Consider the following 131022-nt stretch of genomic DNA (forward strand, 5'->3'; position numbering starts at 1 on the left):
GCTGCATAGATTGGGTCCAGTTTGGACTAGTCGAACATCCTCTACTGACAGTTTCCTACACTCCACAAGAATGCTTATTTTGATAGGCCAAAACAGGGCCAATGCCTCCTTCTCAGTAGTGGAATGTCTACATTCAGCCTCCGGCAAAGCCCTAGATACAAAGGCAATAATGACTTTCTTTCAGATCATGCCACTGTTTCAGTTCCACTCCTAGGCCCTTGTCTCTGGCGCCGTAACAACACAATGGATAATACGAAGAGAGAAATGCGTACTCCTTACATCTGTGTCCTTAATAGGATAGAAACCTTTCTGCACAATAGCTAAGAAATCTCAGCTCTTTCTATTAGGGTTCTGTTAAAAGGTCCTTTCCCCATGATGATGCAGACTCTGAGCATTCACAAGACTCTCCTTAACCTCTGCAAATTCTTCTCGCATTCCCTACTCCACATATAGTCTGCACCCTTCCTTAGCACGGCTCACATGGCACAAGTAAATTAGGTACAAACTGAGAATAGAATGTTTCTCACCAAAAACTAGAGTGCCTCTTCTTTCTTTATGGGTCTAGGTATTTCCTGTGTGGCTTTAATTGATTCATCTTTGGGGCAGACCCCATCGGCAGAGGTTACATGACCTAGGTAGCTCAATTCCTGACAAGCAAATTTGTATTTTTATCTGGAAATTTAAATCTATTATTCCTCAAGGCTCAATTTCATAGGGAATATCTATTATGGTAATGCTTACCAAATTTCGGTAACAAAAAAAAAAGAATTACAAAAACGTAATAAGTCCATTAAATTATAGGGTTAGGTTTGATGAGGTCATACTGATACATTTTGAAGCTTAACAGATCAGCTCTGGATAGGGAGTCCTCTCTACCAGGGCAGAGCGGACCTACACCATATCGGACCATATCACGTAAGGGCAGCACTGAGCGGGGTTTAGATGTGTATCAGGGTAACTCCTGATGTCCTCGGATACAGCCTGACCTTGAGCAGGGTAGATCCTCTCCAGCTCTTGAGACAATTCAGTTCTTTCAAGCCATTAGCTGGACTGAATAATTTTTATTTAAAGCTTAAACAACGTTTGGTGAGACAGGAAGGAGTATTTTGACCTAATTATCCTGTGATAATGTGTTGTCTTTTCTGTTTTCTTCCCCTTCACAGACACTTGAGGACTTGAACATCAGCATTTCAGAATGGAGAAAAGGCAGGTTCCAAGACAAAAAGGAGCAGTGCAGTGTTCACCTGAACCCGTAAGAGTTACACTCCCTTCTTCTTGTATCCATAATGTGTCCTCTTCAAGAAACCAAACTGATGCTCAGAGGGACTGTGAGATGGAACCTCTATCAGGGAATCTGCCTAACATGATCCTTTTATCTGTGTTGGAACAGTTGGAAGCCAAACTGGATAACTTGCAGAATACCTTGGAGGGAGTGCCGTCAAGAGTCGCTGGGCTTATGGTGCAAATCTGGATAGCAAAGGGTCTGGATTACCTTGAAAATGGGGGTCTGTCTTTGGAGATGGCCAGTCCGGTGGTGGTTAGAGATTATCCTCTCAGCAGGTCCCCTCCGATCAATCTTTCAGTCCGGGCAAAGGAGGAGAACCAATGCCTTCAATCTACATCTCCATCTGGTCGTGATCCACAGCGGGATCAGTGTCTCCAACCTACGTCTCCTCATGGGCATGAACCAAAGCAGAACCAGTGCCTCCAACCTCTGTCTCCGGCTGGACCACACCAGGACGGTACTGGCTCCAGGTGCCCTCCTCCGGATGTTCAAGTCATCCCAGGTGAGCAAAACCTTCGTCTTCCACCAAGGTTTGATGATGGGCAGGAACCACAGCACGACCAGTGCATACAACTAGTTTTCCCAGTTGAACAGGAACAAGAGGAGTACTTGAAGAAAGAACCATTGAATGCGGATAGTTGGGGCGCACAACAGAACGTCTGCGTGCAGCCACTGTTTCACGAGGGACATGAGCCACAGCGAAACCACTGCACACAACCAATGCTCCCAGATGGGGAGGGACCAAGTGAACACCTACAGCAAGAGTTGTTGTGGTTTGATGGTGACGGTCAACGGCAAAACCTCTGTAGACGACCAGCATTTCAAGAAGACCAGAGTCTGCAGCTCAACACATGCCTGCAGGTTCTTTCTGATACACATGAACCACATCAGAACTGCAAGACCGAACCAATGCACCTTGAGGCACTCAGTCCAGATCGCGGCTTTAAGCTAGAACCACCGAGTCCTGAGGACTACGATCAGAACTACAAGCAAGAACCACTGGGCCCTGAGGACTACGATCAGAACTACAAGCAAGAACCACTGCATCCTGAGGACAGAGATGAGAACTCTGACCTACAACCAACATGTGCTGATGCGCAGGGCCCATCTGGATCCTCATCCTTCCTGACACAGAATGCTGCTGATACTGATGGAGCTATCACTACAGACCCACTGGAGAGAGGAAATACAGACGCAGATGGATTGCTGCTCAAAGCCATCCCAGGTATTTGTTTCATACTGAATGACCATGCAGAATGTCGAGTAATTTGTACTGTTCTGAGGGAATGTAGCATAACATATCTCCAAAGTGGATCTTTCCAGATTTTTAGTAAGACCTGCAGGGGGCCAAATCTGAGTTGTGTGGACTGGTATCTTTGGGGGCGGGGCTTTGAGTACACCAGAAGCGGTTATGTACCTAGTATCTCCTTTATTTTCGCAAAGGAGTTTCTCCTTCTCGTTCAGTGATAGGCTAAGAATTGGGACTCTGCACATGAAAATGACCTGAATTCTGGTCTGTGCATGAGCGCCCCCATCCGGGCACAGGACCTCTGAGGAATTAGTGGCAGAATCAGTGATTTCAATCCAAGCACCGCGATACTCACCATCCCCTAAGTGCGAGATGAAAGTGAGGTGTTATTCACCAAGAGTAACATTGCCCTTTTTTGTTGCTAGTGCACACTAAAGCACTTTAGAGATGGGGCTGGGTCTATGTGATGTGTGAGTGCACAGAATATAAGAGGATTTCTGGGTCAGTCAGGGTCTGCTTCCTAGGAGGAGAGGAAGGCAGTGTGAAGAAGACAAGTGATCTGTAAGTCAGGTCTGTAGTGGTGGAATGCGTAGGGTAAGGTCCGTGGCACCCAGAGCCTTCGATATGAAGTGGTCTAGATCTGTAGTGTGTAGGTACATGTACATAGAACTGGGGGCCTGCAGGTCAGAGAGGGTCAGTTGTAGTATAACATACTACATCATGTAGAACAATGTACAAGTTCAGAGAGGTTTCAAGATTAAGTGTGGTCTGTAGGGTTATGTGCACAGTACAAGGTGGTCTGAATATCAAGCTGGGTTGGTTGTATTACAGTATACAGGATAGGGTGATATATTTTATTATGTTTATTTCATCTAATATGAGCCCCATTATAAGGCCTTAGCTATGTCTGTCATTATGTCTCCTATTACATTTCCCTCACTTTTTCCTCCGTCCAAGTCAGAAATATCAGCGATTAAAGAAACTCTGCTGGAGGGTGAGTGAAGTAAATGGTGATTGCTCTGAGATATATGGAATTACTGTGGAAATTTGGCTCTGAAATATGTGGAATTACTGTGGAAATTAGGCATCTGATTCCCCCAGTCATTCCAGAGTACTATGATTGCATAAGATTATTGGCTCTGTGATCATATTTATGCGAACAATAGCTTTATGATATCAAATGTATCTTTTTTTTTAAGGCCAATTCTTATTTCTTCCTTCTTTAGATAGCTATTGTGTCTTAGCTCCTCTTTAGACAATTCAGTGCACATTACGAGGACCAAATCATGCAAGTTTCTGCCTCTCGGCACAAAATGGTGCAGTACAGTGTGTTGCGATAAGCTGTAAGCATATCCCTTGCAGCATCGTCCACTTTGATACCCGCCCTGAAAAAAAACCCTGATTAGCCAATCTGTTCATCCTCTCTGCTTGGCCATTACTCTGTGGGTGATGAAGACTAGCAGATTTATTCTTGATACCAGTTCCATCCAAATACTACTTCATCTCCTTCAAGACAATTTGTACACCATTATCCAATACCAATTCACCCCGAAAACCCTCTCTGCCATGTACAAACCGTACTTGCAACCAATTTGACATGTAGTCCACAAGCACAATGGCAAATTTCTGATGCACAGGAAGCATCTGAAACTGACCTAAAAAAACATTACATTCATTGTCCCGTACTGTCAGAAAAACCCACTTCTGTCATAAGCAGAACTGTGTACATCAGTCTTTTATCATTTTGCAAACAACTGGTAACTCTCTCTAATTTTTCCACATCCCTGTCCATGGCAGGCTACCAGTATTGCATTGTCAGTTGTTTGTTGTTGGATATCACACCTAAATGTCCTTCATGGCTCAGCTCTGACAGTATGAACTTGGCTATCGGTCTGCCGCCCACGTGCAGTCCTGCATCCCACGCTCAATGGTCGAGTGTTTACATTCATGTGGTCACAGTGTGTGTGATGCCCTTGCACATTCATCATTTCCTTTACCTTGAGTCACTACAGCCCAATTGCCAAAGCTACCAGTATCATCAGTGATAGAGCACTCATTGCCTGGTAGATATGGACTCAGAAGTGCTACATTGAGCAGTTTTCCCCTAATCTCTGCAAATGCACCTTCCTGTCTCCAACCCCAGACAAATCAAACATTCTTATTGAAAAGGTTGTGAAGTGGTTCAGCAATCACAGCAACATTTTCAGTACATTTTGAATAAAATTCATACATTCCTGGGAGGAGGACCCCAAGCGTAGGGCCCTGAACCCCCGTTACCTGTCCTGGAAACTGGAGATACCATGGAAAACCAGGGGGCGGCAAGGGTTAACCCGTTGCTCCCGACCTCCTCCTTGCAAGAAGTAGGAGGTGGCTTTACGGAGAAGGACCAATCAGGAAGGCCGACAAGTAAAGAAAAGGCAGAGACGGAAGACGCGGAGAGACCCGATGAGGAGGAGGCCGGAGTGTACATCGAGGTGAAGCAGCAGGACACCGGAGGAGAGAAGAGGGAAGAGACGTTGAGAAAACGGGACGACGACGGCAATGATACCCCGGACGAAGGAGAGGAGTGGAGCGAGGATTGGTGGATCTCCACCTCGCCCAGGAAGTGCGAAAACGCTTCCCCAGCTCAGGAGAGCTGCAGCTAGGATGGTGAGTGAACCGGGTGAATTGAGGGCACCAAGCTAGAAGGGGAGAGCATATTGAGGTACAGGGAGGAAGTCAAGGGGTGTTTGTACTGCACCAAAGTAAGCCACATATTGTCTTTTCTTTTATGAGGATATTTCCTTAGTGTCTGCCTTTGTTTTTCTTTCACCGTTTACCGATGGCTTGGGCTAATACTCGTCTCTGGTGATTCTCTTCCTATAAGTCCTGAGTGACTTGGCTTGAATTACCTACACTGAAAGGGGGGTAAAGGGACCGTTAAGCCCTGGGCCACAATAAATAGGCTTTAATCGCCTCTTCATGCACAACGTGTTGTGGTGACGGACACAATCCCATCTCCTGACCAAGGACTGTTCCAAGAACCCGAGTCTCACCATCCTGTTTTGTTCTTTTCCTTTCGAGCCATCTGGGGGACGGACAGTCGAAGGAGATATCAGGAATCACCAGGAAACAGAAGCACACCAGAAGAGACCCTCTGACCACCCACCAGGACAGCAGCTCAAGAAGAACTCTTGATTTCCTCTACAAACTACAAATAAACCGGAACAATTGATAAACACCTAAAGCCTCCTAGCTTCTATTTCTACCCATCCCTCTCACAATTCCCTTAAACTCAAGTTGTTGGTCACAGTGTTTTGGAGCAGGTATTTCAGTGACTGTCGACAGGCCTGGCCATAGTCCAATCCCTTTAGTTGAAACCACACGCCCAAAATTTCCAACCAACCATACATTTAACACTTTTTTTAAATTTCAATCCTCCTTTCAGGAAGGCTCTCAAGATATTCTAACTGTACGCATATGCTTCTCTAAATCTTTGTCGAAAATCAAAGCATTGTTTTGGAAAACCAAAACTTCAGAGAGACCATTCACCTCCTCTGCCATCCTCCTTTGGAATATGGCTGCTGCAGGGGCGAGACCAAATGGCATCGTGTAAAACTGATCTACTACATCAGGAGCCACAAATGTCCTCATATGTCTTGACTCCTTGCTCAATAGAACTTGATGATACCCTGAGGCCATATCCAATTTTGAGAAGATTTTTGCTCCAGCAAATGTTACCATTTCATCTATTATGGGTAAAGGATGATGTGGGAAAGCTCTCTTTCTGTATGGTCACCCCCACACTTGTTTCCCAGTGCTGATGGTTTTGACTCTGAAAGTGCACTGAGACCTGCTAACCAGACCCCAGTGCCAGTGCTCACACCCAAAAACTCTTACCTGTGAATTGGTAACCCCAGTTGGCAAAGACTTTAACCCGCTTATAAGTCACTGGTATGTGGTACCTGTGAAACCCAGGGGAGTTAAAGGGATCATTAGGGCCTGAAGCTCTGTTTGTGCCACCCTGAGTAACCAAACTAATCAGATGTTAGCAGGTCTGCCATCTTTCTTTCTCTGTCTCTGTTGGTCTTTTCTGCTGTCTGCCTCTATCTTTTCCACTCATTTTGCATCTCTATCTTTCCATAACTTGCCTCTGCCTCTCTCTGTGCCCCAGAATCTCTGTCTTTTTCACTGCGCCTGTGTCTGCCTCTTTTCTGCTTTTCCACTCTGCCTCTCTCTTTAGCTTTCATTTATGGCCGTGGCGTAGCCTGCCAGAACCAAAAATAAACTATAGAGATATTTCCTTGAAGTTAAACAGCACTCCCATGCAACAACTTCATGTCGCACAAACGAAAACATGCTGGGTTTAGTTCCACTGTTGGACTTTTCGCTTTTTAAGGTGACTTGGTGTTAGTTGTTTTTGGCTTCTGCGCACTTTAACCCTGTGTCCCAGTGTGAAGTGCATGTGCAGTCTGAGTGCGTGTGGTGAGATTGGCCTGCCCTCCCATTGGAATGCATGGGGAATGTGTGTGTCCATGGTAGTTCCTGATGTGTGGGGAGTGCAGGGGCGAGTTTGGTATGTGCGAACTCGTGAGATTAAATGCTGCACAATGGTGTGCGCAGATTTAATGTGTCTAGTGTAGAAGTGCCACTTCTAGAAGTTGGCATGTCTGTGTAGTAAATGTGAATTGACTGCCTGGCTTGTGATTGGCTGGAGATGGCTGGTGTTCCTGGCTCCAGGAGTCAGGATGGTCTGCCCTGCTGGTGAATGGAGAGATCTGCATGTTGATGGGAGGGAGGAGTGCACCTGAACCACTCACTCCTGAGGCGGAAGCCGGGAGCTGGACCTGCACTCTATTTTACATTTTGAGAGTCACTATATTTACTGTGCTTTTTAAAAACTCACCTTACTTATTTCCTGACATCCTCAGGACAGAGGCTAGTTCATAAGAAGCTCGCGCAGTGGAGTTCAACGCTGCCGCGGACTCGAGAAACTGACACACCCTCGCCGCCATTACCGGCACTACCTGAGGCCACGCCCCTTTTGAGGCCACGCCCCCCCCTAAGACCTTAAAAGGACGCTGAATAGGAGCGCCTTGCTAGAACCACTCACTCCTGAGGTGGAAGCCGGGAGCAGGACCCGCATTCTATTATAGATTTTGAGAGTCACTATATTTACTGTGCTTTTTAAAAACTCACCTTACTTATTTCCTGACATCCTCAGGACAAAAGCTAGTTCATAAGAAGCTCGCGCAGTGGAGTTCAACGGTGCCGCGGACTCGAGAAACTGACACACCCTCGCCGCCATTACCGGCGTTACCCGAGGCCACGCCCCCCCCTCAGACCTTAAAAGGACGCTGAATACGAGCGCCTTGCTAGAACCACTCACTCCTGAGGCGAAAGCCGGGAGCAGGACCTGCACTCTATTTTAAATTTTGAGAGTCACTATATTTACTGCGCATTTTAAAAACTCACCTTACTTATTTCCTGACATCCTCAGGACAAAAGCTAGTTCATAAGAAGCTCGCGCAGTGGAGTTCAACGCTGCTGCGGACTCGAGAAACTGACACACCCTCGCCGCCATTACCGGCGTTACCCGAGGCCACGCCCCTCCCCCTATCTTCATCTCACCCTCCCCATTTAAACATGTGTATTTTCCGGACGCGCAGCAGGCGCGCCGTCAGCGCACCGAAGGCGCGCCTAAGGCAAGCCCGTCTACGCCCGTCATCGCCAAGTCATCGCCTCTCGCCTGTCCCCCTGGCCAAGCTCCACGGGAACTTCGCTACTATGATAGGGAACTTCTTGTCGTCCTGAACCCTGGACAGAGCTGTGAGGAAATCTCAGGCCATCTCGGACAGACATGCCTACAATGTAAGTCTTGTCATTTCGCTACCCCCAGCCCTTGCTTATCTGGGCTTACATTAGGCTCGCCTAAGTATACCCCTCTCACCGTTTTCCAACTGAATGTTAGATCCCTCGTTAAACACCACTTAGAGGTAAACACTCTCCTACTGGATGAAACCCCTGACATTCTCTTTCTATGTGAAAACTGGATTCGTGATGACATGACTTGTATAACTAACCTCACGCTGCCAGAGGGCTATTTACTGAAGACTTTAAATAGACGCTAGAGGCGGCGGCATAGCAGTCATCTACAAAAAACAATATAGCTGCTCTTTCACTAAGGAAGAAGATATCTGGGGCTGTGAAAGCGCTCAATTCAGAATCACGACGGGCCCACATTTTGCCTTGTCTGGGCTCTACATCTATCGACCCCCTGGACCTGCCTCAAAGTTTATCGAAGCCCTCCTTGAGGTGGCTAACTCCTTGGTGGTGGGCCTGGCCAATTTTACCATGCTAGGAGATCTCAACCTCCACTTTGACTCGTCCAAGACCCTACCATCAAAAACCTCCTGGCTGATTTTGCAGCCTTGCAATTAAAATCCAGGCTGCCACACACTCGGCTGGGCATATACTAGACCCTGTCTTCACTAATATCCCGGAGGTTATAACAGAAGCGCCCAAACCTATGGGATGGACAGACCACTACCTAATCAAAATCACTATGATGGTTAGGAAAAGGTTTAACAAAGACAAGCCAACTCGACGCCTAAAGAGGCCGTGGCATAAACTTTTAACCAGCGACCTCCACACCACTCTAGGAGAATTCCAACATGAGGCAAATATGGATATCGATATGATATACGCTGCCTATCATGATTGGATCACTAAAGGACTAGATACCCTCATCCCAGCCAAATGGACTAAGGGGCGCAGCTCCCCCTCCAACCCATGGTACAATGATACATTGAAATCCATGCGAAAAGAGTGCAAAAAAGCAGAGCGAATCTGGAGAAGGGAATACAATGACAGGGATAAAGCATCTTATTTAGCCAAACAAAAACTTTATCACAAAGCTATTTGCTCCGCACGCGCTTCTTTTTATGCAGAAGAAATCAACTCTAGCCCAAACCCCACCAAAGTGATTTTTAAACTGGTACAAGAACTGCAGAGTAGCAAAACCCCAGCCTCCAGCATTACCTCCGCGCAGCAATGTGAGGACCTTGCCACTTTCTTCGTAGAAAAAGTGCAAAAAATCTACAGATCTTTTCCACAGCACTCTTCTGACCCGCCTAACTCCACTAACCTCACTAATGATGGCACCACATTGAGGCTTATACCAGAAATTTCTCACGAGGACCTAACTAAACTCTGCAGGAAGGTTAAGTCTGGCTCCCCAGCAGACCCTATGAGGCCGGCTCATTTTACTGAATCCTTAGAATTTTTTCTATCTTCCCTGGCCTCTATACTAAACCTCTCCTTTTCCTCGGCTACGGTCCCGACGGTTTGGAAACAAGCCTGGGTCTCCCCCATTATTAAGAAACCCACCTTAGACCCTTCCAAACTGGAAAATTTCAGACCCATCTCGCTGCTCCCATGGCTATCTAAACTTGCGGAGGCTCATGTAAACAACGTTCTGCCCAACATATGGACCATAATAACACCTTGGACCCATCTCAAAAAGGGTTCAGGCCGGGCCACAGCACTGAGTCTGCCCTCCTATCCTCGACTAAACATCTCCGGACAATCCTCGATGCCGGTCAGAGTTCTGCGCTGATTCTATTAGACCTCAGCGCAGCCTTTGATACGGTCTCCCATAACATACTGTTAAACCACCTGGGGTCAGTAGGGATCACCGGCCCTGCCCTGGAATGGTTCCGCTCATTCCTGAAAGATAGATCCTTTCGGGTGTCAGCTCCCCCATTTCTCTCCCAGTCCCACTCCATCGGCCAAGGCGTCCCTCAGGGCTCTGCACTTAGCCCATCCCTCTTTAACCTATATGTGCAGCCACTTGCGGCAGTGGCTAAAGAGTGGGGCCTAACGCTGGTGTCATATGCAGATGACACACAGCTGGTCATCACTCTCTCTGATGGCCCGTCCCCCTCGGCCTCGAGATTTAGTGATGGCCTGGCGGCAATAGCCCAGTGGATGACAGACAACTGCCTGCAGCTTAATGCAGGCAAGACAGAGGTGTTGCTCCTCGGGAAGAACTCCAGCTATTGGAATGAACACTGGTGGCCCTCGTCGTTGGGCACCATCCCACAACCTAAAACCTAGGTCAAAAATCTGGGTGTCTGGATGGACTCCTCGCTTAGTTTTCAGACCCACACAAAAAAAGTGGCAGCTACGTGTGTGGGCCTGCTGAGGAGCCTCAACCCGATACTCGGATTCTTTGACTCTAAAGTCCGCCAACTCATTTTTCAATCCGCAATCCTCTCCCGCTTAGATTATGCCAATGTCTTGCTTTTGGGCGCCAACAAAGTGGAGATAGCGCGATTACAGCGTGTACAGAACTCTGCGGCAAGAGCCTTGGTTGGTCTCCCCCGCAGATGTTCGGTCCGAGCCACCATCCGAAATCTGCATTGGCTGCCCATTGAAGCTTGTATCCAGTTTAAAACCCTCATCATGGCATTTAAAATCCTCAAATTCGGTTGTCCAGAACTCTTGTGCCCACTCTTAACATCTTACGTGCCACAAAGCAATTTGCGCTCATCAGGCCAGCACCTTCTGACTGTACCCCGTACAAAACTCTGCAGAATCGGCGGCCGCTCCTTTAGGGTGCTGGGAGCCAAGCTCCTTGCCTCTGAACATTCGCTTTCTGGAAAACCTGTCTGCTTTCCGGAAAGCTATTAAGACCCATCTGTTCCCCTCGCCTTAGGACTCCCCGCCTGTTTTCTTCCTCTTTCTTTTCAGCTCTGATTGGTTCCTTAGTGCCGGGACGCCTCTTTGCTGGGGCAGCTGTTGCGCTTTACCAAAATGTTAACATAACATAACATAACCTGGGACCTGAATAGGGCTGGACCTTCCCTCCACAATGCTGGCTCCGCCCGCTGTGGTGCGACTGATGTCCCTAGCCTGTCCTGTGAATGGGGAGAGGGGCTGAGCACAACAAAGTGATCCAGAACCAGCTGCGTCTGGTTTTACCCTACCTTGCACCCTCCAGACAAAGGAAATATGTGTATAAAAAAGGGGCTGTGACTCCATGCAAGCTGTTCTCTGTGACCTAACTTGAGGGGGGGGGCCTGCTGCTGCTGCTGGGTACCAGGAGGGCCGCCACTGGGGACTGCCTCCCTGCTGGAGAGCCCTGTGAGCTGGCCCCTGGGCCAGCCTTTGCCCCCCTGCTTTCCTAAAAAGACTTTACTGGACTTTGCCTGGAGCGCCTGATGTCTCCTCTTTAAAAGCGTGTTTTGTGGTATTTGCCCTGAGGAGCGCTGGGCTTCCCATTGCTGGAGAGGCGTTTTGGTGGTGTTCCCAGAGGAGCAGCAAGTCTGATTTGCGCAGCATTACGAGGCTGCGATCCTTTTTGGTGGGGAGACCCCCGGCGTGGAGTTTCCCCCGCGATTGTGCTTGTTTGCGGCGCGGGTGCCCACCCCGCATTGCCAGCCGCCTGTGGTAGGGACACGGGAGTCCCCCGCATATCGGCTGATTTTTATCCCTAGCGGGTGCCCACCCGACCAGGGACCTTGCCGCACTCATTATTTATTACACGGGTGCCTACCCCGCGTGTATGCTGTTCTTAATCCCTAGCGGGTGCCCACCCCGCCAGGGACCAGGTCCTTAAACGGGAGCCTGCCCTGTATCACAGCCAGAAGGTGCCGGGAACAGTGAGGGCTGCCGCGCTGCCTGCAGTGACCCGGAAGTTCTTGGGAGCAACAGGAAGCAGACGGGAGCCCACCCCGTGCTCCTGTGCTCTGAGGAAGATCGTGGCGTCATCCCCCGGGGCTCCCCAAGCGAGGGGAGAGCCCCGCAGCTGCGGATGAGTGAAAGCGGAGGGGGCTCGAGGCACATTGTCGGTGCCTGCCCCCGCCGCACTGGAGTGAAAAGAACCCCGCATTGCCACACAGAGAAGAAAGAGACTAGAGGAGCCGGGCCCAGTGAACCTACGGAGCTCATCTGCAGGAGGGGGAGCACCACGATTGTCCGGCAGCCCTGCAGGAGGGAGTGACCTGCGACTGTCCGGCCGTGTGGAGGCTCCCAGGGAGAAACAGCAGACAAGTGACCAGACCGGAGCTTCGAGGGAAGGATTCTCACCGCGCCGGAGACCAAGGAGCTGCCAGAGGAGTCCCGCGAAATCCCAGTGAGTGAGGGCTGGGAAGGGACCACGGCTGCACTTTACAACCGCCCCCACGAGGGGGAGCATCTCCCAATTGCAGAGCCAGGACGCTCCAACGTTGGGGGTGATTTTGTTCTGAGGGCCCCAGAGCGGGGCCCCCTGATGCCTGCACTCATTTGCTTGGGGGCATTTCTTTTAGAGGGCAGTTAGCCCAGGGTGCCCGCGCTGATCTTCCCGGCTGCCCCACATGACCGGGGGCAGCTGCCATATTTTCTTTGGGGGCCATTTGTTTTGAAATCCCAAGGTGGACTTGGGGGCATATTTCCTTTTAATGCGCCCGTGGCTCCAACATTTGGGGGCACAGTTAATTTGGTAGGAGCCCCAGAGGAGAGCCAGGAGGTACGCTGGTGCCAGGCTCAGTTTCCCCAGCTGCCCAGACTTAGTGGGCAGCTGCAACGTTTAGGTGGTGCACCCTGCGCATTGCTGCATTTGCAGCTTGTAGCCCTGACTCTGCTGGACATAGGGCGTTGGTGCCCTTTGAGAGGCCCGTTGGCCTGGGGACAATTTGCCTGTGTTGTGCCCCACGTGGGGCGCACTGTGTCTATGCCTAATGTGATTTGTGCGCAAGGATTGGTGATTTGTGTTGATAATTGCCTAATGTGATTTATGCATAATGTGCAATGCCTTGATGCCTGTGATACCTCTAACCGTTTTCATGCTTAGGAGGTTGTTTTGCCTAGTATAGTTTATACTAGTGAGTTTATTTGTCCCTGCGTGATCTATGCCTATGGTGATTAGTATTGCGTAGTGTGTAACTACCTTTTACCAGGGGTTACTGGTTGTGTTCTACAATTGTTATTTTGTGATACAATTATTCTAGGTTCTAGAAGTGCTATTTCTACTAAGTTCTGATTCTGACAGTGGCCTATGTGGCCCTGTCCTGTGTATATAATCCCCTGTAAATACTTCCGAGTGCCAGTTGGCACAGTGTAATTGTGTGATTATGATCTAATGTGTTTTTGGTAATACAAAGGATATTTTTACATATAACCTTGTGTGGAGTTCCTTTTTGTGGTGTGCTTAGTGTGTTGCTGCTGTGTGTGTGTGTTGCGCAAACGCTTTACACATTGCCTCCGGGATAAGCCTGATTGCTCGCGCCAAGCTACCAAGGGGGTGAGCAGGGGTTATCTTTGGCGTGTAACTCCCTTGCCCTGACTAGATTCTTGGTTTCTGCCTGGATTTGGCGCAAGCCTTAGCCAACCAGAAATCCCATTTCTAACATCCACCAAACGAGAAGAATATCCTCTTGTCAAAATCCAGGCCTATTTATAAAAAATTAGGAAAGTAGCAATTTAGTGCAAATGCAATAAAAGCAGAGGGTGCAAAGTCAGATTTGCTTGCCTGAAAAATAATTATTTTTAATACCCCAAACAGCTGTGTGAAAACGTTTCCTGTTGAGCGAGGAGAAAATAAAATGTGAAGATCAATTTTTTTTAAGTAGCTTTTTTAGTCTATGCTGACCAGCATTAGTAAAGCCTATTGGTCCAAACAGCAAGGCTTATTGTCTGTGCCAACGCTGGTTTTAATTGGGCTCTGGACCTGCGTATCTCCACTGATTCAGGCGGGGAGTGCGTGCTAAGCGACGTTGGGGATCCTCCTGCGGCAAAAATACTATATTATTGGACACTTTCTTTCCAAAGAGGGGTCCCCACAGACCCCTACATCAGTCCCATGGGGTCAGGATACCACTATCCTTACCCCTCATATCCTATTTACACTTTATTGCCCCACCCCGAAATCCATGTCCCAATTCACAAAATGGCAGCTGCAACATTTCTCTCAGGGTCCAGCCAGACAATCACAGCATTGCTGTTAGCGCAAGGATCCGCTCCGAAGATATACATAAATCTTTTTTCTTAAAGAACTCCAAAACTACTGAACAGATTTTCACCAAATTACAAAGAGCTCTTTCTGGGCCAAGATCTAGATATTTGCCAAATGTGGTGTAATTCCATTCAGCGGTTTGGGCTGTAGTCCTGTCAAAAATCCTACGGGAATTTGCATGAAGAAAATGTGTTTTGGGACCCCCCCCCACTAACCTTTTTCTTGGTCCCTGCTTGACGAATCACCCCGAACCAATCTCTCTCTTTCTCTCTGTCTTAGGTAGTTGTTGAAATAAGGTAAAAAGGAACGAAAAACAAACCTGAAGCTCACCAGGTATAATTTACTGATTTAACCATTACATGTGCCCCCACCATGCACTGCTTATACCGTCACATATTACATCAATCATGATATGTTAAATTACATCATTGATGAGATCACTTTGAACCTCTCAAACAGCATTACTGATGACATCACTGATGACATCATAGTCATATGCAGCATAAAGTTACTGAATGTACATGTGGAAGTCAATAGCATAAAAATAGTGTAAGCCCAAGAGACAAGTGTAAATGTGCATTTTAAAAACGATATTGTGCATGCTTTTCAAAGCACTAAAAATCAGAGGGAAGAATTAATCCATGTTGAAAATGGTAATAGCTGAGTGCACCTGAAGTTGGTTACAGAGGTGTAGTTGAAAGTAGGTTGTGGCTTTAAGCCCATTCAAAAGAAAATCTTTGAAAAAGGAAAAAGTAGCAATGTGGATTTCTTGCCCAAATTAAGTAGTTGTGATACAGTGTTCTAGAGACATTTTGTAAGATGTGCATATTTATTTGTAGAACTTAACTAAAGATTTTCAGGCATTACAGATTATTGAATAATATAAAATGTAGGGTGGTTTATCTCATTCTAGTGCTGTAGGCATGACTCTAAGGTTGCAGCTGTGATGCCCATCTCCAGGATGTGTACAGTGTATTTGACTAATCTTCTTAGCGTTGAGCCCATGGAGCCTACAGAAGCAAACGTATACTTGTCAACCTCTGGACTTAAAATTTGGATCAATCCGAAGTCTTTAAGATGATAACAGAAAATTGTCAAGCATGTTGAATTACTTAAAGTCTGAGGTTCCGTGATTCTGAACCCGTTTCATAAAAGTCGTCGTATCTAGACGATTTTGGTATCAGCAGACCGCAAATGACGAGTGCAGCATGTACGAGTGTTTTCGTTATAAACAATCGAGCGAAACACTATCTATTTGGGGACTTCGTTTGGACCTTCGGGTTCCATTTTGTGTACGGCAGCCATTTTGTGGTTGCCCTCACATAGGCTGATGACTTTGGCCGAACGAGTCCTTGGGACACATACACTGTTAGCTGACTTCTGTGTGACCTGAGCAAGTCGACTCCCTTGCCCGATTCTGACCTTGTTGAGCCAGTTCCTTGTTAGGCAGCTGGTCAGATAGAGATCAAAGAGCAGGACATTGCTGAGTTTATGGTACACGCACACACCCTTCTATCTTGTTTCTCATCTGTTTCTGTTCCTTCCTTTATGGCTTAATCATTGATGTGGGTTGAGGTCTTTATGATGGGTTTTCCCGACCTGTCCGAACAGGAATGTTGGTTTTTGTTTGTCATGTCTGGTGGGCTGGACAACGGAAAGTGGGATTGTCATCATGCGATATGTTTGAAATGTCACTATTTCATTGGTCAGTTTGTACGTAACTGATGCTAGCCAGGAATGTTGCCTGAAGCATGATTTTTGGCATAAAAGACGATGTCTCGCTCTATGAATTTGTGAAGTCTCTGGCGAACCACCTGTGTTGTGCTTCGTAGATCTCTGTTCCTGGTTGCAGCCAATAAACTTGGTCTTTGACGTCATCTAGAAGTGTCCTGTGTCTCTGTTTGCCAAGACAGGTGAATCCGAAGACATCGGGCGTTTCCCCTGGCGCCGCTGGGTTCTAAAAACCCGGTTCTTCAGTTGGTGCCCAACGTCGGGCGACTTCAGCGGTACCGGTCCAAGCCTGAAGATCGTGAGGAGCTTCATGTGAAAATTCTGGAGGAAGGCCTGCCACTTTATCGACCCCTGTATGTCGTCGTGGTCCGAAAGTCTTTGCTGCGAGGTTCCCCGCTTTCCGACGTCTACAAAGGACTGCTGCCCTGACTGTCGCCCTGTCTTGGAAGCCGTTTGATGATTTGTAGAGCGAGACAATAGACGGGTCTTCTGGTGACGCCATCGACATTTCAGTTAAGTATGAGTGGAGCTTCTCCCAGTCCTTAGTTTTGTTTGGTATCCCTTCGGGATCGCTTTGATTTGGGTCTTGCAAGTTCCAAAGCCGAGGGACTTGTGTATTCACGAGGCTATCGCGTTCGATTTTCCCTTGAAGTTTGAAGCTAAACTAGTGAGCGAAGATGCCTGGTCTTAGCAGACTTGGAAAAATATTTAGTTGTGGTTATACTAGGGATTCCCGATTGGAGGACTCGTGTCCGGTTCCTCCGATTGGAACTCCGACCTATGAGCTTTACGTAAAACATGGAGTGGGCCCCATCACGTATAATGAGGTATGGATTAGATATACCAGGAAAGACGGTGTCCTACAATGGATATGGTAGCTTTGAAACGGAGATTTTAGACAATCTCGACGTTAAATTGTTCAAGAAGAAAGCCCGGCCGGCGATGTTTGACTCTTTCCGCCTATGGCGAAAGGAAGCCAAACATAAAGAAATTAAGTTAGCGAAGAAAAATAAAAGAGTGAAGGGTATTTCGATAATGCAAGCTGCTGTACAGTTTAAACATAACGAAGAAGAGCAAGAGAGTGAACAGTTGCACAGGCAACGTAAAATGGCGATTGATAAGTGCTATCCAGCTTTACCTAAACTGCAAGATGTGAAGCAGGACATTTAGAAAGATCCTTTGATGTCCCATCTGTTAAGTTCACCGCAACCCTATGCGCAAAGTGCTACAGCACCTCCGCAACCTTTAGTTGCGCAACCTGCGCAACCTCCAGTTGTTTTACCTCCTGTTATCGTGCCACGCCAGCTCCTCTTCAGTTGGCTCCTATTCCTTTGGCGCAGCCTTCTCAAGGGTTGCCGACTTTTCTACCCCTTCACCTGCGATTCCTACTTCTGTGTTGTCTACTTCTTCTGCTATTGCTCGTACATTGGTTTCCTCTCAATCTGCTTTGTCTCCTGTCCTTTTATCAACTTCTCCTTCTGTTCGACAGGGGATGACAGATACTGTTACTAGTTTTCTGTCTCCTCTTTTTGGGTCACTAGGTATGACCCCTGTTTTAGAGCGTAAACAATTACGTAGCCATTTGCCTGGTTCCGAAGAGCGAACAGTGTTGGATGATTTAGCACGTAAATGGGTTACTAATACTTCGAGGTATGATCTAGAGTCTGTTATGGATCTTTTGCGGCAATGGGAAGAACCAAAGCAGAGATATGTCTTTGGGATAATGTGTACTTTCCTTCGTGAAGAATGGGAAGATGGTGAGTTGGGACAGACTCCGCCAGAATTGTTCCGTGTACAATCCGAGTTTGCGAAAGGTACGATTGTAGGTCCTAATGTTGAAAGAGCAGTAGCGACACTGCTTTCGTTTAGGAGTGAGTCTCCTTCACAGCCGTTGTTTGAGCCTGATCCTTTTGTTGGGAGGGAAGTGCGACAGTACCCAATGAGGGAAGTTCCGCCAGTTTGGAGAGATGGAAACCCAAATGCTGCTCCGCCTATTTTACCTCATTTTCAGCGTGTTTGGGTACATGTTCCGTGGAAGCGAGCCGAAGTTTTGGCCCTTAAACAGACTTTACCTGATCCTCGTAAAAATCCTGCAGGGTACTACAAGGAGTTATCCCAGACCGCAGGTTCATGTATCATGAATCTAGCCGATACAGATATGTTGTTTGGGAATGTAGTTCCACAACCATTATGGATAAAGATTCGTCATGAGAACCATGCACATGAGTTAGGTGATACATGGGTTAATCTTGTTGCTGCAGATGGTCGACAAACTGGTGGTGCTAAACCTGAGCCCATAATTACAGAACTCCCTGGTAGAATTATTGATTATATGAAGACTTTAATGCCGGCTATGCGTGTTAATTGGGACAAATTGTCTGCATGCAAGCAGAAGAAAGACGAAACTGTGTCCGACTTTTTCACAAGGTTCGAAGAGACATTTGTAGACCATAGTGGTCAAGACATGAGTACTGAAGGTGGTCAACGGTTGTTCGTCGATAAGTTTGTACATAATTTGCTTCCCGAGTTATGTACTAAGTTGAAGGATTCAGAGAGTTCTTGGTCAGTTTCGTCGTCGGCGCAGATATTGGCTACTGCGCAATACTATGAAAATAGGGACAAGGATGAAAGAGATAGAGCCGACAAGAAGACTAAAGATCTGAAAACGAAGGTTCTTCTGCAGCAAGCGTATCCGCCTCGTAGTAATCAGCGTGATTCTCAGCCGCCTCAGCAATATCAGAGAAACTCGCAAAGGTTCGAGTCTTCTCAACAGCGTTTTTCTGTAGGCCCTAATCAGTGTGCGTATTGTAAAGAAGAGGGTAATTTCAAGAGTAGTTGCCCGGTTTTGCTGCAGCGTACGAATGGTGTTTCTGGTATGAGAGGTCGAGGTTTTCAACAAACTTCTAGAGGTAGGGGATGTGGTGCGTACCCCCAGAATGCGCGTTCTTTTCCTTCGTAGAATTCTATGAATTGTTTTGATCAGCAGAATGGTGCATCTGGTAGGACGACTCAGTATTATGCTGACGACTACTGCGTCGAAGATGAGCATATGGACGGTAATGATTGCTAGGACAGCCATAGACAAAGAGAGGGAGTTATTTCAGTTCCAGTAGATCAGAGTGGACCTTATGTTGAAGTGATTGCATCAGGTGTGTCAGAGCCTTTTCTGTTGGATACTGGTGCTGCGAAGAGTTCTATCATGCACTCTAAACTTCCTGGCGCACCTTTGTCTGGCTTAACGAATATTTCAGTAGGTTTTTCTGGTGCCCCGGTTAGAAATCCGATTTCTAGTCCATTGTCTATTTCTGTTGGACCTTGTGAATTTGAATCACCCATCATTCTGACGACAGGTTGTGGTGAAAACTTGTTGGGATTGGACTTATTAAAGAGATTGTATGCAACACTATATTGTTCTCCTTCAGGAGTACAGCTTACATTGGGTAAAAGAGTGATCTCTCCGATGTATTTGCCTAAAGATCGACTTCCATCTGAATTGTCTTCTCTCCCTGATTCTCTTTGGGCTACTGGTCCTAATGACGTGGGTCTCTTAGAGATTCCGCCATATGTTGTGACGTTGAAAGCGAATGCTAGATTGCTACGTATTCCGCAATACATGATCTCCAGTGATGGTGAAAGAGCACTTTTGGCGATCATCTACGATTTAATTGAGAAAGGTGTGATTGAGGAAACAAGAGGTAATGTGTGCAATTGTCTGGTTTTGCCTGTTCCGAAAAGAACTGATTCTTCACAACCTCCTGTATATAGGTTTGTGATCGATCTTCGCGAGGTGAACAAGATTGTAGTTCCGCAATTTCCTGTAGTGCCAGATATTACTGCTTTACTGACTCTGATTACAGCTTCCGCTACCTGGTTTTCGGTGATTGATTTGAAGAATGCTTTCTTCGGATTCCCGATTGCCGAGGAGAGTAGGGATATCTTTGGCTTCTCTTTAGGAGGCCGAAGTTTCCGGTTCAAACGCGCTCCCCAAGGTTATTGTGAGAGTCCGTCAATCTATAGTCAAGCCTTGAAGACACAACTTGACTTGCTTGTTTTTCCTGATGGTGCTGCCCTTATTCAGTATGTTGCTGCTGACAGTGAAGGCATTTGTAAAGAAGCTACTTTGTCATTGTTACGTCATCTATCTGATTTCCATCATAAGGTGTCTCTTTTGAAGTTGCAATATTGTTGACAAGAGGTAACCTACTTAGGTTGCCTCTTATCGAAGGAGGGAAAAAGGTTGACTCCGGAACGAATTCAAGCTATTGTGAAAATGAGTGTTCCTACGACACAGAGAGAAGTACGTGCTTTACTAGGTATTACGTCTTATTGTAGACAGTGGATTCCGAATTTTTCGCTCCTTGCGAAACCTTTGATAGCTCTTACTGTTAAGGATACTCCAAATCCTATTCCTTGGACTGACGAATGTCAGAAGAGCTTTTCAGAATTGCGCAACGAGTTGTGTTCGGCTCCTGTGTTGGGTACTCTCGACTACAGCAAGCCTTTTACATTATATGTCCACGAGAGAGAGGGATGTGCATTGTCAGTCCTGACTCAACAGTTTGGCGATAAGCAGCGTCCATGTGCATATTTTTCGTCGACGTTGGATCCGGTAGCTAGAGCGTTGCCGAGTTGTTTGAGAGCCACAGCGGCAGCGGCTGTTTCTATTCGACAGTCCGCTGGCTTGGTGATGGACAATACATTGATTGTGATGGTTCCACATGCAGTGGATACCTTGTTGAATCGTACCAAGACACAGCACTTAACTAGTGCTCGGTTGTCGGATTACGAATTGACCTTGTTAGCAAGCCACATACATATAAAGAGATGCAACACGTTGAATCTAGCTACGTTGTTGCCGATTGTAGTTGAAACAGATGCTTGTGAACAGCACGATTGCTTCCTTAGGACAGAGGAAGAAACGAAAGGGAGGATAGACCTTAGGGATACTCCTCTTACAGAATGTGATGGTACTTTATGGGTTGATAGTTCATGTTTCAAGCTTCCGAATGGTGATACGACTGCGGCATATGCTGTTACGACTTTGCATACGATTGTTGAAGCTGCACGTATCCCGCACAATTCAGCGCAAGCAGCAGAGTTGATTGCATTGACAAGAGCGTGTGTGTTGTCGAAAGGGAAGCGAGTGACTGTGTATACCGATAGTCAGTATGCATTTGGTGTGGCTCATAGTTTTGGACGACTGTGGAAAGAGCGTGGGTTTCTGACTTCACATGGGACTAAGATTCAGCATGGTCAGTTGGTGAACGAACTCCTCAAGTCACTTACTTTGCCGTTGTAAGTTGCGATCGTGAAATGCAGTGCGCATAAGAATGTTACTGATGATGTTGGTCGTGGTAATGCGTTTGCAGATGAAGTTGCGAAAGAAACTGCAAGAAATGTGATGAGTCGAATGTATGTTGCGGGTCCAGAAAGATGGGTTCCGGATATAGGTATGTGTGAAGATACGATTGAGAGCGTGAAGTCCATTCAAGCTGAAGCTACGGAGAAAGAGTTGAATGAATGGAGAGAGAGCAAGGGTAAATTGGATTCGAATGGTTGTTGGATTGATTTGTCAGAGCATCAGAGATGGTTGTTACCCGATGCGTATGTGCTTCCAGTGGTTACAATGGCGCATGGAATGGCTCATATCAGTACAAAAGGGATTTGTAAGTTGTTGGCTCCAGTATGGCAAAATGCTGGAATTCCCAAGTGTGCAGAGAATTTGGTCAAAAATTGTATGATGTGTCTGATGTACAACCCTGGTAAGGGAACTCCAACTCCAGCTGGTCATTTTGCGCCTCCAACGTATCCGATCGAGGCTTTGCAGCTAGACTTCATACACATGGAGAGGTGCAACAACCTGAAGTATGTGTTAGTGGTTGTTTGCTCTTTTTCTAGATGGGTAGAAGCTTACCCCTTGAAAGATAACACTGCCTTGTCCACAGCTAAAGCCCTTGTTAAGGAATTTTTCCCCAGGTACGGTTTGCCGAGAATGATCTGGAGTGATAATGGGAGTGAATTTGTGGGTCAAGTGACGAAGAAAGTATGTGATGGATTAGGAATTAGGCAGAAGTTCCACGCTGCAAATCATCCCCAATCAGCTGGTCTAGTTGAGTGCTACAATGGCACTCTTAAATTGAAACTGGTCAAGATACAGGCGAGCTCTGGTCTGCAATGGCCCGATGCTTTGCCATTGGCACTTCTGTCCACTAGAATGACTGTGCATTCACGAATGGGTTTGAGTCCGTATGAGGTCGTGTTTGGTCGCCCGGCAAATATTTGGGGAGTGCCGCGGCCGACAAAATTTAGCGAGATTGAACATCCTGTACTACTTGACTATTTGTACGATTTGACGGCTAAATTCCGTGTTTTGCACCAACAGGTTCATGATTCACTGCCACAAGCGTCTGAAGATCCAGGACATGCTATCGAACCTGGCACCTGGGTGCTAATAAAGAACTTTCAGAGAACTAAGAACGAGCAGCCCAGGTGGAACTGACAGTATCAAGTGCTTTTGGCCACCCGTTCAGCAGTACGAGTGCACGGTAAAAAGAACTGGATCCACAGTGTACACTGTAAGAGGGCCCCTTTGCCTCTGCCGTACGACCAGTGGGTCCATAAAGGACTTCCTGACTCTGAGACTGAGACCGTGCCCCGTTTTATGCCCTTTAGCGATGCACGTTTGATTGAAACGAACTCTGAACGAGAAAGCGACAATCTTCTGCAAGAAGCTGTGCCTCCGTCGAATCGTTTGGATACTTCTGAACCTGAACTGTTATTCAGAGAACAGACATTGCCTGGCAAAGAGCGTTATAACTTGCGACCAAGAGTCGTGGGACAAATAAAAATGTAAAGTCTTTCTTTGCTATTTTTAAGGTTTAACTCTCCTCCGAGGAACTATTTTGATTTTTGTTTTTTCGAACCACCGTCCGGTTTCAGCTGTAGGGTCGCGGTTGCCGAAGTCTTTGGAGTGCAGCCGAAGACGTTAGGTCGACGGTTCTGGTTGGTCTAAGGGAGTTGCCCTGGACTGACAGAAGCATTCCTTAGCATAGAACACCCTACCACCGCGAGCAGCACATGAGAGAGGATGGAGTTTTTCGAGATGGAGAGACCTGTTGGAAGAATAAGCTTCAAGACCAAAATTTGTACAGTTATGAGTAGAAAACGCTTTGTAATATTGTGTTTATTTATGCTGTTTAGTGTAATGACGTTTCTCGTTGGATATGTGACATTCTCTTTCCAAGTGACGTTTGCACCCACTGTACAACCTATGCCTGCTTTTACTGTTTCTTCACATTCCTTTCACCCTCTGCCCGAACATGAAACTGTTCGGAGAATGGAATTTGCTAATAATTCTTCTGCACCAACACCAGCTAGTAGTGAACACAACTAATTGTTGGGTGTGTGGTCTTATGCCCCATACGATAGATAAGGGTATTCCATACTTGGTCTTACCATTTAGCTACAATGGTTCTTTGTGGGCATTTCAGACCATGTTCATATATGCCATCGAACCCTATCCCCCACGTTCCAAGAGAGGTAACTCGAGCAACAAAGCATTGGTAGTGGGAATCACAAATATGAGCAGAGACATTGACTTGTATAAAACTATTCCCAGGGATGAGTTACAAGCATATGCCAGATGGAACTCGACTGGATTTGGAGTTAGTTTGAGCATTAGTCAGCGAGCAAAGAGATCCCCTCCGATTTGGATAGTGCCCCAGGAGGGTTATTATTGTCTGCAAGGTAATGGCAGGAATCCGAGAGCTCAGTTGGGGAAGAGCATCTGTACTGAGACGTATGTCTACACGTCCCAGAATTCTCCATTGTTTCTGGCAGCTAATGGTACCTATTTTGTCTGTTACGATAAAGCATACACATGGTTGCCCCCTGACTTCTTGGGCACGTGTTTCGTTTCGTTCCTGTTGCCTCCCACGTATAAAGCTGCGGCAGATTCCCACAAGACGAGAGTTGTTAGAGGTGTCGTCAGTAAGGATGACACCACTGGACAAGAATTGGGAGATTTCTTGAAGGGTTTTCTGACGTTTTGCGGACCCATGGTTAACAGCAGGAACATACGGCAATTGACGAGAGTGGTTGAGTCCACCATAGTTGAAACTGCCGGTGCCCTTAGTAACTTGACTGCTGAGCTCGAGTCGGATCGCCTTATGACTCTTCAGAACAGAGTTGCGGTAGATGTCATACTTGCAGATAGAGGAGGGGTTTGTAAACTGATCCAATCAAGCTGTTGTGTTTTCATTCCAGACAACGCTCCGACAGTCTTCCAAGCCATTTCCAAGCTACATAAGATCTCCGAGTCTATACATACGGACGAAGGAGATTGGTCATTGATGGGATGGTTATGGGGATTGTTATCCACGTGGGGATGGAAGATTCTGATGATCATTGGGATGGTTTTAGCAATCCTTTTCCTGTTCTGTCTTTGTGTACAGTGTGCTCCTGCTATATGTGGCCTTTGTGCTACTTCGTGTGCGAGGAGACCTGTCCAGAGAGAGTTACTAAGTACTAGGATGATGTTACAGCAACATCTCGATGATCTGATGAATATAGACCTGGATTCAGACTGACGTGAGTTTAGGTTATTGCCTATGTAAGGGCAAAAGGAGGGTCTGAGGTTCTGTGATTCTGAACCCGTTTCATAAAAGTCGTCGTATCTAGACGATTTTGGTATCAGCAGACCGCAAATGACGAGTGCGGCATGTACGAGTGTTTTTGTCATAAACAATCGAGCGAAACACTATGTATTTAGGGACTTCGTTTGGACCTTCGGGTTCCATTTTGTTTACGGCAGCTATTTTGTGGTTGCCCTCACATAGGCTGATGACTTCGGCCGAACGAGTCTTTGGGACACGTACACTTTTAGCTGACTTCTGTGTGACCTGAGCAAGTCGACTCCCTTGCCCGAAGCTGACCTTGTTGAGCCAGTTCCTTGTTAGACAGCTGGTCAGATAGAGATCAAAGAGCAGGACATTGCTGAGTTTATGGTACACGCACACACCCTTCTATCTTGTTTCTCATCTGTTTCTGTTCCTTCCTTTATGGCTTAATCATTGATGTGGGTTGAGGTCTTTATGATGGGTTTGCCCGACCTGTCCGAACAGGAATGTTGGTTTTTACTTGGTCATGTCTGGTGGGCTGGACAACGGAAAGTGGGATTGTCATCATGCGATATGTTTGAAATGTCACTATTTCATTGGTCAGTTTGTACGTAACTGATGCTAGCCAGGAATGTTGCCTGAAGCATGATTTTTGGCATAAAAGACAATGTCTCGCTCTATGAATTTGTGCAGTATCTGGCGAACCACCCGTGTTGTGCTTCGTAGATCTCTGTTCCTGGTTGCATCCAATAAACTTGGTCTTTGACGTCATCTAGAAGTGTCCTGTGTCTCGGTTTGCCAAGACAGGTGAATCCGAAGACATCCGGCATTTCCCCTGGCGTGGCAGGGTTCTAAAAAACCCGGTTCTTCAAGTCAACACACTCAATAGGACGGTGTCACGATGTCTGTATGGTGTCATCAGTGAGGTCATCAATATTGTCAGTTGTGATATAATATATGAGGTCATAAGCAGTGCATGTCGGGGGCTCAAGTTCTAGTTTGGGTTATAGTTGTTAAATATTAGTGTTTGTTTTGGTTATTTAACATTGGTTTTTGTAGTATTTCAACACCTAACTATAATGTTACTTTTAACCTTAAGTCAAACGGGACTCAAGTTATTATTGATGCGAAAACACTCTTCCTATGGAAACTCTGACCTAACTATAACAACTGGTAACTGCGCTGTGTGTGTGTGTAGACTTGTAATTCGTATTTCCTCAACTCACCACAAAAGAGGTCCAAGCCAGTACACCTGGGTGCCTAATTTTTGTTCCGCAAGTGTCGTAGTGATGCATTGTGGCTTAACAACAAGCCTTTCTCTACCTCAAGTGAACTGCCCTAATCTCCATAGATCTGCATCTATTGGTCCGCAATAGACAATCAATACTCATTGCCTACTCCTAAATGGAAATGGGACTTAAACTCGACCTGTCACAGATGTATAATTAAATTGTTTCTGTAGCATCCAGCTATTTCTTTCTACTATGTAAATGCATGTGGGTTTATCAAATGATGTCATTCTTTTTTGGTGTATCATAATGAGTGCAAGAAATAGAGCCTGGCCCTTAGCAGCTTAGCAAACTAGAAGGGAGGGGGTGAAATGAGAACTGTGGCAGTCAAGTATCACAATGTATTATTCGATGCTCTGTTCCATTGCAGAAGAGCCACAGCTGCGTTCACTTCACCTACAACAAACCAAAACCCAGCATCCACCTCCAACCTACCCTACAAAGGAACTGGAACAAAATCACCACGGACCAAATCTCCGCATCGCTCCTTCAAAACACCCCAGCCCTCTCTTCTAACGCTAACGAAGCCGCCGCCAACCTCACCCTATGGTTATCCAACACCGCTGACACCTTAGCACCACTGAAAAAACGTCAAAACAAACCTGGCAGCAAGAAGGCCTCATGGTTCAACGATGATCTCAAGAAGTCCAAGAAACTCTGCCGCTCCCTTGAAAAGGCCTGGAAAAAAGACCCAACCACCAGCACCAAGGACGCCTTCAAAAACGCCACCCGCACTCACCACCAACTGATCCGAAAAGCCAAGAAAACAGCATTCAAGGATCGACTTGACAACAACGCCCACAACAGCAAGGAACTTTTCAACATCGTCAAGGAATTTTCCAATCCCTCGGCCAACTCCAACGACATCACCCCCTCTCAAACCCTCTGCGACTCCCTAGCCACATTTTTCCACAACAAGATTGCAGACATCCACAACAGCTTTGACAACCAACCCGGAAACCAACCCACCCTACCATTTGCTGATCATCTTCCCCCCGTGAACACCCTTAACGACTGGAACCCAATCTCCACTGAGGACACCATCCGCCTGATGAATTCCATCCACTCAGGATCCCCCACAGACCCATGTCCTCACCACATCTTCAACAAAGCAGACTCCGCCATAGCACCGCACCTCCGAGACGTCATCAACTGTTCCTTCAACTCCGCCACCTTCCCGGAAGACTGGAAACACGCTGAACTCACCGCCCTTCTGAAAAAACCCACAGCGGACCCCACCGAACTCAAAAATTACCGCCCCATCTCGCTTCTTCCATTCCCGGCCAAAGTCATCGAGAAAGCTGTCAATAACCAGATCGCCGCCTTCCTCGAAGCCAACAAATCCCTCGACCCCTCACAATCTGGCTTCCGAGCAAAACACAGCACTGAGACCGCCCTCATCGCAGCAACAGACGACATTCGAACTCTTCTGGACAATGGAGACACAGTCGCCCTCATCCTCCTCGACCTCTCTGCAGCATTCGACACAGTCTGCCACAGCACCCTTTTACAACGCCTCAATAACATCGGAATACAAGGAAAAGCACTTGAATGGATCACCTCGTTCCTCACCGGAAGAACCCAGAGAGTCCGCCTTCCACTATTCAAGTCCGAGGCCTCTGAAGTCATCTGCGGCGTACCACAAGGATCCTCACTCAGTCCCACCCTCTTCAACGTATACATGAGCCCCCTCGCAGCCATCGCACGCCAACACAACCTCAACATCATCTCGTACGCGGATGACACTCAACTGATCCTTTCCCTCACCAATGACCCCAGCACCGCCAAAACCAACCTACACGAAGGAATGAAAGAAGTGGCCGAATGGATGAAACAAAGCCGTCTGAAACTGAACTCAGACAAAACAGAAGTCCTCATCTTAGGTACATCCCCCTCTGCATGGGACGACTCCTGGTGGCCGGAAGCCCTCGGAAAAGCACCCATCCCCACAGACCACGCACGGAACCTAGGCGTCATCCTGGATTCTTCACTCTCTATGAACAGACAAGTCAGCGCCGTATCCTCTTCCTGCTTCAACATTCTTCGCATGCTCAGAAAAACATTTCGCTGGATCCCCTCCGAAACAAGGAAAACAGTCACCCACGCTCTGGTCACGAGCCGACTGGACTACGGAAACACCCTCTACGCAGGTACTACCGCAAAACTCCAGAAGAAACTCCAACGAATCCAAAACGCCTCAGCCAGACTCATATTAGACATCCCACGCAACGAACACATCTCTGGTCACCTTAAAGACCTCCACTGGCTACCCGTCAATAAGAGGATCACTTTCCGACTGCTTACCCACGCACACAAATCACTCTACGACATCGGTCCAGAATGCCTCAACTCTCGATTGTCCTTCTACACCCCCTCCCGCCAACTACGTTCTTCCAGCCAAGCCCTCGCCTCTGTACCCCGCATCAACAAGACCACCATGGGAGGCAGATCCTTTTCATACCTGGCCGCTAAAACATGGAACTCACTCCCCGCTTACCTTCGCCTTACCCAGAACCACCTAGCATTCAGAAAGCAACTTAAAACGTGGATATTTGACAAGTAATCCTCCTCCCCTTCCCGAGCGCCTTGAAACCCTCCGGGTATGTAGTGCGCTATATAAATTCTATGACTTGACTTGACTTGACATAATTATACAATGCAAGTCATTGCGGTAATACCAGAGCGAGAACCTCAGTGCGCATATGATTTCCTACAATCACATATTGGCCCACGTGTACACAGTATTCATGCTGGATCAGATCCTCTGATATATTCAGTTTCACAGACCCAGTGAGCTCTATTCTGAAAAGCAGGCATTTCTCCATTAATCAGGAGTTTGTATAGTGCAGCTACTCACCCTTGAGGGTCTTAAGGCGCTGAGTGGAGGGTGGGGGGCTACTGATCCCTCTGGGCGTGGAGGTTCAGTCAAAGACCCAGGTCCTGAAGTCCTTCCTGAATTGGATCAGCGGCTGGGATTGCCTGAGGTGGAAGGGCAGGGTGTTCCAGCTCTGGGCGGTGAGTTAGGAGAAGGCTCTTCCTCTGGCTTTGGTCTTGTGGATCTGTGGGATGGTGCCAGGGCAGGTTGGGTGGAGTGAAGTCGTCTGGCGGGTATGTGTAATGTTTTACGGTGGGTAAGGTGTGCTGGTCCTATGTCGTGGAGAGCTTTGTAGGCATGTGTGAGGAGCTTGAAGGTGATTCTCTTGATGATTGGGAGCCAGTGGAGTTGTCTGAGGTGCTGTGTTATGTGGCTGCAGCAGGGTATGTCAAGGGCCAGTCTGGTTGTGGCGTTTTGGACGTTCTGTAGTTTCCTGAGCTGTTTCTTAGTGACGTCGACGTTGTGTGTGTTGCCATAGTTAAGTCTGCAGTTGATGACTGCATGTGTGACCGTCTTTCTAAGTTCTGTGGGGATCCATCTAAACGTCGTTCAAAGCAGGATGAGGCTACAGCGTTGATTTGGCGGTTCATTTTGAGTGAGGAATAGAGTATGATGCCGAGGTTGTGTGCGTGGTCCATAGGGGTAGGAGGGGTTCCTAGTGTGGCGGACCACCAGGAGTTATCCCAGGCTGAGGGGCTGGTCACATGATAAGTACTTCGGTCTTGTCTGAGTTGAGCTTAAAGGAGCTGTCTTTCTTCCAGGTGGCAACGGCCTTCATTCTGCTGTGAAAGTTGAATCAGGTGGCTGTGGGTTCGTTGGTGAGGAAGAGGATCAGCTGGGTGTTAGGCGTAGAACTCGATGTTGAGTTCGTGGTTTCTAACAATGGCCGTGAGTAGGGCCATATAGACGTTAAAGAAGGTGGGGTAGAGGGAGGAGCCCTGGGGCACTCCACAGCTGATTTCTGTAAGTTCTGAAAGGAACGGGTTAGTCTGAGACACTGTGTTCGGCCTGTCAGGAAGGAGTGGATCCAGTCCAATGCCTTGTCGGGGATACCGGCGTCCTGGAGTCATGTGATTAGGGTTCCGGTGGGAGATGTTGCCGAAGGCGGCCGAGAGGTCCAGTAGGATGAGGGCGGCGGTTTAGCTGCCCTCATCAGGGAGAGGATGTCGTCGATGACGGCGAGGAGTCCAGTCTCATGCTGTGATTGCTTCGGAAGCCGAATTGGGAGGTGTTTTGGATGTGGTTCTCTTCGATGAACTCGGAGAGTTTGGCGTTGATGGCCTTTTCGATGACCTTGGCAAGACAGGGGCAGAGGGAGATAGGTCTGAAGTACTAGAGGTCTGTCGGGTCGTCAGACTGCTTCTGTAGCAGGGGGTTGATCTCTGCATGTTTCCAGTCGCCGGGGAAGGTGGCAGCTTTGATGGAGCAGTTGATGGTGCTGCAGCTGCTAAATGGAAGATGTGATATGGGCAAAGATCTAGAGGGACCCTGGAGTGGAAGCTCTGCATTGTCTTGAGTGTATAATCTGTGGTGAGTGGATTCTAGTTGAGCACTTTCTGTTTGGGTGAGGCCTCGTTGTGTGCGGTGGTGGCAGGTTGTAGAAGGGTCTTGGGTGTCAAAGCTGTCGTAGATCTGCCTGATCTTGTGGTGGAAGAATGTGCTGAGTTTGTTGCAGAGGTCTTAGGGAGGGTGAATCGTATGTGGGCTCGCTTTTGGGCCTGGCCAACTCATTGACGATGGCGAAGACGTCTGTGCTGTTGTGTGCATAGGCATTGATTCTGTCGTTGAGGGGCCTTTTTCTTTGTGGTTTTGAGAAGAAGGTGTGTGCATTGATAGCGATTTTGAAGGTTGCGTGAGTTTCTGGGATTTTGTTGTTCCTCTATCTCTACTCGAGTTGTGTGCTGGTATGTATGGACTTGTGGAGGGCGGGAGTGAACCAGCTGGTTTCTTGAAGTTTTGCTTGTTTGGGGTCTTTTTGAGGGGTGCCGGTGCAGAGAGAGTTGGAGATCCATTGGTGAAGGTTGTGTGCTGCGGTGTTGGCGTCTGTTGGTGGTGTGTGTAGGAGAGTAGGGTCTGCTTCCTATGGTCACCCCCACTTTTTGCTGTGTTTCACTGTTTTTTTACTCTAAACTGGCTGTGGCCCTGCTAATCAGGACCACAGCCTAGCTGTACTCTTTCTAAATTGTTACCATGTACTTTAGGTATATACCAGATTGGGTATTGGGTCATCTTTGTAAGCCCCTGTATAGTGTACCATAGGTACCCAGGGTATAGGTGCATCCAAGGCCTACCAGGGGCTGCAGCATGTATTATGCCACCCCTGGCTGGCCCTCCAAACGGACACCACAGGTCTGTTCCCACAGCCCGGGTAAGGTGGTGTAATCACCCCTTACTGAGATATAGTATACCTATACCCACCTTTACATATAGACACATATGCACCTATAATTCACTCCTATGGCAGGCCTCGACAATCCTGGAGGCAGAAAGCTTGGTTTTATGTGAGAGGGTGCCCTAGCATGAGTTGAGTCCCTCTACAGCTTTCCGAACCATCTCCTTATAGCTATTCTTTGATATAGCCATACCATATACTCTTAAGTGCATTATAATCCTCGCGGTTAATGCTAACTTTGGTTTGGCTTTATCAAAACATGTTGTGTAAGGTGTCAAACACTTTGGAATAGTACCACCCTGCCAGTCCTGGCGGCAGGGGTAGCATTCCACCCTTCTAGAGGGAGAAGACATGTAGTTACTGGTACACCCGGTAAAATTAAACAGAGCCCTGGCATCACAAAATGGATGCTGCTGCCACAGACACGAGTCGGGCCTCCTGCTGCTGGACAAAACTCCGGCAGGGGAGGACTGGGCAATAGGTTTCCTGTTCGGGGAGTTGCCAGCACCTCTCCAGACAGGATTTAGTGTATTGGGGCAGGGAGGGTTGCATTCAGGGAATGCTTTTCCAGACACTGCCTGGGGCACACAAGGTGCTCCATGCATAGCCCAGTTCAAACCGGTTGCAGTTCAAACCGGGGCGCAAGCCACAGCTCTGGCGTGAAACTGGACAAAGGGAAGGGGGTGTAACCACCCCCCCCCCGATCCACCCATAGGAGGGACCTAGCAGGTAGTCCAGCCCCCTAACTAAGTGTAAGTATAGGAGCTGTGTTCCTAGGACTTTAGATTCACCTGAATGACATCTTGATGCTTAAATCCCGAAACTTCAACATTCCATTCTGACTGGAAGACTGAGGACATCTCCCTTGCGGTCAAGGAGTGACCATCCTGTTCAAACAGGCACCAACAGCAACTTGCTGGTCTGCAACCTTGAGGCTCCTGCCGGATCTTGAAGACGCTGCGACACAGGACATGGACTTCCAGACTTCTCTGACCCCGACCTTCGATCACAGCAAAGCTGAGACATGTGGCGGACACGAGAGACGTGGTACCGGAACTCCTGGACATCCTGCATTTCGCTTACTGCATCGACTCCTGAGGTAACTCGCAGTTGTGCATTGGGGTACTTGAAGCCCCAGCCCCGAGCGCCATTTGCACCAAAGCTACAGCCCGCAACCTCCACGAGTGTCCCGTGGGCCCCACCTTTGCATTTCCGCTTGACGCGTCTTCCCTGTTCCTAGTCTGTTGGCTAGTGAGCCCCTGGAAGACTTCCTTTACAACTTAACTTGCTTTCCTGGTTGCCCGAGGCTTGCTCCAGCTTCCCTACAAAGGAGAAGCGCCCCAGACCGTGTTGGTCTGTAACAGATCTCATCTTGACTTCCTACGTGGGTTGCGGTTACCAAGGCTTGTTGGGTCCAATCCGCATACCGACACCAGAGTCAACTAGATCCTTCGTGGTGCAGCTCGAATCCAGCACCTGGTCATTGTCGATGCCTCCTGGACCACGTGGCTGAAGAGAAAGCTCGCCTTCTTCACTTCGAAAGCACCTGACATCGCCTGGTTCCTTCCTGGTGCCTTCCTGGTCACTGGCTAGTGAATTAGACTCTGTCCCCTCTGCTTTCAGGTTCTAAAGATCTTTGATTCACCCTTGGATCCACCCGGACCCTTTTCCTCTGGTCGCCTGCAGCATTTCTTTACAGGTCTCCATAGAAAACGAGGACGAAACTTGACACCTATGCACCCGGCTTCCCTCGGTGAGGTAAGACAAGTACTTCGGTGCTCCCGTGGGTCTTGACTCTCGAAGTGCCCTAGTTTAAAAGGGTTCCATCCAAGTCCATCCGGAAGTCTCCTTAAATTGTATATTTGTAACTTCTTTGTTTCCCATAAAAAGTCAATGGTAACCAGCGGCTGTGTTTAGACACTGCACGCGTCTCCCGTGGGCCTCCTACTTCCTATCCTTTGGTTGTTCAGAGTAGCCCCACTGAATCCACAGGCCCAGGCCTGCTTTCTAATCCTCCTGTGGTTCTCATACCACTATTTTAGTATATGGTTAGTGAGGCCCCTAGGGCATAACTGTATTTGTGCAACTTATCGTATGCTGATTGAGAATCTTGTAATGTACTTTGACCTCTGACCTCATAAAGAGTGCAGGGGGTTTGTGTTTAGAATAAATACATATATATTTGATATATACCTTGTGTGGTGTACTTTCATTTGGTACTCAAGAGATTATAAATGGTAAAACAACTCGCTTAACTCGCCTACAGAAGTCTTAGCCTGATGACTGCTGGCCCATGCTACCACTAGGATAGCTTTCTATAAGGTTGACTTATAATAACAAAATTTATGCCTCTCACCCCCCCTGTCCTTCCTCAGTTTTCCACTGCACCTTCAGCGCTGGGACGTTCCCGGGCAGCCATGCGCTTTATAAATCCTTTTTCATTTCATTCATTTCACTTTACAACCAACATCAATAAGGGTCGATTAGACTGGTGCAAGGTGCCCACTAGAACTAGTGGACATCATATGCCAGGTTAACTTCTCACAGTGTGGGCATGCCGAGAAAGTTGACGAGAAGTTCTGCGGTGGCCTTGTTCCCGCTACAACAGATGGGGCGGTGAGGGTGGTGGTGAACGGTGGGAATGGCGAAGGCGAAGTACACACAGTGCTGGTCGGTCCAGAGGAGTTCGGTGGTGTGGCTCTAGATGATGTTCCTTTTTTTTGTCTTTTTTTTTTTGTCCTCATATTGCCAAAAAAGAAGAACTCATAATAGAATACCTCCATCTCCTCCTTGCCTTTTGCCAACCCTCCGGATAGGCCTCAGAGAAAGATAGGGCGTTCTTTTCTGAGTTCCACAGAGACCTTCTCCAATCCTGTTCACTGTATCCGGTTCCAGTCCTCTTAGTTACTAGGGAAAATAGGATCCACGGTGTTCTCTTTTTTGCTTAATCATTGGACCCATTGTCACTTTCTCTCCAACATAACAAGTTTGCCCATATCTTCACCTTACTTTTTATATCACATGCCATGTCACTCTCACTTATGCATATTACATTTCTTGTAGGAGAGTAGGGTCTGCTATCCTATGGTCACCCCAAATTTTTGCTTTTTGCTTCACTGGTTTATGACTTAATGTGGCTGTGGGCCTGCTAATCAGACCCACAGCCTGCTGTTCTCTCTCTAAATTACTGCCAATGCACTCTAGGTGCATTACGAATTGGAACTGGTTCACCTTATTGGCACCTGTAACAGTGTACCCTAGGTACCCAGGGCATAGGTGCTTCCAAGGCCTACCAGGGGCTGCAGCATGTATTGTGCCACCCCTGGCCTAGCCTCCATATTTTGACACAACTGGCTGATCACTCAGCTGGGGTAAGTTGGTGTAATCACCTCTTGCTTAGGTGTAGTATGCCTATACCTAACCCAAAATGGACACATATGTTCCTATCAGCCACTCCTATGGAAGGCCTCATCAATCCTGGAGGCAGAGCGCTTGGAAATATGTGAAATGGTGCTCTAGCATGAGCTGAGCCTGTCTGCAGCTTTCGGAACCATGTCCTTTAGCTGTTCCATGATACTGCCATACCATATACTCTTAAGTGCATTATAATCCTCGCGGTTACTTGCTAACTTTGGTTTGGCTTTATCAAAACATGTCGAGTAAGGTGTCATACGAATTGGAATACTACCCCCTCGCCAGTTCTGGCAACGGGGGTAGCATTCCACCCTTCTAGAGGGACACAACATGTACATAACCTGAACCCCGGTTAAAGTTAAACTCGAGCCTCAGCATCACAAAATGGATGCTGCCACCACAGGCACAAGTCTGACCTCCTGCTGCTGGGAGTCCTTCCAGCGAGGGAGGCTTGGACAAAGGGTTTCCTGCCTTGGGAGGTGCTAGCACCACCCCAGACAGGATTTTGTGTATTGGGTAGGACAGGGCTGAATAGAATGAGACATGCCTGGGGCACACAAGATGTCCCTATGCATAGACCAGTTCAAACCGGTGCTGGGGCTCTCCGGTCTTGGCGCGAAGGAAAGGGGGTGTAACCACCCCCCTTCCTGGTCCCACCCAGAGGAGGGACCTAGCAGGTAATCCGGCCTACAATTGGAATAAGAGTAGGAGCTGTGCCCCAAGACTTCAGATCATCCTGAACTCGACTTGAAACTAAGAAGAAAACTGGACTTCGACATTCTGCTGCACAGAAGACTGAAGAGAATCTCCCTTGTGGCCAAGGAGTGACCACCCTGTGAATACAGGCACCAACCAGCAACTCGACGTCTGCTTTGCAGTCGCCTCCCGCCGGAGCCCGAGCCCAGAGCCCGACAAGACCTGGATTTCCAGACATCTCACAGCCCGATTCACAGTCCCTGAAAAGAAGAGACCCGTGGAGGCACCAAGAGACGTGGGACTGGACCCCTTGAAAGACCCCTGAGAAGCTGACTGCGCAACTCCCGAGGCACCCTCGATGCTGTGCTTTAAGGTTTGAGAAGCCCCACTAACGAGCAGTATTTGCACCGAAGATCAGCCCCCCAGCATCTCCACGATCTGCGTTGGGCCCTTTTGCACTTTGCCACTCGACGCGCCATCCCGGCCACTTGCCACGTGGCTAGCGGCCATCTTGGCGACGAAATCTACAAACTACACCGCTGGTCTGGTTGCTCGTGACTGGCCCTCACTCCCCTGAAAAGGAGCACCCGCTCTGACCTTGCTAGTCCGAGTGAGAAGCTTGCATCGATTCCTGCATGGCTTGCATTAGCCAAGGCCTGTTTGCTCCGATCAAGAAGCCAACACTGCCATCAGCAAGAACCTTCGTGGGACAGCTTGTGACCAACGCCTGGACGTCCTTGACCTCTTCGTGTCCACGTGGCTGCAGAGACAATCTTCACCTCTTCACCTGTTTGCGCCCGACATCGCCTGGTTCCATCCTGGTTCCACGGTAGTCACTGGCTAGTGACTTTGAACATTGTCCCCTCTGCTTTCAGGTCTTCACCTCTTCAGATCCACTCTTGGATCCACCGGAACTCTCCTCGACAACCCGCCTGCAGCATCTTCATCTCCGAGCACCATCGACCTGCGTGACGAAACCCGACACTACTTCGCACCTGTGCACCCGCTTCCTGTGGGTGAGGTAACTCAGCAATGCTGGTGTTCCTACACTGGTACACACCTCTGGTGCCTAGGTCTAAAGTTTTGTCCTTCTAGGTCCATCGGAAGGTTCCTTAAACACTAACTTTGTAACTTTTACGCACCATTGACTTAACATTGGTGCATGCGTGTGCTCTAAGCGCTGCACCCGAGTCCCGCGGGCCTTTCCCGACTTCTTCACTGTTAGTCCCGAACAGCTCCAGCGATTCTCCAGGCCCCAGGCCTATTTCCTTTCCCATTAGTGATGCTTATACCACTTTTTTAGTATATGGTTTAGGTGGCCCCTAGGGCTCATCCATATTGTGCAACTTTTGTATATTTAAACTGTGTTTTGTTTTAACGCATTTGCTTCTGTGCTCATAAAGAGTATAGGGAATACTTGTAGTAAATAAATATATATTTTTTTAATATATATCTGTGTGGTGTCCTTTCATTTGGTATTCAAGGGGATTGTGTATGGTAAAACAGCTTGCTTTACATGCCTTACAGAGTTTAGTCTAAGACTGCTTTGTCCATGCTACCACTAGGATAGCTGGTCTATAAGGTTGACTTACAACCAATCATCATAAGGGTTGCTTGGCATGGTACAAGGTGATCACTAGAACTAGTGAGCATCATATACCAGGCCAACTTCTCACATTTCTTAAAATTTCTGAAAGTACCGGGGGATATTCTGACTTCCAGAGCCGGCAAATCTCTCTCCTAGCTAAAATGGTCACAAAAAATAGATAGTTATACATAGGTGAATTCATTTGATAATCATTTGGTAGACCGAAGAAAACCATACCAATGCTTAAATCTATTGGTCTCTTCAGAACAGCTTTCAAAAAAGAACATATTTCTTTCCAGTAAGGTTTGATCTCTACACACTCCATAAATACGTGGATATCATCCACCTTTGGAAATTTACATCTTGGACAGCAATATACTGTCCCTATTACGTTAGTCAACTTTTCTGGAGACCAATATACTCTATAAGCCGTAAAGAGGTGATTTCTCTTCAGAGCAGCCGGTTTCACTAATTCCTGTAGCATTAAGAAAGAGTCAGACCAAACCTTGTATATGTCTCTTGTGTTCCCCGCATTCTCTCTATAGTCCTCCCCCCATAATCTAATTACATCAGTTTTTGCCTGGTCTTTCTGATTAAGTAATGCACCATACCAGTATGCCACTTCTTTTTTACGGATTCCTCCTTTCACTATTTGGTCTAAAACTTCAGAATAAGTTTCTTCCTCTTGCCAAAGTTGGGTTGATCACCATGAAGCTATTTGATAATATTTAAATCTTGTCAATAATCCATGAGTGAGCTTACACAATGCTTCCCAACTCATCAGGTTACAACCTACTTGTAAATCCCCCCAACACTTTATTCCCCCTCTTTTAAGTGATTCACTCAATTGGTCCTTTAAACATTCAGGAGTCCCAGGTGAGTCCCACACTTGTGCTTGCGTCGCATAATATGGTATGTTAATTGTTTTCCTTATAAACATCCATGTTTCTAAGGCCGCCCTTAATATCTTTAATCTTACTTTTTTGTAGAATTTGGGATTGCCATACTTATATAAGAAGGAGACCTGACCTTGAGGCATGTTTCGTAACATGGCCTTATATAAAAGACCTAATGGTGAAGTATCTGGGTTATTCAACAGAATTCTAAAGTTTTTAAAATGAAAAGCATAACAATAAAATAATAAATCTGGTAGGGCTAGCCCGCCTACTCTTAGGCCTCTTCTCAACTTTTTCCAGGCTATCCTAGAACCCCTTGTTGCCCATATAAATGTACCGATTCTACCTTGCAGTTTAGCGATATCTTTTTTGTTAAAGGTTAAAGGAATAGTATTAAATAAAAACGTTATCTTAGGCAAAATAAGCATTTTAACTAAGTTCAGTCTTCCATATATATTTAGAGGGAGATTCGCCCATCTAGTTAAAAGATTTACCACTTCCTTCGAAATCCTCTTCAAATCTTTTTTTGGGATATCTTCTAGGTTCTGCTCTAAATGGACCCCTAAATATCTCATCTCAGTTTTTACCCCAGGATAATTATTAACTTGATTCCATTCCATTATTTCTGTCTTATCTTTATTGATTGAGTATCCCGAAATATGCCCAAATTCTTCTGCCAACTCGAATAACCGTGGTATAGAATGTACAGGATTTGTTGTATATAAAAGCAAATCATCTAAAAAAAAAAGAGCAGTTTTAAGTTCTATCTCTCCCATCCAATAGGGATGTATATCCGAATCTTGCCTCAACTTATTAACAAAAGGTTCAATGTAAAGATTAAACAATAATGGTGAAAGAGGGCACCCCTGTCTTGTTCCTCTCTCGACCCTAAACCAATTTGTCAATACACCATTCACTAAAACCCTCGCCCTGGGGCTCAAATAAACATTCTTAAGAGTTTTGACAAAGTTATCTGGGAATACAAATTTTTTAATGACTTGCCAGAGATAAGGCCACCTAACCTGATCAAACGCTTTGGCAGCATCTATAGTTACTATTGAAAGTGGGTTTTCATTTTCTACAGTCATGTCAATGGCTCCCATTACCTGGAATGTCAGTTCATTTAATTGTCTCCCTGGTATAAAGTCTCGTTGATCAGAATGCACTATCGTTTTAAAACCTTTTGCCACTCTTCCCGCCAAAATTCCAGTAAACAACTTATAATCTGAATTAAGTAAAGATATAGGTCTATATGATTCTATTAGTTTTGGGTCTCTGTTAGGCTTTAAAATTAATATAACTGTAGCTTCTCCCCAGGAGCCAGGGGTACTTTTGCCTTCCACATATATTTAATTAAACATAGTTTTCAGTATCGGGACTTAACCTTCTAGGGCGAATAAATAGAACTCATTAGGAAGACCATCCGGTCCTGCAGCTTTCCCCCTGGCCGCCTTTCTACACTGTATCCGAATTTCCTCTTCTGTGATTTCAGATTGTAAAAATACCTTAGATTCATCTGGTAAGCTAGGAAGCGTTACTGTATCTAGCCAATTCTCAACATCTAGTTCTGCATTTGTTACTTCTGTATACAAGTCACTCATAAAACATCTTGCTTCTTCTAATATCTCTCCCTCACTACTTATTTGTCTGCCGGTGCCTCTCAGGGTTAAGTTCTTTATCCCATTCCTAGCCTTGTCTGATCTGGCCTTCCAAGCTAGCAATGAACCACACCTTTCTCCATATGAAAAAGGCTGTAGCTTACTAACTCTCCACTTATCTGCTAACTTCTTGTCTATCATAGCTTGATATTCTTCTCGTAGTATATCTAAGTCTTTTTCTAAAGTAGCAACCAGTGCTCGAATCCCCGTTTCTTCCCGTGAAGCTTTCTGTAATTCTGTCTCTTTGTTTTTGATCTTAATTATCTTAGACTCTTCTTTTCTCATCGCCCTTATTCTACCAACTGATATTGAACTGAGAACCCCTATTATAAATGCTTTGTACGCCTCCCATACTATCTGTCTTTCTATTGTACCCATATTAAATTTAAAATATTCTTCAGTTTTATTTATCACCTCTATCTTTACTTCTTCCTCCAATAAGATGACTCTATCTAAGGTCCATCTCTTTTGTGCTTCAATGAGCTTAATTCCAAGAGTCATTTCGACTGCAGAGTGATCTGATAATATTGCTGGTACATGTTTTATATCCACAACTTCGGGTCCCAGTGACTGATCTATCAAAAAAAAAAATCAATTCTCGAATGATGTTTATACTTTTAAGTGTAAAAAGTATAATCATATAATGCGACATTCCGTCTTCTCCATATATCCATTAAATTGAATTCTTTAATTAGATTATTTAATAATGAAAAAGTTTTTAGTGGGTAATTATATTTTACTCTGGAGGTACGATCTTTATCTTTGTTCAACATCAGATTAAAATCTCCCCCATTATTATTGGCCCGGTCGAATTCATCTGACAGTCCTCCATTCTAGCTAGGGCACCTGGATTATCATCATTTGGGCCATAATAGACTGCACATACTAAGGGTAGGTCATTAACTGTTAACGTGGCTACCAACCACCTTCCTGAATAATCAGTCTCCTTTTTCACTATCCTAATGCTGGCGTTATTTTTAATAATCAGGGCGACTCCTCTAGTACTCCCTTGTTGTTCTGAGCAAAGAACCTCCTGTACCCACCTCTCCTTTTCAAACCCCAATCTACACTCTTGAGACTCTAAATGAGTTTCTTCTAAAAGAAAAAGATCAGCCATCTTATTTTTTAAGAATTCCCTGACTCTAAATAATTTCTTTTTATTCCGTAAACCATTAACATTCCAAGTTATTACCTTAATGCTACGTGGCCTATCCATATACCTTACTTTCCCTTCTATTCCCCCCCCCCTACTTTCCCCCTCCTCCCCACCTTCCCATTTCCCACCCTCCCCTCCCATAAGGACCCCCTTCTTATCCCTTTTGCGGTCTACCAACCGCCTTCGGAATCTAAGATGATGTTCCTGCTGATGGAGAAGATGAGGTCGAGCGTGTGTCTGGCTATGTGGCTCAGTGCGGTGACTAGCTGCTTGAGTCCGATGTTGGCGAGGTTTTCCAGTTGGGACGATGTGTTCTGGTCACTGGGGTTGTCCAATTGGAATTTGAGGTCTCCGAGTAGTATCTAATCTGTGGATGCGAGAGCCTAGGGTGCAATGAGGTCTACATTGGCGTCGTTGAAGGCCACGCTGGGGACTGAGCCTTGGAGGGTCTTGTTGGGTTGCTCTGGATCTGGAAGGGGAGGTGTTTCATGGTAGCCGTTGGGTCATTTGAGTAAGTGGTTAGTTGGAGGCTGTTCTTGTGGACGATGGCTATGCCTCCTCCTGGTCAGTCGACGTGGTACTTGGGGTGATTTTGTAGCCTTCGGGGATGGCGGTGGCATCACTGATTTTAAGGCAAACTTCTTGTGCCTTCGTGGTGAGCATTATCAATCTGGTATGATCGTATGAGGTATACCTCCCTTACCCTAAGTAGTGCACTGAGAAATGTAAAGAAATTATTTATTTTTAATCTTGCAAGGCAATGCTTGCTATTTTTAACATGTGTTCTAGAGTGTGTCAGTAGTGGGTAAGTGTGCAGATTACCTAGCATGTGTACATATATGTACTTTCGACATCAGTAAGCATCCTATGTGCACGTGTAATTCCTCACAGCGGCGTTACTAGGGTTGTTGTCACCCAGTTCGATAACTCATGGTATCACCCCCCGGTGCGGTCCACAACCCCCCACCCCCTTGTGATGAAACTGGTTGCTTGTACAAGATGCCGTGTCTAGCAAGCATAGCTCCCACCGCAGAGTTTAACAACAACATTTTGAATACAGAAGAATGCGATGCTGCAGTGTACATGTTGGGCAGGGCTTATATAGCTCCAGCTGACATGATTTTTATTTTTATTTGTTTATTATTTTCCACAACAACCCTTCCAAACCCTTCATCAGCAAGTATCGATAGTATACTGTGTACAAGGTCATATCCAGCAGACTAATTTAGAACAAACAACTGTTGAGTAGCAACTGTGTAGTCGCAATAGTCCCGTATCGCAACAGTAATGTCCAAGTGCAACGTAAATATTTACACTTTGCAGAGCCATGCAGTAATAATCCAAAAACTATCCCACCCTCACTAATCCTGACCCCAATCCCACCCGCTCCCAACGGCGCGTCATACTTTACAGCCCATCATAACACAACAGTATACCTCAGCAGCACTAAATAGACTGGGAGGACCCGTGCTGATGCTGTAATCCAAGAACACAGCTATCTCAGGGGGTGCTACACTCATGCACTCCTACACCTTTCAATAAGTGTACTCACTCAATCGATTCCAGCCTCTGCAAGCACACTGGAATCCGTGCCTGAATACAAATCTTGTGCCTTTAAATCTATGACTAGCCCTCCCATGCAGGTGCAGCCTCTAGCGCCTTGTCGTTGTGAGATGTTTGGGCCTGTTGTAAGCGAACTATACTCTCGCTCCCTGCCCATGTAATTAATGCTGCCTTCCATCTGATGAAGCTGTACCCTCCTCTAGCCTTCCAGTGTGTTGTTATTTCCCTTTTGGCGAGCAGTAACCCCAAATCGAGGAATTTACCAGTTACCTTTGTTTTACTAGTGTGATGGTACCAATGCAGTAGACAGGTATCCCTGTCTGGCTCAAGCCGCCGCTTCGTAATATCACAAAGTAGTACCACTACGTATTCCCAGTATGTACCTAGTTGGGGACAATCCCACAGCATATGCAGTAGATCTGTTCCCACAAGTCTATAGCGGGGACATCGGGCTGTATCTACGTGGAAATATTGATTTATCTTCACTGGGGTTAGATATGCCCTATATAGTATGGAAAAATGAACTAGCTGGAATCTGGCATTTCTAGTGCCCTTTCATGCCCTCCTGACTATGTGTGACCAGGCCGTGTCTGGGATTTCTTTATTGATGTCTGTCTCCCATTGGTCGCGTATCTCCTGTAAAAGTGGTAAGTCCTCTCCGAGCATGCGTCGATATAAGCAGGTGACGGCCTTATAAGTGCCCGCTGCCATTACCACGTTTTGGCAGGCTAAGCTCACCGGTGGTTCCGACAGGCCCCTCCCCCAATATTTTTGGATGGCAGCCACCAGGGATGAGTGAATTAAATAGTGCCCCCGTGGGAGTCCAAACCACTCCTGCAGTACGCAATAGGGCAGTAAAGTGCCATCTTCGTAAAGGTCTCCTAATACATGTACTCCAAGCAATTCTCAATCCTCAAGTGCTGACGAGTCCCCACCATGTGGGTGTTAGGGGTGTTACCGGTCGTCTTCATTAGATTCTGATTCAGAACTGGTTCAGTTAACATCTTGTGAATTAGTAAGGTTATTTTGATAATTGCCTTTGGCAATGCTTGTTTATTTACCTACTGAAACATGAACTAATTCCTAGAATGTGCGCTCTGTTGAGACAGGCTCGCGCCAGCCCTCGTGCTTGGTGTTACGTTGTAAGAGGCTCGCGCTGAGTCTCGTGGTGGAAGCTATAAATATGAGCTTCTACCAACTGTCAAATGCTTCGTCTCTCGTTGTTCTTGACGAGAGCTTCTGCTCCCACGTTGGATCCTTCAGTCCCTGTCATCTCTTGTTTCCGTTCGTGAAAGAAAACTCAAGCCCCATTTATTCCGTTCCTTTAAACCCCGTGTTGACAAGTTTCCCAAGCTCCTGGCTGTCAGCGTCGTTGATTCATGACAGTGAAAGAAGACGACGCGGGCGGACTCCGGAGCTTCTCTGAGCAGCCAGCCGGGAGGTTTGTTTACTCGCTCCCTCTCTGCCGGCAGTTCGAGTCTCTTGGCAGCGCTGCTCTGCCTAAATGAAAAGAAGACAGTAAGAGATCGCTTTTGTTTTTAAAAAGGCCACGGACTTTGTCTAAATGCAATGTGGCTAGGTTAATTTAGTGTAAGTTCTTAGAAACGCTAAAAAAGGAAATTACTCGTCGTTTAGTGTTAACCAAGGAACAAGCCTTGGTAAAGGCAAGTGACTTATGAGGTGGAGTTGGAACATTTAAACCAATGGACAAGCGCTTGCAAAACTTGGAGATACCTAAACGAGTTGTGGAGGAGATTAATGGCAGTAGCTACATAGAGCCAAGTATTGTATTGTTGTAAGCGCTCTGTAGCAGATAAGAGACAAACTAGCCTAGATAAAGGCAAAGGTGTAAAATAGGCAAACCAAATGTGTATGAGTAATTCTGTGATATGTTGGTTTAATTGCAGAGTTATATGAGAAAGGTTAGCTTATTTACAAGGTCAGTCCGGATAATTAACCTTAGATAGAAGAGTGAATTTAGATAGGTTGTGTCTACCTGTCTTCCTACTGCAGAACTTCCTAACAGAAGAAGTAACCAAAGATTCAGGTATGATCCTGCATGAAGTTACAAGTTCAGTTTAAACTAACCCTATTAATCTAATTTGCCTGGCTTTTCAGTAGTAGTCTTAAGATATTCTGACATGTAATGTTTATTTGAAGGTGACAAGATACAGAGTCAGAGTTAAAAACCTTCGTAAAAGTGCAAACAAGGGCCAGACGGATTAATGGTCAGTAAGCATGATGACTAATTAATTATCTAAGCCAGTTAAGAAAGCTACAGATGAGTAAATGTTGTTTATATTGCATCACAGTGTAGCGTGAAGACAGCGCAGAACATTTCTTAAGAAAAGGTCCTCGGCCTGGAGCACTTCCTAGAGAGAGAGACAACAGAAGATTTAATCTTGTATAATTTGTTGTGAGTCTCTCTGTCCACTTCCCCTTTCCCTGGGGGAGAAGTCAATCCAGTCAGTGTCAACGTCCTGATTGGGTTGGTTGATCCTTGAGGGAGTTGGGAGTTTGCAGCTCGAGAGGAAAACGTCAGAAGAGTCTCGCAAGACTCCTCAACAGTAGACGAAGCCTATCTTCCCAAATTTCTAAATCGTTTCCTCTTGAGTCTGCAAACTCACCCTCATGGATGCTTCACAGTTGTCACAATTAGTCCAGAAATTGACAGTGGAAATGGAAAATTTACGTTTGGAGAATCAATCACTCCGTCAGGAATTAAATGAGACTAGGGTAGGATTCTCAACTTGGAGGGATTCCTCTAAAGAGAGGAAACCAGTTGTGGCGCCAGCTAGATTAGGAGCTGAAGTTGTTCAGCCACATACCTCAGAAGATCGGTCAGAAAAGCAGCCAGTTCAAGTTACTGTGGTTACTCCTACACCTGTCCCCTTGGCTAACCCAGAAAGGTTTTCTGGAGATAATAGTAGATTTGCAACGTTTTTTAGTCAGTGTCAATTGCATTTCATGTGTAAGCCTCAAATTTTATCTTCTGATTCTGCTAAGGTAGCATTTATAATTTCGTATCTGGGGGGGGTGGCTGCGAACTGGGCCATGCCCTTAGTAGATAATAATGATCCTTTGCTTCATAATTTGCAGAATTTCAAATTGGCCATGTCCAATTTATTCGCTAAACACACCTTAATTCTGTCTTCTGATAATGAGTTGTTGAGTCTTCGTCAAGGGACCAAGGATCTTGTCTCTTATATTACTACCTTTAATAGACTTCTGTCTGAAACTCATTGGCCAGAGGAGAAGAGAATCTCTTTATTGTATAGAGGTCTAAAAGATGATTTAAAAGATTCTCTTGCTCACATAGTGAATTTGCCTGATGGGTTTAAGGAATTTCAGGATCTGGTGGTTAGGCTTGATCACAGATTAGGTGAACGTAGAAATGAAAAAACTAGGAGTGATTTTAGAAGTCCACTAGTTAAAGTTGAGAAAAAGGAATCAGAAGTTAAGAATGTTTTTGTTGAACCTGTTTTACCGAGTGGGTTTAAAGGGCCTTTATCCCCAGAAGAAAAAGAACGGAGACGTAAGGGCAATTTATGTTTATACTGTGGCAAACCTGGGCACTTTGCCAAGGATTGTTCTGTAAAACCCACAAAAAAGAAAGTTCTTGCTATTGAAACTCTTCCCATTAAGCCGTCGGAAAACTGAAATTCTCGAGGGAAGAAGAGATCGTTTCCTCGAGTAGAATTTCTTCTAAGGTCTCTAAATTTGTCACCAATGTAACGACACTTCTTCCCAAACATTTTACTATCCGGATGGTCTTTATTTTAACCACTCTTCAAAGACATAGTATTCCTGTACTTTTGGACTCTGGGGCTACTGGGAATTTTTTCGATATTGGGTTTGCTCATAAACTGAATCTGAAATTTGTTACTAAAGAGGAACCTGAGTCTGTGAGAGCTGTTGATGGTTCAGTTTTATCTTCTGGTATGATTCAATTTTGTACTGAACCATTGACTTTAGTTGCAGATAATGTTCATACTGAGAAAGTGGTTTTTGACCTTATTGATGCACCAAATTTTGGTGTCATTTTAGGCATTCCTTGGTTGGAATTACATAATCCCAAAATTGACTGGATTAAAAGGACCGTTACCTTAGAGTCTTCCTTTTGTAAATTACATTGTTATCAAGAGACCAAAGATCCAGTGATGCCCCTTTTTTGTGCTGCTTTAACTGCTGAAGATAATAAACTTCCAGTTGAGTATAAAAACTTTTCTAAGGTTTTTGATCCTGTTGAAGCAACCAAATTACCACCGCATAGAATTTTTGATTGCAGAATTGATTTAGTTCCTGGTGCTATTCTACCCTGTAGTAGAATTTACGCTTTAACTGAGCCTGAAAATGTTTATTTAAGGAACTATTTGGATGAGCTTTTGGAATTAGGTTTCATTCGACATTCCACTTCTCCTGTTTCGTCTCCTCTTTTCTTCGTTGCGAAGAAATCTGGGGATTTGAGGGCTTGTATTGATTACAGAGCGGTAAATAAAGCAACCATTAAGAATAGGTACCCATTGCCTTTGATTCCAGTGCTTCTTAATCAAATTAGAGGTTCTAGTGTTTACACCAAACTGGATCTTAGAGGAGCATATCATTTGATTAGAGTTAAAGAAGGCGATGAATGGAAGACCGCTTTTCGTACGAAATTTGGTCTTTTTGAGTATACGGTTATGCCATTTGGTCTTTGCAATGCTCCAGCAGCTTTTCAATACTTTATTAATGAGGTCTTGCATGATCTATTGGATGTCTGTTGTATCGTTTATATTGACGACATATTAATTTATTCTAAAAATATGGAAGAGCATGTACAACATGTCCAGTTAGTATTACAGAAATTAAGAGATCATTCTCTGTATGCTAAATTGGAAAAATGAGTTTTTAATGCTTCTCAAGTGGAATTTCTTGGTTATTGTTTATCACCTGAGGGAATTCTTATGGATCCAAAGAAAGTTGAGGCAATTCTTACCTGGCCAATCCCTGCTTCAATCAAAGACACGCAGAGAATTTTAGGATTTGCTAACTTTTATAGGCGATTCATTTCTAAGTTTTCAGAAATTGTTACTCCCATTACTCAGTTATTGAAAAAGGGGAAAGTCTTTTCTTGGACTGAAGAAGCCGACCAAGCATTTTCATTGTTGAAGAAAGCTTTTACCTCTGCTCCTATTTTGGTTCATCCTGATCCTGATAGGCCTTTCTTTGTGGAAGCAGATGCTTCACAGACTGCTATTGGTGGTGTGTTGCTTCAAAAGGATGCAAATACTGGTCACCTTCATCCTATAGCTTTTTTCTCCAGGAAATTACTTTTGGCTGAGCAAAATTATACAATTGCAGAACGAGAATTGTTAGCCATTAAAGATGTGTTTCAAGAATGGAGACATCACCTTTTGGGAGCTAAACACACTATTACTGTTTATTCTGACCATAAAAATGTACAATTTTATTCCACTGTTAAGGCTTTTACTCCTAGACAAATGAGGTGGTTACAATTTTTTAGTGAATTTGACTTTTTAATTATGTATCGACCTGGAAAGAAGCAGCTGTTGTCTGACACACTTTCACGATTAGTTTGTGAAAAAGACTTAAATTCTGTTAAGGACCCTCCCAGTATTTTTTCACTTTAGAAAAAATTGTTGCGGAAACGCATTCAGAAAGTTTCTTAGATTCGGTAAAGAAGGAATTAAAGAATTTTGATGTTCATGAATGGTTATTTAAAAAAGGGAATTCCATTAGAGATGGGTTTTTCTATCACAATGATAAATTGTTTATTCCTACTAGAGTTTTACAGGATAAGGTCTTGCAGTGGAATCATGATTTGGCAATTGCTGCGCATCCGGGTATTAACAAAACCTTGGATTTATGTCAACGTCATTTTTGGTGGGAAAAAATGATTCCTATAATCCAACAATTCGTGAAAGCTTGTCCAGTTTGTTCACGTCAAAAAGCTTTACATGAAGTTCCAATGGGTTTACTTCGTCCTATGACTATTCCCCCTCACCCTTGGCACACAATCAGTTTAGATTTTATTACTGATCTTCCTAAGTCTAATGGTTTTACTACAGTTCTGGTGGTGGTGGATTTGTTATCTAAAATGGGACATTTTATTCCATTACACAAGATTCCTTCTGCAGCTGAATTCAGTACTGTATTTTTATCCAATATCGTGAAACTTCATGGTCTTCTCTCAAAGATTATTTCAGATAGGGGTCCTCAGTTCATTTCAAAATTCTGGTCACAACTCAGTAAACATTTAGGAATCGAGTTAGCTCTGTCCTCTTCTTTTCATCCACAGACTGATGGACAGACTGAGAGATTGAACCAGCATGTTGAACAAGGTTTAAGATGTTTGTTAACAACTTCCTCTTGTCCCTGGGATGAAGTTTTACCTTGGGCAGAATTTTCCTATAATAACACCACTCATTCAGCTCTGGGTTGCTCTCCTTTTTATTTTATCACTGGTCAACATCCAAGATCTATTCCTATACTCTTACCTGATGAACAATTGTCTATGCCAGCAGTTACTGATAGGTTAACACATCTGTTTGATATCCAAGATAAGGCTAGGAAGCAATGGGTCAAGAGTAAAATTACCATGAAAAAGACTGCTGATTCTCCTCGTAAACCTGCTCCTTTGTATAAGGAAGGTCAGTTGGTATGGTTATCTACTAGAAACATTCAGTTGGAAGGTCCCAGTAAGTTGAAACCCAGATATATTGGGCCGTTTGAAATTAAGAAAGTTTTGAATCCTGTGTCTGTGAAACTAGTTTTGCCTGAGGAATATGCTATTCACCCTGTTTTTCATGTTTCTTTGTTGAAACCTTTTGAACCTTCTACTCGAGCTGACAATCCACCTCCACCTGTAATTGTCGGTGATCATGTTGAGTACGAAGTTAAAACTATTCTGGATTCTAAAAGGATACGGGGTACCTTGTTTTATTTGGTTGATTGGAAGGGTTATGATCCTTCTGAGCGATCTTGGGAACCTGAGAGAAATGTTCAGGCTCCTAGACTTATTAGGTCTTTTCATGCATTGCATCCTGATAAACCTAGACCTGTAAGACGACCTTTGGGGGGGAGGAACTGTTAGGGGTGTTACCGGTCGTCTTCATTAGATTCTGATTCAGAACTGGTTCAGTTAACATCTTGTGAATTAGTAAGGTTATTTTGATAATTGCCTTTGGCAATGCTTGTTTATTTACCTACTGAAACATGAACTAATTCCTAGAATGTGCGCTCTGTTGAGACAGGCTCGCGCCAGCCCTCGTGCTTGGTGTTACGTTGTAAGAGGCTCGCGCTGAGTCTCGTGGTGGAAGCTATAAATATGAGCTTCTACCAACTGTCAAATGCTTTGTCTCTCGTTGTTCTTGACGAGAGCTTCTGCTCCCACGTTGGATCCTTCAGTCCCTGTCATCTCTTGTTTCCGTTCGTGAAAGAAAACTCAAGCCCCATTTATTCCGTTCCTTTAAACCCCGTGTTGACAAGTTTCCCAAGCTCCTGGCTGTCAGCGTCGTTGATTCATGACAGTGAAAGAAGACGACGCGGGCGGACTCCGGAGCTTCTCTGAGGCAGCCAGCCGGGAGGTTTGTTTACTCGCTCCCTCTCTGCCGGCAGTTCGAGTCTCTTGGCAGCGCTGCTCTGCCTAAATGAAAAGAAGACAGTAAGAGATCGCTTTTGTTTTTAAAAAGGCCACGGACTTTGTATAAATGCAATGTGGCTAGGTTAATTTAGTGTAAGTTCTTAGAAACGCTAAAAAAGGAAATTACTCGTCGTTTAGTGTTAACCAAGGAACAAGCCTTGGTAAAGGCAAGTGACTTATGAGGTGGAGTTGGAACATTTAAACCAATGGACAAGCGCTTGCAAAACTTGGAGATACCTAAACGAGTTGTGGAGGAGATTAATGGCAGTAGCTACATAGAGCCAAGTATTGTATTGTTGTAAGCGCTCTGTAGCAGATAAGAGACAAACTAGCCTAGATAAAGGCAAAGGTGTAAAATAGGCAAACCAAATGTGTATGAGTAATTCTGTGATATGTTGGTTTAATTGCAGAGTTATATGAGAAAGGTTAGCTTATTTACAAGGTCAGTCAGGATAATTAACCTTAGATAGAAGAGTGAATTTAGATAGGTTGTGTCTACCTGTCTTCCTACTGCAGAACTTCCTAACAGAAGAAGTAACCAAAGATTCAGGTATGATCCTGCATGAAGTTACAAGTTCAGTTTAAACTAACCCTATTAATCTAATTTGCCTGGCTTTTCAGTAGTAGTCTTAAGATATTCTGACTTGTAATGTTTATTTGAAGGTGACAAGATACAGAGTCAGAGTTAAAAACCTTCGTAAAAGTGCAAACAAGGGCCAGACGGATTAATGGTCAGTAAGCATGATGACTAATTAATTATGTAAGCCAGTTAAGAAAGCTACAGATGAGTAAATGTTGTTTATATTGCATCACAGTGTAGCGTGAAGACAGCGCAGAACATTTCTTAAGAAAAGGTCCTCGGCCTGGAGCACTTCCTAGAGAGAGAGACAACAGAAGATTTAATCTTGTATAATTTGTTGTGAGTCTCTCTGTCCACTTCCCCTTTCCCTGGGGGAGAAGTCAATCCAGTCAGTGTCAACGTCCTGATTGGGTTGGTTGATCCTTGAGGGAGTTGGGAGTTTGCAGCTCGAGAGGAAAACGTCAGAAGAGTCTCGCAAGACTCCTCAACAGTAGACGAAGCCTATCTTCCCAAATTTCTAAATCGTTTCCTCTTGAGTCTGCAAACTCACCCTCATGGATGCTTCACAGTTGTCACAATTAGTCCAGAAATTGACAGTGGAAATGGAAAATTTACGTTTGGAGAATCAATCACTCCGTCAGGAATTAAATGAGACTAGGGTAGGATTCTCAACTTGGAGGGATTCCTCTAAAGAGAGGAAACCAGTTGTGGCGCCAGCTAGATTAGGAGCTGAAGTTGTTCAGCCACATACCTCAGAAGATCGGTCAGAAAAGCAGCCAGTTCAAGTTACTGTGGTTACTCCTACACCTGTCCCCTTGGCTAACCCAGAAAGGTTTTCTGGAGATAATAGCAGATTTGCAACGTTTTTTAGTCAGTGTCAATTGCATTTCATGTGTAAGCCTCAAATTTTTTCTTCTGATTCTGCTAAGGTAGCATTTATAATTTCGTATCTGGGGGGGGTGGCTGCGAACTGGGCCATGCCCTTAGTAGATAATAATGATCCTTTGCTTCATAATTTGCAGAATTTCAAATTGGCCATGTCCAATTTATTCGCTAAACACACCTTAATTCTGTCTTCTGATAATGAGTTGTTGAGTCTTCGTCAAGGGACCAAGGATCTTGTCTCTTATATTACTACCTTTAATAGACTTCTGTCTGAAACTCATTGGCCAGAGGAGAAGAGAATCTCTTTATTGTATAGAGGTCTAAAAGATGATTTAAAAGATTCTCTTGCTCACATAGTGAATTTGCCTGATGGGTTTAAGGAATTTCAGGATCTGGTGGTTAGGCTTGATCACAGATTAGGTGAACGTAGAAATGAAAAAACTAGGAGTGATTTTAGAAGTCCACTAGTTAAAGTTGAGAAAAAGGAATCAGAAGTTAAGAATGTTTTTGTTGAACCTGTTTTACCGAGTGGGTTTAAAGGGCCTTTATCCCCAGAAGAAAAAGAACGGAGACGTAAGGGCAATTTATGTTTATACTGTGGCAAACCTGGGCACTTTGCCAAGGATTGTTCTGTAAAACCCACAAAAAAGAAAGTTCTTGCTATTGAAACTCTTCCCATTAAGCCGTCGGAAAACTGAAATTCTCGAGGGAAGAAGAGATCGTTTCCTCGAGTAGAATTTCTTCTAAGGTCTCTAAATTTGTCACCAATGTAACGACACTTCTTCCCAAACATTTTACTATCCGGATGGTCTTTATTTTAACCACTCTTCAAAGACATAGTATTCCTGTACTTTTGGACTCTGGGGCTACTGGGAATTTTTTCGATATTGGGTTTGCTCATAAACTGAATCTGAAATTTGTTACTAAAGAGGAACCTGAGTCTGTGAGAGCTGTTGATGGTTCAGTTTTATCTTCTGGTATGATTCAATTTTGTACTGAACCATTGACTTTAGTTGCAGATAATGTTCATACTGAGAAAGTGGTTTTTGACCTTATTGATGCACCAAATTTTGGTGTCATTTTAGGCATTCCTTGGTTGGAATTACATAATCCCAAAATTGACTGGATTAAAAGGACCGTTACCTTAGAGTCTTCCTTTTGTAAATTACATTGTTATCAAGAGACCAAAGATCCAGTGATGCCCCTTTTTTGTGCTGCTTTAACTGCTGAAGATAATAAACTTCCAGTTGAGTATAAAAACTTTTCTAAGGTTTTTGATCCTGTTGAAGCAACCAAATTACCACCGCATAGAATTTTTGATTGCAGAATTGATTTAGTTCCTGGTGCTATTCTACCCTGTAGTAGAATTTACGCTTTAACTGAGCCTGAAAATGTTTATTTAAGGAACTATTTGGATGAGCTTTTGGAATTAGGTTTCATTCGACATTCCACTTCTCCTGTTTCGTCTCCTCTTTTCTTCGTTGCGAAGAAATCTGGGGATTTGAGGGCTTGTATTGATTACAGAGCGGTAAATAAAGCAACCATTAAGAATAGGTACCCATTGCCTTTGATTCCAGTGCTTCTTAATCAAATTAGAGGTTCTAGTGTTTACACCAAACTGGATCTTAGAGGAGCATATCATTTGATTAGAGTTAAAGAAGGCGATGAATGGAAGACCGCTTTTCGTACGAAATTTGGTCTTTTTGAGTATACGGTTATGCCATTTGGTCTTTGCAATGCTCCAGCAGCTTTTCAATACTTTATTAATGAGGTCTTGCATGATCTATTGGATGTCTGTTGTATCGTTTATATTGACGACATATTAATTTATTCTAAAAATATGGAAGAGCATGTACAACATGTCCAGTTAGTATTACAGAAATTAAGAGATCATTCTCTGTATGCTAAATTGGAAAAATGAGTTTTTAATGCTTCTCAAGTGGAATTTCTTGGTTATTGTTTATCACCTGAGGGAATTCTTATGGATCCAAAGAAAGTTGAGGCAATTCTTACCTGGCCAATCCCTGCTTCAATCAAAGACACGCAGAGAATTTTAGGATTTGCTAACTTTTATAGGCGATTCATTTCTAAGTTTTCAGAAATTGTTACTCCCATTACTCAGTTATTGAAAAAGGGGAAAGTCTTTTCTTGGACTGAAGAAGCCGACCAAGCATTTTCATTGTTGAAGAAAGCTTTTACCTCTGCTCCTATTTTGGTTCATCCTGATCCTGATAGGCCTTTCTTTGTGGAAGCAGATGCTTCACAGACTGCTATTGGTGGTGTGTTGCTTCAAAAGGATGCAAATACTGGTCACCTTCATCCTATAGCTTTTTTCTCCAGGAAATTACTTTTGGCTGAGCAAAATTATACAATTGCAGAACGAGAATTGTTAGCCATTAAAGATGTGTTTCAAGAATGGAGACATCACCTTTTGGGAGCTAAACACACTATTACTGTTTATTCTGACCATAAAAATGTACAATTTTATTCCACTGTTAAGGCTTTTACTCCTAGACAAATGAGGTGGTTACAATTTTTTAGTGAATTTGACTTTTTAATTATGTATCGACCTGGAAAGAAGCAGCTGTTGTCTGACACACTTTCACGATTAGTTTGTGAAAAAGACTTAAATTCTGTTAAGGACCCTCCCAGTATTTTTTCACTTTAGAAAAAATTGTTGCGGAAACGCATTCAGAAAGTTTCTTAGATTCGGTAAAGAAGGAATTAAAGAATTTTGATGTTCATGAATGGTTATTTAAAAAAGGGAATTCCATTAGAGATGGGTTTTTCTATCACAATGATAAATTGTTTATTCCTACTAGAGTTTTACAGGATAAGGTCTTGCAGTGGAATCATGATTTGGCAATTGCTGCGCATCCGGGTATTAACAAAACCTTGGATTTATGTCAACGTCATTTTTGGTGGGAAAAAATGATTCCTATAATCCAACAATTCGTGAAAGCTTGTCCAGTTTGTTCACGTCAAAAAGCTTTACATGAAGTTCCAATGGGTTTACTTCGTCCTATGACTATTCCCCCTCACCCTTGGCACACAATCAGTTTAGATTTTATTACTGATCTTCCTAAGTCTAATGGTTTTACTACAGTTCTGGTGGTGGTGGATTTGTTATCTAAAATGGGACATTTTATTCCATTACACAAGATTCCTTCTGCAGCTGAATTCAGTACTGTATTTTTATCCAATATCGTGAAACTTCATGGTCTTCCCTCAAAGATTATTTCAGATAGGGGTCCTCAGTTCATTTCAAAATTCTGGTCACAACTCAGTAAACATTTAGGAATCGAGTTAGCTCTGTCCTCTTCTTTTCATCCACAGACTGATGGACAGACTGAGAGATTGAACCAGCATGTTGAACAAGGTTTAAGATGTTTGTTAACAACTTCCTCTTGTCCCTGGGATGAAGTTTTACCTTGGGCAGAATTTTCCTATAATAACACCACTCATTCAGCTCTGGGTTGCTCTCCTTTTTATTTTATCACTGGTCAACATCCAAGATCTATTCCTATACTCTTACCTGATGAACAATTGTCTATGCCAGCAGTTACTGATAGGTTAACACATCTGTTTGATATCCAAGATAAGGCTAGGAAGCAATGGGTCAAGAGTAAAATTACCATGAAAAAGACTGCTGATTCTCCTCGTAAACCTGCTCCTTTGTATAAGGAAGGTCAGTTGGTATGGTTATCTACTAGAAACATTCAGTTGGAAGGTCCCAGTAAGTTGAAACCCAGATATATTGGGCCGTTTGAAATTAAGAAAGTTTTGAATCCTGTGTCTGTGAAACTAGTTTTGCCTGAGGAATATGCTATTCACCCTGTTTTTCATGTTTCTTTGTTGAAACCTTTTGAACCTTCTACTCGAGCTGACAATCCACCTCCACCTGTAATTGTCGGTGATCATGTTGAGTACGAAGTTAAAACTATTCTGGATTCTAAAAGGATACGGGGTACCTTGTTTTATTTGGTTGATTGGAAGGGTTATGATCCTTCTGAGCGATCTTGGGAACCTGAGAGAAATGTTCAGGCTCCTAGACTTATTAGGTCTTTTCATGCATTGCATCCTGATAAACCTAGACCTGTAAGACGACCTTTGGGGGGGAGGAACTGTTAGGGGTGTTACCGGTCGTCTTCATTAGATTCTGATTCAGAACTGGTTCAGTTAACATCTTGTGAATTAGTAAGGTTATTTTGATAATTGCCTTTGGCAATGCTTGTTTATTTACCTACTGAAACATGAACTAATTCCTAGAATGTGCGCTCTGTTGAGACAGGCTCGCGCCAGCCCTCGTGCTTGGTGTTACGTTGTAAGAGGCTCGCGCTGAGTCTCGTGGTGGAAGCTATAAATATGAGCTTCTACCAACTGTCAAATGCTTCGTCTCTCGTTGTTCTTGACGAGAGCTTCTGCTCCCACGTTGGATCCTTCAGTCCCTGTCATCTCTTGTTTCCGTTCGTGAAAGAAAACTCAAGCCCCATTTATTCCGTTCCTTTAAACCCCGTGTTGACAAGTTTCCCAAGCTCCTGGCTGTCAGCGTCGTTGATTCATGACAGTGAAAGAAGACGACGCGGGCGGACTCCGGAGCTTCTCTGAGGCAGCCAGCCGGGAGGTTTGTTTACTCGCTCCCTCTCTGCCGGCAGTTCGAGTCTCTTGGCAGCGCTGCTCTGCCTAAATGAAAAGAAGACAGTAAGAGATCGCTTTTGTTTTTAAAAAGGCCACGGACTTTGTATAAATGCAATGTGGCTAGGTTAATTTAGTGTAAGTTCTTAGAAACGCTAAAAAAGGAAATTACTCGTCGTTTAGTGTTAACCAAGGAACAAGCCTTGGTAAAGGCAAGTGACTTATGAGGTGGAGTTGGAACATTTAAACCAATGGACAAGCGCTTGCAAAACTTGGAGATACCTAAACGAGTTGTGGAGGAGATTAATGGCAGTAGCTACATAGAGCCAAGTATTGTATTGTTGTAAGCGCTCTGTAGCAGATAAGAGACAAACTAGCCTAGATAAAGGCAAAGGTGTAAAATAGGCAAACCAAATGTGTATGAGTAATTCTGTGATATGTTGGTTTAATTGCAGAGTTATATGAGAAAGGTTAGCTTATTTACAAGGTCAGTCAGGATAATTAACCTTAGATAGAAGAGTGAATTTAGATAGGTTGTGTCTACCTGTCTTCCTACTGCAGAACTTCCTAACAGAAGAAGTAACCAAAGATTCAGGTATGATCCTGCATGAAGTTACAAGTTCAGTTTAAACTAACCCTATTAATCTAATTTGCCTGGCTTTTCAGTAGTAGTCTTAAGATATTCTGACTTGTAATGTTTATTTGAAGGTGACAAGATACAGAGTCAGAGTTAAAAACCTTCGTAAAAGTGCAAACAAGGGCCAGACGGATTAATGGTCAGTAAGCATGATGACTAATTAATTATGTAAGCCAGTTAAGAAAGCTACAGATGAGTAAATGTTGTTTATATTGCATCACAGTGTAGCGTGAAGACAGCGCAGAACATTTCTTAAGAAAAGGTCCTCGGCCTGGAGCACTTCCTAGAGAGAGAGACAACAGAAGATTTAATCTTGTATAATTTGTTGTGAGTCTCTCTGTCCACTTCCCCTTTCCCTGGGGGAGAAGTCAATCCAGTCAGTGTCAACGTCCTGATTGGGTTGGTTGATCCTTGAGGGAGTTGGGAGTTTGCAGCTCGAGAGGAAAACGTCAGAAGAGTCTCGCAAGACTCCTCAACAGTAGACGAAGCCTATCTTCCCAAATTTCTAAATCGTTTCCTCTTGAGTCTGCAAACTCACCCTCATGGATGCTTCACAGTTGTCACAATTAGTCCAGAAATTGACAGTGGAAATGGAAAATTTACGTTTGGAGAATCAATCACTCCGTCAGGAATTAAATGAGACTAGGGTAGGATTCTCAACTTGGAGGGATTCCTCTAAAGAGAGGAAACCAGTTGTGGCGCCAGCTAGATTAGGAGCTGAAGTTGTTCAGCCACATACCTCAGAAGATCGGTCAGAAAAGCAGCCAGTTCAAGTTACTGTGGTTACTCCTACACCTGTCCCCTTGGCTAACCCAGAAAGGTTTTCTGGAGATAATAGCAGATTTGCAACGTTTTTTAGTCAGTGTCAATTGCATTTCATGTGTAAGCCTCAAATTTTTTCTTCTGATTCTGCTAAGGTAGCATTTATAATTTCGTATCTGGGGGGGGTGGCTGCGAACTGGGCCATGCCCTTAGTAGATAATAATGATCCTTTGCTTCATAATTTGCAGAATTTCAAATTGGCCATGTCCAATTTATTCGCTAAACACACCTTAATTCTGTCTTCTGATAATGAGTTGTTGAGTCTTCGTCAAGGGACCAAGGATCTTGTCTCTTATATTACTACCTTTAATAGACTTCTGTCTGAAACTCATTGGCCAGAGGAGAAGAGAATCTCTTTATTGTATAGAGGTCTAAAAGATGATTTAAAAGATTCTCTTGCTCACATAGTGAATTTGCCTGATGGGTTTAAGGAATTTCAGGATCTGGTGGTTAGGCTTGATCACAGATTAGGTGAACGTAGAAATGAAAAAACTAGGAGTGATTTTAGAAGTCCACTAGTTAAAGTTGAGAAAAAGGAATCAGAAGTTAAGAATGTTTTTGTTGAACCTGTTTTACCGAGTGGGTTTAAAGGGCCTTTATCCCCAGAAGAAAAAGAACGGAGACGTAAGGGCAATTTATGTTTATACTGTGGCAAACCTGGGCACTTTGCCAAGGATTGTTCTGTAAAACCCACAAAAAAGAAAGTTCTTGCTATTGAAACTCTTCCCATTAAGCCGTCGGAAAACTGAAATTCTCGAGGGAAGAAGAGATCGTTTCCTCGAGTAGAATTTCTTCTAAGGTCTCTAAATTTGTCACCAATGTAACGACACTTCTTCCCAAACATTTTACTATCCGGATGGTCTTTATTTTAACCACTCTTCAAAGACATAGTATTCCTGTACTTTTGGACTCTGGGGCTACTGGGAATTTTTTCGATATTGGGTTTGCTCATAAACTGAATCTGAAATTTGTTACTAAAGAGGAACCTGAGTCTGTGAGAGCTGTTGATGGTTCAGTTTTATCTTCTGGTATGATTCAATTTTGTACTGAACCATTGACTTTAGTTGCAGATAATGTTCATACTGAGAAAGTGGTTTTTGACCTTATTGATGCACCAAATTTTGGTGTAATTTTAGGCATTCCTTGGTTGGAATTACATAATCCCAAAATTGACTGGATTAAAAGGACCGTTACCTTAGAGTCTTCCTTTTGTAAATTACATTGTTATCAAGAGACCAAAGATCCAGTGATGCCCCTTTTTTGTGCTGCTTTAACTGCTGAAGATAATAAACTTCCAGTTGAGTATAAAAACTTTTCTAAGGTTTTTGATCCTGTTGAAGCAACCAAATTACCACCGCATAGAATTTTTGATTGCAGAATTGATTTAGTTCCTGGTGCTATTCTACCCTGTAGTAGAATTTACGCTTTAACTGAGCCTGAAAATGTTTATTTAAGGAACTATTTGGATGAGCTTTTGGAATTAGGTTTCATTCGACATTCCACTTCTCCTGTTTCGTCTCCTCTTTTCTTCGTTGCGAAGAAATCTGGGGATTTGAGGGCTTGTATTGATTACAGAGCGGTAAATAAAGCAACCATTAAGAATAGGTACCCATTGCCTTTGATTCCAGTGCTTCTTAATCAAATTAGAGGTTCTAGTGTTTACACCAAACTGGATCTTAGAGGAGCATATCATTTGATTAGAGTTAAAGAAGGCGATGAATGGAAGACCGCTTTTCGTACGAAATTTGGTCTTTTTGAGTATACGGTTATGCCATTTGGTCTTTGCAATGCTCCAGCAGCTTTTCAATACTTTATTAATGAGGTCTTGCATGATCTATTGGATGTCTGTTGTATCGTTTATATTGACGACATATTAATTTATTCTAAAAATATGGAAGAGCATGTACAACATGTCCAGTTAGTATTACAGAAATTAAGAGATCATTCTCTGTATGCTAAATTGGAAAAATGAGTTTTTAATGCTTCTCAAGTGGAATTTCTTGGTTATTGTTTATCACCTGAGGGAATTCTTATGGATCCAAAGAAAGTTGAGGCAATTCTTACCTGGCCAATCCCTGCTTCAATCAAAGACACGCAGAGAATTTTAGGATTTGCTAACTTTTATAGGCGATTCATTTCTAAGTTTTCAGAAATTGTTACTCCCATTACTCAGTTATTGAAAAAGGGGAAAGTCTTTTCTTGGACTGAAGAAGCCGACCAAGCATTTTCATTGTTGAAGAAAGCTTTTACCTCTGCTCCTATTTTGGTTCATCCTGATCCTGATAGGCCTTTCTTTGTGGAAGCAGATGCTTCACAGACTGCTATTGGTGGTGTGTTGCTTCAAAAGGATGCAAATACTGGTCACCTTCATCCTATAGCTTTTTTCTCCAGGAAATTACTTTTGGCTGAGCAAAATTATACAATTGCAGAACGAGAATTGTTAGCCATTAAAGATGTGTTTCAAGAATGGAGACATCACCTTTTGGGAGCTAAACACACTATTACTGTTTATTCTGACCATAAAAATGTACAATTTTATTCCACTGTTAAGGCTTTTACTCCTAGACAAATGAGGTGGTTACAATTTTTTAGTGAATTTGACTTTTTAATTATGTATCGACCTGGAAAGAAGCAGCTGTTGTCTGACACACTTTCACGATTAGTTTGTGAAAAAGACTTAAATTCTGTTAAGGACCCTCCCAGTATTTTTTCACTTTAGAAAAAATTGTTGCGGAAACGCATTCAGAAAGTTTCTTAGATTCGGTAAAGAAGGAATTAAAGAATTTTGATGTTCATGAATGGTTATTTAAAAAAGGGAATTCCATTAGAGATGGGTTTTTCTATCACAATGATAAATTGTTTATTCCTACTAGAGTTTTACAGGATAAGGTCTTGCAGTGGAATCATGATTTGGCAATTGCTGCGCATCCGGGTATTAACAAAACCTTGGATTTATGTCAACGTCATTTTTGGTGGGAAAAAATGATTCCTATAATCCAACAATTCGTGAAAGCTTGTCCAGTTTGTTCACGTCAAAAAGCTTTACATGAAGTTCCAATGGGTTTACTTCGTCCTATGACTATTCCCCCTCACCCTTGGCACACAATCAGTTTAGATTTTATTACTGATCTTCCTAAGTCTAATGGTTTTACTACAGTTCTGGTGGTGGTGGATTTGTTATCTAAAATGGGACATTTTATTCCATTACACAAGATTCCTTCTGCAGCTGAATTCAGTACTGTATTTTTATCCAATATCGTGAAACTTCATGGTCTTCCCTCAAAGATTATTTCAGATAGGGGTCCTCAGTTCATTTCAAAATTCTGGTCACAACTCAGTAAACATTTAGGAATCGAGTTAGCTCTGTCCTCTTCTTTTCATCCACAGACTGATGGACAGACTGAGAGATTGAACCAGCATGTTGAACAAGGTTTAAGATGTTTGTTAACAACTTCCTCTTGTCCCTGGGATGAAGTTTTACCTTGGGCAGAATTTTCCTATAATAACACCACTCATTCAGCTCTGGGTTGCTCTCCTTTTTATTTTATCACTGGTCAACATCCAAGATCTATTCCTATACTCTTACCTGATGAACAATTGTCTATGCCAGCAGTTACTGATAGGTTAACACATCTGTTTGATATCCAAGATAAGGCTAGGAAGCAATGGGTCAAGAGTAAAATTACCATGAAAAAGACTGCTGATTCTCCTCGTAAACCTGCTCCTTTGTATAAGGAAGGTCAGTTGGTATGGTTATCTACTAGAAACATTCAGTTGGAAGGTCCCAGTAAGTTGAAACCCAGATATATTGGGCCGTTTGAAATTAAGAAAGTTTTGAATCCTGTGTCTGTGAAACTAGTTTTGCCTGAGGAATATGCTATTCACCCTGTTTTTCATGTTTCTTTGTTGAAACCTTTTGAACCTTCTACTCGAGCTGACAATCCACCTCCACCTGTAATTGTCGGTGATCATGTTGAGTACGAAGTTAAAACTATTCTGGATTCTAAAAGGATACGGGGTACCTTGTTTTATTTGGTTGATTGGAAGGGTTATGATCCTTCTGAGCGATCTTGGGAACCTGAGAGAAATGTTCAGGCTCCTAGACTTATTAGGTCTTTTCATGCATTGCATCCTGATAAACCTAGACCTGTAAGACGACCTTTGGGGGGGAGGAACTGTTAGGGGTGTTACCGGTCGTCTTCATTAGATTCTGATTCAGAACTGGTTCAGTTAACATCTTGTGAATTAGTAAGGTTATTTTGATAATTGCCTTTGGCAATGCTTGTTTATTTACCTACTGAAACATGAACTAATTCCTAGAATGTGCGCTCTGTTGAGACAGGCTCGCGCCAGCCCTCGTGCTTGGTGTTACGTTGTAAGAGGCTCGCGCTGAGTCTCGTGGTGGAAGCTATAAATATGAGCTTCTACCAACTGTCAAATGCTTCGTCTCTCGTTGTTCTTGACGAGAGCTTCTGCTCCCACGTTGGATCCTTCAGTCCCTGTCATCTCTTGTTTCCGTTCGTGAAAGAAAACTCAAGCCCCATTTATTCCGTTCCTTTAAACCCCGTGTTGACAAGTTTCCCAAGCTCCTGGCTGTCAGCGTCGTTGATTCATGACAGTGAAAGAAGACGACGCGGGCGGACTCCGGAGCTTCTCTGAGGCAGCCAGCCGGGAGGTTTGTTTACTCGCTCCCTCTCTGCCGGCAGTTCGAGTCTCTTGGCAGCGCTGCTCTGCCTAAATGAAAAGAAGACAGTAAGAGATCGCTTTTGTTTTTAAAAAGGCCACGGACTTTGTATAAATGCAATGTGGCTAGGTTAATTTAGTGTAAGTTCTTAGAAACGCTAAAAAAGGAAATTACTCGTCGTTTAGTGTTAACCAAGGAACAAGCCTTGGTAAAGGCAAGTGACTTATGAGGTGGAGTTGGAACATTTAAACCAATGGACAAGCGCTTGCAAAACTTGGAGATACCTAAACGAGTTGTGGAGGAGATTAATGGCAGTAGCTACATAGAGCCAAGTATTGTATTGTTGTAAGCGCTCTGTAGCAGATAAGAGACAAACTAGCCTAGATAAAGGCAAAGGTGTAAAATAGGCAAACCAAATGTGTATGAGTAATTCTGTGATATGTTGGTTTAATTGCAGAGTTATATGAGAAAGGTTAGCTTATTTACAAGGTCAGTCAGGATAATTAACCTTAGATAGAAGAGTGAATTTAGATAGGTTGTGTCTACCTGTCTTCCTACTGCAGAACTTCCTAACAGAAGAAGTAACCAAAGATTCAGGTATGATCCTGCATGAAGTTACAAGTTCAGTTTAAACTAACCCTATTAATCTAATTTGCCTGGCTTTTCAGTAGTAGTCTTAAGATATTCTGACTTGTAATGTTTATTTGAAGGTGACAAGATACAGAGTCAGAGTTAAAAACCTTCGTAAAAGTGCAAACAAGGGCCAGACGGATTAATGGTCAGTAAGCATGATGACTAATTAATTATGTAAGCCAGTTAAGAAAGCTACAGATGAGTAAATGTTGTTTATATTGCATCACAGTGTAGCGTGAAGACAGCGCAGAACATTTCTTAAGAAAAGGTCCTCGGCCTGGAGCACTTCCTAGAGAGAGAGACAACAGAAGATTTAATCTTGTATAATTTGTTGTGAGTCTCTCTGTCCACTTCCCCTTTCCCTGGGGGAGAAGTCAATCCAGTCAGTGTCAACGTCCTGATTGGGTTGGTTGATCCTTGAGGGAGTTGGGAGTTTGCAGCTCGAGAGGAAAACGTCAGAAGAGTCTCGCAAGACTCCTCAACAGTAGACGAAGCCTATCTTCCCAAATTTCTAAATCGTTTCCTCTTGAGTCTGCAAACTCACCCTCATGGATGCTTCACAGTTGTCACAATTAGTCCAGAAATTGACAGTGGAAATGGAAAATTTACGTTTGGAGAATCAATCACTCCGTCAGGAATTAAATGAGACTAGGGTAGGATTCTCAACTTGGAGGGATTCCTCTAAAGAGAGGAAACCAGTTGTGGCGCCAGCTAGATTAGGAGCTGAAGTTGTTCAGCCACATACCTCAGAAGATCGGTCAGAAAAGCAGCCAGTTCAAGTTACTGTGGTTACTCCTACACCTGTCCCCTTGGCTAACCCAGAAAGGTTTTCTGGAGATAATAGCAGATTTGCAACGTTTTTTAGTCAGTGTCAATTGCATTTCATGTGTAAGCCTCAAATTTTTTCTTCTGATTCTGCTAAGGTAGCATTTATAATTTCGTATCTGGGGGGGGTGGCTGCGAACTGGGCCATGCCCTTAGTAGATAATAATGATCCTTTGCTTCATAATTTGCAGAATTTCAAATTGGCCATGTCCAATTTATTCGCTAAACACACCTTAATTCTGTCTTCTGATAATGAGTTGTTGAGTCTTCGTCAAGGGACCAAGGATCTTGTCTCTTATATTACTACCTTTAATAGACTTCTGTCTGAAACTCATTGGCCAGAGGAGAAGAGAATCTCTTTATTGTATAGAGGTCTAAAAGATGATTTAAAAGATTCTCTTGCTCACATAGTGAATTTGCCTGATGGGTTTAAGGAATTTCAGGATCTGGTGGTTAGGCTTGATCACAGATTAGGTGAACGTAGAAATGAAAAAACTAGGAGTGATTTTAGAAGTCCACTAGTTAAAGTTGAGAAAAAGGAATCAGAAGTTAAGAATGTTTTTGTTGAACCTGTTTTACCGAGTGGGTTTAAAGGGCCTTTATCCCCAGAAGAAAAAGAACGGAGACGTAAGGGCAATTTATGTTTATACTGTGGCAAACCTGGGCACTTTGCCAAGGATTGTTCTGTAAAACCCACAAAAAAGAAAGTTCTTGCTATTGAAACTCTTCCCATTAAGCCGTCGGAAAACTGAAATTCTCGAGGGAAGAAGAGATCGTTTCCTCGAGTAGAATTTCTTCTAAGGTCTCTAAATTTGTCACCAATGTAACGACACTTATTCCCAAACATTTTACTATCCGGATGGTCTTTATTTTAACCACTCTTCAAAGACATAGTATTCCTGTACTTTTGGACTCTGGGGCTACTGGGAATTTTTTCGATATTGGGTTTGCTCATAAACAGAATCTGAAATTTGTTACTAAAGAGGAACCTGAGTCTGTGAGAGCTGTTGATGGTTCAGTTTTATCTTCCGGTATGATTCAATTTTGTACTGAACCATTGACTTTAGTAGCAGATAATGGTCATACTGAGAAAGTGGTTTTTGACCTTATTGATGCACCAAATTTTGGTGTCATCTTAGGCATTCCTTGGTTGGAATTACATAATCCCAAAATTGACTGGATTAAAAGGACCGTTACCTTAGAGTCTTCCTTTTGTAAATTACATTGTTATCAAGAGACCAAAGATCCAGTGATGCCCCTTTTTTGTGCTGCTTTAACTGCTGAAGATAATAAACTTCCAGTTGAGTATAAAAACTTTTCTAAGGTTTTTGATCCTGTTGAAGCAACCAAATTACCACCGCATAGAATTTTTGATTGCAGAATTGATTTAGTTCCTGGTGCTATTCTACCCTGTAGTAGAATTTACGCTTTAACTGAGCCTGAAAATGTTTATTTAAGGAACTATTTGGATGAGCTTTTGGAATTAGGTTTCATTCGACATTCCACTTCTCCTGTTTCGTCTCCTCTTTTCTTCGTTGCGAAGAAATCTGGGGATTTGAGGGCTTGTATTGATTACAGAGCGGTAAATAAAGCAACCATTAAGAATAGGTACCCATTGCCTTTGATTCCAGTGCTTCTTAATCAAATTAGAGGTTCTAGTGTTTACACCAAACTGGATCTTAGAGGAGCATATCATTTGATTAGAGTTAAAGAAGGCGATGAATGGAAGACCGCTTTTCGTACGAAATTTGGTCTTTTTGAGTATACGGTTATGCCATTTGGTCTTTGCAATGCTCCAGCAGCTTTTCAATACTTTATTAATGAGGTCTTGCATGATCTATTGGATGTCTGTTGTATCGTTTATATTGACGACATATTAATTTATTCTAAAAATATGGAAGAGCATGTACAACATGTCCAGTTAGTATTACAGAAATTAAGAGAACATTCTCTGTATGCTAAATTGGAAAAATGTGTTTTCAATGCTTCTCAAGTGGAATTTCTTGGTTATTGTTTATCACCTGAGGGAATTCTTATGGATCCAAAGAAAGTTGAGGCAATTCTTACCTGGCCAATCCCTGCTTCAATCAAAGACACGCAGAGAATTTTAGGATTTGCTAACTTTTATAGGCGATTCATTTCTAAGTTTTCAGAAATTGTTACTCCCATTACTCAGTTATTGAAAAAGGGGAAAGTCTTTTCTTGGACTGAAGAAGCCGACCAAGCATTTTCATTGTTGAAGAAGGCTTTTACCTCTGCTCCTATTTTGGTTCATCCTGATCCTGATAGGCCTTTCTTTGTGGAAGCAGATGCTTCACAGACTGCTATTGGTGGTGTGTTGCTTCAAAAGGATGCAAATACTGGTCACCTTCATCCTATAGCTTTTATCTCCAGGAAATGACTTTTGGCTGAGCAAAATTATACAATTGCAGAACGAGAATTGTTAGCCATTAAAGATGTGTTTCAAGAATGGAGACATCACCTTTTGGGAGCTAAACACACTATTACTGTTTATTCTGACCATAAAAATTTACAATTTTATTCCACTGTTAAGGCTTTTACTCCTAGACAAATGAGGTGGTTACAATTTTTTAGTGAATTTGACTTTTTAATTATGTATCGACCTGGAAAGAAGCAGCTGTTGTCTGACACTTTCACGATTAGTTTGTGAAAAAGACTTAAATTCTGTTAAGGACCCTCCCAGTATTTTGCCTTTAGAAAAAATTGTTGCGGAAAGAGCATTCAGAAAGTTTCTTAGATTCGGTAAAGAAGGAATTAAAGAATTTTGATGTTCATGAATGGTTATTTAAAAAAGGGAATTCCATTAGAGATGGGTTTTTCTATCACAATGATAAATTGTTTATTCCTACTAGAGTTTTACAGGATAAGGTCATGCAGTGGAATCATGATTTGGCAATTGCTGCGCATCCGGGTATTAACAAAACCTTGGATTTATGTCAACGTCATTTTTGGTGGGAAAAAATGATTCCTATAATCCAACAATTCGTGAAAGCTTGTCCAGTTTGTTCACGTCAAAAAGCTTTACATGAAGTTCCAATGGGTTTACTTCGTCCTATGACTATTCCCCCTCACCCTTGGCATACAATCAGTTTAGATTTTATTACTGATCTTCCTAAGTCTAATGGTTTTACTACAGTTCTGGTGGTGGTGGATTTGTTATCTAAAATGGGACATTTTATTCCATTACACAAGATTCCTTCTGCAGCTGAATTCAGTACTGTATTTTTATCCAATATCGTGAAACTTCATGGTCTTCCCTCAAAGATTATTTCAGATAGGGGTCCTCAGTTCATTTCAAAATTCTGGTCACAACTCAGTAAACATTTAGGAATCGAGTTAGCTCTGTCCTCTTCTTTTCATCCACAGACTGATGGACAGACTGAGAGATTGAACCAGCATGTTGAACAAGGTTTAAGATGTGTGTTAACAACTTCCTCTTGTCCCTGGGATGAAGTTTTACCTTGGGCAGAATTTTCCTATAATAACACCACTCATTCAGCTCTGGGTTGCTCTCCTTTTTATTTTATCACTGGTCAACATCCAAGATCTATTCCTATACTCTTACCTGATGAACAATTGTCTATGCCAGCAGTTACTGATAGGTTAACACATCTGTTTGATATCCAAGATAAGGCTAGGAAGCAATGGGTCAAGAGTAAAATTACCATGAAAAAGACTGCTGATTCTCATCGTAAACCTGCTCCTTTGTATAAGGAAGGTCAGTTGGTATGGTTATCTACTAGAAACATGCAGTTGGAAGGTCCCAGGAAGTTGAAACCCAGATATATTGGGCCGTTTGAAATTAAGAAAGTTTTGAATCCTGTGTCTGTGAAACTAGTTTTGCCTGAGGAATATGCTATTCACCCTGTTTTTCATGTTTCTTTGTTGAAACCTTTTGAACCTTCTACTCGAGCTGACAATCCACCTCCACCTGTAATTGTCGGTGATCATGTTGAGTACGAAGTTAAAACTATTCTGGATTCTAAAAGGATACGGGGTACCTTGTTTTATTTGGTTGATTGGAAGGGTTATGATCCTTCTGAGCGATCTTGGGAACCTGAGAGAAATGTTCATGCTCCTAGACTTATTAGGTCTTTTCATGCATTGCATCCTGATAAACCTAGACCTGTAAGACGACCTTTGGGGGGAGGAACTGTTAGGGGTGTTACCGGTCGTCTTCATTAGATTCTGATTCAGAACTGGTTCAGTTAACATCTTGTGAATTAGTAAGGTTATTTTGATAATTGCCTTTGGCAATGCTTGTTTATTTACCTACTGAAACATGAACTAATTCCTAGAATGTGTGCTCTGTTGAGACAGGCTCGCGCCAGCCCTCGTGCTTGGTGTTACGTTGTAAGAGGCTCGCGCTGAGTCTCGTGGTGGAAGCTATAAATATGAGCTTCTACCAACTGTCAAATGCTTCGTCTCTCGTTGTTCTTGACGAGAGCTTCTGCTCCCACGTTGGATCCTTCAGTCCCTGTCATCTCTTGTTTCCGTTCGTGAAAGAAAACTCAAGCCCCATTTATTCCGTTCCTTTAAACCCCGTGTTGACAAGTTTCCCAAGCTCCTGGCTGTCAGCGTCGTTGATTCATGACAGTGAAAGAAGGCGACGCGGGCGGACTCCGGAGCTTCTCTGAGGCAGCCAGCCGGGAGGTTTGTTTACTCGCTCCCTCTCTGCCGGCAGTTCGAGTCTCTTGGCAGCGCTGCTCTGCCTAAATGAAAAGAAGACAGTAAGAGATCGCTTTTGTTTTTAAAAAGGCCACGGACTTTGTCTAAATGCAATGTGGCTAGGTTAATTTAGTGTAAGTTCTTAGAAACGCTAAAAAAGGAAATTACTCGTCGTTTAGTGTTAACCAAGGAACAAGCCTTGGTAAAGGCAAGTGACTTATGAGGTGGAGTTGGAACATTTAAACCAATGGACAAGCGCTTGCAAAACTTGGAGATACCTAAACGAGTTGTGGAGGAGATTAATGGCAGTAGCTACATAGAGCCAAGTATTGTATTGTTGTAAGCGCTCTGTAGCAGATAAGAGACAAACTAGCCTAGATAAAGGCAAAGGTGTAAAATAGGCAAACCAAATGTGTATGAGTAATTCTGTGATATGTTGGTTTAATTGCAGAGTTATATGAGAAAGGTTAGCTTATTTACAAGGTCAGTCAGGATAATTAACCTTAGATAGAAGAGTGAATTTAGATAGGTTGTGTCTACCTGTCTTCCTACTGCAGAACTTCCTAACAGAAGAAGTAACCAAAGATTCAGGTATGATCCTGCATGAAGTTACAAGTTCAGTTTAAACTAACCCTATTAATCTAATTTGCCTGGCTTTTCAGTAGTAGTCTTAAGATATTCTGACATGTAATGTTTATTTGAAGGTGACAAGATACAGAGTCAGAGTTAAAAACCTTCGTAAAAGTGCAAACAAGGGCCAGACGGATTAATGGTCAGTAAGCATGATGACTAATTAATTATCTAAGCCAGTTAAGAAAGCTACAGATGAGTAAATGTTGTTTATATTGCATCACAGTGTAGCGTGAAGACAGCGCAGAACATTTCTTAAGAAAAGGTCCTCGGCCTGGAGCACTTCCTAGAGAGAGAGACAACAGAAGATTTAATCTTGTATAATTTGTTGTGAGTCTTTCTGTCCACTTCCCCTTTCCCTGGGGGAGAAGTCAATCCAGTCAGTGTCAACGTCCTGATTGGGTTGGTTGATCCTTGAGGGAGTTGGGAGTTTGCAGCTCGAGAGGAAAACGTCAGAAGAGTCTCGCAAGACTCCTCAACAGTGGGAGGGCGGTGCACATACCCAAGAGTATCTCCGTGGCATATGGGCGATGCACCCTGGCTCTGCAATGGTACCGTCTCCAGCAAAGCTTCAGAATGCGTTCCTCATGAGATAATGAGTCCATATACAATTTTTGCTGGAGCACAATAAACAACAGCAGGTGCCAAGGTATTCCGGGCTCACCCTCACGCTCTGGGCCCCTGAATTCCAGAGCTATAGCTTTGGTGAACCCCTGGAACTGTGCAGTTAGGTAATACAACTCAAAATCTGGCACCGCAAGCCCCTCATCTGCTGTCGGGTGCATCAATGTGTCCAGTGCCACCCTCCGTCTCCCGTTTCCTCAGATGAAGCCACCAAGCAAGGATCGGAGCTGCCGAAAAGTGTCAGCAGGTATCCACACCGGCAGTGTCCGAAAATAATATAGCAAGCGGAGAAGGGCCACCATCTTCAAGAGGGCCACTCGGCCGGCCACAGATAAAGGCAAGGTCCCACAAAATTGCATGCTGCTCTTAAGCCCCACGTATCGGTCTGCCGATATTTCCGTCCAGTAGGTCCCCTTGAGTGTGATAAATATTCGTTCAAAGGTAAGGAAGGCAGCGGGGTTCCCACTTAATGTCTTGCACATGCGTGGGCGTGTCACCCAACAGATCTATTGGAAATATGCAAGTCTTCGCCCAGTTCACTCTGAGTCCGGAGATCTCCCCAAAATCGTGAAGCAGCGCGCATGCCCCCTCCAAGGCATCTCCTGCATTCGACAAAAACATGAAGAGGTCATCCGCGTATAACGAAATATATTGCATATGCCCACGGAGATGTAAACCCTGGTACACCCTCCCCAATCTAGCACGAGCGGCCAATGGCTCAATGGCCAAGGCAAATAACAACGGGGACAGCGGGCATCCCTGGCGCGTGCCAAGCCCCACGGGGTGCGAGGAAGAAATTACCGCTCCGACCCTCACTCTGGCTCTCGCTGAACAATATAATATTTCCGTCCATCGCACACAGCTCTCCCCGAGCCCAAAGGGTGTCATGATAAAAAACAAGTAGGGCCACTCCAAACTATCAAATGCTTTTGCAATGTCCACAGAGAGGACTACCGCTAGGCTGTCCTCTCCATGGTCCTCATCAAGGATTTGCCTGCGGTGTTACGGGTGGGAATAAAACCAGACTGATCCGGATGAATCATTCGCACCATATGTGGGAGGAGCCGGGTGGCAAGGATACGGCTCAAGATTTTATAATCCGTGGTGAGCATTGATAGGGGACGGTACGCAGTCGGGTCAGCGGGAGCCTTCCCTGGTTTAAGCAGAGGAATAATGACCGCTTCTCGAGCAGAGGCCGGCAGGGCCCCCAGTTCCTTGCTTCTCTAAAAACTGTCCGTAATATAGGGGCAAGGACATCTATATAGGCCAAAAAAAACTCGATGGGCGACCCATCAATTCCCGGAGTCTTGTTACGCGCCATCTGTTTAATAGCATACCTAATTTCAGTTAATGTGATGTCCTGTCCAAGGGAGTCGGCTTGTTCCGCTTCTAAGAGGGGTCATTCTTTGTCCCCCAGGAATTCCCGCATGTCAATCGCGTCAGTCTGCAGTCGACTATTGTACAATTCTGTATAATATTTATGAAACTGGTCATTTATACGATGCTGGGTGTATTCCACTTGTCCAGTCAGAGAAGCCATCGCCAATATAGGGGTGCTTCTGGGGAGGGGGTTAGCCAACCATGCCAGCAAAGTACCCACTTTGTCCCCTTCCGCATGTGTACGGGCCAGATAGGCCCTATGGTCAAAGCACTTTAAACGTTCGGCCACTACCGCCATGGCCTCCTTGGCCCTCAAGACCTCTTCTCGCGCCTCAGGGTTAGCTGAATGGGTTCGCTCAGCCGCCCGAAGCTTACCTTCCTCCAAGTCAATATCACGTAATAACATCTTTCGTACTCCTACCCACTTAGCAATACATAAGCCTCGCATCACCACTTTAAAGGTGTCCCACTCGGTTGCGGTCATCATAGCCGTGCCCTCATTATTGCTAAAATATTGTTCTATTCCTGTTCCAACCTCAGCTCGGAAGACCGGATCGTCCAACATCTCCGGGCGCAACCGCCAATATGGTATAGCCGGACGCTCCGGGGCTCAGCGGAAACCCACTAACAAAGGATTATGATCCGAGATGGTGCGCGATAAATATTCGCTGTGGACCACCATGGCAGAGATTCCAGCACTATATAAAATAGCATCAAGTCTCACATGCAAATCATGTAAAGCTGAGAAATAGGAATAATCCCGTTCCCCTGGATGATGTGCGCGCCATACATCAATAAGCCCCCAGCTATCTTGCCATTGACCTCTGATTTTAGACAGCCTATATATTGGGGCATCAGGTAACGGGGGATGGGATCTATCCATGGCCACATCCGTTATAGAGTTAAAGTCCCCTCCCAAAAGCACCGGGTTTGTGAAGTAGACGGCCAAAGTCTCAGACATGTGAGCAAAGAAGGTTGCCTGATCCACATTAGGGGCATATATACTGCAAAGGGTCACATCTCGCCCTTGAAGGTGTCCCACCACTACCACATAGCGGCCCTCAGGGTCCACTAACTCGTCAATCACCTGGAAGGGGACTCCCGCTCTCACCAAAATCAACACCCCTCTTGCAAAAGCCGAATAAGTAATATAATAAAGCTGCCCTCTACACCTACGTTGCATTGCTAACCCCTCAGTTCTAGTAAGGTGTGTCTCTTGTAGAAATACTATGTGAGCTCCTCTACGCACCAAATAGGAATGGACCGTGTGTCGCCGCTGCATAGAGTGTAAGCCCCGCACATTCCAGGTCATACATTTTATATCAGGTAACGGACCCATGGATCAATTGCAAAAGCACATTAGGCCGCCAGTTCCCCCAAGACACGCCGGTGAGCACTATTTCCCGATCAAAGACCCCAACATCCCTAGAAAACCCCACCCCACCCACACCATTACCCTCCCTCCCCAGAACAGGCACTAACATAGTAAATCCCATTCAAACTGACACCCCAACGGATCACTGACTAAATATCGAGGGAACAAAATATAGACTACCCAAAATATCAATGCCAAAATATCGACAAACAAAATATTGAATTCCTATCTACAAACAGGTAAGTAACAAGATATTGAATCCAAAATATCGTTTAAAAATATATACTTTGTAAAAATATTGAATTTCCTAAAAATAATGTAAAATTAAAAAAAATATTAAAAATAAATAGCTAAAATATAGTTAAAATACTTAAATTACCTTTAAATTATTAAATAATTAATTTAACTTATAAAAAACATACAATCATATATGTTAAAACATATATATATTAACATAATATTAATAAACAATACACAATATTATTACCGTAGGATAGCGGGAGTGTAAAAATTACTATTCCCACTCCTGGAAGTGCAAAAGTAGGGAAAGCGTTGGATAGCGTAGGGGTAAAAATTACTATTCCCCTCCAAAGAGTGCAACTGTAGGGAAAGTGTTGGATAGCGTAGGGGTAAAAATTACTATTCCCACTCAAGAGAGTGCAACAGTAGGGAAAGCGTTGGATAGCGTAGGGTTAAAAATTACTATTCCCACTCCAGTGAGTGCAACAGTAGGGAAAGCGTTGGATAGCATAGGGGTAAATTTTACTATTCCCACTCTAGTGAAAATAAATTAATATATTTCACATATCTATCAATTAATCAATTAATAAAAATTAATTAGCAATTAAGAATTAATTAATTACCAATTAAAATATAATTAACAATTTATTCAAAATAAATACCAATAAATAAATGTACATATTTAAATAATTATAATTATATTACTTCCCACCCTATTCTCCTATAAACTCACAACCCGCTACAGAAAAGAAATTAATATTATTCACATAATTATCAATTAATCAATTAATAAAAATTAATTATCAATTAAGAATTAATTAATGACCAATTAAAAATTATTTAACAATTCATTCAAAATAAATACCAATAAATATATTTACATATTTAATTAATTATAATTAAATTACTTCCCACCCTATTCCCCTATAAGCCTACAACCCGCTACAGAAAATAAATTAATATTATTCACATAATTATCAATTAATAAAAATTAATTATCAATTGAGAATTAATTAATTACCAATTAAAAATTAATTAACAATTTATTCAAAATAAATACCAATACATTAATTAACATATTTAATTAATTATAATTAAATTACTTCCCACCCTATTGCCCTATAAACCCACAACCCGCTACAGAATTAAATTACGCAAAAATTAAATAACATAAAATTAATTACTTAAAATAAATTACAAAAAAAATACTTTTCACACATACTAACATACAAAATACTTAAAAAAATTCGATATTATTAAAAATTCGATATTTTTCATGAACTACATTATGTACTTCGATATTTTGACTTTCTATATTTTTTAAATCGATATTACATTACTTACCTTAAAAACGATATTTTTGATGTCTATATTCTGTCCATTCGATATTTTGTCCATTCTATATTTTGGCTCGATATTTGTGTTAGTCTATATTTTGGACTCGATATTTTGACCATATACCACCCCAACAAATGCCCTCTAGTGAGGACCAAAGACGTACTAACTGGGAACCATCCGGTGGGGGTAGGGTAGAATCTAGAAGATCAACAATAGTCAGCTGATATGTCCAGCACCAACCCCCCAGCAAGAACCGATCCCCCACTAGTGAAGGGATTACACTCCCCGGATGAAAGGACAGTAACAAATGAACGATCAATTGCCTCCTCTGATCAACAAGTGTCACGATCACAACATTATTAAGCGACCAGGGACATGGTGAATGGTGGGTCATACAGCAACAATCACCATCAGGGAGAGTCACAAAGTCTACCTTGCCTGCTAGGAAGCGTGCACCATGTCATCCGCTGTACCTGGTGTCACCTGGGGAAGAACCCGGCCGCTTGCTTCGGAGAGCTCGGTGTCCGTATCTCCTGCTTCTTTCTCCGAGCCAGTGGACTCTACCGGTGTGGAAGACTTGTACCCGAAGATATCTGTAATCGCCCGTAGCGCCGCCAACCGTTCCGTTTCCTTCTGAGACGTAGAAGGGCCCTCAAGCACTGTCTGTCGTCCTCTAGCTCGGCGAGATCGACAAGGCCGTTGTTCCTCCGATGCATGCCGCAAAGGGAGACCAGCCACTCCCTTGCCTGTTCGATACGATTATAGCCATGACCAGGCTTCATCAGGACTGTTGCTAAAATGTGTTTTACCGTCCAGTACAATTCGCAATCGGGCGGGGAACATCAAGGAGTATTGTACGCCTTCTTCCCTGAGTGCTCGCTTAACTGCCAAGAAGGACGTCCGAGCTCGTTGTACTTCGAGCGTGTAATCTGGGAAAAGCGTGACATTGCTGTTGTCCACAGTATAGGGGCCTGAGGACCTGGCCTTTTGGAGGAGTAAATCCCTATCCCTGTAGTGAAGGAGGCATGCCGCCACCAGAAGGGGATGGTGCCCAGGATCCGGCGGGCACGCTGGCACCCTATGGGCCCTTTCCAGGGTATAAAACTGCGACAGTCCTTCCGGTGCGGCCACTTCCCTGAACCAACGCTCCAAGTAAGCCACCATGTCGGGCCATTCAATGCATTCCGGCATATCGCCTACATGAACATTATTCCTTCTATTGCGGCCTTCAGCGTCATCAGCCCGCTTTTCCAGAGTCCGCAGCCGGGCCAGTACTTCTCCCATCTGAATATCCAGCTTGAGCTGTCCTGGCCCAACTTCCTCCAGCCTGATCTCTGTGTGTCGCACCCTATCAGATAGCTTCGCATGGTCGGCAGGTAAGAGCCCCAGGCCTGTCGCCACCTTAGCTATGTCCTGCTGCAGGGCCGCTCTAGTATCCGTTATGGCCTGCAGTATTTGGTCCACCTGGTTCTGCGGCAGTGTCCCAGGAGGAGCAGCCGCAAGGTCCTGTGGCCCCTGATCCGCCGCCGACTCCACGCGGTCCAAGGAGGCACCCCCCTTTTTCCCCCGGAGCTTACCCATGGTACAGCCCAGTGGGCGTAGTGCAAAGGGGGCAAGTACCTCACAGGGATTGATTGCTCACAGTGCAGTGAGTGCGCAGATGGGCCTGGCGTACGGTATCCCCACGGGCGATGAAAAATCCCTGCGCTCTATAGATTCAGTTGTCAACCTGCGGGCCCCAGTGTAGACCGTCCCACCACACACAATCCACTGCACTGGCCATGCACTATCACGGGGCAGGAACTACTCCAAGCCACGGTGGCCAACCAAGGCCCAACTCCCTGGCACTGTTCCGTCGTAGGCACTTCACAGCCAGCCACCTCCGGCGATCACCTCTCACCTCTAACAGGGAGTTGTAATTTCAAGAAAACAGGTAACTTTTAAGTATTCTTTATTGCAGCACGTTAAACAGGTCCAACTCCTTCAGTTAATCAATTTCCAATCCCCTTGTACATTCTTGCACAGTTAGACCACAACCATCAGAATGTAGAACTTAGTCAAAGGACAACATGGCTCACGCAGGAGCTCCTGCCAGTGCATGTGCATAGAACATCTTATTAAAGAAACATGACAAAATATAATACAAAAGAATGCAACACAGAGCCAGGCGTCTCCCTCCACCGCCGCCACTCTCCGGGACTGGGGAACAAGATGGGGCGCAGCAGCAGTCCGTGCTCACCCCCACAGAGCAAGGGCAGGGCCCAGGTGGTCCCAGCTCCGAAGTGCAGCAGAGGCGAGGCCCTCAAACGATTAGCTCCTCCGTGCAATGAGACCGTGGAAAAGGGCACTCCAGTTACAGAGGAGCAGCCATAAATATCCAGCTGGGAGGGGAAGATAGTAGCGGTACCAGGGGCCCCACCAAACCAGCCTCGTTAGCAAACAACTGTTGGCAGACCACAAAACTGCTCCCTGCAACTCCTCGCAGCGCTATGTCCTGTTGCAGCTCCACAGGATCCACGATCGGCCGCGTCACCCCCACACAGCTCTAGCCACGCTCCCTGCCACGGCCCCCAGCACCAGGTGACCAGCAGCGGCCAGCAGCGTCTTCTAGGGCCAAGGGAACCTTCCGCACCACCCCGCTCCAATGGAACACCTCGCAGGGCACCAAGGAACAAGCACACTCCCGGACTCGCCACCAGGGCCAGGCTCCAGTGTCCGCCTCCAACCGTCCAGTCTGGCCCGCAGAGGTCTCACACAGCTATCAGCCCCCAGTAGAGTTCTCACAACACCCTCCGGTCAACCGGGCAGTCCTCCAGGGCAGGCGCCACCTGCCATTTCGGGATGCGCCATCACCACCACCGCCATCGAGTCAGAGCTCGGAGGCCTTCACGGGTTCCGAACTACATATTAAGTGTCGCCCTCCCCAGCACGGGCAGGGACATCTCCCAACACACTTTCACTCTGCAAGGATTACATTAGGGACCAAAGCAGCCCGAAAACAGGAGAATTAGTGGGGTTGGTGAGGGGCTACAGGCTCACGCTTCCTCCTCCATCGGCTCCGAAGCCACGCCCCCCCTCCAGCTTACATGATGCACCTAGTTTGCCAGTCCTACCGATTTCAATTGTGAATTTCTTTCTGCATTACGGTTACTGTAATGTAGGCCACAGCATGAACTTTCATTGTAAAGAAGTCCCTCGTCTCTGTTTATTCTGACAGTGAGTTCGACTTCATGCAGTTCTGCACCAGTGTCAGAGCTGTGAACCACGACTACCTCCAAATATTCAGAGAACTTGTCAGAAATGCATCTCCACCATCCCCCTGGCGCGCCTGCTATGCAAGAGCGTGTGTAAATAAAGGAACAGAAACGCGTTCACTAAACAAATGCCAGAACTATTTGCTTCGGCAGCTCCTTGCTCCGTACACCCCTGAGAGAGCCCGCAGACCCTCCAACGCCCCATGGGCTCGAGTTTCCTCCATTAGAAGGGCAAGCAGTGGAGGGCAATCCTTTGGCTTCAGTGCAGCCAAACTCTGCAACTCTCTTCCCCAAACAATAAAAGAGGAGAGATCGGGCAGTGCAACGGCGCAAAGAGCTTGAGAGAGAGAAAAGTAGATCGGGGCTTGGGGCTCACTGAGAACGCTAGAGCCGGTACTTGTCAACATACTTCTGCAGCTTAAAGGCGAGTCCTCTTTCTCTACCACTTTTACAAAAAGTACTGTACAGTAAACCTCCACTAAAACTCTTTGCTTCTGCACAGATATTGCTTTTGAAAACTCTCCATTAGAATGAAAGTTACAAGTCAAAGGCTAATATCTAAGGCGGCCTGTAGGGGCCAAAAATATGTCAATTGGAGACGCTTAGGAAAACGCAAAGGAGACGTAGATGCCGTGATTTGGGGACACATGGCGGGCACTGCTGAGCATTTGAGTAACTTTGAATGAATTGGACAACAAAGCCTCGTGTTAGTGTTGTTACTGGAAAGAAGGTGCCCCGCTTGTCTTTATCCATTTGACATAAAAGAGGGAGTGTCTTGGCATCAAGAAGGTGCATTCTGAAGTATTCTGATGTTATTTAATAATAGGATTTTGGTGTCACGGGTGTCACCCCATGTGATGGTGTCACCCAGTGTGGTCCGCACCTCCCTAGTGATGCCACTGATTCCTCATCTTTATTCAGGCCCTTGGCTTCCTCTGTACCCTGCTCTGTATTATATCTTAAATCAATTCTTTCCAATTTCTTCTCTTGATCACCTCCTCTGATATAAGGCCAAAGAAACTGAGTGAGACTACAATACTATCATGGCATTTTTCAAAATCTCCAGACACTGGGGAATTTTTGTCAGCGTGTTTGATGCCTCTCATATGCTCCATCACTTAGCAATGGGGAAAATCAAGTTGATAGCATATTGTTTTCTGTGTGTGCATTGTTTCACATATACACACACAGAAATCTGTGCTAAAGGTTATGAATTGATTGCTTTTTCTTGCTGTTATGCAGAATAACCTCCTTCATTTTGACACCAGATTTGCAAGCCATACATTTCCCACATTTTCTGAAACCTTTTAGTTTAGATGACCCCTTTCTTTCATTTGACTATCCATATAGCTATGGGCTTTTTGGTCATTTAAGGATAGGACTTTACGATACGTGATGGAGCGATGTGAGGTAATATCGTGTCCAATCACCTGATCAGCTTTTAATATTTTGCAATGTTTAGAATTTGTCTTGCTGCTGTGTACCTAGTATTGTTTGTAGTGATGAACCTTACGGTAATTTCAGGTCCCTTCTTTGGTGTGTCTGATTTAAAAGTAGTTTATTCATGTTCTGGGTTCTCGCTTGGCTGCTGGCCGCTTACTTTTTTCTTCCTTCTCATACGCTTCTTGGCTATCACAATTTTATGGGTCAGTAGCATTTCACCGTAGGGGATACTTTCAATCAGTTTCTGTGGATGCACGCTATTCACAACACCCTGCTTTTTCCTTTCTATGTAGGCTTTTGACCATGTGCGCTTCTCTAGCTCAGTATGGATAACCAGGTCATTCATAGATTTATTTCTGATCTAATGAGTACATTTTCAGTTGAGATCAGTTTTTGTCTATCTCTGTATCAATCTTTTAGACATTTCCCTTCTTCCGCCCCACAGCAGGGAAAGGTCATCTATATCCCCGATCCAAATCAGTGCATGGTTTGTCATGTTTTCATTTTGTGATATCCAGATCACCTGTTATGTGCCGGGCTAGGCCCATGTAACGAACTGGCTCATTTCATATATTGTCAACTTTTTTACAGGATCATTTCTGCTGTGACCTTTTAGACATATTTGCATGCACGAAAATGTTGGATTACTTTCTCGGAAACGACTTTGTTTACAAATCTAGCACAGCATTATCATGATGCCTCGAACACCATGTGCAAGGCCTCTTGACGCACTATGTACAAATGTCAATCAATCAATCAATAAATTTATAGAGCACGCTACTCACCCGTGAGGGTCTCAAGGCGCTAAAGGGTGGGGTGCTGTCATTGCTCGAATAGCCAGGTCTGAAGGTGAGGTGGTCCTGGGTCAGTCGAAGATGTGCGGGGACTGAGTTCCATGTCTTTGCGGCCAGGTAGGAGAAAGATCTTCCTCCAGCAGTGGTTCTGTGAATCCGTGGAATGGTGGCGAGGTCAAGGCTGGCTGAGCCGAGCTGGCAGGTGGGGGTGTAGAACGAGAGGCGGTCGTTGAGGTATATGGGTCCTTTGTCGTGGAGCACTTTGTGTGCGTGGGTGAGGAGCGTGTACGTGATCCTCTTGTTGACGGGGAGCCAGTGCAGGTTTCTTAGGTGGGCGGATTGTGGCTGTGACAGGGGATGTCGAGGATGAGTCGAGCGGAGGCATTTTTTATGCGCTGAAGCCGTTTCTGGAGTTTGGCTGTGTTTCCTGCGTAGAGGGCGTTTCCGTAGTCCAGTCGGCTGGTGACGAGGGCCTGGGTGACAGTCTTTCTGGTTTCTGTGGGGATACACCTGAAGATTTTTCGGAGCATGCGCAGGGTGTTGAAGCAGGATGAGGATACGGCGTTGACTTGCCTGGCCAACGAGAGGGAGGAGTCCAGGATGAATCCTAGGTTACGTGCGTGGTCCGTGGGAGTCGGCGTGGGGCCCAGTGCTGTGGGCCACCAGGTGTCATCCCAGGTGAAGAGGGATTGTCCAAATATGAGGACCTCCGTCTTGTCTGAGTTCAGCTTCAGGCGACTGAGCTTCATCAATCAATCAATCAATCAATCACTAGAATTTGTAGAGCGCTCTACTCACCCGTAAGGGACTCAAGGCGCTGAGGGGGGGGGACGCTACTGCTCGAACAACCAGGTCTTGAGTTGCTTTCTGAAGGAGAGATGGTCCAGGGTCAGCGGTAGGTGAGTGGGGAGGGAGTTCCATGTCTTGGCAGCCAGGTAGGAGAAGGATCTTCCTCCAATGGTGGATTTGTGGATTCGTGGGACGGAGGCGAGGGCGAGGCTGGCGGATCGGAGCTGGTGGGTGGGTGTGTGGAATGTGAGGCGGCTGTTGAGGTACTTCGAGCCTGTGTCGTGGAGAGCCTTGTGTGCGTGGGTGAGGAGTCTGAACGAGATCCTCTTGTTGACGGGGAGCCAGTGCAGGTCCTTCAGGTGGGCAGAGATGTGGCTTTGGCGAGAGATGTCCAGGATGAGTCGTGCTGAGGCGTTCCGAATGCGTTGTAGTCTTTTCTGGAGTTTGGCTGTGGTTCCAGCATAGAGGGTGTTCCCGTAGTCCAGGCGGCTGGTGACGAGGGCCTGGGTGACCGTCGTCCTAGTTTCGGTGGGGATCCATCGGAAGATCTTTCGGAGTATGCGCTGGGTGTTGAAGCAGGATTACGAGACGGCATTGACTTGTTTGGTCATCGTGAAGGAGGAGTCCAGGATGAAGCCCAGGTTGCGTGCGTGGTCTGTTGGCTTGGGTGCGGCGCCCAGGGCAGGGGGCCACCAGGAGTCGCCCCAGGCAGAGGGAGATGGTCCGAGGATGAGGACTTTGGTCTTGTCTGAGTTCAGTTTCAGACGGCTGATCTTCATCCATTCCGCGACTTCTTTCATTCCTTCTTGGAGGTTAGTTTTGGCGGTGGCGGGGTCGTTGGTGAGGGTGAGGATCAGCTGGGTGTCATCGGCGTAGGAGATGATGTTGAGGTTGTGTTGGCGTGCGATGGCTGCGAGAGGGCTCATGTAGATGTTGAAGAGGGTGTGGCTGAGTGAGGATCCTTGCGGAACGCCGCAGATGACTTTGGTGGCCGCGGATCGGAACCGGGGGAGGCGGACTCTCTGGGTTCTTCCGTCGAGGAACGAGATGATCCACTTCAGGGCCACTCCTTGGATTCCGGTGTTGCTGAGGCGCTGTATCAGGGTGCGGTGGCAGACGGTGTCGAAGGCTGCTGAGAGGTCCAGGAGGATGAGGGCAACAGTTTCCCCGTTGTCGAGTAGGGACCTGATGTCGTCGGTGGCTGCGATGAGGGCGGTCTCCGTGCTGTGGTTTGCTCAGAAACCGGACTGTGAGGGGTCGAGGGATCCGTTGGTTTAGAGAAAGGAGGAGAGTTGTCTGTTAACAGTCTTCTCAATGACTTTGCCTGGAAAGGGGAAGAGCGAGATGGGGGCGAAAGTTCTTCAGGTCCGTAGGGTCCGTGGTGGGTTTCTTCAGGAGGGCGCTCAGCTCGGCATGTTTCCAACTCTCCGGGAAGGTGGCGGATGCGAAGGAGCTGTTGATGATGTTCTGGAGTTGGGGTGCGATGATGGAGTGGGCCTTGTTGAAGACGTGGTGTGGGCAGGGGTCGTGGGGGATCCGGAGTGGATGGTGTTCATCAGGCGGGTGGTGTCTTCGGTGCTGACAGGGGTCCAGGTGCAAAGAGTGGTGGTGGGGGTCGTTGGTTTGGTGGTTGGGTGCGTGGTCAGTGTGCCGAAGCTGTTGTGTATGTCAGCGATCTTGCGGTGGAAGTACTAGACGAGTGAGTCGCAGAGGTCTTGCGAGGGTGTGATGTCGTTGTTGCAGGCGCTGGGGTTGGAGAGCTCTTTAACGATGCTGAAGAGTTCCTTGCTGTTGTGGGTGTTGTTGTCCAGTCGTTCTTTGAAGGATGTCTTCTTGGTGGTGCAGATCAGCTGGTGGTGTTTGCGGGTGGCGTTCTTGAGGGCGGTCATGTGTTCTGCTGTCTGGTCGTGGCGCCAGGCTTTCTCGAGGGTGCGGCAGGTTTTCTTGGAGTTTTTGAGGTCGTTGGTAAACCACGAGGCTTTCCTGCTGCCGGGTCTGCTGGGAGGGTTCTTCAGTGGTGCGAGGTCGTCGGCGCAGGTGGTGAGCCACTGGGTGAGGGTGTCGTCAGAGTTGGTTGTGATGCGGATGGTGTTTCTGTGGACGATGGCGATGGCTCCTCCGGTTTGGTTGACGCGGTCACTCCGGGTGATCTTTTAGCCATCCGGGATGGCTATGGCGATGTTGGGGGCTGAGGAGGCGTTCATTCAGGTTTCTGTGAGGAAGGCGACATCTGGTGATGTTGTGTCGAGGCGGTTCCAGAGTTCGCCGGCGTGCCTGTGGACGGAGCGGGTGTTGAGCAGGATGCACTTGAGGTGGTTGTTGCTGGTGCGGTGCAGGTTTGGAGGCAGGTGAAATGGCAGGCTTTGCAGGTGAAGGGTCTGTGGGTGCATTTCGGGGTGGCTTGGTAGTTGAGTACGTGGAGGGTGGCGGCTTCGTAGGTCCGTCGGGTGCGTTGGCATCGTCGGGGGCCAGGAGTCATGGCGCTGGGCGCTGTCCAGGCACGGACGGACATTGACGGGCTTGCCTTTGGCACGCCCGCTGCGTGTGACCGCTGCGCGTACGTGCGGGCTCTATATGAGGCAAGTGGGAGGGAGGAGCAGCTCGGAGGCGGGAGCGGGGCGGGGGTACAGAAGAGAAAAAGGAGGCGGGGCCATGAGGGAGCAGCGGCGGGAAGCGGGGAGCGGGGGGGCACACCATAGGGGACAATTAACAATAAGCACAATATCACTATCAGCACAAAAGGCACAGTATCACATTACCAGCAAAGAGGAGGTACAATCACGAGGATGCACGAAAATGAGGGCAGGAGCAGCATAGAAGAACGAGCAGCAGCGAGGGGGCACCGGGGTCACAGCTGGCGAACCGTGCGGCGTGGGGGTGTCCTGGGGTCATCCATTCTGCGACGTCTTTCATTCCTTCCTGGAGGTTGGTTTTGGCGGTGGCTGGGTCCTTGGTGAGGGAGAGTATCAGTTGGGTGTCGTCGGCATAGGACATGATGTTGATGTTGTGTTTACGAGCGATGGCGGCGAGGGGGATCGTGTAGATATTGAAGAGGGTTGGGCTGAGTGAGGAGCCCTGGGGTACGCCGCAGATGATCTTGGTGGCTTCGGAGCGGAAGGGAGGGAGGCGGACTCTCTGGGTTCTATTGGAGAGGAATGATTTAATCCAGTCCAGGGCCTTTCCTTGGATCCCAGTGTTGTAGAGGCGGGTTATTAGGGTGCGGTGGTAGACGGTGTAAAAGGCTGCCAAAAGGTCTAGGAGAATGAGGGCGGTTGTTTCTCCGTTGTCCATCATGGTCCTGATGTCCTGGGTGGCTGCGATGAGAGCGGTTTCGGTGCAGAGGTTTGCTCGGAATCTGGACTGGGACGGGTCGAGCGAGTTGTCATCTCTATCTTCATCCACAGGGTGACAGGGCTATCTACATATCTATAAAATTGTCTAATTTATATGTACATCACAAAGATGCTTTCTATTATAAATAATGAGCATCCCAATAGATTAGTAGAGGATGCACTATAGCTGACACCTAGGGTCCGTGCAGGCTGAGACTTCACTATGCAGTGGACTGACATCATTGTGAGGGGGAATTCAGTTTGTAACCAATTTGTGGCCTGTATTCTCTCCTGTCATGTCCCTTAGTGGTGATTCTTGGCTTCACACCCACACACACTCTAGGTACACACAGAGCAGGGATTGCATAGTAGGAGTCCGCCTGATTACTGCCTTGTTTATATGCCTGCATATATATATATACTGTTTTAGCACCATGATAGAACTATATATACTATTTACATGCTTGTAATCACTTTCATCTGCTTCGGTTTACTGATTATCGCAGCACATGTATTTTATACAAGAATAACGTTGGTTCAGTAAATATATTGAAAATGTCCCACAGTGCATTCTCTGTATATTTCTCTGAGAGCAAGTAAGCTTGAGTGACTGAGCAAAAGGTTCTGTTCTGTTTCCAAGATCCCTGAGGGGTCAAGGTCGTCACGTTCAGAGGTTGCCAGAAACCATTTGCTTCCTGGTAAGGTTAGGGAGTCTTATGGTGACAGTGTGAGCTAGCTGGTCTCTAGGTTGCTGATATCTCCGTGCACTCTCTAATTGAAGTTGAAAATTACAACTAGTTTGTGTTGCGCAGTCCTTGCCGCACTGTGTCTGGCAGTGCCTTTAATAATGGAAATAATGTGTGATATGGATATCACTTAGGACGCGTCATTTAACATGAAACTCAAAAGGTTTCTTCACTCATTAAACATTGATTTGTTGTCATACATTAAACCAATCTTCTCATGTTTGTTTTCATCTTCTATTTATTCATAGTTGAATCATCATATTTGTTTTTAGTTGATCAAAATTCATTTCCAAACATAAGCCAATATATTGCATTACTTCATGCTTGCCCAATGCATTTTGGGTTAAGGGTTAACCCTTCGTCAGGGGCCTAGAATAAAGGGAAACATACAGGACCTTAGCGATCAGGGAGTGCACCATAGTCACATATAATAACCAGAACTGATAAATTATATAACATTTTCATCCAGTATATCTCATTAGATGCTATTCGATTCGAATTTCAATACTAACCAAAGATAACGGTTGAGCAAATGTATGTACATTACAAATAAACATTCGTTGTATTAACCATGGATGATCAAGGAATCGATATGGTGTAATAAGTGCTGCATTAGTATCGTGCTGAGATGCATAATGTGGAAAAACGACCAAAAAATTATCTAATGTGCCCATATTAGTTCGGAAGCACAGACTTACCGGTGCAGAAGCGTGCAGTGTTCTCGGCGTCTGAATGCGGAAGCGGTCTGGAATATTCAGGACCCAATCAGAGCTAAGGTTATAGCTCTGTGGTCGTCACGTGATATCGGCACTTGCGGTAAAGTGAAAACATGTTTCAACCGAATATTCGAGTAATTTTACCGTATGTGTTGGGATTGACCAGATATGCAAATAAAACCAAACGAGTGAACTTGTGTGATATAATTTAACGAAACGGTGAAGACCGTGGAATATATGACGGTGAAATATATGACGTAGCGATGAAGGAGGTCACGTGACACGGAAGTAAACGCACGAAAATGGAAAGCGTTTGTTTACATCATCCTATGTTGGAAAACAGGGAAGGCTAGGAAGCTATGTGTAATGGGAAATGTCATGTAAGAACTGTTGGAACAAGAGTGTGCACATAATTAAATCACGGAAAAACAAATACATACACGTATTCAGAAGAATAATGCCGACCACAGAGGTCGGAAATGTGCAGTAACAAATGCTAATTCATAAAATGCAGTGAAGGTTGAACACTGAATCAGTCTGTAACATTTTAAATCGTACCAATAATTCATTTCAGACCGTTGTGATACGATCACAGTTCATCCATAGAAGCACAACTCATGATGTACTTTACAGTAGGGGAGGAAAGGACCCCAAAGTTCCAAGTTGAGCAATTGTATTTTAGAGAAAACATGCGTATTCAATTCTGTCGTTAATTCCAATCGGTTGAAGGGCGTTCAGTTTTTTAATCCAGAAAAATTCTGCCTGTAAACGCTGTTTGACAGGATCCATGTCACAGCGTTGTGGGAGTATATCCAGTATGGTAAATTTGAGTTGGTGATTGTTTTCAAGCCAATGGGTTGCGACTGCTGATTTCGTGTTTTTAGTCCGGATATTACTTTTGTGTTCTGATATTCTAGTCTTTATTTTTCTTTCAGTTTGTCCGACGTACACTTTACCACAAGGGCATTTAATGACATATATTACATTTTTGGAATCACATGTGCCCGTGTAGTGTAGATTGATTTTATGGCCTTTAGTGGGATGCCTAAATATGTTTCCAGTTATTACGTTGTTACATTGAATGCAATTATAACATTTGGACATTCCCTTATGTTGACTTTTTTTGGTTTTAGTCGTGGTTAAGATTTCTTTCAAATTTTTTGATCTTTTGAATGCGAATGTTACTCGGTCACTATAAAGGTGTTGTAAATCTGGTTCATCTTTGATCAACATCCAGTGATGCGTGATGAGTCTTTTAATTTGTTTTGCTGCTGTGGAGAATTTTAAGACACATACAGTATTTTGTTCTTTACTTTGTGTAACTGGTGTTAGTAAATTCTCTCTAGTTTGTTTGGTTACTTTTTCAAGAGCTTGTTTTAGGATTTCTTTGGGGTAACCACGAGAGAGGTACTGATTCTGTTGTTCTTCGATGGTTTGTTCCAAGATACGAGTGTCTGAGGTAATTCTTTTCAGTCTTATGAATTGAGATGTTGGCAAATGTTTCTTGAGTGTTTCAGGATGAAAGCTTTGAAACAGTAGGCAAGAGTTGCGGTCTGTGGTCTTTTTATATACTCGAGTTTGTAGCTGTTGATTATTGATGGTGATTTGTACATCTAGGAAAGAAATTGTTTCTTTATCCACGGTATGAGTGAATTTGATTCTTGGGTTCAATTGATTAAGTTCGGTAATATTGGCAAGTAGCTTCTCTTTGTTTCCTTTCCAGATTAGAAATATATCGTCGATATATCTCTGAAAGATCACAAGATGATCTGTCCAATCGTTGTTGTTAAGTATGTTGTCGTGTTCGAATTTAGACATGAATAAATTAGCATATGAGGGAGCCCCCCCAAAGCCCATTGAGGTGCCATTGCATTGATTGTAATACTTGTGTTCCATTCAAAGTAGCTATGATATAGCGCAAATTGCATCAGTTCAATGAGGAAAACTTTATTGGCTTCACATCTTTCATCTTGCAATAAGTTCCACTCAATTGCTTCGAGGCGTTCGTTGTGAGGTATAGATGTGTACAGTGACACAACGTCCACTGTACATAACCAATATTCAAGTTTTGCATCTAATTGGATGGTTTGAAGCATGTTAAGAAATGCTGTTGTGTCTTTGATGTACGTTTGACCTTTTTGCACAATTGGCTGCAGATGACAATCTAGGTATTTACCAATACTGTCTGAAATAGACCCACAGGCTGATACGATGGGTCTAAACGGTGGTTTCTCAATGTCTTTATGAATTTTTGGTAGCATATACAGTTTTGGTCTCCGTGGATATTTGGTTTCAAGAAATTTCATAGTTTTTTCGTCAATCCATTTCATTTGCAGAGCATGTTCCAGAATTTGTAAAAATATCCGTTGGTATTCTTCAGTTGGATCTGTTTCCAAAAGTATATATGTGTTAGTGTCATTCACATGTTGATTAACATTGTCTTTGTAAAAGGAGGTGTCCATTACGACGAGAGCTCCTCCCTTGTCTGCTCTTTGAAATGTGAGGTCTGTATCAGCAGATAAGTTCATTAGTGTGCTTAATTCTGTTTTTGACAAGTTGCTTTTGCATTTTTTGCTGAAGTTGAGTTTTTGTATATCAGAGAGAAGCGATCTTTCAAATACTTCGATTGTCTTGTGTGAGTATGGTGCACAAAATGTGCTCTTGGGTTTAAAAGAGGTTGTGTTCGAGAGTGGTGTAGTTACTGAATCTTTGAAAAAGTATTTTAATTTGAGAGATCTGAAAAATTTGAACAGTGCTATTTCAGTTTCTGCAAGATTCGTCCTATAGGTGGGGACGAATGATGTGCCTTTGTTCAATATGGACATCTGAGCAGTGGTTAGATGTTTAGAAGAAATATTAATCACTAAGTCGTTTTTGGTGTTTTCTGACTTCTTGTTCTTTTTGCTATTTCTTCCGGTGATTCGTCTGCCCCTCCTGTTGTGACAATGGGTGGTTCGTTGGCTGCTGGGCTGATGTCTAAAAAAGGCTGCTTCTTAGAAGTGCTTGGTTGTTGGTTTTTTTCTATTGGTTGGTTTGTTTTTTTGATTGGTTGTCTGGTTTGAGAAGTATCTGATTCAGAAACTAAACTTTCTTGAGATGAGTTATTGGATGGTTTCGATTTAGGTTGTTGCCATTTCCTTTGGTTATATATTTCTGCCCAAGTGTATACTTCATCGTATTTATAATCGATCGTATCTCTTTTATATTTTCTCACTTTGCGATCGTTTACTTCCTTGGCATATTTGTCCAATTTTTTGTTGACATCTTCCAGGAGTGTTTGGAGATCTGGGAGTTTTTCAAGTTCCTTTTTCATGTTATTTAAATCTGATTCTATTTCATTTAATACTTTAGACAGTTCTTGTATGATTAGAAGAATTAAATCCAGTGAACATTTATTTAGGATTTGGTACCACTTTTCAACAAATTGTTTATTATTTTTGCACAACATTGGTTTGAGGGCGATTCTCAATCCCCTGGGGATTCTTCTCTTCTTGTGGTAATGTATCAGTGTCGTTGCATGTAATCTTTGGTTAATTTCCTTTTTACTTAAAAATTCGAATTGTCTGATTAGTTGGGCTGTAGTTGAAACATTTGGACTGAAAGCTCTGGTCTCCTGTATGAGTCCGTATATCTCTTCGGCTGCCTCTGTTGAAAAAGCTAAAAGTTCGGCTTGGTTTGTCGTGATTTGAGCGATGTCATCGAATTGCATCTTTGTCAGTTATGTGGGTGCACAGGGAGATTGGGTAGACAGAAGTTCGAAAGTATCAGGTTGCTGATATCTCCGTGCACTCTCTAATTGAAAATGAAAATTACAACTAGTTCGTGTTGCGCAGTCCTTGACGCACTGTGTCTGGCAGTGCCTTTAATAATGGAAATAATGTGTGATATGGATATCACTTAGGACGCGTCATTTAACATGAAACTCAAAAGGTTTCTTCACTCATTAAACATTGATTTGTTGTCATACATTAAACCAATCTTCTCATGTTTGTTTTCATCTTCTATTTATTCATAGTTGAATCATCATATTTGTTTTTAGTTGATCAAAATTCATTTCCAAACATAAGCCAATATATTGCATTACTTCATGCTTGCCCAATGCATTTCGGGTTAAGGGTTAACCCTTCGTCAGGGGCCTAGAATAAAGGGAAACATACAGGAACTTAGCGATCAGGGGGTGCACCATATCACACGTTATTTCCTAGCTGGTCTCTAGGCCAACTCATCCTGCGGAGGTGCCTGGAGCCAGTCTAGGCACCCCATCCAAAGTTTATGTTGCCCAAAAAACGTGCAGGTCCTTCGGATTAGTAGGAACTACACAACACACCTGTTCCTTCACCAAGACCACAAATACATTTGCATAGCTGGGAGAGCAGGTGCCCATTGCTGTCCCTGAGATTTGTCTGTAATATCTATCTTTAAATATGAAAATATTGTTATTTAGGCAAAAGTCATGGTCCCGAGCATCCATGTATAGTCATATGGAGATATTGGTCTATTGCAAAAAGCGTGTTTGTATGCTCTTAGACCTTGCTGTAATAAAACGCATACCAATGGAAGTATGGTACAGATAGGAGGTCTTTATTGAACAACCTCATCCAGCATCCAACAGGAATAACTGACAAAGTTGGAACCTTCCCAAGGTTCACATAAGGAACATTCCACTGACTTGGTTCCATGCTGGAACACTACCATGGAACCAAGTCACATCATCACACTCCTTCCCCTTTACATTTCACAAGATCAAACTTAAAAAATTGAAGGAGTACAGAGACAATAACCAAGTGAAATGATAATACAAAACTATACCATGGTTTAGCTGACATTCAACCCACATCTCCCTTTCTATAATAACAACACATTTGAAAATTTCCTGCAAAGAGACAGATGTTATACATAGTCATTCAGATAAGCGGGAGCTCTAGTAACTCTGCAAGAGCTACGGGAGTCATTAACTCTTGTAACAGAATTTGAGATTTTTTTACCATAAGAAACAGATGGTAACAAAACATCATTTGAAACGCTAGTAGGCACATGTGCAACCCTATTTAGATTCCAAATTCTCCCATCATCTGTTTTCACCGCATTTTTGAACATTTTCACAATTTTCTTTACATCAGTAAACTTAGACCACCTCTTACAACCAACTGGAACTCTAATTTTTACCATGTCACCAAGTCATAGTAAGTTTTCCTTTTCCTCTGTAACTGGACTTCTTTGTCTCTCCATTGTCCAATACTGTCATCTTTCAAACCTTTGTCCAGATCCATCCAACCTGGACACAAATTAGTATTAGAAGATCTACCCCTAAACAATTCAAAAGGAGTCTTGCCCGTTGTGAAATGGGGAGTGTGGCGATAAGCAGAAACTCTATTCTGCAATTCCACCCTCCAATCTAAAGAATTAACTCTAGCTAATTGAATTCCTTCTTTCAAAGTTTTGTTTAACCTTTCCAAGGAACCATTGGATTCTGGATAATATAACGAAATCCTTTTGTGAACAATACCACATTTTGTCAAATAATTTTCAAACTCTACTGAACAAAATTGAGGCCCATTATCCGAAAGTAAAGACTTAGGAAAACTTTCTCTTTTAAATAATGTTTCTAGAAAATTTATCACACAACGAGAGGTAACATCTCGCACAGCACTAACTTCCACCCATCGAGAATATAAGTCCATCAACACCAACAAATAAGGAGTATTCTGCTCACCATGCAATGGACCGACTATATCTATTGCAACTTCATCCCACGGACAAAACGGTACAATTCTGCACACCATAGGCGAACACCTTGGTTTGAGTACTTTGTCACTTACACAGCACGCCACACAGTCGCGAACAGCCCTTTCCACCATCAAATCAAGGCACGGCCACCAAAAGTTCTGTCTGATACGCTCCTTTGTTTTTGAAATACCCAAATGACCAACGTGAGCCATTTTGATAATGTTGTTTCTCAAACTCACTGGAGGAATTAATCTAGTCCCTCTTGCTAGAATCCATTCACCACAGCTTGTTCATGAGAAACCAACGACCAAGGTTTTGTCAATTTCCCATTATGATTTTTAGATACATAATTCATGACTTCAACCAGTTCACCATCCTTAGATAATTCCTCCTTCCACTCATCCTCTTTAATGGCACCTGACGTTATTTTACAAACCCTAACTTCACACTCCTCATCTCCTTCAACATCATTCTCGTCCTTTTCCAAGTCCTCTACACAATTTACTAAACGTGACAAACAATCTGCGGAAACATTAGTACTACCAGGAATATATTCAAACTTGAAATCAAATTCCTGAAGAGCAATTAACCATCTCCTAATCCTTGCGGAAACAGCATCAAGACCTTTTTTCTCCATTATCTCTCTTAAAGGTTTGTGGTCTGACCTCACTACAAAAAGACAACCTCAAACAAATTTCCTAAACTTATTAATTGCCCAAAAAATGGCAAGAGCCTCTTTCTCTATCACAGAGTAATTTAACTCTGCACCTTTCAAACACCTAGATGCACAAGCAATGAGATTTTCTCCCCCATTCCTAACCCGAACAACAAAGCTCCAAGTCCTTTACAACTTGCATCTGTTACTATGAAAGTAGGTTCTCCAGGTCTAAATGTTTGCAGGTTCGGTGCAAATTTGACTTCCTTTTTAATTTGTACAAGTTCTTTATTGCATTCATCAGTCCAGACAAACTCACATTTCCTACACATCATACTTCTTAAATTCTCAGTTTTGTCTGCAAAATTCTTAATGAATTTATTGTAAAATTCCGCCATACCCAAAAATGACGAAAGTTCCTCCTTTGAACAAGGTTCTTTAAGCTCTTCAATCGTTTTTACCAAATCCTCTTTTGGCCTCACACCAAAACTAGAAATATGATGACCTAAATAATCTAGCTCTGTCACACCAAACTTACAATTGTCACGTCTAAGAGACAGACCAGCTTTTAACATCTTCCTAAGTACACACCTCAATCTACAATCATGTTCTTCCTTAGTACTTCCACAAATTAACACATCATCCTGATAACATTTCACGCCATTTACATCCTTTAACAAATCATTCATTATCCGCCGAAACACTGACGCCGCAGAAATTAGACCAAATGGCATTCTTTTCAAATTTGTAGGATCCAAAAAGGGGTTATGAAAGCCGTCAACTCTTGTGATTCAGAGGACAGAGGAACCTGATGATAAGCCGAAGCCATATCTAAGGTCGTAAAATAACCCGCACCATCCAATGTTGCAACAAGCTCTTCAATGTTGGGAAGGGGAAATGTATCTACTATCACCTCTTTATTCAAAGCACGAAGATCCACACATAGACGAATCTCATTATTAGGTTTTCTCGCAACGACAATGGGGGCCAACCATTCTGTCGCTTCCACTGCTTCAATCACACCAGTTTTTAATAATCTCTCAATTTCTTCCTTCACAGCATCCTGCATACAAATTGGAACACGCCTAACTTTTGCTGCAACAGGGATCGCACCATTTTTCAACTTGATTTTGTGTTTGTAACCTCTCAAACATCCAAGTTTCTCACTGAACAATTCTTTAAAGTTTCCAACCACTTCTTCACTGTCATCATTTACAGATTGTACTTGAATTGATGGATTTGCATTCGGATTGAGCACCACACCCAAATTAGCTTGATGCGACCAGCTTATTAAGCTATCACCCTTTTCTGCAACATACATTTTCCCTAAAACATATCTCTCATTATATTCAATATTTTCTGTAAAGTAACCTAACATATTGATTGGTTTTTTTCCATAACCAGTTGGCTTCACATCAGATTTTTTTAATACAAATTTCCCTTTAAAATGTTTTAAATAATCTTCTTTTGAAATGAATGTTAAATGTGAGCAAGAATCAAACTTCATCTTAATCTTAACTCCTCCTACACTAACCCAATAAGAAGGATGTTCTAAAATGCCATCATTAATTTCGAAAGTTACTTCTTTAGTTTCAACTCTAGTGTCTCTTCTAAATCTTAGACGACAATTCTTTCCCAAATGGCCTTTCTTCCCACACACATTGCATACAACTTTCAAGATTAGGCAATTTTTATCATTAGCCATATGTCCCAATCTTCCACATCTGTAGCAATTTCCTTGAAAATTACTCCCATTTCTCTTTTCCACCCGTGCTTTGCCGGCTTGACTATCACTTACGCCACCCTTAGCATCAACAGGATCTTTCTTCTTTTTCTCTTCTTGATTCTGTAACAGGGTTTCCGTTCTCCCACAGAACTGTGCACAGAGTTCTAGAACCTGGGTGAGTTAGGGGTGACCCAAAACTCACCTTAGTTTCAGAAATCCCCTTACCAAGCTAGCTACAGTGTCTCATCGGTAGTAATAACTTACCAATGACTTAGACAATCCAGAACATGAACTTAGGGTACCTCAGGTATCGTGGAACACATGAACACTCTTTCGTTATATAATCATTACAAACCGAAACTGGGAGGCAAAGAACACACGTGCAAGTTTGAAATGTTTATTTTTCAATGCAAAGTTCTCAAACGCAGTATCTTATATAATATCAACATACATATTATAAAAAGCAGAGTTAGCAGCATAGTCACTAATCCATAATAAGCAAAAGCTGATAGCATGTTATGATGCAAACTCTATAGAATTCTGTATCACCTATATTTCGCGCACCCTAATTAGCATATTATATTATATCTAAGAAGGTCTTGTTTGGGTTCTAGCAGGGCGGGCCCATACCTCTAATTCTCAGTAGGAGTAGATCACATCAACAGCTACCAGCTCTCTGCATGCGAAGCATCAAGTGTGTGTTCTCATTCCCTGTAACTCTATCTTAAACCCGCGTAGAGCCCAAATGTTGGCAGCAACATTATTTGTGTTATGTCTAATGTAGTGCGAGGATCAGGCTTTCAGCAACCTTGTGTTAGGTTATTCTTAGAGGGTGCAGTTCTCAGTGTGCAGACAGTTGTACCAGGCACTACTGATATCAGAGCAATAACATATTATTCTCAAATAAATCACATCTTTCGTTTAGGTTGAAAGCTACAATAACAATTAGGTGTCGTGTGCAAACTGAAGCCGAAGGAAAATATGTAGTTTAAACATTTAATAAACTCATGCTAACTTAACACAATATATAGAAACGCAGTAACCATATGACACACCCCCAATGATCCGAGGACGGTTAAAAAAGGAAGAAAATATAAGCCAATACTATATGAGAGGCCAAACATGAAAGCAGAGTTCAACAATATTGAGCCAAGCTAAATGTATGTAAATGTATATATGTTTTCAATAATAAAAAAAATGTATGAATGCCTATAGTGGCCACACAAAAATATAAAAATTCGTACTTAAGGCCAACTCCAAGTACACAGGCCTAGAACAACTGAAAGTCGAATGTTCGTAATAAAAAAGGCACCATTCAGAATTACTAAAAAGTCATGTGCCATAATAATGAAAGTCTTCAAAGTCACTCATGGGTTGAATGAATATGCAAAATAGGTAGCTACAGCTTCCAACATGAAATCACTGTCATCATCCGAAAACAGTTCAGCCATCCAATTAAGCAATGGGAAAGAACATACGTGCTCCTCCAGCACTGAATCCTCTAGCAACATCAGAGGACAACTCAGTGGGTTCTCGAGAATGGCATTGAAGATTTGATGAACCAGCTCGGAGAAATGAAACGGCAAATCAGTATTTAAAAGTGCCTGCACCTCTGTGCGTGTGTTAGCTATGTGAAGGACATAAGTTTCGCGGGCAGAGCTCAGGGCCACTTGTTTCTGAGACAATAGGGCTCTTATACGGCTCAAACCATTGAACTCCGTTCTCAAGGTTGGTATTCGTGGCCAAATTGAAACATCTGAATTCCCATGCGTGGGTGGATATAACACATTCTTGCAACAAACCACACGTTCTGATACAGTAACCACATATGCGATACCGACCATTAACCCACAACACATTTCGTTATTTAAAAGTAAATAACTACCGTTGGATAATAAAGTGAAAGTGGGAACTATTGCAGGAACCGGTGTCCCTTTCAAAACACAGGCTAAATTAGGCTTGTCCTGATTACAAGAACCATGCAACTGGATGTGTCTGCATATTAGTGAGCTGTCAGGCGACTGTGTACATTCTTCACCATTCAGATTCACTTCATTCCCCTCCTTTAGGCATCTGTATGTGTATGATAAAGACCATGCCTCATGGAGGAAAGCACTGCCTAGTGGTTCATATCGCCCTATAGCAATATATTTCATATAATTTGTAAATTTATACAGAGCAAAAGGTAAGGTAATAATACCATTGATAAGCCATGTAGCAGCAGTTACCTCAGCCACAGAAAAGGGCAAGGATTCTAATTTTTCAATGTGTAACATAGAAAATGATGCATCTCGCATGGAAAGCATGCGCTGTTTTTCAGTCAAATTAAATGGGGCAAATAGTGATGAGACGTTCATATAACTCCAAGGCACTCGACCAGACTTCAAAGTCTGTAGTGTCCAAGCAAACTGCATTACAGAACGCAATTGATTTTGACCATGATATAACACGGACACTTCATCATGTACAATGTCAACAACAGAAGACACAATATTGTTCAACGTGTAAATTCGGGAAGAAAGCGTGTTAATACTGTTATCTACAACTGCAAGCACTTTCTCTAAATTTGCTTGATCAATTGCTCTCAGCCTTTTAGCAGCCTCAATTTGAGAAACTTTCCAAATTTCATTGTAAATCGCATAAATCCATCGTTTGGATCTACCTTTAGCTGGGCCTTTTATAAAATCGTTCTAATCCACATTTTCAGTCAATTGAGACAGATGTAGTTTAACTGCAGCCAACGTGGAATGTTGTAACCAATTCTGACACAGCTTCCCCACAGAATAAGTTGTGACAGTATAATCTTCTTCAAAACGGGGATCAGGTCTGACTTCTGTGAACCCTTCAGCCAAACCCAGAAAATGACGTTGGCAAGAATCAGCACTTCTATGCCACATCAGCCAACCCTTGGAATCCAAACTGGAAACGTTAAAGGAAGAATTGTGCAATAAAGCTTGCAACTCATGAATGGACAGTTCAGTATAATTACCACAACCTGAATATTCTTCTAAATCTGGAATGGTTGGTGTATTTAAGCCAATCCAAAGCATGTTGTTTGGAAGATGGATGAATTTAAAAACAACATGTGATTCGGGATGAGACATGCACGGTGCAAAGCCACAGTGCCTTGTACCTGCCAATCTTTAGTACCCCAAACCGATTTAAGGTCAATTGTTCCTTTCCAAAACTCGTAGCCATCTACAGCCAACCTGTCTAGAAAGGACTTCGAATACAGCAATTTTGTATCGGTAAGTCTAACTTTTGACATGGACTTTTGTGTCATTTTGAAATAAAATGACTCAGGATTTGATTGATTAAAGTCTGTGAAATAAGTGTATTTTTTCAGAAACGTATTGGAGCTGCCTCCTAATGGTGCAGGGCAATGTTCCCATTGTGTATAATTTACAGCAACCCTCCTGGAATTAGTCTTATGCAAAAAATGATTACCATAATGTTGAAAACAAAACAAATCACCATAATTAATAGAATCTAAATACAGATCCTCAGCATCGAAGGCAGCATAGTATTTCAAATCAGAAAATAATGCTTCTACGGCCTGAATATCCCAATCATCAGAACATATATTCTGTTTAATCACATCTCCCATGTTTACTCTAAGCACATTCGGAACATTAATCACTTCAGTAGGCCCAGGTATCTGAAACCTAACCGCATCCCACACAATCCCATCAAGGACAGGCCAAGCAGTAATGTTGACTGTATGTAAGTTTCGTTTCAGTCTGTGTGCTGAATGTGAAGAGGAAAGAGGGGCCAATGTTCCATTTAGGTACCGAATTCCTGTTCTTTCTTTAACGTAGTGCCCATCGATCAGGCGGAAAAAATAAAACACAAAACCAATTGACATAAAAAGGTAAAATGAAAATAGGATCAACCAAATGTATGTTCATGTGGGAATTAAAAAATGTTTTTTAAATAACTTGGCATATTTTGCAATAGTTGATGGTTTCTTTGAAAGTTCCGAAACAGTGTCAAAAGAGGATCTAGATTGATTGGCCAAACCCGTCTGTAAATCAGGCATCGATAAACCAGCAGGATAGGTGTAGTTCAACTCATCAATGTTAGTAACAGGAATAGTATTTAATAAAGGACTGGATATGGCAGGCATCTCGAGGGACACCTCCTGTTCTGCACCAGATGTAATAGCCAGCACAGAGTGCCTCACCATGGAAGGACAGGATACAGCCGGTGTCATGCTATGAAGAATCGGCCACCCTGTGTGTCTTGACATTGTCAATAGAAATAAATCTTTTTTCCTTACGACCTGGAAGTGGTGGTAAAATGACTGTTCTTGTGCCCTTCACTCCAAGAACCCGAACCGGTGCACGATATGAGGGACAAAAACTCTTTCTTGTTATCGATCTTCTCTCGAACTAGTTCTCCAACTTGGGGTAGCCAGCCAACTACCGGGATCTGCAGCGCATCATCCGATGTGGAGGGCAAATGTTCCTTTGCAAGACTGTCTCTGGTCTTTTGTAGATTCTGTAAAACATTGCAATGTTCATCTACGTCAAAGGCCGTGGCCTGGGCTTTGCAGTCTAGCCCATCGAGGTCAGGGACATACATCTTGATACCAAAGAGCATTTCGTACGGGGTCCGCCCACCCAGAGACCTTCTAGGGAGATTATTAAGCGCACGCTGCACGCCATTGAGGTGGGCCAGCCAGTTTCTGCCAGTGCCTATAACTCGAGCTGTCAAAGATTGCTTTAAGTCGCGGTTCATTCGTTCAACTACACTATTGCCCTTGGGCCTGTAGGGACTCGAAAACTTGACTTGGTCCCCCAACGAAACCATAGCATCCTTATACGCCTTAGAGGCGAAAGCCGGACCCTGATCCGAATGGAAGGTACCACAGGCAAAAATTCCCACAAAGACTCGCAAATCCTTAATGACAGTCGTGATCAGCACTCCGATGTGGCCATACCCACACAAAGCGTGTGCATGAATCAACTGCTACTAAGATGTATTTGTATGCAGTATCAGAAGAAAAAGGACCGCAGTGATCCAAATAAACGCATCCAAGCGGTTTATTAGAGATGTACAACTGTGTCTGAGGCGGACGAGCAGCAGTTGAAGGTTTAATCTGCTGGCAAATTTCACATTGAAGGACATAAGCGCGCGTCTGTTTGTACAGTCCCCGCCAGCAGAACCTCTGTTGTAGCTGAGTTACAGAGGCTGAGACGCCCGCATGCGCAGACTCCACATCTTCATGAGCCGCTGTAATCAAAGCCGTTCTGCGATCCGAGTTGGGAACTAGAAGCTCGCCAACATCAGGAATTTTCACATAAGGAACCTTATCGGGACTTAAGTGGTATGTGTATTTAGAAGGGAACCCCGCAGGATATTTACCTCCCTTCTCGGTTGCAGCAACAGCTGCCAAGATGTCATTATCTATTTTGCTTTTGGACCTCGTGACTGCTGCAACTAAGTATTTCGATACCGCTGACTTCGCTGCTTCATCAGCAAGCGAATTACCAACAGCGTGGACCCCCACGCGCTGATGGCCGAGAGTATGAATCACAAACACGAGTGGCAACTTCTCTTTAAGTTACGCCACTCGGACCCAGATCATTTTATGTTTTATTGTGCTACCTTTGGAATCACGAAATTCGTTCTGAATCCAAAAGAATAAGTTCTCATTGTAAGACTGGACACAGTAGTAAGAATCACTTACGATTAAAGTCGTCACAGTAGGATCTGCGTACTCCAATGCAAGCATCAGAGCACGAAGCTCTGCAAGTTGTGTGGTGTAGTCTCCAAGCGTCTGCGTGTGCACGACACTGGACTTGAACTCATCGTTCACCATGGCACCGACCACAATGGCGCAAGCGGAAACGTAGGCATGTTTAGAGCCATGCGCAACCTGCGCCGAACCATCAGTGTAAATGATGCAATGGAAATCCTCCAACGGCCGCATTGCTAAAGGAGCAGGATGAACAAATTCATACTGTAAGTACTCCTGCGACCGTAAAGTGGCGTCAAAAATAAACGTGACATCCTGGGACGTCAAGGATGCAGCCCATTGAATCCACCGAGGGTGCAAAGCCTTGGAATTAGGTACACTGGCTTTCGTAACTGCCTCCAAGGCAGGACACGGGGTAACAACCAACATGCGTTTTCCCTGTGACAGGGCACGTTCTTTAAGAATTGCCATCTGTACAGCCGTCAAAACTTTCTCCACAGTGGAAAAACGCAATTCAGCCGAAGTGTATAAGTGTGACTTGTAAGCAATAGGACATTAAAAGTCAGGTACGTGAAACCCACCGCCCCAGGGATAATTCTTATCTCCAGGTTGGTCTGGTTATCACGAGTCTGTAAGTATTCAGAAGCGAGCAAATCAGCTTGCAAAGACTGCAGAATGGCTGAATGCTCAGGCAGCCAGCATGATTTGGAGAAAGATGGTTGTATCAAAGCATACAAAGGCTTGATACGCTGGGCATATTCCAGAATGTATGTCCTCCCGAAATTCAAAAAACCCAGTAAAGATTGTAATTTTTTCAGTGTTGTCGGAGAGCGCAGCTGTGCGCATTTCTCCAGGAAATGAGGTGCAACCCCTTTCCCTCGTTGTTAAGCTCGTAGCCGAGAAACAACACCGTGTACTCTGCGACTTTGCAAAGTTAAACTTGTAACCAATGTCTGCAAAGTTACAAATTATGCTATTTACTCGACACAGATGCTCCCAAAGATCGTCGTCTGTGAGATAAATGCCATCCACATACGAACAAGCAACTGGGTCAAGAAGAGAGACAATGCGGGCGGAGAATACCCCAGGACTATTCTTATAACCCATTGGGCGACGTCGAAACATTTTTTGCACTCCGCCGCATCTAAAACTGGTCCATTGGGAACTTAGACCGTCTAATCTATGGGCATAAAAACCATTGGAAATGTCAAGCGTGGTTTTGAACCTTTTACGCTCAAGACTATTCACTAAAGCAGAGCCATGAGTATTCTGTACTGCGCAGTTACGGCAATGCGAATTTAAATGCCTATAATCCAAAACCAAACGATATGAGCCGTCCGGCTTGTTTACAGTAAAAAGGGGGTTATTCATCGGTGACTCACACGTTTCAATTACACCTTGATATTCCAATTGTTCAAGGATAGCTGCGACTGAAGCTTTGGCTTTACGCCGTATGGGATATTGAGGTTGAGGCTGTGGCTGAGACCGCAACGGAATCTCGTGGCTTGGAGACAATTTATCCCAGCCACACTGATTGCGATACACAGCCGGCGCAAGCGCCAGAGCCCACTCTTCTGCAAAATGCAGTGCTTCCACTCTCGATACAGTGTGCGCGAAACTGGGGAGGATCACCTCCTCCCCTCGCGGAGCTGCGAGAACAAAATGTGGGGCCAGTCAGCCTCCGAAAGCAAAATGTCATACGTAGACGAGAGATTTTCCCAAAATACCCCTTTTACAGTTCGCTGCATGTCACCTTCAATTAACAGGACAATTTCAAAAAGACGTTCAGGGGGAGCAACATGCGTATCAGCAGTTTCAATCACAACATAAGTGTCAGTCGCTGTCACCTTCAACAGTGGACGGAGGGCCTCTCTCACTATGGTAATCTGTGCTGCGCTGTCCAGCAAGGTCAGAGCCCAAGTCAGATTCCGAAGCCGCGTTCTCACTATCTGGGGCATATCGATGCGCTGTCAGGGCGGCGACTTTCTTCGTGGCAAACTGTGGTCTCTTGGGCGTAGCGCCTTCCTGCTGATCTCCACCGGCTCGTGGGCGGGGCTGACCACGTCCTTGCTGGCCACCCCGGCCCCTGCCGCCCCCTCCGCCACCGGTTGACGGAGCCGATGAGTCCTGAAAGGAACGAGGAGAGCGTTGGTCAGAAGCCTGAAATCTTTCAGGTGACTTAATCATCGCGCAAATCATAAACCCGATCTGACTGCGCAGGCAACGGAGACGCAGGAGTAGAAACCTGTGTTTGTTGTTGTTGCTTACCCTGATTCTGCTTTTTAGGCCAATTTTGTTTTTTGGACTTTTGTTGACCACTAGTATCCGAAGACTGACCCTGGGGCTTTTTCTCCTTATCAGGAAAAACTTTAAGCCCCATCGCATTGCGGCCAACCGTTTTATAAGCAGCCACAATGATCCTTGCCAACCTACGCGGTCTCTCGGCCTCGGGAACCAACACCAATGCGTTAGCAACCTGAAAGTTCACCGCATCCCCCTTGACATTCGCAAGGATCAGATCGCAAACTATATCAAAGGTGCCACACAGGCGCATACCCAATTCGACCGCCGTCTCCGGTCCGTGTTCGTCTTGAAAACGTTTAAGGACCGCACCCAGATTTGTCACAGACGTGGTACCATAGCACCTCAAATAGACCGCTGCAAAAGTCCTACCCCAGGACTCACAGTCAACAAGATCAGGCGCTAAATCTTTCGGTGAACTCAGTGTAAGAATCCTATGCTTATCACCAGGACTCGTGTTGGGAAACACAGCTTCTAGCTGGCCGAATTTCTCAGCCAGCCAGAACGGAAAATCATCCTTATCTTGGGGCTTTTTGCCCATCACGGAATTCACCATGACAGGATTGATTTTCAAACCAGCCTGTTCTGCACGAAGCTGTGCACCCCTAGGGGCTGCGTCTTGTACATTACAGCCAGTGTATTGAACAAGCGCTCTAATCACCTCCACAGCGACTTCATGAAGCCGCCGCAGATCAGCCACGTTGCAAGTGGCGCGATCAGGGTGAGGAGTGAATCCAGCCAAAGCGGGCCCTGGTGTGCCCGGAATGGACAAAGGACCTAACCTCGGAGCGGTTAAAGGGTGTGATAGGGCGCCACCAAACCAAACTCCATGCTGCCAAGCATCAATAGGAACCTCCCGTGCTCTGTACGGAGCATACGCAGCCGGTACAGCTGAAGCAGTGTAGGAATGGAAAACACCAGAATTAGCGTTCACCGGCGGAAATGTCACCCACGAATAAAATAGTTCGTACGGGTAAGCATGTTCCTCACTCACCACTAGAACAACAGCCAAGCCTTCCATAGGGACATTATAAGCCCGCAAGTGGTCACGCACCGCAATGCGACTATGCTGCGGGATGTCTACGGCTTGTGCCATGATTACACTGGAAGATGAAAAAAAAACAAAGACTACTTTGTAGCACAACTGGGTAGTAATTCAAAGAAACCGTTTTAGTAAGAATCAAGCTTGAAAAGACCTATTTTAAAAATTAGGTAGGTTTGTTCAACACCACCGTTTTCCGGAAACGGGAATGAAGGGGTTAAGGTTTGAATGATATACTACTCGAGTGTCATGATATAAGGCCAACAACGTATGGGCGCCATGTAGCAGGGTTTCCGTTCTCCCACAGAACTGTGCACAGAGATCTAGAACCTGGGTGAGTTAGGGTGACCCAAAACTCACCTTAGTTTCAGAAATCCCCTTCCAAGCTAGCTACAGTGTCTCATCGGTAGTAATAACTTACCAATGACTTAGACAATCCAGAACATGAACTTAGGGTACCTCAGGTATCGTGGAACACATGAACACTCTTTCGTTATATAATCATTACAAACCGAAACTGAGAGGCAAAGAACACACGTGCAAGTTTGAAATGTTTATTTTTCAATGCAAAGTTCTCAAACGCAGTATCTTATATAATATCAACATACATATTATAAAAAGCAGAGTTAGCAGCATAGTCACTAATCCATAATAAGCAAAAGGTGATAGCATGTTATGATGCAAACTCTATAGAATTCTGTATCACCTATATTTCGCGCACCCTAATTAGCATATTATATTATATCTAAGAAGGTCTTGTTTGGGTTCTAGCAGCGCGGGCCCATACCTCTAATTCTCAGTAGGAGTAGATCACATCAACAGCTACCAGCTCTCTGCATGCGAAGCATCAAGTGTGTGTTCTCATTCCCTGTAACTCTATCTTAAACCCGCGTAGAGCCCAAATGTTGGCAACAACATTATTTGTGTTATGTCTAATGTAGTGCGAGGATCAGGCTTTCAGCAACCTTGTGTTAGGTTATTCTTAGAGGGTGCAGTTCTCAGTGTGCAGACAGTTGTACCAGGCACTACTGATATCAGAGCAATAACATATTATTCTCAAATAAATCACATCTTTCGTCTAGGTTGAAAGCTACAATAACAATTAGGTGTCGTGTGCAAACTGAAGCCGAAGGAAAATATGTCGTTTAAACATTTAATAAACTCATGCTAACTTAACACAATATATAGAAACGCAGTAACCATATGACAATTCTTCACCTCCTGAACTTGTACTTCCTCAATCTTTTCGTTGGTGCACGTATTTTTCCCAGTTTTGCTCAACTCTCCCACACACTTAACCATGTGTTCTACACGCTTAGCAATATTCATCACTTCATCTAAAGGCGGTTCATCCTTCATCCACAGTTCCTCCCTTATTTTGTCATTTGTACATCTCAATACAAATTGATCTCGAATCCTCTCTTCTGTTAACTCACCAAATTTACAGCTTGAAGCTAATTTTCTTAACACAGTTACAAACTGTTCAACCGTTTCTTCCTTTCCTTGCTCTCTCAAACCAAAATAATATCTCTCCATAATAGTACTTACTTTAAATGTAAGTCTAATTGTTTTATACAAATTTCATTCTCATTAAGTCCCCTTTGTTCTGCTTGACTTAATGCAGGTAAATTCTCTAAAACTTCCTGTCCTTCCCCACCAATGCAATGCATCAAGAGAGCATGTTTCCTTTCTGCACTTAGATTTGTGCCACAGACCCTTGCGTAATTCTCAAACATTTTTTTCCACTTTTTCCATCCAATAGGTGGATCGCCTGGATCAGAAAGAAAAAACGGTGGCGAAGTTACATTCTGCATTTTCAGACGCACTTCTTTGAACTTTTCTACAGGTTTAAATAAATATATATCCTCACCTTTTTCTAACTTAAGTAAACCACCAAGAGTATGCTCTATCTAATTTCACTTATTACATTTGTTTTCCATATAACACTATAACTTTACTTTTCTTAGAGCATCATATACACATCAAAACAAAAATATTTTTTTTTATTAAAAAGAGAAAAAAACAAATAAATTGGTGTGCTTATCAGCCTAAGCACAAACTCCTCTCCTTATCTTTAATCTCCAATTGTTTTTCTTTTTATACAATGAAAAAAAAAATTACTTCACCACTGACAACCTCTCTTTCCCATGTTCGTTTTGATTGGTGTTTCTTATTCCTATGAAACAGCTTCTTCCTTTTCTATTCTTCTGTTTTCACTTTGAAAACGCTTGTATCTCACCATAAATTGCCTTCAACTGACGTTATTAATACATTTTTCATCCTTCCAATGTTCAAGTCCGTTTTATCCTTTCAAAGACGATGAAAACACAGTTTCTTCGATTTATCCACACTTAAGATGGCCGCCGTGTGACGTCACAAACACTCGGTTCTGTTTCTCTAGTCAATTGGGCACATCCTTAAACAATTCATCTCAGTACTTTTTTCCCACACCTAAGATGGCCGCCACGTGACATCAGAAACAGTCAGTTCTATTTCTTTAGGCAATAGAGCTTGTTTTCCAACATTAGTAAATGTCTCTACGGTGAGTGTAGCTTGTTTTCCTTTACTCTCGGCAGTGGAACGCAGACGAGGTTCATGCGTTTCACTTCAGAGCACAGCTGACCGAACTCTCCAAAGCGTCGCACTTCTTCCTCACCGATCTGCCTCACAGCTTGCCAGTGTCCGACACTGTTTTCAGCTCACCGCCGTGCTCGTTATCTTCGACACAGATTTTCACCACGAGGTATCATCTTGTTGAGGTTGTTGAATTCACCATCGGTACATCACACCACCAAACGTCGCCAGTGTAATAAAGCGCATACCAATGGAAGTATGGTAAAGATAGGAGGTCTTTATTGAACAACCTCATCCAACATCCAACAGGAATAACTGACAAAGTTGGAACCTTCCCACGGTTCACATAAGGAACATTCCACTTACTTGGTTCCATGCTGGAACACTCCCATGGAACCAAGTCACATCATCACACTTGCGTGTGTTGTATACATAATTAGCAAGATCACATACTAGGTAATTGTCAAATATGATTGTCTCCATTGTGTATCTTTTGTAGAAAATTCCCTCTATCTTTACAAAGGATGGGAGGCTCTCCACAAGAATCAGCATTAAATGGTTTTAGTTTATTGCTGTGTTTTCCAGTAAGCTATTGTTGGAGGGCACTATACGCCCCCCTTGTTCTTGCATACTTTCCGGAGAAGGTAAAAGCATGGGACAGTAGAGGGTAGTGTTTTACAGAAATGAAAATGTTGCCATTCCCCTGTCCCCAATTCACAACAATCAGTATTTAATAATGACTGAAAAGCCTTTTGCTCCTAATTGCAAACCATCATTAAAACCACATTCCTGTCCCTTATCGGATGACTTTGATAATTCTGTTGTCATTGCGTAATGTGTTAATGGCCTCCCTTTGTCCATTACTCAAGTTAGATCTGATTCTTCCTTTCTTGCCTTGACTGGTGAACAACTTATTTGAACAGGTCTTTGGTGACCGAGTCACTAAAGACATCCAGATTATCATGAGGCAAAGAGGAGTTATATGTAGCTTGGTTTTTTTAACCGAGTTAGGCTTCCCTGATCTATACGTGCCGCCTATCCAAGCAACACTTCCTGCTCTTTCGTTGCACATATATTTCCATTATCCAGACCAGCCAATGTCATGAAGTATCAGCATCTCTTGAACACAAGTCATGTTTTTTGTATTGGGCTCCCCCATACTCATGTTCATTGGCTTGGGTCTGATTTTATGTTGATATCTTAGAAAAGGAAATATGTAAATTCTACATGAACTGTAATCTAAGTCCCTACTGGGGCAGAAATATAAGCTAAGGTTATGGATATTTAGTTTATCCATTGTCAGTTAATGTTGTGATGAGTTAATAATCATATCTCGCCTTGTTCTATCACCTTTCTCTTCCAATAGGGTGAGTTATCTTTTTGTCTTCCATTTGCTCGTTCCTGTCTTTCTCTTCCTCTGTTTGTGCCTCTTGCTTTAGTTTTTCCTTTTTTTGTGATATTCCATTGTCCGTCCTTGTCTCAGTAACCTGTACACAGCGAAAAAAGTGCCAGTTTGGTTTTTGTCTTCTCGGTAGTTGCTAGCTGAGTCATCTGAGTCTGAGTGACCTTCTGAGCTTGATTCCCCCATCAGAAGTTCCTGTTGTGTTTGTGTCAATGTCATTTGTACTGCTCTCCTTACTTATTCGTATCATCTTACAACGTTACAGACTCTTCCAGTACAGTAGTCTTGCTTTTCCCTTTAGAATTTCCTCTTTTGTACTCTTTACCTCTTCCTTATCACTTGTTCGTCATTCTCGTTGTCCTTAAGTTCAGCTCTTCGTTTCAAGTAAAAAAAATGCGAGGTTGGAGAACTCCATCGGACTGCAGACTTAGAACTGTAACAAAGAAGTAAAACAAGTTAGCAGGCCTTTCCCATCTATGAACTCATGATCTGGAACAACATCCCTGTATCCATCAGGACCGCCCCAACATTGCTCCCGTTTAGGAAAGAGTTGAGGACTCACTTCTTTAAAAATAATGTATGCTCATCTTTGGCCCTAGCTTTAGGCTAGGTTTGCAGTGTATAAATAACATATAGATACATACATAAAGAAGCTGGCCTAGCCTACACTAACGTTTGAATACTTTTGAAAAAACTCTTGTGAAAATGTTCATGGGAGAGTTGAGAATGGTTCTCCCACCAGAGCACCCCTGGCATCCAGTTAAGATTTTAATGTTGTCTTATCAAGAGTAACAAGTCCACCTTTTAAGCCACTACATGACTGCAAGCTTTACTGTAGATAGTTGTCCACTTAGTAGCAGTCACTTCCTCAAACAGATAGCAAACTGCACGCCCCATAAGTAGATGAACAGTTCCTGCAAGTTACAAAGACAAAGTTAAATATGCACCTAGGGGCTTATTTATAACACCCTTGCGCCGCCGGTGCATCACTTTTTGCCATGTTAAAAGTGGCGCACTGGAGGCGCAAGGGGCTTGTAAATAAGCCCCCCAGTTTAAGATGCACTTGTGCTCTACATTATCAGAATTGAAAATCTATGAAAAAGAAGACCATTTTTGCACCGGCGCAATTTGGCATATTGTTTTCTACTCGTGCGGAGACTAGGGGTGGGCGTAATTCGCGTAGTCGTGTTACGCAAAGCTCAGCGAAATGGTAAAAAATCTCTGCGAGCACGCAGAATTCTGCGAACACGCGGAGTTGTTTGTTCTGCCCGTTCACAATGCTTTTTTCCTGTTTGCGTGCTCGGGGGAAAATATCTTGCGAACACACATTTTAAAAGCGTGAACAAGCAAAAATTTCCGAGAAGCCGCGTATCGCGGATGTTTTGGCAATTCCGTGTCCTCTGTGGAACGCAAAATTACCCAAATTCCGCAAGCGGAACTGAATTTACCGCCCAGGCCTAGCGGAGACACCACATAGAAATAACACAGGCTGAGTCCACGTGTGATAAAGATGCAACCATTGCTTTTCTACCCAACATACCTCTAGTAGATATTTGTAAAAGCAGAAATATGTGGTTCTCTACATCCTTTCATAAAATATTTCTCTGGTGACCTCAATGCAAGGAAGAAGCCCAGAAGTGCTTCATTGTTCTAAGCATATTAGTAACTCAATTAGCCATTCTTTCCTTTTAATTAATCAATCAGCGGTTTATAGACCACGCTACTCACCCATGAGGGTCTCAAGGTGCTGGGGGGGGAGAGGGAGGAGCAGCTCTGGGTCAGTCGAAAAGCCAGGTCTTGAGGTCCTTCCTGAACGTGTGGAGGGTTGGGGAACATCTGATGTTGACCGGGTGCTCATTCCAGGATTTGGCTACGATGTAGGAGAAGGCTCTCCCACCGGCTCTGTTTCTGCGGATGTGGGGGACCTCTGCCAGGGCGAGGTCAGTGGAGCAGAGTTTCCTCTTGGGTACATGGAAACATATTTGGTCGTTGAGGTATGTTGGTCCGATGTTGTTGAGGGGTTTGAAGGCGTGGGTGAGGGGTTTGAAGGTGATCCTCTTCTCGACAGGGAGCCAGTGGAGGCTTCGTAGGGTCATATGTTTGTGGCGTGGTGTCCCTAGAATGAGCCTTGCTGCGGCGTTCTGGACGTTACAGATTCTTTTAAGTTAATGCATAACGTGTGATGTGCCACAGCTTGCTGCAAATGGAAAATGTTACTCTCTTGCAAATACTATCAGCTTGTCATGTTGCAGGCTCACATGCATCACCCACTTGCTGTATGGTTGGAAAGTATATAGGTTGCTCAGATTAAGCAGTTTATTTTTTTGATTTTACACATATAAGCAGTCGTACTCCGATGGAGAAAACAACACAATGATTTAAGTTGGAGTCTGCGCGCTGATGCATTATGCCTTTCAGCTATGGGATTACAAGTCGTTCTCCAGATCAAAACTCAATCTTTAAATTAATTTTTTCTTAGTAGTCAGAACCCAACCCATGAGAGATCACCACATGTGAGCTGTAGAACTACAAGCAGCAAATGATTGTTTACAGGTGGTAAAATTTTCCTTCCTTCCTAGATATTACTGTCCACCTTTCTCATATTATAACCGTGCATTTCTTTCAAGAAATATTTCCCATGTATAATTTTCAGTGTTCATTTTATTCTACAGATCAGGAGTCGCAGACAGAAAGTATGAATGGGAAAGAGAAACGTAAAGCTTCTGGAGGAAGGAAGAATTTTGCTTATAAAATGAATAAAAGAAAACACCAAGAAATACAGAGGAGTGAGAATTTTAACAATAAAACACTACTTGCAAGGCAGAAAGGAATATGCACCGGCCTAAGAGCTTATGCCTGTGCTGAGTGTAAGAAGACATTTACTGGAAAGGCGCATATTTTACTGCACGAACAAACACACACAGATCGGTATCCCTACACTGAGAATGAAATGAGGTTTGCTGATAATGCAACACATGAAAAAACTCACAGTGGAGAGCTGCCCTCTCACTGCAATATCTGTGAGAAAACTTTTACTCAGGAGGGAAATCTACAACATCAAGGCGTACTCACAGGAGAGAGGCCCTATCACTGCACTGTGTGTTCCAAACCCTTTTCTCAGAAGACAAACCTTGTACTGCATCAAAGAACACACACTGGAGAGCAACCATATCACTGCATTGAGTGTTCCAAGCGCTTTGCTTATAAGGTATCCCTTGTACGGCATCAAAGAACTCACACCGGAGAGCAGCCTTATCACTGCATTGAGTGTTCCAAGCGCTTTGCTTATAAGGTATCCCTTGTACGGCATCAAAGAACTCACACAGGAGAGAGGCCTTATCACTGCACTGTGTGTTCCAAGAGATTTTCTCGGAAGGCGAGCCTTGTACGGCATCAACGCGTACACACAGGAGAGAGGCCTTATCACTGCACTGTGTGTTCCAAACCCTTTTCTCATAAGGCAAACCTTGTACTGCATCAAAGAACTCACACAGGAGAGAGGCCTTATCACTGCACTGTGTGTTCCAAGAGGTTTTCTCGGAAGACGACCCTTGTACGGCATCAAAGTGTACACACATGACAGAGGCTTTATCACTGCACTGTGTGTTCAAAATCTTTTTCTCATAAGGCAAACCTTGCACTGCATTAAAGAACTCACACAGGAGAGAGACCTTATCACTGCACTGTGCGTTCCAAGGGGTTTCCCCTTAAGGAAGCCTTGTACACCATCAAAGCATACACACAGGACAGAGACTTTATCACTGCACTGTGTGTAGCAAGAGCTTGGATCTTAAGGCAAGCCTTGTACGCCATCAAAGAGCACACAGGCGACGGCCACGACGCTGCACGGGGTAGGGAAACTGCTGTAAACAAAAGGTGGTGATCAGCAACCTCAAGTAACACATACGAGATGGAAGCCTTCTCAAAGCACTGCCAAAAAACTTTCATTTAAAAAAGAAATGTGATCATTTACATCATCTAAGAATCTACAGCTGAAGTTAAACCTCCTATGACATCTAACGATCCTTCCAGGCTGAGATCCTCCCTTTCCTCTGAATGTCAGGAAGAGCTTTGAGTTAAATGACAGACTCTTTTTAACGTTCGCAGCGTCTCCAAACAGAATGGAGGTTCTTCAACTTCACTAACTTCACTTCACCAAGCAACGAACTTCACAGAGGCTGTTTCACTGCGAATTAAACCTGTCAGACTCTCATCAAATGCATGCATTGTTGAGAACCTGTTACCAAGTGTGGATCATAAACTATCTTAAGAGACATAACTTCTAGGATTCAACAAAACATTATTGAAAGACCTGAGCACATGGGAAAAAGAAACTAGGAGAAGAAATAGGAACCAATAACCACTTGAAGAAAAAAAAAGTATAAACTCGTTCCATCACTGAAGCAGGAACATCTACTCCCTATCAGTATCTTCAGACCGGCTGTGACAATATTCTGTACAACCCATCCAGGCTGAGCGATCAAAAGAGGATTCATGGCTGTCCAGATTCTAACAACTTACAAAGGAGGCACCAACCATATAATTCTGCAGTTTCAACTGCAGAGACCGTTACACAATTCATAATGTTTTGAGATGGTTTATTCTGGTGAGAATTTTTTTGATAATCAATTTTATTATCATTTTGAGAAAAAAAGGCAGCATACATCTTACACAGTAAAGCCAATTCCATCTCTAACAGACAGTAAAAAACCCCACTGTTAGGGTAGGAGTATTTATGCAAGCCACCCCAGCTGGAAAGCAGCACCCCGTTACATGGGAGAGCCAAAGCTGGCAATTGAAAAGAGTGGGTTCAGCTATTTGCCCCAAACCCTATGGAACCTCGCAGGACAACCATGTGTCTCAAAGAGGGGTTCCTCCTGGGCCGCGTACCAATCCACTCCCCGACGCCACTTTCGCAGGATAGGGGGGTTGGGCTGGGCCCAGGCCGCTGCAATAACTCGTTTAGCCACAGCGACCGCCGTTCCTAGGCTAAGCTTTGTGCGAGGCTCCTCTGGGGTCACTCAGACACCAGTGCCCAGGTCGCCACCCACATTTGGGTGTGTGCTCGGAGCTTGCTGTGACTGGTAGCAAGCCCTGGATCAGCAGTGACGTGTGTAGGAGAGTAGGATCTGCTTCTTATAGTTACCCCCACTTTTTGCTGATGTTTCAATGTTTTTCGACTTTAGTCTGGCTGGGGCCTTGCTATCCTGGACCCCAGCCTAGCTGCTCCCTCTCTAAAATGATTCCAAGTACTTTAGGTACACTCCTGTGTTGTGTATCAATTTAGATTCCGTATGAATTTCCCGATTCATGCCCTTATATAGGTACATTTCACATTGCCCTTATATAGGCATAGAAATCCAGTCCATATTTAGGCATAGTCCATGCTACCCAAATACAGGCATGGCTACTTACATCCGTTCATCTACGTCACAAAGAGTTCCTGAAAAACCAGATTCTGAAGCCTTTAGGACTTCCCCTTGCTTGGATATTGATTTCTCCAAGAACTCATTTATTATGCATGAACATCTATTCCTTAGGGGTTCATTCATAACGTTCGTATACCCGACTTTTACATCAATACTGGCATTCCTAAACACCTTCAAGGTATAAATACACCTTCACTTGCTATGGCAAGGCACAGTGCGGTTCGGCTACCTACCTGCATGACGCGGCTCGCCACAGCAAGTCCGGAAGGAAGTCAACTCCCCAACTGATGCACTGACCAGACGCTGTCATCCTCCTCGCCGAGAATCCAGCTCCAGTGTTTCTGATTCCCTTTGCAGGGTGTTAGAGATAGAGTCCCGGGAAAGAGATACCAACCTCTCTCATATCTGACCACTAGATTTGTAGACAGCTTTACTGATAAAGGTGTCTGGCACACAAATTATGATGTATGGAAGTCGGGTTTCAGTGAATATCCTTTGTGCATCACTCAGTAAAACTGTCTTGATTTGTTTTGATCCTTTTAAAATCTTTGTTCCAATCACGCTTCAGAATTGCAAAATAATGGATTTCATTTTGCTTTCCAAACTGCTGATATATTCTGAAATAAATCAGCAGTTAAGAAAGGTAAGATGTTGTGTGTTAGAAAAAATTACACCCTGTAGCCTTTCCTTTCACACTTTATTCACACCAGCAAGATTGTCACATAGTTCACTTTAAAAACACCAATCGCTTTGGAATCAGAGTAAGAAAAGTAAACACCAATCCCCATGTTAACAGAGTAAGCAGGAATTTGCCAGAAGACGTAGCCCTAAATTTGACCTCCGCCTTTAAAGCACAGCAGATGTGATGAGATAAATACAAAATGTAAAGGCACCGTTATTTATTACTCTTTTACGACTCTCACAAAAATTAACTGGCAGCCCACAGTTAGGGGAACTCTGTTCTATGATATTGATTGATCGACTTATTGGAATATACATGAATTCTAAAATAAATGTTAATCGATTAATTTACTCAAATTCTGTCAACTCTTCTGTGATTTTCTTGCTTTTGGAAAGAGAGTGCTTGAAATATATGTCTACGTTCCTCCTCATCAGGAAGGTGTGAGGGACCCGATGTACCACTGTTGGTCCGTCAAAGCTTAAAGCGGTGGGCACAGAGACTCAGCTGGAGGGTTTCAGTATCATACCTGTTTATCAATACTACTCATCCTCACTGATTGAAATAAGTGACTAGAGCTGATTCCCTCCTCCCTTGTCCACTAGCTGGGGGGGGGGGGGGGTTGAGTCTCATACCTGTTTATCAATACTACTCATCCTCACTGACTGAAATAAGTGACTGGATCTGGTCCCCTCCTCCCTGGTCCACTAGCTGGCTGGGTTCAGTATCAAACCTGTTTATCAATACTACTCATTCTCACTGATTGAAATAAGTGCCTAGATCGGATTCCCTCCTCCCTGGTCCACTAGCTGGGGGGGGGGGAGGGGTTTGGGGGTTCAGTATAATACCTGTTTATCAATACTACTCATCCTCACTGATTGAAATAAGTGCCTAGATCGGATTCCCTCCTCCCTGGTCCACTATCTTGGGGGGTTCAGTCTCATACCTGTTTATCAATATTACTCATCCTCACTGATTGAAATAAGTGACTGGATCTGATTCCCTCCTCCCTTGTCCAATAGCTGGGGGGGGGGGAGGTTCAGTATCATACCGGTTTATCAATACTACTCATCCTCACTGATTGAAATAAGTGACTGGATCTGATTCCCTCCTCCCTTATCCACTATCTTGGGGGGTTCAGTCTCATACCTGTTTATCAATATTACTCATCCTCACTGATTGAAATAAGTGACTGGATCTGATTCCCTCCTCCCTTGTCCAATAGCTGGGGGGGGGGGAGGTTCAGTATCATACCGGTTTATCAATACTACTCATCCTCACTGATTGAAATAAGTGACTGGATCTGATTCCCTCCTCCCTTATCCACTATCTTGGGGGGTTCAGTCTCATACCTGTTTATCAATATTACTCATCCTCACTGATTGAAATAAGTGACTGGATCTGATTCCCTCCTCCCTTGTCCAATAGCTGGGGGGGGGGAGGTTCAGTATCATACCTGTTTATCAATACTACTCATCCTCACTGATTGAAATAAGTGACTGGATCTGATTCCCTCCTCCCTTGTCCAATAGCTGGGGGTGGGGGAGGTTCAGTATCATACCGGTTTATCAATACTACTCATCCTCACTGATTGAAATAAGTGACTGGATCTGATTCCCTCCTCCCTTATCCACTATCTTGGGGGGTTCAGTCTCATACCTGTTTATCAATATTACTCATCCTCACTGATTGAAATAAGTGACTGGATCTGATTCCCTCCTCCCTTGTCCAATAGCTGGGGGGGGGGGAGGTTCAGTATCATACCTGTTTATCAATACTACTCATCCTCACTGATTGAAATACGTGACTGGAGCTGGTCACCTCCTCCTTGGTCCACTAGCTGGGTGGGGGGGTTCACTATCATACCCGTTTATCAATACTACTCATCCTCACTGACTGAAATAAGTGCCTGGATCTGATTCCCTCCTCCCTGGTCCACTAGCTGGCTGGGTTCAGTATCAAACCTGTTTATCAATACTACTCATTCTCACTGATTGAAATAAGTGCCTAGATCGGATTCCCTCCTCCCTGGTCCACTAGCTGGGGGGGGGGGGGAGGGGTTTGGGGGTTCAGTATAATACCTGTTTATCAATACTACTCATCCTCACTGATTGAAACAAGTGACCAGAGCTGATTCCCTCCTCCCTTGTCCACTAGCTGTGGGGGGTTCAGTCTCATACCTGTTTATCAATACTACTCATCCTCACTGATTGAAATAAGTGACTGGATCTGGTCCCCTCCTCCCTTGTCCACTAGCTGGGGGGGGTTCAGTATCATACCTGTTTATCAATACTACTCATCCTCACTGATTGAAATAAGTGACTAGAGCTGATTCCCTCCTCCCTTGTCCACTAGCTGGGGGGGGGGGGGTTGAGTCTCATACCTGTTTATCAATACTACTCATCCTCACTGACTGAAATAAGTGACTGGAGCTGGTCACCTCCTCCCTTGTCCACTAGCTGGGGGGGGGGGGGGGGGTTGAGTATCATACCTGTTTATCAATACTATTCAACCTCACTGACAGAAATAAGTGACTGGAGCTGGTCACCTCCTCCCTTGTCCACTAGCTGGCGGGATGGGGAGTTCAGTCTCATACCTGTTTATCAATACTACTCATCCTCACTGATTGAAATACTTGACTGGATCTGGTTCCCTCCTCCCTGGTCCACTAGCTGGCTGGGTTCAGCATACATTCTAAAATCCAGTTTTCATGATGTAAACAATAAAGGCAAGGGAATCCCGTAGGTTTTATTATCAAAGGAGAGAGAGACGCTAGTTCTTTTCCACTAGGGTATTGTAGTTAAACAACAAGAACTAGCTCTGTCAGTGTGCTATGTGTCTGTGTGGGAAACCATTTGGTTTTTTATGAAGGTCCTCACCCACCAACCTAGTTGGTGGCATGCTTCATCATCGGGCCCCACTCGTAGCACCGAGTGTGCCTCAGGTGTGCTGCGATGCCAGATTACTCCGGAGCGGGTTTAATTGAGTCGTGAGTGTACAATGCGTGAGTGTTGCATGAGCATTTAAAATACTGTCCTTGGGGTCCCAAAGATTGCTTTATTGGTGGGCCCAAGGCAGTAATTAAAAACAAAGGCTTTGGATGTGCATGGTAGACTTATGGTCTCCAACGTCCAGTGCGGTCGACTAGTTTCAGCCAGCCCTTTTCTTCTACTGGCTGTCTTCAGGACCTATTATGTGTAAGGCTGTTACAGGGATCTTTATGTTTGTCAGTGCCCTGTGTGTAAAGCACGCGCTAAGGTGCTTGTATATGCAAGAGGTCTTTCCTCTCAGTTTGTACCTGTTACGGATTTAAAAGAGAGACAGACAAAAAAACACATAATGTAAAGGCACTTAGTATTCGGCCATATACACGAAGTGAGTCAGCGCCAGGTGCCTAAACGTGTCAGCGAATAAGGCGGTAGAGTTGGCACTGGTGGCGGAACGTGGCATGTAGCCGATCTCATTATATATGCGATATGGGTGCTAGTGTCTAAATGCGGTCAAACATTGCTGTGAAGCACTGCTTGCACATATACTCAGGGGCCAAAGCTCCATGGACCTCTGCTGGGGCCAGGACCTTTTTGCACTCTGGAATCAGTGGAGAGAAAACAAAATTTCATTGTGTGGGGGAGGCTTTGGCCATGTGCTACAGGCGGTAAACGCAGCATGACTGGCAGCTGTACTGCGAGCGGGGCCGGCCTCTATTACTTACTTCGCATGGTCTCCAGACCCGAAAGGAACCTGTTGTCCGGTCGTGAGCTCTGATGGAAATGAGCTCCTGGAGTTGCGGCATTTAAATACCTTAGCGGTATCACAGGTGTAGCTCATTGCTAGCAAGAGTGTGTAGTGTTCTCCCCGATCTCGCGCTGCTCACAGGAGGCGTGTCAGCGGGTCTGTATTATTTTGGAGATCATAGTAGTAGAATGAGGTTTAGGATGAGTCAGAGAGTGGAGGCAGACAATATATATTTAGGGAGGTACAGGGTGAAATATAGGGTAGTGCATTGGATACAACATGGCTAAAACACTTTCGCAAAGGCAATATCTCTTTGATTGGTCAGACCTATTGGCTTTGCCAAAGCTTGTTTTAATTTAACTTTATGGTCCACTTGTATTCCGGCAAGAGCAACGGCCATAATCACTTCACTCCCAATTGCGCCATTTTAGAGGTGCCGTATAGGAAGCGTGCTCTCTAGTCTTTGCTAGTTTGGATATGCCATCCATCCACGCCCTATTTTAGACTGGCAGCAGCGAGAAGCACGCTAAAGGTAAGCCTTTCTCCGTCCCTCTATGCCCAGACCATGGCAGGGCCCAGGGACACTGCCCAGTCTTCTTTCCGCAGTCGATAAGCAAAGACTCAATACTACTGTTAAATGATTTGCTTCTGTGCAGCATTGAACCTATTAATTTTAAGTTCCTCACTGGTGCAACCGAGTAGCTAAGGCGCAGCACACACATTTCATCTTTACCCTCTCTCCCGGTATCTTCTAGAATTTCTAATCGAACTGTATCTCATAATTGTCAGAATCTCAAAACAACATGAATTCTAATCGATGTCTGATGGTTAAACCTGTGCCTGAGGGGAGGAGCCTGGACGACGCATTTTGATTCTGCATGAATAGCAGAAACCGGCTTAAAGCGGGCTCGGACCCTGATCTTACATTCCTCCTGGTTATTGTTTCAAATTAGCCAAAGGACCCATATGATTATTTACAAAAATAAATGTTTAGTCTCCTCATTCACTATTGAGGCATTTTTATTTACAGAATATACTCTCAATATTTCTCATTCTAAATGTCATTTAATATAAATGAATCCAATAAAATGGCACATGCTCTCTGGCCCTGTGAGGAACGTTATTACTTCAATACTGGAGTCGATCTCTCTAGTCTAGGAACTAATAGTTTTATCTTGCTTTAAGATTTTAATCTCCATGTGGACAGGGAGTCTGACAAGGAACTCATAGAGTTGCTATTTATTCAGCCTTTGGTTTGCTGTAACTTGTAACAGGATCAACTCACTGAGCAGGCCATATTCTTGCCCTTGTCTCGTACTCCAAGCTTTCGTCACCACTCTTTCTACTTTAGAACTGACGTAGATGGACTACAAAGCAATATTGTTGTCAATCAAGGAGAGAGAACAAAACATAACCCAATGAGCCTTACAGCATTGCTCATCACCCATGGTCTAAATTGGGCCGTCTAAAATTGATCCCCTGCTTAGAGCATACTGTGCCTGAGCCTCCTGGTAGCATCGACAACTATGTAGATTAGTTTAATGAAAGGATCACCGTTAGAAATGGGGTCTCTAGTTGGCAAGTGCTTGCACCTTTGTCCAAGTAGGGACCCTTTTTCCTAGTCAGGATAAGGGAGTTACACTCCTAAAATAACCCTTGCTCACCCCCTTGGTAGCTTGGCACGAGCAGTTAGACTTATTCTAGAGGCAGTGTGTAAAGCATTTACACATAACCAACAGTAATAAAGTGTGAGTACTACAAAAGGACACCACACCAGTTTAGAAAAATATCCAATATAGACCAAAAACGATAAAAATCCACATTACAGTACTTAGAAATCTTCAATAACAAAATAACCTTGAAAAACAGTTCCTTGAAATCTATAGCTCCGCCTGGGGCTATCGCCGCGTCGTGAACAAACAAATCCAAATAGTTCTGGCTGACCGCGGCGTTGCAGGTCAACTACCTTTAAGAAATGCAAGGCATCAGCAACCTCTCTTGAGCTTCCGAAAGCACGGCATCCACAGGCGTCAGTTCTGTAGGTCGGTTCAGGAGTCCTCGGGCCCCACCAGCCCCTCTGTGCCCATCACTGTGTCCCCTCGCCCCGTGTGTCTCTCACCGTGATCCCAAGCCCTCGTGTGCTCATCGTTATGACCTCGCGCCTCGTTAATGAACAGTGCCCCCCTCCTGCCTCTCTGTGCCCGTCACTGGGTCCACTCACCCCGTGTGTCTCTCACTGTGATCCCAAGTCCCCGTGTGCTTATCATTATGACCCCGCACCTCGTTAATGAACAGGGACCCCCGCCGCCCCCTCTGTGCCCGTCACTGTGTCCCCTCACCCCGTGTGTCTCTCACCCCGTGTGTCTCTCACCGTGATCCCAAGCCCTTGCGTGCTCATTATGACCCCGCGCCTCGTTAATGAACAGTGACCCCCGCCGCCCCATCTGTGCCCGCCACTGTGTCCCCTCACCCCGTGTGTCTCTCACCCCGTGTGTCTCTCACCGTGATCCCAAGCCCTTGTGTGCTCATTATGACCCCACGCCTCGTTAATGAACAGTGACCCCCGCCGCCCCCTCTGTGCCCGTCACTGTGTCCCCTCATCCCATGTGTCTCTCACTGTGATCCCATGCCCCTGTGTGCTCATCATTATGACCCCACACCTCGTTGATGAACAGTGACCCCCCTCCCGCCCCTCTGTGCCCGTCACTGTGTCCCCTCACCCCTTGTGTCTCTCACCCCGTGTGTCTCTCGCCGTGATTCCAAGCCCCCGTGTGCTCATCATTATGACCTCACGCCTCGTTGATGAACAGTGACCCCCTCCCGCCCCTCTGTGCCCGTCACTGTGTCCTCTCACCCTGTGTGTCTCTCACACCGTGTGTCTCTCACCGTGATCCCAAGCCCCCGTGTGCTCATCATTATGACCCCACACTTCGTTAATGAACAGTAACCCCCTCTGCGCTTGTCACTGTGTCCCCTCACCCCGTGTGTCTCTCAGCATGATCCCAAGCCCCGTGGGCTCATCATTATGGTCTGGTGTGCCTGGTGTGTTCTTGAGGAGCCTCAGATTTAGCCCCTCATGCCAGCTCTGCCCCCCTCCCTCCCTCAGTGAAATACCAGCAATTTTTTCATTTTTTAAACTTCTGCAAAAGAACAGACATGACATTCAGTAGTGAATTTAAATGAGGACTTGTATTTCATTCAATGTCTGAAATGTAGACACAGCTTCTGCAATGACTCCGGGCAGCGTCTTCTAATGTTCTAAGCATGGGCGGAGTTTGCGAATTTGCGATACGCGAATTCACGCGAATTCGTAATTAAGATTTCTCAAAAATCCGCCAAATTCTGCAAGCTTGCGAATGTTTTTTTTTGCGAATTTTTTTTACCAGTTCGGGAACGAGAACTCGCGCATGTGGTCGTAACGGTCGCAAACATGTTGTTTCCACTTCACCAGCCTGCTCGCGATGCCTTTTTCCTGTTTTGGGTTGCAATGACGTGTTCGGGTTCGCAATTTCCTGTTTTGGGTCGCAGTGACGTATTCGCAATCGCAGCTTCGCTTGGCCAGCTACCAAAATCTCGCAGTGCATGCGAACTGGGAGGAAAACGCATCAGCAAACGCAGAATCATGATAAGTCAATGCAGCGTGTGAGAGATTGTATTTTTGAAGCGCGAACAAGAAAACAAATCCCAAAACTCGCGAATTGCAGATTTTTGGGCAATTTTGCACGATTCGTGGATCGCAAAATTGCCAAAAATTCACTAATTCCACGAGCGGAACAAATTTTCCGCCCATGCTTATAATATTCCTGTTCCTGTTGGTGATTCTTCATATTTGAGAGTGCTGTGAATCCTCAAACCATAGCTGCCAAGTTTCAGATTGCTGTGTGTGACATTTTCATCTTTTCAGTGAAATTATGAGTGACATTTCAATGACTATGAGTGCCACTGTCTTGCGGCAGGCAAAATCAAGTAATGAAGATTAGGGAAACAGATAAATATCAGAAATTACCTCATTTGAGCAACAATAAACTCTAACAAGGTCTTCAAACTACAGCAAAGCACCAGAAATGGAAGGAAGGGCACTAACCGGAGACAGCAGCATGACTGCAGCTCTCAGAGACAGAGACATTTTCCCCTGAAATAAAACCAAACACATAAGTCCATGGAAAAAGCTAAATATCAGAAATGACGCCCTTTAAAACAATAATAAGCTTTGGAAAGAGGTTCTTAAAGGGGCTTCTGCATAGCCGCTGAATTGCAAACTTACTAACCTACAGCCCCTTTCTAAGATGAATGTTACTGGAAGAGGCCTGCTAGCAAAAGGCATGTGTTTTAAAACTTCATGGGATATAAATTGCACACAGATGATCAATCATGGTAATTAAGAAATCATTTTTAGAACCATTAAATGTGAACTGTAACTCATCCAAGCATGTTTTTTTTAAGGGACCATTTCTCCCTTTTCCGTCTTCATACTGCTTTTCAAAAAAGGTTTTTGTTTTGGCATTTATAAAAACAGAAGAGTTCAGGTCTTACAAGCAATATTCTGCTTAGGCCGCACGTGGAGAGCAGGGCACGTGCACACTCCAGTACGGATGACAGCACTAGGTCAGGTGTAACATGAAAACGAAGCACAGAACTCCCATGATCGCTTTTAGGTGACCTCGAGACGCCACAATGTACTAAAGAAACAGCCCAAGGAAAATAAAATGCAATAGTTTTGACAAAAACGCAGTCATGTAGCTAAGAACCGGAGTATGTGCAAAACAAGAGAGGTTCGGTATTAAATACACTCGTATCACTGCTAAACAATGCCCAAGCAGGCCTCTGCAACAGGTTATGAAATAATTGCATAACATTATAATGTGAATGTAGATGAAAAGAATGGCCCTGCACACATTTGTTTTCAGAAGTTGCTACTACAGAGATACGGCGCACGTGAGCTGTGCTGAATTAAGTTCGCTAGAAGAAACCAAGAGAACCCGTTTACTAAGTAGATTCAGTCTAAAAACAAAGCTACATTGGCACAACTTAGCTGAATAGCTTAGACAATTGGGACAAATGAGACCTCTGTCTTTACAACAATGGAATAAGCCACCTGCAATGTATTCGCATGTCTTGTAAAAAAAGAAAAAACTCTAACACACACGCTAGTTACATGATGATAGAGAGCGCACAGCTGGAACGTCGTACCACACATAAATCAAGGACAATTCGCAATTAAAGAAATGTTTACTTTTTAAGGAACGCTACAAATTGAAGATATAGTTCCCATTCTTGAGGGGTTCTCCCTGTATTTTTACGTCTGGCTGCGTGTTCTGATCGTGTGCCTGTTCATCTTGCCACTTTGTTTTTAAAACTGTAATTTTTTAACCGGCCTGCATACTTGCACATTAAAAGTATTCGAGTCTTTGACTCATTTTTCACACTTCCCTATTGCACTGCTCTCGGGGCGAGGGCTTCTATTTACTACCTGCTCGTCCCGTGGTGCCGCCGAGAGATGCCATTTTGTGGTAGTTGGCGTTCCAGCTCTCTGGCGTCCGGGCTCATTTAAATGCGCGTTGAATGGGTGAGAAGCGGGCGCGCCCAAGGCAAGCCTGTCTGCGCCCGTCAGCGTCCTGGATGCGGCCAGGGCCAGCCATGCTGCCACGAAAGTCCCCAGGTAATGAGTCAAGGAGAAGCTATTGTGGAATGTCTCTTAGAGCACTGGATTGCTTGGCTCGCTGCCACTCACAGACCTGGGATGTGGCGATGTTTCCATTTGCCCCGTGTTCAGATTGCGGCTTCCATTTGATGGGCGAGCCTGCCCCCCCCCCCGGCTACCGAGGGCCGTCCTTCGGCTCAACGGGCAAAGGATGTTCACATTAGGGCAGCTATGATCAATGCCCGGTCCCTTAGGAAACACCACGCAGATGTTCATGATCTTTTGGAGGATAATTCTTTAGACATGCTGTTCCTTACAGAGACATGGCTTGATTCTTCCTCAGACCCTATTGTTTCCTTTGCCATTCCATCAGGCTATAAGATTCTTAGAGCCGACCGGCAGGGGGGTAGAGGTGGCGGTGTGGCCATCGTTTATAAAGATATTTGGGAACTCCGTCTGGGGGATCATTCATCTTGGGCAGGCTGTGAGGTGCTTTACTTTAGCGTCCGCTTCTCAGCACACTTTACTCTGGGGGCCTCTTTGATCTATCGGCCACCTGGTCCCGCGGGCCCATTTCTCTTGAGCTGTGGGGATGCAATTGTCTCTAGGGTGGTAAGGTTTTCGCATTATATGATTCTGGGGGGCTTTAATATTCATTTGGATTGTCCTGATACTAGGGAGCCGGCTGACCTGCTGGACATTTTCCAAATGGCTCAACTTACCCAGCACGTCCGCCTTCCGACTCATCAGGCTGGCCATCTATTAGATCCAATTTGCTCCAATTTCCCCCTTTCCGTAGGGGATCCCTGCCCCGTGCCCTGGTCAGACCACTTTATATCTTATTTTTCCTGGATGTTATCTAGTGTAGTTCCACGGGTCCATTCTTACCAGAAACCTGCTTTTGGGAAAATCGACCCTCTGGAATTCAAACTGGCTCTTGACCATTCCAGGCCTGTTTTGCCAGGAGAACTGGAGGAGTGCCTGTCAGGGTTCACCACTTGGGTTGCTAAGGCGGCGGATGCTGCAGCCTCTCATCGGCCTGTTAGACCTGCTAGAGATACCCCGTCCAAACCCTGGTTTAATGCGACTCTCAAGGGTGCCAAGTATGATTGCAAGGTCTTGGAGCGGTCCTGGCGCCAGAGCGGATACTGCCCCATAGCCAAGAGGAATCTCAAAGTTATGCCAAAAATCTACTATGAGGCCGTTGCCTTGGCTAAAGGGCAATTCTATGCAGCCCGCATCGATTCAGCTCGGAATAACGCCAAAGACATTTTCTCCATAGTGCAGAATTATAGGTCACCGCGGGCCCAAGCGAGTGTTATTCTATCTTCGCTCGCCTGGCGTAATACGCTTTCCTGCTGCTTCAGAGAGAAAAATCAGACCATCCAGGCTTCCTTTTCCTCGGGTAATAGATGTTGCATGGGACCTTTGGCTGTTCAACCTGCCGCCCTCATCTGATCTCTGTCAGTTTTTAGAGCAGTCGACCCCCTGGAATCTCTCAAAATCCTCAGGGGGCTTAAGTCCAGCTCTCCTTCGGACTCCTGCTCGGCTAGGCTTCTGGCAGCAGTGGCAGAGAGCGCGCATACAGAGGTGAACTGTATTGTCAACATGTCCTTTCAGACTGCAATGGTCCCTCTGGGGTGGAAGCAGGCTAAGATTCTGCCTCTTCTTAAGAAAGCCTCTCTGGATCCCCTTATTCCAGGGAATTACCATCCCATCTCCCTTCTACCGGTTATGCCAATGCTCTTTTTGCTGGGTCCCCTGGATATCTGCTTAAAAAGCTTCAGGTAGTCCAGAACGCGGCCGTCAGATTGCTATTGGGCATCTTCGCAAGGAATAGCGTGACCGTTCAATTACGCTCCCTTCATTGGCTTCCTGATGCAGATAGGGTCAGGTTTAAATCTCTAGTTTTGGCCCATCATGCTCTCCATGGTCTTGGCCCCCTTTATCTTCAGAAGCGGTTTTCCTTCTACTTCCCTACGTGTGCTCTTCGATCTATGACTCAGTGTTTTGCTCGGGTTCCTCGCTTTAAGCTTCAGAGGATGTGTGGCAGCTCCTTTGCGGTGAAGGCCAGCGCAGCCTGGAATGCCCTCCCCCTCTCCCTGTGGTCTATTCAGAATCCCATCATATTCAAAAGGAAACTCAAGACCCACCTCTTTGTTTGTTAATTTCCTCTTGTACCCCTCATGCATCGCGCCGGGACACTCATGAGTATCTGTGCGCGCTAAAAGTGGGCCTAACATAACATAACATAACATTCTTATTGAACGATGCCACTCCAGTAAGCAAAAACATAGCCGGGACTGCATAGAAGAGGGTTTTGCTGTGAATAAGCAGCACAACCTTTTACTATTTAGTACAAACAACCAGGTCACAAACTGGCACTGAAAGTATTAGGAACAGCAGCACTGGCAGCACGCTAGCACTATTAATAAAATGTAAAGTACACTTTGAAGAAAACCGATGCCTCTCGAGGAGCAGCAATTGTACGGGCCCATCCTCGCCGCAATGACTGCCTCCGACAATCAACTCTCTCCCGTTGCTTTGCTTCACATCAGAGTTTGCATTTCTCTGCTGCTTTCCTGTCCACCTCCCCCTTCAAGGGTTCTCTCACAAAACAAGGAAAGAAGCAGGTTGTAGTCACAATAAAGTCATAACACAGAACCATCAGGTGTGACCCGCACAGGGGTCTCTCACTCAGTGGATGGGGTCTGATGGAGGGGGTATTTCACCCACACAAGGGTCTCTCACTCAGTGGATGGGGTCTGATGCAGGGGGTATTTTACCAACACAGGGCTCTCTCACGCAGTGGATGGGGTCTGTGGACGGAGGGGGTATTTCACCCACACAGGGGTCTCTCACTCAGTGGATGGGGTCTGATGGATGGGGTATTTCCGCCACACAGGGGTCTCTCACGCAGTGGATGGGGTCTGTGGATGGAGGTGGTATTTCACCCACACAGGGGGCTCTCAGTCAGTGGATGAGGTCTGATGGAGGGGGTATTTCAACCATACAGAGGTCTCTCACTGTGTGGATGGGTTCTAAGGATGGAGGGAGTATTTCACCCACACAGGGGTCTCTCACTCAGGGGATGGGGTCTGATGATGGAGGGGGTATTTCACCCACACAGGGGTCTCTGACTCAGTGGATGGGGTCTGATGGAGGGGGGTATTTCACCCACACAGGGGTCTCTCACTCAGTGGACGGGGTCTGATGGATGGGGTATTTCCCCCACACAGGGGTCTCTCACGCAGTGGATGGGGTCTGTGGACGGAGGGGGTATTTCACCCACACAGGGGTCTCACTCAGTGGATGGGGTCCGAGGATGGAGGGGGTATTTCACCCACAAAGGGGCCTCTCACTCAGTGGATGGGGTTTGAGGATGGAGGGTGTATTTCACCCACACAGGGGCAGTGGTGAGGGCGAGGTCAACGGAGCGAAGCTGGTGGTCGGGGGTGTACATGGTGAGTGGTTCATTGAGGTATGCTGGTCCGGTGTTGTGGAGTGCTCTGCGAGCGTGAGTGAGGAGCTTGAAGGTGATCCTCTTGTTGACGGGGAGCCAGTGCAGGTCTCCCAGGTGGGTTGTGATGTTGCTGTGGCAGGGGATGTCGAGGATGAGGCGTGCAGAGGCAATCTTTATGCGTAGTAGTTGTTTCTGGAGGTTGGCCGAAGTTCCTACATAGAGGGTGTTGCCGTAGTCCTACCTGCTGGTGACGAGGGCCTGGGTGACTGTCCTTCTGGTTCTGGTGGGGATCCAACTGTTGATCTTGCGGAGCTTGCAGAGGGTGTTGAAGCAGGAGCAGGATACAACATTGACTTGCTGGGTCATTGACAGCGATGAGTCCAGGATGAACTCCAGATTGCGTGCGGGGTTGGTGGGAGTCGGTGCAGCTCCCAGTGCGGCCGCCATCAGGAGTCGTCCCAGGCAGACAGGGTGCAGCTGTCCTGTCCGAGTTCAGTTTCAGGCAGCTGTTCTTCATCCCTTCGGTGATGACCTTCATTCCTTCATGGAGGTTGGTTTTGGATGTGGTGGGGCCCTTGGTGAGGGAGAGGATCAGCTGGGTTTCGTTGGCATATGAGATGATGTTGAGGTCGTGCGATTGTGCTATGTGGGTGAGCGGTGCCATGTACACGTTTAAGAGGGAGTGTCGGGCTGAGGGATGATCCTTGGGGTACACCGCAGATGATCTTGGTGGCTTTAGATCCGAACGGAGGGAGGCGGACACTCTGGGTTCTGCCAGTGAGGCAGGAGGTGGTCCAGTCCAGGGCTTTGTCACAGATCCCTGCGTTTGGGAGGTGTGTGCATAGGGTGGGGTGGCAGATGGTGTCAAAGGCAGCCAAAAGGTCCAGGAGGATGAGGGCCGCGGTTTCTCCTTTGTCCAAAAGGGTCCCGATGTCATCAGTGGCAGCGATGAGGGCAGTTGCGGTGCTGTGGTTGCTGTGGAATCCGGATTGGGATGGGTCCAGGATGTTGTTCTCCTCGAGGAAGAGAGTCAGTTGCCTGTTGACAATCTTCTCCATGACTTTCGCCGGGAACGGGAATAGGGAGATGGGCTGGAAGTACTTGAGGTCCTTAGGGTTCGCCTTGGATTTCTTGAGTAGCGCGTTGATCTCTGCGTGCTCTCAGCTCTCCGGGAAGGTGGCGGTCTCAAAGGAGTTGTTGATGATCTTGCAGAGATGGGGTGTGATGGTGGAGCTTGCTTTGTTGAAGATGTGGTGCCGGCAGGGGTCTGATGGTGAGCCGGAGTGGATAGTGCTCATGAATTTGATGGTGTCATTGTCGTTTATGTTAGTCCAGGCAAGCAGGGGGTCGCTGTGGGTGGTGGTCGTGGGGTCTGAGGTGTTGTTGGGTGCTGTGGTGTTCTGGTTGTTTAAGCTGTTGTGAATGGCTGCGATCTTGTGGTGGAAGAAGGTGGCTAGAGAGTCGCAGAGGTCTTGCGATGGCAGGATGTTGTTGGAGTTGGAGCTGGGGTTGGAGAGTTCCTTCATGATGTTGAAGAGCTCTTTGCTGTTGTGTGCGATGCTGTCAATGCGTTCCTTGAAGGAAGTCCTTTTGGCAGTTCGGATGAGTTGGAGGTGTCTGCGGATGGCGCCGGGAAGGGGAGATGAAGGCTGGAGTGCTGGAGGGCTACAGAGCGAAAAACGGGCGGAAGCAAAGAATACAAAGAAAAGAAATACAACAGTGGGCACAATATAATACAACAGCAGAATACTAAAAAGTAATACAACAGTGGGTAACAGGTACCGCAAGAAAGTAATACAACAGCAGACAAATAACAGGCAAAAAGGAACAGAGCAAGCACACAGATACTTACCGCTCATCACTAGGCCACTAGGGATGAGGCGCAGGCAGGAGCCTGCGGGTGGAGGAGGGCCTCGAACTCGCGGCAGCAGCGAGATCAGGGAGCAGGGACATGGGCACAGACAGGTAGATATGTGCGGTGTGGGGAGCGACCTGCCTGGATATGGGTCAAGGGTCGCTCCTTTATCTCACTCTTGTTTCATGGCTCTTTAATCCACCACCAGCCACTCTCGGCTCCTTTATCTCACTCTTGATTCCACCTCATGGCTCTTTAATCCACCCCAGACACTCTCAGCTTCTTTATCTCACTCTTGATTCTACCTCATGGCTCTTTAATCCACCCCAGACCCTCTTGGCTCCTTTATCTCACTCTTGATTCCACCTCATGACTCTTTAATGCACCCCCAAACACTCTCGGCTCCTTTACCTTACTCTTGATACCACCTTATGGCTCTTTAATCCACCACCAACCACTCATGGCTCCTTTATCTTATTCTTGATTCCACCTCATGGCTCTTTAATCCACCCCCAGACACTCTCGACTCCTTTATCTCACTCTTGATTCCACCTCATGGCTCTTTAATTCACCCCCAGCCACTCTCGGCTCCTTTATCTCACCCTTGATTCTACCTCATGGCTCTTTAATCCACCCCAGACACTCCTGGCTCCTTTATATCACTCTTGATTCCACCTCATGAACTCTTTAATGCACCCCCAGACACTCTCGGCTCCTTTATCTCACTCTTGATTCCACCTCATGGCTCTTTAATTCACCCCAGACACTCATGGCTCCTTTATCTCACTCCTGTAGGTCCCTGCTTTCTCCCTCTGTCACTTTTTTCATCTTTCTCTTCCTCTTTCTTCCCCCTTGTGTGTTTTTCACTCCCAAGTCTGATGAGGAAAAATAAGTGCCGGCCCCCAAAAGGATAGTGCTTATGGGCCCCACCTGCGACCACCGGCTCAAATTAAGCTCTAATCAACATCTTACCTCTTGGTTGATAAATGAAAGAATTTAGGGCAATCAGGCGGGGTGAGGGGAAGAAGAAAAAAAGAGAGGAAGGAGAAGAATGAAAGGAAAGAAAACACAAAAAAGAGAATGCCGAGGAAGAGAATACACGCGAGTCACTCCATGACCGCATCTCCTCGATCCATCACTGTGGACTTCAAATTCAGCGAATGTCTGCGTCTTAGCTGTTGCTTCTCGCTCAAACGCTATGGTGGTCTCATGATCCTACGGTTAGGGGGGTAATCTGGTCTGGCTCATGGTGGTCTCATGATCCTACGGGTGAGAGGTAATCTGGTTTGGTTCACGTGGTCTTCATTCCTACGGGAGGAGTGATGGTAATCTGGTCTGGCTCATGGTGGTCTCATGATCCTATGGGTGGTCTGGCTCATGGTGGTCTCATGATCCTACGGGTGGTCTGGCTCATGGTGGTCTCATGATCCTACGGTTAGGGGGGTAATCTGGTTTGGTTCACGGTGGTCTTCATTCCTACGGGAGGAGTGATGGTAATCTAGTCTGGCTCATGGTGGTCTCATGATCCTACTGGTGGTCTGGCTCTTTCTTCCAAACATCTTGTGTCGGTGTAGATGTGACCAAAGAATGTGATCTCTTCTTTTTCTAGTTCACGTTTGACTGGATTCAGTCAATCCAACGCTGTCCTGTTGCAGGTCTCTCTCAAGGTCCACTCTGAGAGGCAGATTGGAAAGTCTGGAGATCGAGAGGGGCAGGATACGCACCTCACTCTCTAGAGCCTCCACCTTCATGCCTGGAGACTGAGAGGGGCGGGTCCCGTGCCTCACCCTGTAGAGCCTTCACCTTCATGTTTGGTGTTCGGGAGTGACGGGACCCGTGCTCGCCCTGCAGAGCCTCCACTGTCATGTCTGCAGATTGAAAGGGGCATCAGAGCTCCTTCCAGCTGCCAATGGAGGTGGTCGATCTAATTTTATCAGCTTGTTGCCCCTCCACCTAGTCAGTCTCTTCTGGAAGGTAAAACTCATACATCGTCTGACGTGTTAATCATAACCTGGACCCTTCGAAGGCTCTCCTTTCAGAAGGTTTCCATTGTGCTCTGTCGCTGGCCCTGCAGAGTTGTGCAGTAGACAAAGGATTCATTAGTGCCCTGTTCAGCATGCCTCAGGCAATCTCCAATCATAGTCAAATTTTTGATGGGACTGGCGCATATCTTTGCACCTATTCCCTTTCTTATGCGTCAATGGACTTAGTTTCACATTTCTGAGCCCTTCCACAAATACCAGCTTTGGTCACTGATCTTGTACACCGTTTTTTATTGCCATTATTTTGATGATATACAACAAACAATAATGCTTCGCTCTAGACTTATTATGAACTAAGACAGTTTACAAACCATAGAACAAAATGTTCACATCTTTAATCTACAACGAAGGATTTCTACTTGTTATCTGCTGTTCCTTCAGGTTCTTCGTCTAGCAGTTTGGGTATACCTTTGTGCTCTTTATAGCATCACTTCATTGCGGCACATCAGTGAGTTACAGGCACTGAGCATGCGGCCGCCATTCACATGCTTCTTCCTGGAGGAATTATTCCTCAGAACTACATCGCCTCTCCTTTCCTTCTGAGGCGATCTGCCACCCTTCCCACCTTCTACCACCAAAGGAGGCGAGATCATATCAGTATGATATTGACCCTAGATGCGGACTGTAGAGGCTGCAAGAACGGTACCTCTACCCAGAAGAGGACCTTATCTCATTGCATCATCTTGTGCATCACAAAGGAACTGACTAAGGGAATCCATGCTCAGTCATCCAGAACAGAGGGGCATATTATCAAGGAGTATTGATATTTATAGCTAAATACGCTTAGTGCATTGTTTTTTTAACGCTGGCTATCACCGGATATTATCGCAGAGATAACGTGCTGTTAGCAACGTTTATCTCCATTGCGATAAAATATCCGGCGATAGCGGGCCAATGCAAGATTATCGCTGGAAATCCAGTGATATTCTTGCATTAACACCAATGGGTGCTTAATGTGATAATCCACTCCCCCATTGACTATACAGATAAGTCAACTTTTTAGCAGGCGTTGGACTCTAGCGATAATCGTGCTTAGCGCATTTTTTTTATCGCTTCGCCTGCCTTGATAATAGGCGATAGCTGTGTTAGCAACTGTTTTCAGTCGCTAACAGTTTGGGTACGCCTACTTTGCATGTCATTAGCGATAAATATCGCTGACATGCAAAGCGGGCCCCAAACCTGTAGCTATCGCCTATGAGCTGTCGCTAACTGCTGTTAGCGACAGCTTGCTAATAGGGCGATAAAAATATTGCCAGCTAAAGCGGCGATATCGCCCTTGCTAATATGCCCCCACAGTCCTCTGCATCAGCTCTTGTCTGGGGTGTTCCTGTGGCTGAAATTTACTGTGCGGTGACATGGGCTTCCCTCCTCCACACCTTCACTAAGCGTTATTGCATGGATTCAGAGGAGAGGAGGGATGGCCAGTTCAGACGTTCAGTGCTTCAGGGTCTTTAACAGCGTTATTTAACACCGTAATGACTCTTGGTGTGGTTCCAGAATCATGGAAGTCTTCCATAGCTGTGGTGATTCACAAGAAAGGGGGTAGCGATGACCCCTCCAACTGTCGGCTAATTTCCCAATTAGGCAACATTGGAAAATCTTTGGGAAACTCTTACAGACCCGACTCGAGACCTGGGCAGAGGAAAACAATATTCTCTCTAACCCTCAGGCTGGATCCTGAAATGGCCAAAGTAGACTCGACCAGGCTCTGAGGTTGTACATGATCTGTATGAAGTTTGTGTCCCTGGAAACTCCCCGCTCTTCTTGGTCTTCTGAGACCTAAAAACAGCATTCTTTTCTGTCGCCCTCAGTCCTTTAGAGTCTTCTGGAGGAAGGAGGTTCCTAAGCAACTATTTGAGTATCCGAAAGGATCTGCCCAGCGGCAATCATTCCAGAGTAAGATTTGGTGTAAAAGGAGAATGCACAGAGAAGTTTGAAATACACATTGGCGTTGGGCAGGGTTGCATACT

At 44.6% G+C, this 131022-nt stretch overlaps 1 protein-coding gene across 1 annotated transcript; it reads left to right on the forward strand.

The window, feature by feature from the left end:
* Positions 1 to 1174: 1174 nt before the first annotated feature.
* LOC147666470 (uncharacterized) lies at positions 1175 to 112612 on the forward strand. The gene is made up of 2 exons (XM_086949065.1): positions 1175 to 2510; positions 108881 to 112612. Exons 1-2 carry the CDS (start codon positions 1196 to 1198, stop codon positions 109786 to 109788), a joined length of 2223 nt encoding a protein of 740 aa, XP_086805191.1. The 5' UTR covers positions 1175 to 1195; the 3' UTR covers positions 109789 to 112612.
* The last annotated feature ends 18410 nt before the right edge of the window (positions 112613 to 131022 follow it).

This window comes from Lissotriton vulgaris, unplaced genomic scaffold (genome assembly GCF_964263255.1).
Source record: "Lissotriton vulgaris unplaced genomic scaffold, aLisVul1.2 SCAFFOLD_4149, whole genome shotgun sequence".
In the NCBI taxonomy this organism is placed as follows: Eukaryota; Metazoa; Chordata; class Amphibia; order Caudata; family Salamandridae; genus Lissotriton; species Lissotriton vulgaris.

What these genes read in the sequence shown, in the direction of transcription:
- LOC147666470 (XM_086949065.1), top strand. Translation starts at nt 1,196, where the DNA reads ATGGAGAAAAGGCAGGTTCCAAGACAAAAAGGAGCAGTGCAGTGTTCA. An exon ending in GCTGCTCAAAGCCATCCCAG is followed by an intron (nt 2,511 to 108,880) that starts GTATTTGTTTCA and finishes TTTATTCTACAG; the next exon opens with ATCAGGAGTCGCAGACAGAA.